The following is a 121,896-nucleotide window of genomic DNA, read 5'->3' on the forward strand; positions in this document are numbered from 1 at the left end:
CCATCTCCATATGACTTTATGAACATTTTCTTTTAATATTATTGACAAATTCTTAACCACTCTCCACTTTAAAACCCTTTTCCAATCAAAGTCCATCAGAGGCTCTAGGTCTTCTTCCCATACCTTTTCTAACAGCTTCAGACCTATTTCTTCCCCTATTAATCCATTGTATACTTTCCCAATTAATCCTTTCCCTGATATTTCTTGCTTTTTAAGTTGACTTAGCCATTCTTCATATTTATTTAGCTCTCTACATCTGGAATTTTTACCTAACTAGTCCTTTTCCCAATTATATAGTTGTTGCCTCTCAAACCAATTCAGGGCACCTTGTTGTTCTAACTTGTTAAACTCACCCCTCGAATTTTGTATCCATTCCTTCCAAGAAAGAGCCATTTCCACCTCCACTAATTTTTTATTCTTAAATTTAATTCTCAGGTCTTCTGGGAAATTTTCCAGTAAGACTATTGGGGTTAGGGGAGAAACTCCTGGAAATATCTTGTTTTTTTAACTTAGCCCTTGTTACTATAACATCTTTAGCCAGATTATTTTCACACCCCTTAATTATTTTGCCAGTTTTTGATATGAAAAACATTTCCCTATAATCTCTTTGCCAACATTTTCCTTCCAATTCCCACCAGATTAATTTGGGTTCTGAGAACAGCCCATACACTCCCTTTATTATATGTGTCTCATAATAGGTTTTTAGTTCTGGTATTCCTAATCCCCCTGATTTCTGTGGAATATACCATAAACCTCTTGGTAGCCTAGATCTTCTTCTTCCATTACATAATTCATTAAGTAATTTCTGCCATTTTTTAAGATCAACATCTGTTAATATAATAGGAAACATATTACAAAGGAAGTTAAATTTGGATAATATTTTCATTTTTAAAATGGCAATTCTGCCGAACTATGAGAGATTAATTTTTTTATATTCGAGTAGTTGTTCTTGGATTTCCCAAAATAGTCTATTAAAATTTAATGTTTTTAACTCTGAATAATTAGTGGGTATTGTTACTCCTAAATACTTAATTTTGCTTCTAATCTTAACCTTAAATTGATCCATTATTTGCTCTTTGACCTTTCCCTCCAGGTTTTTCATAAAAAAATTCATTTTTTTTTCAAATAGTTTCAAAAAAGGTTTTTCAAAAAAACATTTTTCAAAAAAATGTTTTTCAAAAAAATGTTTATCAAAAAAAGGTTTTAAAAAGGTTTTTAAAAAAAGTTTTTCAATTTTTTTTCAAAAAACTTTTTTTTCCAAAAAAAATTCAAAATTTATTTTCAAAAAGTTTTTCAAAAAGTTTTCTCAAAAGTTTTTTTTCCAAAACCTTTTTTCAAAAAAAATTTCAAAAAAGGTTTTTCAAAAAAGTGTTTCAAAAAAAGTTGTCCATTTTTTTAAAAAAACTGTTTTTGAAAAAAGTTTCAAAAAGTTTTTCAAAAAAAAGTTTCAAAAAAGGTTTTTCAAAAAAAAGTTTCAAAAAAGGTTTTTCATAAAATGTTTTTCAAAAAGTTTTTCAAAAAAGGTTTTTCAATTTTTTTCAAAAAAGTTTCAAAATGTTTTTCAAAAAACGTTTTTCAATTTTTTCAAAAAAGGGTTTTCAAAAAAAATTCAAGAAAAGTTATCAAAAAGTTTTTCAATTTTTTTCCATTTTTTTCAAAAAAAAGTTTTTCAAAAAAAATGCTCACATTTTTTTCAAAAAAAGTTCTTCGAAAAGTTTGCTCAAAAAAGTTTTTCATAAAACATTTTTCAAAACGTTTTTCAAAAAAAGGTTTTTCAATTTGTTTTCAAAAAAAGTTTCAAAAAAGGTTTTTCAAAAAAGTTTTTCCAAAAATGTTGTCCAATTTAAAAAAAACAACTGTAAAAATATCTTAAATAAATAAATTTGTCATCACTCTGCCTTCAACTTATGAAGCCCCTATGAATGAGAAGCCTCCAAGTGTCCCAAGTCTGCAACTGCCTTCCTCAGCCCTGTGGCTTTTACTTTTGAATTAATCTACATGTCAGGAGGTCTTCTTATTAAGGCAAACATTATCATGTTTCCCACAGCACAGATCTTTAGACTGGTTCTGCAAACAATGATGATTATGATGTTTTTGGTGGTGATGGTGATAATGATGGTGACACATCATGGGGTGACTGGTTGCTGAATATTTTCCTTCTGTATATAGAAAACAACTTTGATTATTCTATTTGCTACACTTATACCTTTCCCTTAATGAACTCAAGGTAGTATACATGTCTCTCTTCCTCTGACTTTATCTTTGTTGTTGTGTGCCTTCAAGTCATTTTCAATTTATCGTGACCCTATCACTGGGTTACTGAGACTGAAATACTGCAACTTGTCCACGATCACCCAGTGGTTTTCCATGGCCAAGTGGAAATTCATGCTCTGTTCAGCAGAGATATAGTCCAACACTCAAACCACTACAAACTGCTGGCTCACAGTAATACTTTATGGTAAGTTAGCCAGAGAGGAGGTTTCATGGCTCACTGTGGATCCCAACCCACATCTCCCAAGTTGCAGGCCAACATTAGATAAAATGCACTAATGTGCTCTTTCTCATACAGAACATTTAAAATATTAAGTTGTTTCCAATAGTGTTATTTAGCCTATAGAATGAACATTGCTGGTTGATTAAAATCCTTCTCCTTGAAGAAGCTTCCCACTATGTCAAATTTGAGCCTTTTCAATAGATTGTGGTCCATTTAGAGTGAAACTGAACAGGGGCCGGGCTGTGGCGCAGCTGGCTAGTAACCAGCTGCAATAAATCACTACTGACCGAGAGGTCATGAGTTCGAAGCCTGGGTCAGGTTACGCCCCCGACCATTAAATAGCCCGGCTTGCTGTTGACCTATGCAGCCCCGAAAGACAGTTGCATCTGTCAAGTAGGGAAATTTAAGTAGGCTTTATGCAGGAGGCTAATTTAACTAATTTACAACATCATAAAACTGCCAGCAAAACACAAGGAAAGGAATGAGGAAGTACAGCCACTAGTGGACGGTGAAGCAACAGCTCCCCCTGTGGCCGGAATTGTGAAGTTGGAAAAAAAAAGTTAAATGCCTCTGTGTCTGTCTATATTGTATGTTGTTTGTCTGTGGGCATTGAATGTTTGCCATATATGTGTTCATTGTAATCTGCCCTGAGTCCCCTTCGGGGTGAAAAGGGCGGAATATAAATACTGTAAATAAATAAATAAATAAACAGAATGTGAGAGAAACTCGTGGCACAAGCAGAAGTCTGCTTTCTCGCTGATGTCCTTAGATACGCCTAAATCAAGTGTGATTTTGAGAGATGAAAATGCCTGTCTGAAGCACTCTTGCCTTGAGCTTAAATAACAGCTGCTCTTCTTTTTAGGGTGGCTGGTGCAATATTTGTAAGATAAAAAGGAAGGAAATTAACATCTCTGTGAGCTTCTTTCAGCCCTATAAATTTTATCCTGACCTCAGGGCTAAACTGAAACGCATCTGGAAGCTGACAAGTGAGCAAACCTCAGAGAGAATTGTTTTTAAAAAAACTCAGCATTAAGGAGTGAGAGTCATGTGCAATGAATCATAAATAACTTCAGAGTAACAAATGGGAAAAGAGAAAAACAATGTAAATAGACCAACAGAGCAGTGACCAAAGGGTGCCACTTTGTTCCAATTCATTCTTTTAGCTATAAGATAAGGAAAGCAGGTGGCTTTTGCAAATGGCTGCAATTTCACTGTAGGCAAAGAATTTATGTATATCCTCAAAAGAGATGTGTTTTGTGGGACTTTTTAAAACAACAGTGGGCCTCCAATGTTGGAAACCATTATTCAGTATTTAATAGGTTTGGGCCCAAATCAGTTCGAATGAAAATGATTTGTAGTGTTCAGTGGGTCGTTTTGTATAATATCCGAAAACAGAATGGGGAGGAGGGAGAGGAAAAGCCCAGCAAAACAGATTCAGGGAACCAGATTTTATCGGTTAGTACTGGAGAGGATAGAGTTAAGTCTGCAATATACCTGAGGCAGGGATCTGCACGTCATTTCTTCCTCCTTTTCCTGTCCCATCAGCACTTGCATAGGGCAGGCATTAAAAACAGAGCATGATGGGAAGTGATGGGAGCTGAAGTTTTTCTCACTCCCTGTTTCTCAGCCAGTAAAAGCCTGGTGGTGAATAATAATAATATAATAATAAAACTTTATTTGTATACCGCTCTATATCCCCGAAGGGACTCAGGGCGGTTTCCAAAGAGTACAAATACAAATACAAAACAACATACAATAAAATATAACAAAAATACATCATAGATAAAACACAGCAATTTCAGTTAAAGACCAATTCTTAATGACTGCCAGTTTTATCAATAGCTAATGATTAACCAAGAGTAAGTATTGTATAACGGTTTGAGCATTGGACTATGACTTTGGAGACCAGGGTTCCAGCTATAGAGCCCAAATGGATGACCTTGGGAAATCACCTTCTCTCAGCCTGAAAAGAATGGAAAGGCAAACCCTCTCCTAACAAATCTTGTCTAGAAAACCTTTCATTGCGGTCACTATGTTATCCGAAACTGAAAAGTAGGAGCCCTGAGATCAGGACTCAGATAAGCAACCTCCCCATAATTCACTTGATTTCAGAGGCAGAAAACACCTCCTTTTGAGAAGCCCTGCCCAACTTCTTTTCTTCCCATCCTCACATAATAGGTACAAGTTACCAGATAGTAGAGGAACTTCCTTCTCAGTCAAGCCCTAGGCTCAATAATAAGATTGGAATGTAGTTAACCAATCAGAGGTCATTCTAATCATACAGTGATATGATAGATTCCATCCAAAGGAGATACAAGTCCATTACCACAGTCCTATTCCTCATTGTTATTCCATCCAGTGAATCCCATTATCCCATGACCATTCCTCCTGATAGCAATCACTGACCATTGTACCCAGCTACACCTACTTCCCCCCCTGTAAAGTCCCATCTAGATTAATGGAGGTGGACTCACAGCAGACAAACTTAGGTTTTCCTCTAATACAGACTTTATACCTGACCACTGTTCAAATTTGGGTGTATCGGGTATTTGTGCCAAATTTAGTACAGTGAATTAAAACATATCCTGCATATCAGATAGTTACATTACAATTCACAATAGTAGCAAAATTACAGTTATGAACTACCAACAAAAATAATTTCATGGTTGGGGGTCATGGCATTAGGAAGGTTGAGATTCTGAGTATGGAAATGGGATGCAAGGTCCTTGTCTATTGCTTGAGTCAGCCCTGGTTCTGAGTGGAGGCAACAGGAAGAAAATCTTGTAGAATAGTGTCTATAGTTGTTATATGCAAACCAGTCAAATGTTCCCATTCAAATGACTGCTCTCTGCTACTGCATCCTGGAAATTAGGTGCAACTGGCTCACTGGCATTTAATATGTTGCCAAAGTCTCCATCAGTTTGATCCAGGAAGCTACAGCGGAAAACAAGATAAGGCTTAATTTCTGCTTGGAATGAGCTCTGGAATCTGTTTTGAAGGTCAACGTGCTCCCACCTGAGCACATAGATAAATATCAAAGATGTTAAAGGTGCCTCTAATGCCTTTCTTTCATCACTGAGTAAACCAAACACTAAAGCCATCTCCACACATTGATAATAATTACAAACAATGGGGAGTCTAAGTTAGAGGACATGTCCTCTTGGCAGATGTTTATTCATGCACATATATATACAACTGCCTGTCCATATAGCTGAAGATTCTAGCAGATTTCCCCAGACGTTTATTTTAAAATTTGAATCTGACCAGAGTACACAAAACAAGCTCTTTTCTTGGCCAAAAGAATGATAGAAAATACTTAGAAACCAATGTAAAAGCCATTTAAAAAACCAATTATGAAAACTAACAGAAAGAAAAGTGTTCAACAGGAGTCAGAGAAACAGCTCCATCTAGAGACCTTCCTCAGTCACCTTATTCTGTCTAATGGAAAAGCCAGGCTTGATCCTGACCTTTGAAGTACTGGCAAAGAAGAGAACATTATCTTGTTTCTTTAGAAAATGGGATACTTCAAATATTCTTTCAGTACAAAGAGTAGACAGAAGTTAAGTCTCAGGCTTACAACATTTCTGCTTTGGAAATTAGTTTTTTAATATCTGAAACTCTGGGCAGTTACACAGTCTTGTGTGTACATGGTTTAAAGAAAAGTCCTTTAAAATGCACTACTGAGAAATGTCATCAGCATCACCCACAAGAATATTGATGAACCTGTTTATGATTTGAATAAAACATAAAAAATGGTAACACCTATAAGTGGCTAAGCCCCATTGAACTGAGCGCTTTCTCTCCTGGTTTAAAAGTGGGCTAAACCCCATTATCTTCTTATCCCAGATTATCTGGCTGTGGGGACTCATATAATCCTGTTTAAATCAGATAATCTGGAATCAAATCTTGGGATATAGCAGCAGTGTAGAAGGGGACTCAGGCTGGATCTACAGTGCCCTAATTCCCAGGATCTGATCCCAGATTATCTGATTCAGACTGGATTATATGAGTCCCCACAGCCATATAATCTGGAATAAGAAGAAAAGTAACGAATCTGAACCAGGCTTGGCACACAGACCCAATATGGCCAGTTGTGAATCCTGGGGGAATTTTGGGAGGGTTGACCCAAGACTTTTGTGAATTGTAGTTTATCCACATCCTTAACATTTTCTCATGGGAGCATTCATAAAAAACAAAAGACTGAGTTTCTTTTCCTAAGACATAATGTAACATCAGGAGTGTGCTAAGCTTCATAGGGAAGAAAGCCACTCATGAGTAGAAGAGGGCTAAGCCTCATAGGAAAAAGCAGCGGGCCCCTTTTTGGGACAGCATGGTGTAGTGTAGAGGTTTGAGAGTTGGACTACGATTGTGGCTTCATTCCCCACTCAGCCATGGGCAAGTCACACACTCTCAACCCCAGAAAACCCAATGAAACAGGAAATAACACTTTCAAACCAGGAACAGATTTCCTTATTCAGAGGCTGATGGCCATCTGTCAGGAGTGATTTTATGGTGTGCTATGATTTCTGTTCCTGGTTGATGAATGTCATTTCTTAATTGGTTCTGTCATAAAAACAGCAAGGGAAATCATTCTATTAAAAACAGCGCATTATGGTTTGTTGAGTCTCTCTCCACCAATTTAACAAAGTTTCAGTCACAAAAACAAAGTTTCTGAAGTAGAACAATGAGTTTCAAAGTAAAGACAACCGAATGAAACAAGAAATAACACTTTCAAACCAGGAACAGATTTTTGTTATTATTAAAAATGTTTTTTTTTATTAAAACTTTGAAAATTCGCCAAAAATCTGAGGATAAGTCAAACTTGGTGAGCTAACAGTGGTTTTTGTGTTCTACCACTGTAGCAAATTTCATTAGGATAGCTCAAAAAATGAGGGAGAGAGAGGCCCCTCAAGTTTCCCCATTGACGATAATGTTTTCCTTCATGCGTATGTGCATCCGCCATTAACAAGGTACATATGAAACTTCAGAAGTTTTGGAAAGTTTTGAATTTTTTGCTTCAAAATTCGGAAATGGCTTTAGAAATGACGCACCAGCACCCCCTACTTTTGAAGCGAGTATTGAACCATTTTTTTCATGGATTGCACATGCTTGGTGTCCATATAGCAATATGGACTTTATCATAATGAAGCAACCTAAGCACCCATTGATGAATCTAAAACCACTGATGTTATGTTGTTCGCTGTGTGATAACACTATGTAATATGAATTTTGTTCCTGGTTTATAAATGTCATTTCCTAATTGGTTCTATCATAAAAACATGGAAAAAAATCATTAAACTGCGAAAACTTATGAGAGACATCCTGCAGCACATTTTGTTATAGTTTTTCAATGAATATAGAGTTTCAATCAATTCAACATAGTTTGTGGCAGTCACAAAAGCAAAGTTTCTGAAATATAACAACTACTTTCAAAGTAAGTACTAGGCTTGTGCATTTGTATGGAATTACTTACTGTTTCTGTTTGTTCCATTCGTATGGCCCCATTTCCATTTCTGTTGCCTCTTACAGAAATGGGCACCTATATGAATGGGCTTTTCCATCCAAGGTCCAAAAAAAATTTCAGGCCTTGGGCGGCAAAGTGTCAGGTCATTCGAGCCAGGCCTATGAGCCATCGAGTGCTCAATGGCTCATAGGCCTGGCTTGCAGAGCCTACAATCGAGCATTCGGTGCTTGACTTTAGGCCCTGTGAGCTATGCCTACAAGACATTGAGGACTTGATGCTCATAGGCCTGGCAGGCAGGGCTTATAAGCATCAAATGCCTGGCACTTGGCTGAAGGCCCTGTGAGCCAGGGCCTACAGTCAAGCAATGAAAAACAGCCGACCAAATGGCTACCATTCCTTTTCTTCATTCATGTCACCGTTTCTTTTGTTCCTGTGGGGTTATACTGTTCCGTCCAATCCAAATAGATGAAACAGTACAAAACCATGAATTTTTTTTTTCGTGTCAGGAGCAACCAGAGTTGCTTCTGGAGTGAGAGAATTGGCCGTCTGCAAGGACGTTGCCCAGGGGACACCCGGATGTTTTAATATGTTTACTATCCTTGTGGGAGGCTTCTCTCATGTCCCCGCATGGAGCTGGAGCTGATAGAGGGAGCTCATCCGTGCTCTCCCGGGGTGGGATTCGAACCTGGCAGCCTTCAGGTCAGCAACCCAACCTTCATGTCACGAGGCTTTAGTCCCTAGGCCACCGGAGGCTCCATGAATGAAACAGATGAAACAGTATTCGCGTCCAACCCTAGTAAATACCACACAGTTAAACATGAAATAACACTTTCAAACCAAGAACATGTTTTCCAATTTTGTTACAAAGTGTAATCTGCTGCTGCTGTAGTCCCTTTGTAAAGTAGGAGAAGATCTTGCAAGAATGTTTATACTGTATCACTGCATAGTTCTGGCAAATAGGAATGAAAGAAAAGCACTGCACATCTCTGTTTAATAGAACAAACATGGGGTAGAAAGTGAGATTGCATGGAAGACTGATTGTGGAACTTTGCATCAACGAAGTGCTATCATTGTGTAGTTGCAGCAAAACGTGAAAGGGATTGTTCCAATAACATTATATTTATACCCTGTTTCCCCAAAAATAAGACATCCTCAGAAAATAAGACCTAGTAGAGGTTTTGCTGAATTGCTAAATATAAGACCTCCCCTGAAAATAAGACCTAGCAAAGGTTTTGTTGGGAAGCATGCCCGCCAAACAGAACACCAGAGCATGAAGGATTGGTAAATATACGTACCATAGATTGTTGTATATGGAAATAATAGTAGTAACAAGAACTTCTTGATAGGATTCACAGTTTGTCTGGTTATGCTGGTTTGTGCTGACAACTACTGTACAATATATAATGTTCATTTCTTTGTTCTACAATAAATGTGAATTCTTCTTCATGAAAAAATAAGACATCCTCTGAAAATAAACCCTGCACATCTTTGGGAGCAAAAATTAATATAAGACATTGTCTTATATTCGGGAAAACACGGTATTGGTGTACAGGGCCGGCCCTGGGCAATTTTCAAATGTAAGCAAGCAGTATCCCCCCCCTCCCAAACCAATCACTGGATCACAGCGCGGGGCTGAGTGATTCTTCGCTCTCCCCCGTCCTGGCTTTGGAAGGGCGGTGGGAGGCTCCCACCACCTCGCCGAAGCCGGGAGGGGGGGGGAACATGCGAAATAGCACCCATCCCCAAGGTGCAGAATCACAGCACAGAGATGAGTGCTTCTTCGCTTTTCCCACCGCTCCTCCGAAGCCGGGAACAGAAGGAAAGTGCAGAAAAATACCCATCCCCGAGGCACGGGAAAACAACAGAAATGGCTGCGGTGGCGAGGGAGCTTCTGTTGTTTTCCCACTCTGTGGGGATGGGTGCTCCTTTGCTCTCCCCCCCTCCTGGCTTTGGAGGGGTGGTGGGAGGGTGAGGGAGCCCGGCAGAGAGGGAAGTGGAGGCAAGCAGGCCAGCTTGCAGCCAGGCGGGCTAATCACGCTCTCCAAGGCACCTCAACTGCACCCTCTAGAGCAGGGGTCCCCAAACTTTTTAAACTGGGGGCCAGTTCACGATCCCTCAGACTGTGGGAGGGCTGGACTATAGCTGGTCACCGAGCAATAATAATAATAGCACAAGCACAAGTAAAGCACCCCTGACAGATGGCCTCCCAGCCTCAATGTTAATAATAATAATAATAATAATAATAATAATAATAATAATAATAATAATAATAGCACAAGTAAATCACCCCTGACAGATGGTCTCCCAGCCTCAATGTTAATAATAATAATAATAACACAAGTAAAGCACCCCTGACAGATGGCCTCCCAGCCTCAATGTTAATAATAATAATAATAATAATAATAATAATAATAATAATAATAGCACAAGTAAAACACCCCTGACAGATGGTCTCCCAGCCTCAATGTTAATAATAATAATAATAATAATAACACAAGTAAAGCACCCCTGACAGATGGCCTCCCGGCCTCAATGATAATAATAATAATAATAATAATAATAATAATAATAATAATAATAATAATAGCACAAGTAAAGCACCCCTGACAGATCGCCTCCCAGCCTCAATGTTAATAATAATAATAATAATAATAATAATAATAATAATAATAATAATACAGTAGAGTCTCACTTATCCAACATAAACGGGCCGGCAGAACGTTGGATAAGCAAATATGTTGGATAATAAGGAGAGATGGAGGAGAAGCCTATTTAACATCAAATTAGGTTATAATTTTACAAATTAAGCACCAAAACATCATGTTATACAACAAATTTGACAAAAAAAAGTAATTCAATATACAGTAATGCTACATAGTAATGACTGTATTTATGAATTTAGCACCTAATAATAATAATAATAATAATAATAATAATAATAATAATAACAACAACAACAACTTTATTTTTATACCCCGCCCCATCTCCCCAAAGGGACTCGGGGCGGCTTACATGGGGCCAGGCCCGATAAAACAAACAAAACAGTAACAAAGCAATAAAACAATTATCCCAGTAAAAACATCAACATCAATAAAAACAATCATTAAAATCAACAAGCAGGATACAGTGTTAAAAACAGGAGACGATATATTGAAAACATTAACTAAAAAAATGTGTTGGATAATCCAGAACGTTGGATAAGCGAGTGTTGGATAAGTGAGACTCTACTGTAATAATAATAATAATAAAGAGATTTGGAAGAGAACCCTTGGGGCACTTAGCCCAACCCACTTCTGCCTTTGTGCACCAAAAGCATAAGCAAAGCACTCCTGATAGATGGCCGCCCAGCCTCAATGTTAATAATAACAACAACACTTGGGAAGTGTTTGGCTTGTGATTTTGTGATACAAAATCCAGCATATAGCTCTCGTTTGCTGTGTCATATTATGTCTTTGTATCAACAATAATAATAATAATAATAATAATAATAATAATAATAATAATAATAATAATAAGGGTTGGAAGATACCCCTTAGGCCATTTAGCCCAGCCCCCTTCTGTCTTTGTGCCGTGGGGGCCAGATAAATGGCTTCGATGGGCCGCATGTGGCCCGTGGGCCGTAGTTTGGGGACCCCTGCTCTAGAGGACTGCGCCTTCAGCAAGTGCGTAGTTCATGTATAGCTGGAACTGCCCCTGGTGGTGTAATAAAGTCATGCGACTCTTTAAAAAAACAGATAAGAAAATTCCCCTTCAAACTGTAGAAATACTTCAGTAAACTACACCTAATTCCCATTTTGCTATATTGAAATATATTTTATTTGCCTGGAAACTGCACAGTATGAAAAGCAGTTATCACTCAGGGAAACATGTGTCACTGAAGAAAGGGACTGTCATCCCTGCCTCCCTAAAAGGACATCATGGCACAGTAGAGGTCAGCCTCACTTCATCCATCAGCTGGAGAAGAAGTGGCCACAGGAAGCTTGTTTTACTCCATGCAGCTTGGGAAAGCTTTTTAAAGAGCTTTAGAGATTTGTAACTTAGATCTAGTGCCCTCCTCCCCATCCCTTTTCCTTTTATGTCATTGCTTTGAGACTGCACGCCTGAGGGCATGGACTGTCGTTTCATAAATCATTATAAATTGTTCAGGAAGCCGTTTTTTGCCTGAGAGCAGGATAAAAATGCTTGAAATGAATAAATAAAAATACATTTCAAGCATTATATGCCTCACACTTAGGCATACACCCTTCAGCCAGAAAGGTAAGGAAATGGAAAATAGGAACACCGGAACATCAGTTCTTCTTCTAGTTTTAAAACTGTCCAACTGCTTTAGGAATGACATTCTCTCACTGTTTAGAAATAGGCCTTGGGCACAGTGGTTTGAGCATTGAACTACAAGTATGGAGATGTGCTTTCAGTTTGCCACTCAGTCATAGAAACCCACTGGGTGAACTTTGATGAGCCACACAGTTTAAGCCCCAGAAAACCCCATAATAACATTGTCTTAGGGTCACAATAAGTCAGAAATAAATTGAAGGCACACAACAACAAATGACTTAAGAAAATCCTTGCTGAATCAACCTTCCTAAAATGGCTATACCATTTGGGTGGAGGGAGACTGAGAAGCTTCTAGGGGCCTAGTGAGAAACTTCCAGCTTGTCAACTTGTCATTAGGGGTGTGGCATTAAGGCTGAAAAGGTTAAGATGAAAGTATTGAAAGCACTGAAATTAGTTGGTCCTCCTTCTGTATTTCAGAGACAAGTAGTTCCCATTCACCTGGGATAGAGTGAACCATTGGTTAAAGTAGCAATGGCAGTTTTTTGGTGCCCATTCTCTTCTAAATGATAAACTTTCTTGATCACAGCAGAGTGGCAGATGCTCATGAATTTCCAGCATACCTCACCAATGGTCAAGGTGGCTGCGGCTCATAGGAACTGGAGTTCAACCAAGCATGGGAGGTCACAGGCTAGCTATCCTAGGGATACCAAGGTGCTTGTTCATAAATCAGTCTTCCCAACCCTGTTATATGCCTATGAAACGTGGACAGTCTACAGACATCACATTCAACTCCTGGAACAATTCCACCAGCGTTGCGTCCAAAAAATTCTGCAAATCTTTTGGGAAGACAGGCAGACAAATGTCAGCATGCTGAAAGAAGCAAAGACCACCAGCATTGAAACAATGCTCCTATGCCACCAACTCCACTGGACTGGCCACGTTGTCCGAATGCCTGATCACCATCTCCCAAAGCAGTTACTATACTCCCAACACAAGAATGGAAAATGGAATGTTGGCGGGCAGGAAAAACGATTTACAGATAGGCTTAAAGCTACCTTAAAAACTGTGGCATAGACACTGAGAACTGGAAAGCCCTGGCCCTTGAACGTTCTAACTGGAGGTCAGTTGTGACCAGCAGTGCAATGGAATTCAAAGAGGCACAAATGGAGGGAGAAAGGGAGAAATGTGCCAAGAGGAAGACATGTCAAACCAACCCTGACCGGGACCACCTTCCATCTGGAATCCGATGCTCTCACTGTGGTCAAACATGCGGGTCAAGAATAGGACTCCACAGTCATCTACATACCCACTGCCAAGACACTACACTTGGAGGACAATCATAGACAGCGAGGGATTGCTTAAGTAAAAAAAAGTAAAGCCAAGCTTTATTATAACCAACCTAAATGGTTATACCTGTACCTGTGCTTTTATTTTCTCCACTAAAGAAATTTGGGTCCTTAAAACCTTAAAGGCAGCAAATCTTGTCTGATCAGCTAATCAGGATTAATACTTGGAGGTGCATGTTTATGATTTCTCCAAGCACCCACTGACCTATGGTGATACTATGAATTTTATAATTTTATTAGGTGGTTTTGTCAATTTCTTCCTCTGAAATATAACCTATAGCACTTGGGATTCATTGGCAGTGTCTTGTCTAAGTACAAACCAGAGTTGACCCTGCTTAGCTTCCAAGATCAGATAGGATTTGACCCTGCTTAACTTCCAAGATCAGATAGGATTTGATACCTTTGGAATATTGAAGCCCTCAGTACTTAAATGTGAAGCTGCCAAAGAATCCCTGGTACTGTAGACTGTAAAGAAAGGAAGACCAACCCACTTCTGACTGTTCTTTGCCTAAGAAAAACCTATGAAATTCATAGGGTTGCTATAAGTTGACAGATGACTTGAAGGCGCGTGCACGGAGACAGGGTTCTGAAGAGCTTGACAGCTCAAACCATTTTGTGGTGTTTGGAGTGATATTTTGTGACATTTCGTAATCTTGGCCACCCACAGATTTCTCCATTCCCTCCTTTGTGGACCAGCATGTATCTTTTTGCTAGCTGCTGATTTCTGTACCAACATAGTGATGTATTTCATTTTTCCTGCTGAGACTCTGTTTGTATCTGACTTGTGTTACCTTTCAGAGCAATGACACATCAATGGATCACATGCTGCAAAATCCATTTCTTGAAATATTCTCTACTCTTAATTAACATTGCAGCACATTCTATGAGCTATTGAAGAAATTATAGCAAATACTGGATAAAATGCATTTGTATTGGTCATAAGAGAAAAATGAGAAAATGAACTGTGTTTCTCTTGGGGGTAAGGAATTCTAACAGGGAGAAAAAACTAGTAGCAAATACAAACGAATAGGAAAGGATTGATCTATATGACTCATAGGTTATTCAGCTGTGGCATAATACAAAGATTCAGAACCTGCCAAATGAGTCATAATTTGTTCTATTAAATCATTTTAATCAACCTTTCACAGACCATATTTTTTGAAATAGTACATTCAGTCACAAAATTTACTCAGCTTCCATATGAAGTTCAGGTTTTCTAGATTCTTCTCCCTTTAGTAGCCTTTAAAACATTGATGGAGATGGTTGTAAAACATATTAATTGGTTTAAAATTTAAAAATCACAATTTGGACTGCAAAAGTCTATTCCGCATTTATTATTGTTTAAAGTAATGTTTTCTTGAAGATGCTGAGAGATTTGAGAAATAATGTTTGAGCTCTCAAGCAGAATAATCAACTGGGAAGGCAGAAGTTGAGCAACCACTACTCCCATGCCCATAGACCAGTGATTCCCAATCTCTTTTTGACCAGGGCCCACTGTTGTGGCTCAGCCATCATGGCCCAGGTTTCATCGAGAGTTAGAAACAGATGAGGTGATGGAATTTGAGGACATTCCTACTTCAATTCCCGGCCCCATGGCCTTGCAGGTGCCGGATATTGTGGAATCCCAGGATCCGCTAATTGACGAACATTCCGAAATCTCTCTAGTGTTACCCATACCAGATGGTACAGACTTGGGGGAGAATGGAACTTTTAATCAGAGAGATTTTGTTACAAAAGATAGGAGCAAGAAACAAGGAGTGAGAAGAAGTCAGAGACTCACTCTCAAATTGGATAATGATTCATTTTCCCATGAGAACTTTGTGGGTCCTGTACTCCCTAATTCTTGCAGACTTGGGATTCTGTTAAAAGTACTCCTCACTCTATTCTCATTGAGGTGTCAACTTTGCCTTTCCTCGGAAGAGGTTCCAGTTTCCAGCTCCTTGCCTTGACTCCTGAATCCGTGCTGAGTTCCCAGTTCCAGGTGAGCCATGTCGAGCTGCGACTCCCAAGTAGACCTTGCCTTGTTACCGTGACTTCCTTGTTCCTGAATCGAGATTGACTCTGCTTTGTTTACCTTGCTTCCTTGTTTTGCTACGGGACTTTTCAAGTGAATTTGCCACACTTTGTTCCTGCTATTGTTTCATGGACAAACTTTGATTTCTTAAAGGAAGCTATCGAGCTTCACTTGTGGATTACAAATTGGACATTGATGAACTCTTTCTGATTTGCAATAGACTATATATTATGGACTATTTCGTACTCTGACTTTCCACCTTAATTGCACATAGACATATATATACTCTGCTCCAATAAACTGCTTGTGTGTTATATTGGCTCCTGCCTGGTTTTCGGGTGCTCGCGCTGTCTTGGGGTACAACACCCACTCTCCAACATTAGTACCAAAAGGGTTATGAATCCATTTTTTGGTCAGTTTTTGGGTTGATGATTTAGAAAATTGCATTGGATAGAGCACATCAGCTCTAGTTTGTGATACAGATCATATGCTATTTAGTAGTTGCCATCTGCTCTCCCACAGAAAACCATATTTAATAATCTAGTGCTGGTGTTCTCTATCCAATGCAATAGTCAGCTCTGTGGAAAGGAGTGGAAATAAAATAAATAAAATCAATAAAGAGGAAGGAGGTTTGTGGACTGGATTTTCGTTCTCGTGGCCCGCTGCTGGGAACCACTGCTATAGACAGAGAGAAAATAATTAAGCTTACTGTTGCTAGTAAAATATGTTAAAGTAGCTTTATTCACAAATTACTTGTGCACAATCCAATATATGGTCTAAGAAAGAAAAAAGGGAAGACAAAATAGCTATCATTTAGAATAGAGGTGTTCAACCTTTTGGCTTCATTGGGCCATATTGGAAGAATTATTTTGGGCCACACATAGAATACACTCACACTAACTATAGCTGATGAACAAAAAGAAAGAAAGAAAAGAAAATAAGGTCTATACATTTTGTGATATCCTAATTATGTGCTGCCCCATTCAGAGGGTCTTTTAAAATCACCATGCAGGTCTTCTGGCTAAACTGTTTGCAATTTTAATGTGAATTACAGATAATACCTTGACATATGTGGGCATAACATATTCTGATTTTTCCATTCCATTCTGTTGTTTTCTATAATGTTTATGCCCAAAAACCATGTGACTGGATTATAAAAAAAAATCATTCAACAATCTCATAATGTTTTAAGTAAGTTTACAATTTTGTGTTGGACTGTATTCATAGCTGTCTTGGCCCATGAGTAGATTTAGAATGATGCAAGTAGAGAGAGACAGTAGAAAAGCTGGGTGTTGGCGGTGATAATTGGTTTCGGAACATATAAATGATATTTAAAACATCCAGGGTTTACCATGAACTCAAGTCTGGATGGGTAGCATATTCTGAAGGGATTCTATTAGAGCCCACAGTTGTTGAAAGTTCACCAATTGTCTGTTTTTATGGCATCAAATTGTGCCATATGTGAAGCCACCTTGAGACCCCCTGGGGTTGAGAAGGGCAGGGTAGAAATAAGGTAAATAAATAAAAAGTTCCTTCTAATGGATCTGCTCCAGCTTCATAGTGTCTTCTAGTGTTGTCCAGGGACCCAAACAACCTATTCTGCTATGAAGAGTTATGTTCACCGTTCAAACTTTGCTTTGTCCACAGTGTTTTACCTTGGGGAATGAAACATTTTGCTTCACACAGACATTTCACAGTTCTGCCTGAGTTGTAGTGTATGCCCATGAACCAGCTGCTTCCTAAAAGTTCTGTTCCTTCCTAGAAACCAGAAATAAATGATGTAGTTGAAAATTGTAGCAGTCGGTTAGATTTGAAAAGAAGCAGCTGCGGAATCAAAAAATAATCAAAGGTGGTCCTCTGGTGAAATTCCTGAGGATTTTTTGTGGAACTGAGGAGAGCTAAGCACAATACTGAGCTCAGTGAGCAACCTAGAGTCATGTTCTGAATTTTATAAAGCTGTGTCCAAGTGAGGTCAGCTGAAAATATTCAGGCTACAATATCAGGTTTCATTTAATCAGTAGAAAGATGCTATGGTTTTCTGGGCCATTTTTGTGGTCTTAAAGGAGTCTGCTTTCCATTGAACTGAAAACATGCTATTAGAAACCTGCAGATTAAGTAGTAGGAGCATCACAGAGAAAGCCACCTCCCTTTTTTTCTTATGAGAAGGAAATAATTTTTATTCCTTACACACTGGCAGGACTCAATGATGCAGAAGGGCACTCTGGATGCTCTCCTGCACCATAGAAATGATGTTGCTTCTGACAAAACTGTCATCAGCAAAATCCGTTATGGCATTCCCTGTCTTCCCAGGTATTTCTCAGAGCCAAGTGAAATCCTCTAGCCCCTTAAATATACCTAGAAGCTCCTTTCAGATTATTTTCATGGCAAGCAATTCATGCATAAGAGTAATCTTTCACAGCCTAAATCCGTGCTCTCTGAAGATTATGGAAGTAGTAATCTCCCAAATCTTTGAAGGGAAGAATGATATTCTACAGATGAGCAATAACGGAGAACAGGAGAAGTCCCAGCAGATTGGAAGCGGGGGAATGTGGTCCCTATCTTCAAGAAGGGAAAAAAGAACGACCCAAACAATTACCGTTCGGTCAGCCTCACGTCGATACCAGGCAAGATTCTGGAAAAGATCATTAAGGAAGTGGTCTGCGAACACTTAGAAACAAATGCGGTCATTGCTAATAGTCAACACGGATTTACCAAAAACAAATCATGCCAGACTAATCTGATCTCTTTTTTTGAAAGAGTTACGAGTTGGGTTGACACAGGGACGCTGTGGATGTAGCCTACCTGGATTTCAGTAAGGCCTTCGACAAAGTCCCCCATGACCTTCTGGCAAACAAACTAGTAAAATGTGGGCTAGACAAAACTACCGTTAGGTGGATCTGTAATTGGCTAAGCGAACAAACCAAAGGGTGCTCACCAATGCGTCTTCTTCATCTTGGAAAGAAGTCATGAGTGGAGTGCCGCAGGGTTCCATCCTGGGCCCGGTTTTGTTCAACATCTTTAACAACTTAGACGAAGGGTTAGAAGGCATGATCACCAAGTTTGCAGATGACACCAAATTGGGAGGGATAGCTAACATTCCAGAAGACAGGAGCAGAATTCAAAATGATCTTGACAGACTAGAGAGATGGGCCAAAAATAACAAAATGAAGTTAGCAGCTAACACCAGTTTCATTAGTCATGTGATTGAGCCTCAAACCTAGCCAGAAACAAAACTGGGTACCATCTATTATTTACCTATGACAGTTTCACTGGAACTGGGTGACCATTTTATAGCATTAAAACATCACTGGCAAGAGGCAACACTTAACAAGCTTTTTCTCTTTGCTAGAAACATTTATGTCAAAAGGACATCCATAATTTAATCAAGATAAATTCTCCCATCTGAATATTCTGACAATCCTAGGAAAGGTAAGAAAAATAAAATAGGGCATGGAGGGGAGATTATTCTTTCCTTCTGTCTCTCCAAAGCAACAAAAGCATCCCTGTTTTCTTTGTTTTAATATGTTTCACTTTTCCAGTCAGTTCTGTTTATTTTACAGAAATGAAATTTATTGAAGTTTTAGAAAATATATCTCCCTGGCTTAGAAAATCTGCCACTGTTCAGTTGAAAACACCTGTCTTATTCTGACTTTACATTCTCTCTCTCCCTCTCCCTCCCCCCCCTCTCTCTCTCTCCCCCCAACAAAAGAGAGTGGCCGTTTCTCCCTCAACTTCAGTTTCAACACTATGTATTGCTTGGAATGTTTAGTTGTAGTAAGAGAAAACATTAACATTATTAATGAGGCACTGTGCTGTTGCACCCAAGCTGCTTTTAAGGTCTCTTGGCATTCACGTGTCTTATCTTTCAGTCTGTCAGGTTAGGGAATGCTGGATTGCCTTCTTTTGAACAAGGAACCCCACAGAATTAATTTCCATGCTGAAACATTTAAGGAAATGGTAACGATTTATTAACTGGTCTTGGGTCTAACTCCACCCAGACACTAACTTGGTTTCCCCACAACAAGGTAAAAGGTAAAGGTTTCCCCTGACACTAAGTCCAGTCATGTCTGACTCTGGGGGTTGGTGCTCATCTCCATTTCTAAGCCAAAGAGCCAGCGTTGTCCGTAGACACCTCCAAGGTCATGTGGCCGGCATGACTGCATGGAGTGCCACAACAAAGTCCATATTTAATATCTGAAAGGTAACTTTATGATTCTGAAGTTGCCAGATGTGGATGTTTCTGAGGATAATAGATGACAGTTTTTGAGCAGAATAGATGACAGTTTTCCTTGCTCTCAGTCTTTGGTACTGTTGCACCCCAGGGCAGCGTGAGCACTGAAAACCAGACAGAGACCAATAATCATATAATATCTTTATTAAAACAATTATAAATCCAGGAATGAATAGGAGGAAAGGTTGAGCAGATTATAGTCCTTTATGAAAAGGTATGAATTAGTCCAAAGAATTGAAGGGAAATGTCCAATATTATTGTCCAAAGTCCAGAAACCGAAACATGCTCAAAACTGTTGGAAAGTTCTTGAGCGGGGAAAAACAAGGAAGCAAGTCCAAAGTCACTAGGAAGTCTTTCATATCAAGTCAGGAATGTGATGAAGCTGAGGCAAAACTTGGTTCAGGAACAAGGCAAGGGAGTAGACTTAATCTGGGTCTACTTGGGAGTCGCGGCTCAGCTTGCCCGCCAGGATCTGGAAACTTGGCTTGGAAGAAACAGGAGCTAGAGTCGGTGAACCTTTCTCAGGAAATAGCAACATTGACACCACGAAGTGTCCACGGTGCAAAACACTTTTATGGAACTTAGATTGATCACAAACAAGGAAAGCTAAACTCCCTAAAGGTTCCCAAAGGAAAACCTTCTATCCATTATCCCCTTGAGATGCCAAGCGGTTACTCCTGCGGAGTTCTTGTTTCTCAGATCTCTGGTGATGCAGAAACTCCCTTCTGTTGAAGGAAACATTCTCTGGGGAACTAAGAACATCTGGTTCTGCCATGGGAGTAATATTTTCACTTTCTCTCCCAATTAAGGAATCGTCCGAGCTATCAACAGCCGGCAGCTGTAATTGGAAAGAGCTCTGTGGACTGGGTAAAAAGTCAGTATAAGCTTCATCCTGGTCATAGTTCATTTCTGGATCAGGTTCAGAAGCCAAAGGTGGCTGGGGTATGACAGGTACAGGGGCCTCTGAGGTGCCCAATGCCCAAGGCGTTAACCAGTTGTTGTTTAGTAATGGTTGTAAAACTGGTTTAAAAAGTAGCATTGGCTTGAAGTGGCTTGTCCAAGCCTGGCTCTCTGGGACCAACTGAAGACAACCTGCCTCCAGGATTCCCTGGTGGTCTATGATCTAAAATGGCTGCTTTACCTCAGACAAAAGGGCATAGCCATCTTACTGATACAAAATGGCTCCCTTTCCTCAGGCAAAGGGGCAAACAAAATGGCTGATACAGGCTAGGAAGGGCTTTTCTAAACTTCACTCTCATAAACTAACATACAAGTAACTACTCTAAAACTATGGGCGAGGAAGCCAGACAAACAGGAACTGGAACTTATGCAGTTCCAGCACACTCCCCGCTCAAAATTGCAAGGAGCAATTTTGCTACACAGCTGAATAAACAAAAATGTTTCTATCCGAACTAGGATAAGCCTTTTCTATGATTCTCAAGGGCCAGGAAGGCAAGGCACACTGTTAATTCCCCTTCCTTTTTTGTTAGTATAAAAGGCTAACCTTTGAAGAAAGCCTTTTAGTTATCTGTGCCTGTTTTTTGTGTGTGATAACAACTGATAGATGTGACAAAAATGGAAAAGAACTGTTCAGATCTCCTGTGAAACATAATAAATATAGGGAGTAAACAAAATATGTTTTTCAAGTAGTCACTAATCCTGGCCAAAGATAAATCTATCTACATTCTGCACCTATTGAATGCAGAAGTTGGGAAGCAGCAATATATCTACTTTTAAAACAAGAGAGGATAGAAATTAAAATGAACAGACATGATGACCTCATCAAAAAGACGCATGGATTCTCCCTGCACTGGGGTGAATCAATGCCCTCCTAGTGCAGGATGTGGAGCAGCAGTTGCTTCATGCCGCCTGTTGCCTGCCTTACTGTGACTCTCTTCTCAAGGGAAGGCAACATGGGGAGGCTCCTATGTTGCCACGGTGGTAGCGTGTGCTGCTTCCTCTTCCTTTTTGGCATGGAGCCTGACCGGAAGTGCGTCGTGTGAAGGGCTCCGTGCCAAAAATGGAGGGGGAGCAGCTTACAACAGGCAAATCAGTCTGTCTGATGAAGTACTGAGATGGGTGCACCTGCCTTGACAACAGTACATGTAAAAAGAGATTCTAGGAGTCTTTGTAGACCACAAACTGTACACGAATCAACAGTGTGATGCAGCAGCTGAAATACCCAATGCAATTCTAAGTTGTATCAATAGGAATATAATATCTAGATTGAGTGAAATAAAAGTACCATGCTACTCTGCTTGATCAGTCTGCACTTGAAATTCTGTGTTTAGGTCTGGGCACAAGATCAAGAAGGATATTGACAAGCAGGAACATGTTCAGGGGAAAATGGTTAAATGTCTGGAAATGAAGTCATATGAGGAGCAGCTCAGGGAGCTGGGTACAGTTAGTCTGTAGAGGAGAAGGTTAAGAAGGGATATGGTATCCATGTTTAAATGTTTGAAAGGATGTTATATTGAGAAGAGAGCAAGTTTGTTTTTTCCTGCCTCAGAGATTCAGGATCTCATCACAAAGACCAGATGACGTGTCCTGCGTTGCTTGGTTTTGTGGTGAAAAGAGAGGGGAAGTGGGGCGAATCTCTTGCCCCGTGTGCATCTTCCTCTCTATGATGCTTTCCCTATCACATGGGGAATGTGTTGCTATTCTGCAGAGGATCTGTGCTGGCTCCATTGGAGCTAGCATAACACAGGAAGCTTACCCATGTTGTGGGGGAACCATCCAAGGACAATTCCACCCTGTTTGGGAGTGGGGCCTCCACCAGAAGTTACACAACGTAATGTGATGGCGGACATAGGGCTCCATTCCCAAGACATAGCCATCAGTTGGGGATGGACTGGATGACTCTTGTAGACTCTTCTGACTTTATAATTCTATGTTTGAAAAAACTGAGCAAAAAAATGGAAAAAGTTCTCAAATCAACAAGAAAATCAATTTTCTTGTTTAATAAGCTCATCACATTCCAGGATTGCAATTTTGTCTTCAGGGCTTTTCTTGTGAACAACAATGTGCTTTTTCATGTCTTCTGCTATTTCACACATATAATAAATAAATAAATAACGGCGCTCCATGCAGTCATGCCGGCCACATGACCTTGGAGGTGTCTACAGCTTAGAAATGGAGATGAGCACCAACCCCCAGAGTCAGACATGACTGGACTTAATGTCAAGGGGAACCTTTACTCTTACTTAATAAATAATTTAGGCACTTTGACAGTTAATACCCTCTTTTTCTTATTTTTTTCTTTTTCTTTTCCTCCCTTTGTGATTCTCAGGTGTCTCCCCATTTTTGTTGGGTTTACAAACTTAAGAGCCAGACTGGTTGGATTCAGAAGGTTGTGCTAGTAAGAAAAGAGTAGCGGAACCTTCGGAAAATATAATGAATTTTTATGCACATTATAGCCAATGGGTTCTTCTCCCCAAGACCCATCATATGCCTCGTTTGTCCAAAACATCTGCCATATCTTCAGCTTGTCAAATGATTCAAGTGTTTTCATTTAATAAAAAGCTGGAGAAATGCTGTAAGCCAAAACTTCTTAAATTATCTGTCATGGTGGAACTGCATGTTTCTTTTCTCAGGGTGCCCCAGCAATACTTTTATGGCCATTCTGGAAATATGCTGACTGTTGGAGGAGGAAAATGGGTATGTTGAGTTAAAATTTGCTTTTACAAATTCCAAATTCCTCAACCAGTATGTATTCTGGGAGATCTTGTCCAAGGAATAACTTTTCCAGGTTTGGATGATGGTAATGCACCTTGTGAATTTTTTTAGAAGAAAATGTGCATTTTGTCTTGAATATTCATAGATCTGAAAAACATAAAGGGAATTTGTAAGAAAACAAGTACAGTAGAGTATGTTCTGGATTATCCAACGCATTTTTGTAGTCAATGTTTTCAATACATCATGATATTTTGGTGCTAAATTCGTAAATACAGTAATTACTACATAGCATTACTGTGTATTGAACTACTTTTTCTGTCAAATTTGTTGTGTATCATGATGTTTTGGTGCTTAATTTGTAGAATCATAACCTAATTTGATGTTTAATAGGCTATTCCTCAATCTCTCCTTATTATCCAACATATTTGCTTATCCAACGTTCTGCCGGCCGGTTTACATTGAATAAGCGAGACTCTACTCTATGTGTAAAAATGCATTTTTAAAATATCAAATGGCTATGATGATATATTTTTAACTGACATCAATTCATGGCAACCATATCACAGGGTTTTCTTAGCAAAGTATATGCAGAGGAGGTTTGGCATTGCTTTCCTCTTAGGCTAACAGACTTGTCCAACTTAGCCAGAGAGTTCCACGGCCGAATGTGGATTTAAGAACAGTATGTATAGAAACAAACTTGAGTCAACAGGGGATATTATGTAAATTAAGTACACTGCATAAATAAATAAACAATTTTGGAAAATATATGAAAATCAGATGGATTTCAGGATGGAGTTCAGTAAAATATGAAGCCTTATAACCTGATATGAAAAAAAAAATGGAAGTGCAATGGAATCCACAGAATGTCAATAGAATTGAGACAAAGAAGTCCTTAAATCTTTAATTTAGGGTTAAGTTTTTCCCCTAAAACTTGTTAAAACAAAATTCTCTAAACCTTGAAATTTCCCCAAGCCTACATGGATAGTACTATATTGCTGTACTGGACACTGAGTTGCTGCTATTAGTAGTACCACTAAGCATATTATGTCTGTATGGATTCCTTTTTTGTCAAATGGCATTCATTAATAATTCAGTGGTGACTCCAAAGTAGAAATATTGCTATTCATGTTCTAAAAATACAGATCAAAGTATGCACGATTCTGCCTAAGCAACATTTTACTTTTGAGATAACAGTGCTCTGAATGAAAGAAATGGCCCTCTTGAGAAGGATAATTATAGAATAGATAATGTGCAACCAACTGTTCATAAAAGGACTGTGACCTCCCTTAGGAACCCTACAGACACAAACCTCAAAACACCGTTCTAATCATTCTTTTATTTCCTTGGAAATGGTCAGGAGCTTCTGAATTTATATAGATTTGGAAGCTACAGAAGCAGCTGTTTCTACCATGTATAGGATATTTAGCTGAACTGGTCCTTTTAAAAGAAAATTATGCATATTTATTGGTCTTCACTTTTTCCTGTCTCATCACATGTTTTGTCAATTAGCATCATGAAAGGTTATTCTATGCCTTCTTCTGGTTTTTTTTTCCACCCTCATCAATGGGGCTTGCAGTCTGAGCCCTGCCACATGCACAATGGAGGACCTTCTTATAGCAACACCAAGTGGCCAGCTACTGATCAAAGGACATTTAGTATAATGCCAAGTTTTTAAAGTTTGAGTTTTTAAATATATTACAACTGTACCCTCGGTCGCTTCTGACACGATAAATAAATTGATGGGGCTATAACGCAAACAGCAGGCTCAACTCTGGGTTTTATGACAGATTAGCTTGGGGACCCGGCAGTGCCCAAGTTATTAGAAGGGCATTGTTTGTTTGGGGATGTTAAGTAATAGCACCAGGGCCGGCTGGAGATAAATTTGAATGTTAAGCGGGGGTGCTGAAAAGCGCCCCCCCCGCCGGCGCCGCCTCCCGTGCCCTGGCCCCGCCTCCCACGCAGCGTGAGTTGGCCCCGCCTCTCGCGCTACTCACCCTCGCCCGTCTGGCCTTTTCCAGCTGGCCAGACTGCAGTGGAGGTCCCTTTCCAGTATTTATTTATTTATTTACAGTATTTATATTCCGCCCTTCTCACCCTGAAGGGGACTCAGGGCAGATCACATTGTACATTGTACACATACAAGGCAAACATTCAATGCCATATGAACATAGAGACAGAGACAGACATAGAGGCAATTTAACCGTCTCTAGCTTCCAGCTTCCTGAGGGTATGCTCGATTCCGGCCACAGGGGGAGCAGCTGTTTCATCATCCACTGTGAAGCCGACTTCCTCATTCCTTTACGCATGCTGGTGGCAGTTTTATGGTGTTGTAAATTTAGTTAAATTAGCCTCCACATAGTGGTACCTAAATTTCCTACTTGATAGATGGAACTATCTTTCGGGTTGCTTAGGTCAACAATGAGCAGGGGGTATTTTTTATTTTGACTGTTGGGTGCTCACTCTGACACGGGCTGGCCTCGAACTCATGATCTATAGTGATTCATTGCAGCTGGCTACTAACCAGCCTGCGCCGCAGCCCGGCCCCAGTATTTGCAGTTGGGTCTATGTGCCAAGTTTAGTCTACATCTATCTTTGGCTGGATTCAGGGCTCTTTGGATAAGGGTAAACTACAACTCCCAGATCCTAGGTCAATCACCCCCCAAACCAGTCCTGTATGTATAGTTGGCCATGTTGGGTCTGTGTGCCAAGTTTGGTCCAGATCTGACCTCAGCTGGGTTCAGTGCTTTCTGGATGCAGGTGAAATACAACTCAAATTCAAGATCCATTCCCCTAAATACCTGAAGTATGTTCAGTTCGTCATGGGCCTTCTCTGTGCCAAGTTTGGTCCCAGTCCATTGTTGGTGGGAGTCACAGTATCAGTGAAGGTATTGCAAATCCCATTATCCATGGCAAGTTTGGTCCAGATCTATCATTGGTTGGGTCAACAGTGTGTTCTGATGTAGATCAAGTACAATTCTTGTAAATCATGGTGAATTCTCCCCAAACCTCATGTTCACTTGCTGATCAATTCCTCTGTTAACTGTGTGTCATAGGAAAAGATAGGAAAGGGTTAAGGGTTAAGGGTTAAGGTAGTGGCAGTGGGTGGGGTCATGCAAATTAAGGAACCCTGGGATGTCCATTCTGGAGGAAAAACAGAACATCTAGGAGGAAATTGTTTCCGCATGAAAGCCTTCACTTGAGTGGGGGGGGGGGGGCAGAATGGTGTTTGTGGAGGACACTGGCAGGGCTTGGGCTAAATGTTCATGGTGTTCACTATAACTTGCATGTCAGTGGCCATTGGTGTCTCCTGCTCAGTGGGAACTATAGCTGTTTGTGAAGGCAGGAGACTGTCATTGTAAGTGGACACTTCCTCCACATACACATTTTCCCCTTTTATTATGTGTATAGATGTCAAAAGAGCTATCCAAGGTGCTGGGCTTTATCCCTGTGTGTACATTTAGCACCTTGAGTTGTTCCATTAAAGTCTAGACTAACACAAAAATCAGATTCACTACACCCCTAACATGGAAGTCACCAGTTGCCCTGAGGAAACTTCTATTTTGTATTGGGAAGTAACTTTGACAGTGTGTTCAGAAACTCCTATTCTTTGATCACCCTGTCACACTGCACTTTTAATAAGCTTAAGCTCTTTAAAAAAAAAAACTCTTCCAAATCAGAAATGGGCTTCCACACACTGTTTTATGAAGTTGAGATGGTGTTAGTGTACCCACCAACTGGTCTTTGCAGTGAGAAACAATTCCCCAGATTTTACACACCTTAATTCAACAACAACAACAACAACAACAACAACAACAACAACAACAACAATTCTTTATTGATTAGTCACTTTTGACCATATCAAGACATGTAAAACATACAATACGTACACACTTACGCATACATACAATAAAACCATGCAAAGATACAAAACATTCCGACCTGCGGCCTAATAACTCGCTCCAAGATAAGTGTACAAATACAAAGTAAACAGGTTAAAATTAGTAATTTCCTAAGGTAAGGTTTGAACGAGGACAGGGGTAAGTAAAACAAGTGTCTTGCCCATAGTAAATTTTAAGTTTGGATTTTGTTAATGGCAATAATGTCTCAGCTCCCATCTTCCATCTTCTCACAAATGGCAAGCGCTTTTTGCACCATGAATCAAAGAAAGCCTTTCAGGTGTTCCATCTTGCCCTCCACAAGAAATAGAAGAAATTGTAGGAAAATGCAAGTGTGGGATTATAAATGGAAGACACTGACAACAGTACGGTTTGAAGCTGGGCTTACATGGTTAAACAAACCCCAAAGTCTTCATCAGGAAGAATTCGTAGTGTGTGCAGCTATCTTACACAGTCCTAAAATCAGGATTGTAAGTGAAGTTATGTATCTATTATCATAATGAATAATGAGCTGTCAAATTTGAACATGGCAGCAAGTCTAAGTAGATGAAATATTCATGCAAAGAAAATCAGCTCATGCTTATTTCTTTCTGATAGTTGAGGGTGAAGGAGCAAAGTTTCAACTGCGAAATTGCTTCTATGTCTGATTGCCAAGGAACCATCCAGTTGTAAAATGTACATAGTTGCTTCTTCAGTTCAACCACCATTTAAAATGATGAGACACTGTAGTCCCCAGAGTCATATTTTGTTGCAGAATGTGCATAGAAGTTAACCACAAGATAGTCATTTTATAACATTGTCAACTGAAGAGTCATTTCCCAAGCATTTCAGTTACTCGCACATATGTGTTTTTTAGAAACAGACTTCAAACTATTTATGTCTAAATTTGTCCTAATAATTACATCACACTTTGTGAGTAATCTTTTTTCTCCTCCAAAACTAGGGGTCTGATTCAAAATACTCCACTTCACATGAACAAGTGTTTTCTGGCACAAGGTGTCGAATACTCTCTATTATGTACCAACAAACACTACTGTGGGCATGGGGCCTTTTTATATTGCCACAATATACCATAATTGTAATGGAACCTGAAAATATCCCAAATTAAGATACTTAAAGAAAATGCCTTTTTTTGTTTACATTCCCTGCAATCCTAAAAATAATTTTATAATTCTCTCATTTTCTTCCTATTGGGAATGATGGAATTCACTATGATGACTACTGCAACATCCATACCGTCCACAGTTCAGGAAGAAGGGATGAATGCAGGAAAGAATTGCAGGTAGCAGATGTTGGATTATGGTTGTATGTGTATGAAATGTAAATCAAGTGTTTCTGCTGTTTTGCTAGAGTGTGTGTTTCAGCAAGAAAACAGTTAACAGCAGGCTAGTTTTGACTGACAGCCTGCTATGACATATCATATGGCCTTTGGAGGTCGGAACTTCCTTCGGACTGTGGAATGTGCTTTCTTATCTCTGTGTGTGTTGAGCTGTGCTTGCCGGAGTGAAGAGGCAATAGGATGCCAGCTCAGAGCGATGGCTTTTGCTGTGCTTTGTATATATGTTTTATAGATATTGGAATAAATGTTTGGACTTCAGACTACTGATGTGTTTGAGTCTGACATTGATCAGGAACTGGTGTGGTAGACTATTGCAACCAATTCATCAGGGTGCTGGAGAAGATGATCGATGGAGTTTGAAGAAACCCACCCAGCATGCACCCTGACCCCCACTCTAACAGTAGAGCCATATCTTAAACCTTTCCTCTCCCAGTGGAATCAATGGCAGAGAAACTGCTCACACCTTGGTGTTAACTCTTCTACCATACAAATGTGTTCTAGAATATTTCTCATATTGCATTATGGCAAAATATTAGCAGCGATCCACTGACATAAAGGCAGCCAATTGTATAGGTGTGTATTCGTGTGATTCTGTTCTACATACTCTACAGGAAATATTGTGATCTTGAGCAGAATGCACTCCAGCTGAAGAAACTCATAATCCAGCTCCAGGAATCTATATGTGAGACTAGATTAGAATAGTTAAAGTTGACACTTGGAAGCCCACTCTGCCAATCTACTGTGAGCAGATGCTGAAATCTCATTAGCCAATATTGTATTACATAGACTTGGGGTCTCCAATCTAATACCCGTGGGCCAGATGTGGTCTTTCAAGGTTATTTACCTGGTCCCCATCCTAAACTTTCATTAAAATTGTTCTTCATTTTAAATGTCACGTTATTCTTTCATATTTTTTTGCACTACAAATAAGATATGTACAGTATGCAAAGGAATTTGTTCATTTTTTTTACAAACTATAGTCTGATCCCCAATAATCTTGAGAGAAAGGGTTAGAATTCATTGCAGTGGTGCTCTTCTTCTGTGCCACCCGTGCTCCATCTACAACTCCTTCCCATTTTCAGGGCCCATAATAAATGCGTGACATAGACCAGTTGTTCTCAACCTTCCTAATGCCATGACCCCTTAATATAGTGGTGACCCCCAACATAACATTATTTTCATTGCTATTTCATTACTGTAATTTTGTTACTGTTATGAATCGTAGTGTAAATATCTGATATGCAGGATGTATTTTCATTCACTGGCACAAATACCTAATACGCCCAAATTTGAATACTGGTGGGGTTGGTGGACTAATTTTGTCATTTGGGAGTTATCGTTGCTGGGATTTATAGTTAACCTACAATCAAAGAGCATTCTGAACTCCACCAATTATGGAATTGAACCAAACTTACTACACAAAACTCCCATGACCAAAAGAAAATATTGGAAAGGTTTGGTGGGCATTGATCTTGAGTTTTGGAGTTGTTGTTCACTTACATCCAGAGTCCACTGTGGATTCCAAACAATGATAGATCTGGACCAAATACTCAATATGCCCAAATTTGAACACTGGTGGAGTTTGGGGAAAATAGATCTTACATTTGGGAGTTGTAGTTGCTGGGATTTACAATTAAAGAGCCCCTTGAACCCCACCAACATTAGAATTGGGCAAAACTTCCCACACAGAACCCCCAACAGAAACAGAACAACAGAAAATACTGGAGGGATTTGGGTTCCTAAGACCATCAGAAATATATGTTTTCTGATGGTCTTTGGCGACCCCTCTGAAACCTCCCTTGCTACCCTCCAGGAGTCCCGACCCCCAGGTTGAGAAACGCTAACATAGAATATCATATCACATTAGCTGCATCAGTGGCTCTAAAAGTTGTCTTTATGATCTGACCTTAACTGTATTTACTCTGGAGAAAGTCCTACTGGATGTTGTTTCTAGAAGGGCAGATCCTGGCATTAAATAATAACTAGCCTCTTTCACTATAAGCTACAAATACAATTGCAATTGGGAAATACATTTCTTTTTGTGTGTATGTGTGTGCAGATTCCATAATGTTCTGTGATGCAACCACATAGATAAGGCTTGTTAAGGGCACCTTGTGTTTGTGTGTGTATGCCTTCAAGGAATACTCAGAAGTAGTTTTGTCAATTCCTTCTTAGCAGCTTCTAAAAAGGTGGGAGGATTAATCTTTTTAAAAGTAATTCAATTAGCACTAACATGCTTATTTATTTAAGTGTAATTACTCTTTTACTGTTATAGCTTGCAAAATATGCTTTAGCATTTTGGTGTGCATCTGAAAAGTAGAAGCAGATTTAAAATACTGATATGAAACAAGCACATAGTACAGTAATAAATGCAATTGTAAAGGGAGGCTAACGTAAAGGTAAAGGTTTCCCCTGACGTTAAGTCCAGTCATGTCTGATGGTGCTCATCTCCATTTCTAAGCCGAAGAACCAGCGTTGTCCATAGACATCTCCAGGTCATGTGGCCGGCATGACTGCATGGAGTGCCGTTACCTTCCCACTGGAGCAGTACCTATTGATCTACTCACATTTGCATGTTTTCGAATTGCTAGGTTGGCAGGAGCTGGAGCTAACAGCGGGCGAACCTGGGATTTGAACCTGGGACCTTTCGGTCTTCAAGTTCAGCAGCTCAGCGCTTTAATGCACTTCACCACCGGGGCTCCATACTAAGGGAGGCTAAAGTAGCAATAAATGTACCGCCATGTTATAGCACCGTACATGTCACAAGCCATGCCTGGTGGGGCTTGTGGCATCTATGTCAATGGTGTGTTGAATCTGCTCTGGATTTTAGTTTGAACTTTAAATAGCTCCTCAAAGGGCTGGACTGAAACTTAGAGTGAATTTATTACTCAACTGACATGTAAGTTACCAGCGATAATGCTTATGGCAGATCAAAGAGAAGCATTAAAGCAAACTATGCTAAGGTTTCATAAACTTTTTCTCCTCGCAATCTCTTTCTGTCGGAGAAGTTTTTATGCAGTCCTGGCTATATAAGTATGTAAAAGATATAAAAACACTACTAAATAAAAGATCACTATTTGCAAGGCTTGCTAAACAATCTGGTTTTCCTTTTTGTAGAGTACAGCTGAAGCATATTCTGCAGAGACCCCTGTAAACACTGCACATTGTTGCTAACAGATTTGTGTAAATGGATGATGTTCAGAAACTGTTTACTGTTGCCAAACATTGACTCCAGCATTGATCTAAGGCAGTAGTTCTCAACCTGTGTTTTGGCCTTCAACTCCCAGAAATCCTAACAGCTGATGAGCTGGCTGGGATTTCTGGGAGTTGTAGGCCAAAACACCTGGGAACCCACAGGTTGAGAATTACCGATCTAGGGGGACCCTATTTGAGGTCAGGACCTACAGTTTAAGAAGTAATGTCCTGATGCACTTCAAATGCTGCTTCATGTGAATTAATCAAGAGATACCAGTAAACTAGAGCCTTGTCAAAGCTGCATTAGGATGTTGGTTGACTTGAAATAGAGGAATAATCAAACATGGATCCCCTACTGTCCTTGGACCATAGGTCTTCATATTCCTGAACAATGGCAATCCTGGTTGGGGCTTCTGAGGATTGAAGTCTAACAACCTCTGGGGAGCCAAGCTTAAGAACCACAGGTTAAAAAGCAGTTGGCTAGCTGGGTTGTTGTATGTCTTTCGGGCTGTGTGGCCATGTTCCAGAAGTATTCTCTCCTGACGTTTCGCCCACATCTATGGCAGGCATCCTCAGAGGTTGTGAGGTATGGAAGAAACTAAGCAAGGAATGTTTATATATATATGTGGGAAGTCCAGGGTGAGGGAAGAACTCTTGTCAGCATAAATGTTCCAGTTAATCACTCTAATTTGCATCGAATGGCTCCATCTACTAGCTACTTTCTGCCTGGGGGCATTCTTTGTTAACTGCCCCTAGTTCCCATGTCTCAGAGTGTTGCTTCTTATTTACTGTTCTGATTTTTGAGTTTTTTAATACTGGTAGCCAGATTTTGTTCATTTTCATGGTTTCCTCCTTTCTGTTGAAGTTGTCCACATGCTTGTGGATTTCAATAGCTTCTCTGTGTAGTCTGACATGATAGTTGTTGGAGTGGTCGAGCATTTCTGTGTTCTCAAATAATATACTGTGTCCAGGCTGGTTCATCAAGTGCTCTGCTATGGCTGATTTCTCTGGTTGAGTAAGTCTGCAGTGCCTTTCATGTTCTTTGACTCTTGTTTGGGTGCTGCGTTTGGTGGTCCCTATGTAGACTTGTCCACAGCTGCATGGTATCCAGTAGATTCCTGCAGAGGAGAGAGGATCCCTCTTGCCTTTCAGCATTTGTTGGATTTTCTTTGTGGGTCTGTAGACAGTTTGCAGGTTGTGCTTCCCCATCAGCTTGCCTATGCAGTCAGTGGTTCCCTTGATGTATGGTAAGAACACCTTTCCTTTGGGTGGATCTTTGTCTTGACTCTCATGGCTTGTTCTTGGCCTTGCAGCTCTTCTGATGTCTGTGGTGGAGTATCCATTGGCCTGTAGAGGTGGTTTAGGTGGTTTAGTTCACCTTGGAGGAGGTGAGGTTCGCAGATTCTTTGTGCACGGTCTGTCAGGGCTTTGATTGTGCTTCTTTTTTGACTTGGGTGATGGTTGGAGTTTTTATGAAGATATCTATCTGTGTGTGTAGGTTTTCTGTAAACTGTGTGGCCCAATTGCTGATTGGGTTTGCGGATGACCAGAACATCTAGAAATGGCAGTTTTCCTTCCTTTTCTTTTTCCATGGTGAATTGAATGTTTGGGTGGATGCTGTTAAGGTGGTCCAGGAACTTGCTGAGTTCTTCCTCTCCATGGCTCCAAATTGTGAAGGTGTCATCTACGTATTTGAACCAAACAGTTGGCTTTTTTGGTGCTGTTTCTAGGGCTTGTTTTTCAATTCAGGAAATTTGCTACTACTGGGCTGAGAGGGCTCCCCATGACCACTCCATCTTTCTGGTCATAGAATCCATTGTCCCACTGAAAATAGCTAGTGGTGAGGCAATGGTGAAACAGGGCTGTGATGTCTTCTGGGAAGTTTTGTTTAATTAGTGTGAGGGTGTCAGTTGGCTAGCTTTTCAGCTTGGAAACATATTTATTTCCTTCCTTTTTTTAAAAAAAGGGCTGGGTTGGCCTTCTCTCTATCATCCTTTTGTTGACAGGCCAACAATCTCATCACATGTGGAAATTTCAGCATCCTAGGATGATTCTGCCTCAATTGAGCCATGGATCCCCATGCCGCCCATCACACAATATAGCCTCACTTCTGACGGGGCTACGGTGCTCAACTGGGGCAAAATTGTCCTAGGACGCTGGGTTGCCAACACGGGAGCCTCTCTATATTCCATCTGGAACAATGGGACTACCATGGGGGGAGGGGGAGCCGTGTGGTGCCGCTTCCCCACAAGTGATGGGGAAGCGTCAGCTGCCAGTAAGGCAGGCTGTGGGCTGCTGAGATTGCCCCCCCCCCCCTCGATTCAGCTCAGAGGCGGGCAAATGGATCTGTAGGACTCATCAATGTGGTGAGATCCATAGATCTTTTACTTTAGGTGGGCTTTCAGCAACAAAGAAGGAATTGTGTTAGATAGATGCTATTGTATTGCTTAAACTGTTTTTAATTCAATAGTATTTCTATTTGGTTTCTATATATCTAGTATTTGGTTTCATTGCATTGTAACATTCTAACTCTGAATATGTTTTTATCTCTAGCTATCTTTAATCTTGTTTTTAGCTTTGAGTCTATTTTCTAAAATACAGTGGAATATATACCAAACAAGCAAAGAAGCTAGATTGATTGTCCATCTAGCTCAGTATTATCTATTCCAGTGTTCCCTTCCTGGTTTAGATCTCAGCATCCACGGCCTTGATGACAGGTGAAGATTGGAAATAGAGTCTCACACAATTTCAGTGCACTAGATGCCAGAATACTCTCTTTTCACTTCTTACTTTGCTGCTTTATCTAATTTCATTTATATTTGGGGCCAGGCTGTGGCGCAGGCTGGTGAGCAGCCTGCTGCAATAAATCACTCTGACCATGAGGTCATGAGTTCGAGGCCAGCCCGTGGCGGCGTAAGCACCCGTCAATTAAATAATAATAATAATATTTTTTAAAATAGCCCCTGCTTGTTGCTGACCTAGCAACCTGAAAGATAGTTTATTTTATTATTTTATTTCAATTATTTATACCCCGCCCTTCTCACCCGAGGGGACTCAGGGCGGCTTACAAGTGGCAATTGATGCCGTTACACTGATATACAATAAACTAAAACAATTAAAACAGTTAAAACAGTCATAAAATAGTCATAAAATACAATATACAAGTTTAAAACAATGAAAAGTGCTTATGCCATTCATCCACCAGACCTTATACAAGAGCCGTAATTCAGACCGCGTCGAAGCCAACACATGCTTATTCTTCAAATGCCTGCGTACATAGCCAGGTCTTCAGTTTTTTTCTGAACCCCAAAAGGGATGGGGCCTGCCGAATGTCACTGGGGAGGGAGTTCCACAGCCGGGGAGCCACCACCGAGAAGGCCCTGTCTCTCGTCCCCACCAGCCGTGCCTGTGAGGTGGGTGGGACTGAGAGCAGGACCTCTCCAGAAGATCTTAAAGTTCTTGTGGGCTCATAGGGGAAGATACGTTCGGACAGTTGCATCTATCAAGTAGAAAATAAGGTACCATTTATAAAGTGGGGAGGCAAATTTAACTAATTTATGACGTTGGAATGAGGAAGTGCCGTCACAGTGGATGATGAAGCAGCTGCTCCCCCCTGTGGCCAGAATCGAACATCCCCTCAGGAGAAGGTTAAATTGCCTCTGTGTCTGTCTCTGTCTCGGTTCTATGTGTATATGGGCATTGAATGTTTGCCCTATATGTATATAATGTGATCTGCCCTGAGTCCCCTTCTGGGTGAGAAGGGTGGAATATAAATACTGTAAATAAATAAATAAATAAATAAATAAATTTTATTCATTTTCAATTTAAAATTATCAGGATTGATCTTGGGCTTTATTCAGGCAAAGCATGTGCTTATCCACTGCTGTTCTCCTACATGTGACAGTAGTTAATCTACAAGATTGGGAGGCTGATCTGTATAATTAGAGACCAGACAAAAATCGCACAAGAGACCGGGGTGAACTTCTAGGGTTTATTCATTTTCTATGATAAAGCACATCTCCTTTTTTGTTTGCAGTACATCATGAACAGGAAGGGTGGAAGCTATGGCAGAGCTATCCATTCACATGGGGGGAAAACAGTTTAGTTTCATAGGCTATAGTCTGTAAGTAATGTAAGAACTGTAATCTCCAGCTAGGTCCCTCAAGGCCCAATTTTCTCTGTTACAGTATGATTTCTCTTTGCTCAGAAAAGGGTTTCCAGTAATAGCTAATGCTGTCTATTTTTTACAGCTAAATTTAATGACGGTAATTAAGGTCAATCAGGCAGCGACCAGGGTGGCGGTGAGGCTTAGGAACCATGACAGCAGCGATTAAGCATGGCTGTGATATTTGGGTAGCTGCTAATTGGCCAGATGTTATTCAGTCTCTTGCTCCTCACTTCACAGGTCTATGACTTTGTAAAGGAGTGCTTACCTTAGAAGATATGGAAAATTGTTTCTTTAGCACATCCAGACATACCTTCTTCCTTGGTTTGTAACTCCCAACATCCTTCATTGGCATGTTGCCTAGGAAAAATGGATGCTGTAATGCAACACATCCAGACGGCACCAGGTTGGGTGAAGGCTGATCTAGTGGCAGTATTGTTTTAGACCTGACATGTTGTGCTTGCAGAACAGGCACCTCTCCACCCAAGACCCATATGGATGCACTATTCACCTGTGCTACTACAGAACAAGATGTAGAGACATTTATTAGAAGATGATTTAACTTGGCTTAATTCTGATTGAGCTACCTGAAATCAGGATCAAATATGTTGTCGAAGGCTTTCATGGCCGGGATCACAGGCTTGTTGTATGTCTTTCAGGCTGTGTGGCCATGTTCCAGAAGTATTCTCTCCTGATGTTTCGCCCACATCTATGGCAGGCATTCTCAGAGGTTGTGAGGCATGGATAAACTAGGCAAGGAAGGTAAATATATATCTGTGGAGAGTCCAGGGTGTGACAAGTGTCCTTTGTCAACTGGAAGCTAGCGTTAATATTGCAATTAATCACCCTAATTAGCATTGGAAAGGTTTGTCTCTTGCCTGGGGGGCATCCTTTGTTCAGAGACATTAGCCGTCCTTGGGGCTCCTCTGCCCTCAGAGTGTTGCTTCCCATCTACTGTTCTGATTTTTGAGTTTTTTAATACTGGTAGCCAGATTTTTTTCATTTTCATTATTTATTTCATGCTTAGACCATAGGTCTATCGCATGCAAGACAAACAAACAAATACACAAAAGCCAGACCATCAAATACAATATAAAACATGCCATTAAAACCCCATATAAATCATTAAAACATTAAAATGCTGCAACTATCAATGTCAGGATATGCCCTTCAAATATTACATATTTCATGGATTAGCACCAACATAATTAAAAACAAGATAAAACCAAGTAAGTACAGCATTATTAAAATCCAAGCAGGGAACACCTTGGATATAAAAACCACTATTAGTTAAAAGCATCCCCAGCCCAGTCAACCGCGACATCAGAGATCAGTTTTGCCCGGATTTTCTGTGCTGCCAGGGCAAAAAGGGCCACCTTATGAGTAACTGCAGGGTTAGTGTTGGACAGAAGAAAATCCTTTCTGACACCATATTCATTAGGAGGGGATAAAGAATAGGTCCCAGAATTTTAGTTCTTGGCTCCAAATACAGAGGGCAGGAAAACAAATACTGAGGCAAATCCTCAATTTCCGCCCCCCCCCCCCCACACACACATAAACGAAGAGCTAGAGGGATGCCTGTATATCTACCATTTTCATGGTTTCCTCCTTTCTGTTGAAGTTGTCCACATGCTTGTGGATTTCAATGGCTTCTCTGTGTAGTCTGACATGATAGTTGTTGGAATGGTCAAGCATTTCTGTGTTCTCAAATAATATACTGTGTCCAGGCTGGTTCATTAAGTGCTCTGCTATGGCTGATTTCTCTGGTTGAATTAGTCTGCAGTGTCTTTCATGTTCTTTGACTCTTGTTTGGGCGCTGCGTTTGGTGGTCCCTATGTAGACTTGTCCACAGCTTCATGGTATCTGGTAGATTCCTGCAGAGGAGAGAGGATCCCTCTTGTCTTTCGCTGACCATAGCATTTGTTGGATTTTCTTTGTGGGTCTGTAGATAGCTTGTAGGTTGTGTATCTTCATCAGTTTGCCTATGCGGTCAGTGGTTCCCTTGATGTATGGTAAGAACACCTTTCCTCTGGGTGGGTCTTTGTCTTAGAAATAGAAACTTAGAACCAAGGGCAAACCAAGAGGCAGAAACCAGGACAAAGCTAGAAGTCAGGACTAATAAGTAAATTATGACAAAAAGGACAAATCAGGAAGCATCAAGATTCCACAGTTTGATCCCCTTGGTTCAGGGGAGGAAGCCATGGACTCGGAGTGTGTGAGAGAAATATCCTCAACACTTATTTGACACCATCTTGTGTTCACCTTCCTGGACAGAAGGAGTCACACTGCTGTCTTCTGAATCCAAGGGTTCTGGTCCAGAAATTCCAGCAGAACCATACTATTTTGTATCCCATCTTGGAGGAAAGATGGGATATTAATTAAACAAACAAAGAAGCAATCACAGGGTTGTTGTTACCTCACAACCTCTGAGGATGCCTGCCATAGATGTGGGTGAAACGTCAGGAGACAATACTTCTGGAACATGGCCATACAGCCCGGAAAGCATACAACAACCCTGTGATCCCGGCCATGAAAGCCTTTGACAACACAAAGAACCAATCTCCCAAATCACAAGAACCAATCATTGTTGAAGCAGGGAAGGCCCTTTTAACAGAATGAGCGGTGAACCTAACAATTCTGACTGGACAGCGGATGGCTCTGACTGCTATGATAGCCATTGCCTGATCTTGTCAGCATTGTAAATGGTGAATCTATTGGCATTAGTTCCGGAGCCCCGGTGGCGAAGTGTGTTAAAGCACTGAGCTGCTGAACTTGCAGACCGAAAGGTCCCAGGTTCAGATCCTGGGAGCGGAGTGAGCTGTTAGCTCCAGCTTCTGCCAACCTAGCAGTTCAAAAACATGCCAATGTGAGTAGATCAATAGGTCTTCCCACTCCGGCGGGAAGGTAAGGGCGCTCCATGCAGTCATGCCTGCCACATGACCTTGGAGGTGTCTACGGACAACGCCGGCTCTTCGGCCTAGAAATGGAGATGAGCCCCAACCCCCAGAGTCAGACATGACTGGACTTAACGTCAGGGGAAACCTTTACCTTTACTTAAAAAAGAAACATCTGTTAAAATTCAGAAATTAATGTATCCCTCTTAAAAAATACATAAACAGGACAGAAAAGATCTAAAACTGCCAAAGTTCATCTCAAAATACTCAAAGCTAGCATTTAGTCAACATCAAAAATAGTAAGGGAGTTGTCCTTGGGAAGTGGAGCAACATTGTGATATCACCAACTGAAAGGCTGCTGTTGTGTCTTCATTACCCCAAAAGTGACATATTATGGAGGTAACATAATTATTTGTAACACATTAGGTCCATGTCGAGTTCTTCTAAATGGTGAACTAGACACCTCCTCCCCTCTAAATTTCTGGATAGTGTTTCTAGATGACACAATGTGTTTTAAGACAGCAATATTAAACCAAAGGTATGCCCACTTGGACATGTTTGCTTCCAGTTTTTCTCTATAAACATCATCTGTTAGAATGTGATGTTCATCTATAGGCGGAAAGACACTCCAGAGCTAGAAAGATCTTACAGTTTTGGTTATCAAGGCTATTGCAAAGCCTATTGATGCATGTTGGAGTTCTAATAGTTCACTGTGTGGCAGGTACTCACAGGATTGAAAGTTCCTGTTTCAGTGGTCTATCCCAACCTTCCCCAACATGTTATTCTCTATATCTTTTACACTGTGATTCACAGAATTCTTCACTATTGACTATAATAGCTGATATTGTAGTGAGCTACATCCCAAAATGTTTTATCTGTTTGGGAAACTTAGTTCAACCAATGTGTGGGAGCATACATCACCTTTGTGTGCTGTATGCTGGGGATTACACACAGGGTGTCATCAATTACTAGACAAATAAAAACTCTCCAGACATGGCTTAGTATAAATCTGTATCTTCTATTGGGAGTAATGCATCAAAATATTACATTGTAAAGAGCCCCCAATGGCACAGCAGGTTAAACACAGAACAATGGCTTCAAACTGCAGGAAAGGAGATTCCATCTGAACATTAGGAAGATTTTCCTTACTGTGAGAGCTGTTTGGCACTGGAACTTTCTGCCCTGGAGTGTGTTTGAGGCTCCTTCTTTGGAGGCTTTTAAGCAGAGGCTGGATGACCATCTGTCAGGGGTGCTTTGAATGTCATTTTCCTGCTTCTTGGCAGGGGGTTGGACTGGATGGCCCGTGAGGTCTCTTCCAACTCTAAGATTCTATGATTCTATGAAACTGCTGAGTTGCGAATGGCAGTTTGAATCCGGAGAGCGGGGTGAGCTCCCGCTGTTAGCCCCAGCTTCTGCCAACCTAACAGTTTGAAAACATGCAAATGTGAGTAGATCAATAGGTACCGCTCTGCGGGGAGAGGGGGGAGAGATAATGGTGTTCAGTGCAGTCATGCTGGCCACATGACCTATGAGATGTTTACAAACAATGCCGGCTCTTTACTTAGAAATGGAGATGACCACCAACCCCCAGAGTTGGACATGACTCGATTTAATGTCAGGGGAAAACAGTTACTTTTATTATTACATTGTACAGTAGAGTCTCACTTATCCAACATAAACGGGCCGGCAGAACATTGGATAAGTGAATATGTTGGATAACAGGGAGATATTAAGGAGAAGCCTATTAAACACCAAATTAGGTTATGATTTTACAAATTAAGCACCAAAACATCGTGTTATACAACAAATTTGACAGAAAAGTCGTTCAATACGCAGTAATGCTATGTAGTAATAACTGTATTTACGAATTTAGCACCAAAATATCACGATGCATTGAAAACATTGACTACAAAAATGCGTTGGATAATCCAGAACGTTGGATAAGCAAATGTTGGATAAGTGAGACTCTAATGTAATATTGTAAGTAGCTCCAAGTCTCTTAATGGAGATGGTGGCAGGATACAAATAAAGCACGATTATTATTTATTATTATCATGAGCACTATGCATTATAATAATGTATTATAAGCACTATGTAATGCACAGCATGCAATTTTGTGTGATAATGAATGCATATTGAGTGACCTTCCTTTGGGCATTGCCATCTTTTGGTGTTGCAAATAACATTTAATCTATATTTTAAAAATGAGTTTTAAAGCTCTGGTAGCACTCAGAGAATCCTTTAGATCAGTAGTTCTGAAACCTTTTCAGACACGGAGTCCTTTTTGAAGCAAAACTTTCTCGTTGAGCCCCAATAAATGTTTATATATTACATTAGATATAATGGATATATATCAGGCATGGGCCAGGCCAGTGGCAGATGGATGGAGAGTATTTGTGTGAACTAATTCACATAGTGAAAAAAACCTCCCAAAATAAAAAGAAAATAAAAAATGAAAGAAAGGACAATAGCAGAAACCCCAGAAGCCATCCAATCCAATCCCTTTCTGCCATGCAGGAAAAACACAATCAAAGCACTCCCTGAGTGGTGGAAAAGAGTTTTAGAAGCAAAGAAAGTGGGCCACAGGTGGCAAGAAAAAGAGACTGGCCAGTGAGGTTGGTGGGGGAGAAAGAGTCTGTGCTGCATGAAGACGCTGCTGATGTTTCCAACAGTTCAAAACTATAATTTCCCTGCATTTCTCAGGAGGAGGAAAGAGAAGGAGGTAGAAAGCAGCATGGTGCCACGGAGCCTCTCAATATCACCTGCAGAGCCCCAAGGGCTCCATGGAGCACAATTTGAAAACCCCTGCTTTAGATGTTCTAAAACTGCCACTCTCATCATTCTTCATTTTTTTATTAGACTACTTGGGATTACTGACATTTGCAGTAGAACTGCATGTTTCCTACCTGTTTTTTTTTTTTTTAAGAATTGTTTGGGAGAATGTTCTATTTTGCAAAATTTGAACTTTTAAAAAAATATTACTCATGCATCATTAGCACGTTTCCTCTACTGAAATGTAACAGTCATGCCTACCATGGGGGCACAATGTTGTATGTTTTCCTTTAATACTTGAATGTTACAACATTTAAGTATTTTTTCCTCCTCTCATGAAATGATAATTTTGACCTAGATTTTAAGCACTCATTAAGACATACACAAACAGCTTTGTAGTGGAATTCATTTGATACTTTGGGTCCAATTCAGACAAAGCTAAATCTTCTTAAGTTTGGGCATTTAAATACAGTAGAGTCTCACTTATCCAACATTCGCTTATCCAACGTTCTGGATTATCCAACGCATTTTTGTAGTCAATGTTTTCAATACATCGTGATATTTTGGTGCTAAATTCGTAAATACAGTAATTACTACATAGCATTACTGTGTATTGAACTACTTTTTCTGTCAAATTTGTTGTATAACATGATGTTTTGGTGCTTAATTTGTAAAATCATAACCCAATTTTATGTTTAATAGGCTTCTTCTTAATCTCTCCTCATTATTTATTTATTTATTTATTTATTTACAGTATTTATATTCCGCCCTTCTCACCCCGAAGGAGACTCAGGGCGGATTACAATGAACACATATATGGCAAACATTCAATGCCAACAGACAAACAACATATATGGACAGACACAGAGGCATTTAACATTTGTTTTCCAGCTTCACGATTCCGGCCACAGGGGGAGCTGTTGCTTCACTGTCCAGTAGTGGCTGTACTTCCTCATTCAATTCTTCGTGTTTTGTTGGCAGTTTTATGATGTTGTAAATTAGTTAAATTAGCCTCCCCGCATAAAGCATACCTAAATTTCCCTAATTGACAGATGCAACTGTCTTTCAGGGCTGCATAGGTCAACAGCACGCTGAGCTATTTAATGGTCGGGGGCTTAACCCGACCCGGGCTTCGAACTCATGACCTCTCGGTCAGTAGTGATTTATTGCAGCTGGTTACTAGCCAGCTACGCCACAGCCCGGCCCATTATCCAACATATTTGCTTATCCAACGTTCTGCCAGCCCGTTTATGTTGGATAAGTGAGACTCTACTGTACATGCTTCACTCTCTTGACTGAAATAAAAATGAAACTTCTGCAACGTACTAAATTCTGACTGAATCGTGTATTTTGTTTCTCTGTCCAGAGTAGATATTGTTTTCATGTACAAGCAAACTGATGCAAAATGGTCACTAGATACATGTCTACATACTTCAAAACAGACAAAAATGTGGCTGGCTTGTAAGAAGTTCAACCCATCCTTCTCCTGTATTTCTCCTGCTTTTGGGGTGACCGCATCTCAGTTTTGTATGGGGGGTAATACATGTGATCCGTTACTGAAACCTCTGTGGCTTTGATGGAAGAGTTAAGCTGCTGCCTCGCATTTGCATGGGACAAATCAGGATCTCAGTGGGCATGTGCAAAACCTGCAGGCTCTTATATTTAAATAGAAAGCTGTTTCTGTTACTGCTGCCTATTGCTGAGCTTAGACACGTTAGAAAAGGATGCTGAGGCTTTACGGAGGGGGGAGAATCCCCATTGGATTGTGCACAGATTCAGAAAAGAGAGAGGCTGTCTTTTTGAGAAGTTTAAAATGGAAGAAAGTGGGCTGATTAAAAAGTTTCACTGAAAGGGAATTTTGGTTTGATGACATTGTTGGGAGGGGTCAGAGTTCTCTTGCTTTTACCCATGTGAATGCGTAGTCTCTCCGAAGAGGCATCTTTTCTCTACCACGGATTTCAACTGCAGCCAAATCCTAGGTGTCCTGAATGACTCAGAAGTGAATGTCTACAAGGCTGGTGGACTTGGCTCCATTGGTCCCAACAGTAAGTGTGGCACAGATATTGCATGTGTGTGTGTGTGTTTGTGTGTGTGATGTTTAAGCTTCTAGTAAATACTTTTGACTGATAACATATCACAAAAATTAATGGAACTGTATAGAAACTGTTGAGTTTAGTGACAGTGTATGTGACTCTTTTGCCAAGCTAACAATTTACAAACAAACTTTGGGGAGTGTCTATGCAATTTGTTTAAAAGCAAACTGCAAATAAGCTTCTTTGGAGAAGAACGTGTGGGGCTTGGCTGTGTTGAAACTGGCAATGATTTCACAGCAACTCCCGGAGGGAAGAAGAGAACACACAAGCATTTTATATCTTGTGTACATAATATTTTTTTTTAATCTGGTGAGGGTCACATGAAAAGAACAGCCTGCAAGACAGCAAACTTGCTTTCCTTGTTCTGAAAATGAGATATATTCCATTTAGGACATGTGTATAGATAAATATGAATTTGTGTTAGAATTGCTTCTGATGAAACTGAAGTAAAAGTTGTGGTGTTTTTATTCACTTGTTAAAGGAGCTTCCTCACAGGTCTTTTATAATGGAAAAAATTCAAATATAGCATGGGGTAATAGTTTGCATGTTGGACTTGAACTAGGAAATCATGGCTTGGATTTCTGCTCATTTGTAGATATCCACTGTGTAACCTTGGCCAGGTCACATTCTCTCAGCTTAAAAATGTGCCAAGAAAACCCTGGGATAGGGTTGCCATAAGTCAGAGTCGACATTAAGGCAAATAGAAAGTATGACAACAATTGAAGAAATGTTAAGTCAACAATTGGATTAAATTATGGAGTTGCAGCTACGATTGCTTCTCACTCATAAGAATAAGAAAAATAAAAAGTTTGGTGGTGCTTCAAAACTAGCCTTTAATTATAGCGCGAACTTTCCTAGAAAGTTGGTTTCTAGGTAGAATGCTCTTTTTGTCAAATGCTTGTATTTTTGTTAGTGAAGTATCCGAAATCAATTTTATGTCATTTTTATTTGAACTACAGTAGAGTCTCGCTTATCCAATGTAAACGGGCCAGCAGAACGTTGGATAAGCGAATATGTTGGATAATAAGGAGAGATTAAGAAGAAGCCTATTAAACATCAAATTAGGTTATGATTTTACAAATTAAGCACCAAAACATTATGTTATACAACAAATTTGACAGAAAAGGTAGTTCAATACACAGTAATGCTATGTAGTAATTACTGTATTTACGAATTTAGCACCAAAATATCACAATGTATTGAAAACATTGACTGCAAAAATGTGTTGGATAATCTAGAACATTGGATAAGTGAGTGTTGGATAAGTGAGACTCTACTGTATTAGCATGAGCGCATTTGTTTCAGAAAGAAATGATGTCAAAAATCCAGGTGTCCACACTAAGTCCAGAGTTTCAAATAGGATGAATTTGCCAAACGAGTTCTAGAAAGTGTGCCATCAACTATGTATCTCATAGTTCAGCTACAGAATCTTTCTATAAAGTGACCAAAATTTATTTTGAGATGAGGCAAATGAGATGCACTTTCTGTGATGTGGATGGGACCTGAGAGTTTCAGGCATGTTCAAATCTAATTGACCACAATATGGGTAGCATTACAAAGACCTGGCCTGTTCAATTATGCTTCTCGAGTGATGAGGATATACGTTATCCTCCTTTTTGACAAAGAGATTAATTCCATGTTTAAAATCACCAATGGGATTTGTTTAAAATGTTTTTGTAAGATCTAAATTTTGGCATAGTCTATATGTCAAAATAAGTCTGTATTTGGCATACGTGAATTTTGGCATACGTCTGAATGAAATTAGTGATATAATAAAAGAGCCAACATGCATTGGGCTAAGATTAAGAGCCCCGGTGACAAAGTGCATTAAAGCACTGAGCTGGAGACTGAAAGGTCCCAGGTTCAAACCCTGGGAACTGCATGAGCGGCCGCTGTTAGCTCCAGCTTCTGCCAACCTAGCAGTTCGAAAACATGCCAATGTGAGTAGATTAATAGGTACCGCTCCGGTGGGAAGGTAACGGCGCTCCATGCAGTCATGCTGGCCTCATGACCTTGGAGGTGTCTACGGACAACGCCAGCTCTTCGGCTTAGAAATGGAGATGAGCACCAACCCCCAGAGTCAGACGTGACTGGACTTAACGTCAGGGGAAAACCTTTACCTAAGATTATGGAGACTATGGTTTAAATCCCCCACTCAGCCATGGAAACCCATTGGATGATATTGGGCAAGTCACACACTCTCAACCTCAGAGGAAGGCAAAGGCAAACTCTCTCTGAATAAATCTTGCCAAGTAATCCCCATGATAGGATCACCATAAATGGGAAATGTCTTTGAGACAGAGCAATAACAATATGACCACACAGCTTCATCTTCTAGCTTTCTGCCTAACCAATTTAAGTGTGGATTCTTCTCTATAGCAGCATTGATCCACTTGGAGGGAAGGGCTTGAAGTTAATGGCAGGACTGGGTTTTACACTGATACAATGCTTTGCAACAAGTTTGGGAATCCATTGGACTCTCTTAATGTTGTCAGATGCCAACCTGTCACTTTCTTTGCCACTGTTTGGGCTTCCAGAAGCTATAGTACAATATCTGGAGGGGTGCCTGATTCCTCCCATGGTTTACAGAATCATAAGCAGAAAAGAGCAAAAAGAAAGAAAGAAAGGATTAACGATCTAATCTGGGGACTTTATAATCTGAGTTCTGAGAGATCAAGAGAAAAGGAGAAAGAAAACTGTGAATGGAAATGGAAAAAACTACATGAAAATTCCTTTACAGGCACTTGGTTTCAGTAAGGAATGACATTTAGATATATATGCAATAATTATACTGTGGCTCTTTGCATTTTAGAAGCAAATAAGCAAATTGTCCACTCCAAGGACCAAGTAGACTAAACTAGATGAGTCTGATCATGAAAATGGATTGCAGACTGTGCAATGAGTGGGGGGGGCAATGAAGAATTAGTGGAAAGTGGTCTGGTTACGACATCATTTACAAATGGGGAAAAAGGTCACAACCTCTGAAATACCATCTGCTGGTTTTGGCATCTACAATACATAACCACATTCATATCATTCTAGCAGTTTTTTTAATTATACAAAAAGATGTAATTGACTGGAGGGTGACTTATCATACCTGGTTAATACACAGTTTAGATTAAAATCTGAACAAGATAGTGACACTTGCTTATGCTCAACAGAAAGCCTCACATTACCTAATAGAAACTGGGCATTATCAGCAGCGTCACCAGCTGAAACCATAATTCCAGTCTTTTCTGGGATTAATTTTTTGCCTTGCCGTCACTGGCCCAAGGAGAAAATATCCACCAAGGTGACGTGTCCAGGGCTGGCCCCCAATATCTTGTTGCCTGATAAAAAGGACAAAATGGCAACTTTCCACACTGTGCATTGCAATTCAAATTCCATGTATAAAAACAGAGTGCAATTTAATTTAAATCCTTGTAGCAGGGTCATCTGTTTCAGTGAATAACTATCTCAACACCAGTACTGAAGTAGGAGCCAACAGTTTTACCTAGCTGGTATCTGTTCTTCAGATCAAGCAACAGCATGCTGAAGAGTGCTTTTGCTGAGCTTAAGAACTTGTCTGGAATATCAGTTGAAAGAATACTCCAATACTACTGTTTCCCCTAAAATAAGACATCCCCAAAAAATAAGACCTAGTAGAGGTTTTGCTCAATTGCTAAATATAAGGCCTTCCCCAAAAGTAAGACCTAGCAAAGTTTTTGTTTGGAAGCATGCCCGGCGCCCACCAAACAAAACACCATAGCATGCAGTATTGGTAAATGTACATACCAGTTGTATATGGAAATAATGGTAGTAACAAGAAATTCTTGACAAAAGTCACAGTTTCTTTGGTTTGGTTATGTTGGTTTGTGATGACAACTACTATACAGTATAGAATAAATGTTCATTTTTTTTGGTTCAACAATAAATGTGAATTCTTCTTCATGGAAAAATAAGACATCCCCTGAAAATAAGACCTAGCGCATCTTTGGGAGTAAAAAATAATATAAGACACTGTCTTATTTTTGGGAAAACACGGTAGGTAATCTAACAGCACAGCATGCTAGTCTATAGTACCTGAAAGTGCATCTACACTTTAGAATTATGGCATCTTGATACCATTTTAACTGTCATGGCTCAATGCTGTGGAATCATAGCAACTGTTGTTTTGCATGATCCATAGCCTTTTCTGTCAAAAAGAGCAAGTGTCTCATCAAACAACAAAGTGGTGCCAAAAGTGCACCCTGATGGGAAAACATTAACCTTAGGGCCACAGGGCAGCCAACTTGGCACATGTAGTATTTTTTTCCAACATTTAATTGCTGTGTCCTATTGTTGCTTTGAATTTGTTGTCTCACAATATGTAATGCATGTTCTGAAAGATAATACCCATAACTCATATCCATTCTCCCAAGGAGAATTAAAAAAATAAATCAGGCAGTTGTATAGTGTAGTAGACTTGTCCACAGCTGCAGAGTATATGGTAAACTCCTGCAGTGGTTAGAGGATTCCTCTTATTCTTTGTTGAACATAGCATTTGTCTTTCCTCTCATGGCTTGTCGGTCTTGCAGCTCTTCTGATGTCTGTCATAGAATATCCATTAGCCTGTAGAGCCCAGTTGCCTATCAGTCAGATTGATGATGGTCCACGATGTATCCAGTTCAGGTAGACCATGCAAACAGTGAACCCCACCCCCTCCAAGGTGAAATGAACCAAACCGAACCACCTAAATGATAGTTAAGATGAAGATCCGCCTTGAGCAGTGGTTCTCAACCTGTGGGTCCCCAGATGTTTTGGCCTTCAATTCCCAGAAATCCTAACAGTTGGTAAACTGGCTGGGATTTCTGGGAGTTGTAGGCTAAAACATCTGGGGACCCACAGGTTGAGAACCAGTGACCTAGAAGAAAGTGTTCTTACCATACATCAAGGGAACCACTGACCTCACAAGGAAGTTGATGAAGAAACACAACCTATAAACAATTCGGCTTAGAAATGGAGATGAGCACCAACCCTCAGAGTCAGACGTGACTGGACTTAACATCAGGGGAAACCTTTACCTTTACTTTACTAAAGAGATGTTTGGAACTGATATGTTCTTCAATAACTAAAGCATAACAACAATTAAGACAAAACCAGAGCATAAAAATAGCACCTATTGATTACAAACTGCAGGTCGCCCCTACCAACATAACTCATAACCTCATAAAGAATAATGCCACCCTTTCTGAAAATTAGCTACAATGGTATCACTTTGGCTACTTGAGTTACTTTTGTACCTGACTACCTGGATGTATTTTGTACTCAAGGCCAAAGACTTCCACAGTGATGATGTTGTAAATGTTACATTACAGGTTTTCACAATGTCTCAAAGAGTCCAAAAATGCAGGGGGCACGTTGAAATCCAAAAGAGTGTGCTTCTTTTAAAAGCAAAATTTAGTATTTTTCATCTATGCGAGGAACAGGTCTTTAGTCACGTTAATAGGTCCTTCTTGTTCATTTAAGATTAAATCACCCCAACACATTAGATTAAAGGAGAGATAGCGGGCATCTTTGGCGGGAATATCCTTTTTTCCTCCAGTTGCCCAAAAGGGATGGGAGACAATGACATTATCCCTGCTAATCTGAAAATCCCAGGGTTGGGACATGTCAGTCCCAACTACACCAAAAAGCTTCTGGCATAGTTCCCCCCCAAACTATTCTTTTTTAAAAAATAATAATGAAGACTTGTGGTTATTATTATTAAATATATCTTTCACAATAGGTATTGGGGAAGTGAATGTTGGGGCCGATATAGTAGCTTTTAAAACAATTCCCAAGGTCTGGATGGAGGCACACTGAAGTAGACCCCCATGAAAACATTTCTCTGAGGGCCTCTATGAGATTGGAATTCATCTGATTCTTTCCTCATGAATTAGCAGACCCTGCAGTGTGTAAGAGGCTAAATGACAAGACCTTCAATGTACCTTTCACAATTCAGAAATATTACTTTTTTGGATTAAAATTCCAAAAATTGGTTGGCTAATTCTCAGAGCTGTAGCCCAACGATTCTTGCAAGCTCTGCTTCCAGTTGAAGAATTTGTTTCTCATATGAAAAATCATTGGAGCAAGTCCTCCTGCCCAGCCTTTGTCGTGAATGTTATGCAAGGCATAATCTTTATTTATTTTTATAGAGAATCATAGACTTTTTGGGAAATAGTTCAGGGGACTTCAAGACATATCTGTCCCTTGCTGTCCCACACATTCTGCTTGTTTTTTTTCCCAAATGGTTTATTATTTTTAGTCATCAGCAAATCTTTTAGCCATGGAATGATGATCCATGAAAAATGACCTGATTTGCTCCGTAATATTTTGAGTGGATTACATACAGATATTGGAAAACCAAATAATGTTCAGTGATGTAAACAGCGGGGTCAGGATATTTTCTAAGCGTTTCCCTTCTAGGCACTGTATGAATCTGACATTTCATTTTGCGTGCATTAAACAAATGGAGGAAAAATGAAAGAAAATGAAAGAGGGGAAATATATACCCAGGAGATATAAACAAGGATGTTCTTGCCTATCTGATTTAAGCTGCTTTAAAATATGGAGTTTGTTAGTTCAAAGAATGGGATTTAATATTTTGGGATGATATCACGTATGAGTCTGCCTTTTAGTAATGAAAGCATCAATTCTAGATATTAATGCAGGTATTAATGTACTCTCCCATTAGGGAGAGTGAAGCAACTGCTTCGGGCAACAAATGCTATATGTCAGAGAGCTGCAAGAAGGTGTTGGGAAGGCAGCACAGTGTCCCATGGACTCTGGCCTATACCTTTTAAAGTAACCTGGTATTTTCTGATGGGATGAAAGATGCTGTTCCATTGCCAGCATGAAAGTATTGTTGTTGTTGTTGTTGTTGTTGTTGTTGTTGTTATTATTGATACAAAGACATAGTATGACACAGCAAACGAGATATATATGCTGGATTTCGTATCACAAAACCACAAGTTGAACACTTCCCAAGAGTTTAGGACTGTGTGATGTATTTTCGGATGATGTGCGCAAATCCCAGTAAGGTGATCTTTTGCAGTTGACAGATTGTAATTTTGTCGATGTTTATTGTTTCCAAATGCTGGCCAACATCTTTTGGCATGGTACCTAGTGTGCCGATTACCACTGGGATCATTTGTACTGGATTATGCCAGTTCGATTTTGAGGTCCTGATAATGGCTGAGTTTTTCGTGTTGTTTTTCATCAATTCAACTGTCACCTGGTTTGGTGACATCAATAATCCAAACTTTTTTCTTTTCCACAGCCGTGATGTCTGGCGTGTTGTGTTCCAAAACTTTGTCAGTCTGGATTCGAAAGTCCCACAGTATCTTTGTGTGCCGTCCGCCGGACAATAAAAAACTATAAAACTGAAACGTGCTGTCCTTTATCCGGGCGAACTGCAAATCCCTATAAGCTGTCCTATAGATATTGAACGACTGAGTCTGGATAACTTCAAAAAGGATGTTTATTCATACAAGGTTGTAAACCTGGCACAGATCTTAAAGTTGCAGAAAATGAAACAAATTTCCATAGGTTTTAGTTGCAGAATTATCCCTGGTTCCAGAAGGCAAAGGTGATTATAAAACCACTATACCCTAATCACGCTGTCTATATTAGAAGGAGAAACTCTTTCCTTCCCTATCTTTACAGCAAAGATTAGTTCTAGAAGCGATGGAATAACCGTGCTCCTCTAACTAGATTTCCTATTCCAGATCAATATAATTCAATACTTATCTAATTTGGATAGGCTTAGATTGGCCTGGTTTTGAGGATGATTTGTCCCAGTTAGCCTTGCACAGCTCCCGCACGTTGGAAGACTATAGCCAGAATGAAGCTCCAAAATGGAGACTAGACCCTGGTAAAAAGGGCGGTCCTAAGATGTTGCATTCTTTGACCAATCACTGCAAAGAAAACTGCAGCCAGCTCTTGCAGATTCCAAGCCACTTTTCCTAGGCTTTTGCAGCCAGAGGCCCAAACAAAATGTAAAGGAGGGAAAACAAACAAACGACCAATAGGTAAGGCAAACCATCGTCCTGGGGGACGGAACACTCCCCGCTAAATTCCCAGGATGTGGGAATTTACCAATCAAAAACATACAAACACCTTTGTATACACAACAATACAAACACTAGAACTTTAAACATCTCCAATAAGCAACACGAGGTCACTAATTGGTCTGTCCAAAATGGACACTTTGCCTCTGTTGCAAGTCTTTAATTGAACTTTCCTGACCTTACCGTCCGGGCAAGGAAAGGTCTTTAATACAATGCCCATGGGCCACGCATGGCGGGGCAAGTCTTTGTCCTTTAACAACACAACGTTGTTAACCTCAATGTTGTCCTGTGGGCTTTGCCAGATTCTTCTAGCTTGAAGCTGGCTTAAGTACTCAGCTTTCCACCTTTTCCAAAAGTGGTTGGCCAAGGACTGCACCTGTTTCCACAGGGCACGGTGAGTTCCGTCCGGAACTGGCAACATGACGTCCTTCCATCCTGGCACCTTTTGTGTCAAAATAAGTGCAGGAGTCAGTGGTTGTAAGTTCTCAGGGTCACTGGTAAGGGGAACCAGCGGCCGGTTGTTGATAATTGCGGTAACTTCCGCCATAAGTGTCACCAAAACATCATGCGTCAATGACCTATGACTCAAAAGCATGGCATTAAGGATTTTGCGACTAATACCAATCATCCTCTCCCAAACACCACCCATGTGGGAGGCGTGAGGAACATTGAAAGTCCACATAATTTGTTCAGTATTCGTAAAGTTCTGAACCTTTGGGTCTCTCCCAAACCTAGACACACAATTGAGTTCTTTGGTCGCACCTACAAAATTGGTGCCACAGTCCGACCGAATTGACTTAATTGGCCCTCTGAGGGCTATGAACCTTTTTAATGCGTTTAAAAATGATGAAGTGTCCATCCCTTCTATGACTTCTATATGGACAGCTCGTATTACTAAACAAGTAAACAAAACTGCCCACCTCTTGTTATTTACAACACCACCCCTGGTTTTCCTAGTGACAACCTCCCAAGGACCAAACACATCGATTCCCACATGGGAAAAGGGTGGGTCTGTCAAAGTCCTATCCTGAGGTAGTTCTGCCATCAACTGACTTTGACAGTTTCGCCTAAGGCGCCTGCATTTAACACATTTGAAAATACAACTGTTGACCAACCTTTTGGCATTAACTACCCACAGACCTTCATTTCTAAGGGCTGCCTCAGTTAGAGTTCTACCCTGATGATGGATCCTTTCATGGTGATGCCGAACGAGCAGCAATGCAGTGTGACTATTAGGGGGTATGATGATGGGGTTTTTTATGCACGCCTTGAGTTTAGCTTTGGCTAACCTTCCTCCAACTCTCAAAATACCCTCCTTGTCTAGAAATGGGTTTAACTCATTTAGAAGACTTTGATTAGGGATGTTGAGCCCTTGCTCTAGCCTAGCTATTTCCTGCTTGAAAACAGATCTCTGCACTGACTTGAATATGACGCTCTTAGCCTTTATCATATCCTGGACCTGTAAAGGCTCACTATCTTTGCAAGCTAAACGATGTATAAGCCTAGCTACTGCTCTAAGAAGACTGTGCCACTCCGAAAAACGTTCAAAACGGTGTGGTTCCAGGCAAGATCTTTGGCCCATCTTGATTTCTGTGGTTGATTTGCAGGCTTTCACCTCTGCACTTCGTGAGACTTGAGCATTCATAATGTCCGAAAACCTTTGCTCATCTTTCGAGAGCGCTGTGGCTTCGTCTCTCTCAGAGACTTTGAAAATGGAGGAATACTCTGGAGTTATTGCTTGGCAGTAGACTGAGATGTGACTTAGGCAACTGCGCACAAGTGTAGGACGTCCACCTTTAAGCACCTGTGCTTGATTGGAGTCCAACGACGATGGTGGGTGCATCTTGTTTATGCACACTGGGCCTGTAACTGTCCAGCCTAGTGGTAGCAGCTGAGCAATGGGCGCCCCTGGAGGTCCCTTAACTTGGTCGTTCACATAGAACAAGTTCGGACAGTCCGCACCAAGCAGAAGGGCAATGTCCACATCTGGACGGAAAGCAGGTATGGCATTCTTTAATCGTCGCAAATGTGGATGAGCCTCCACAACTTCTCTAGTTACAATTTGTTTTTTGTTCCGAGGGATGGAGGAACACTCAATCAGGTCTGGCAACTTGAACTGCCTCTTCTGGTCGCAAGAGGAGACAACAAAGCCAGATGCTATGCGACCCTGCAACTTCTTTTTTCCTGCACACGTAGTCATAGTGTAGTCAACCATCTTGGTTTTAAGGTCAAACATGCGGAAGAACTCTGGAGTAGCCAGGGAGGCGTCGCTCTGTGAATCCAGGGCCACATAGAGTCTCTTTCTAAGCCAAGGGCTCTTGGCTGGATATACATCCGCTAGGCAGATAGGATGACAAACTCTGTACTGGTGCGAGTCAGAACACAGCTCTGTACAGGCGACTGCTGAAACCTCCACCTGCATCTCTGGTACGACTGGCTTGTCGGTGTCTTCGACTGCTGACTTTTCTTTTGGTGAAACGTTCCCTTTGGGGTGGGAGATGACACTGGAGTTGTGCATTGCGGTGCAATGCTTGAGGCTGTTGCATTTCTCACACTTGACGTTTTCTTTGCAGTTGGACGCAAAGTGTGGAGTTGCTCCACAGCATCTAAAGCAGATTCCCTGCTTTTGAACTAGCTGTTGCCTTTCTTTGTATGACTTTCTACTAAACTCCCTGCAGTTGGCCAAGCTGTGAGGCTTTTGGTGGATAGGGCAAAGCAACTCTTTTACCTCCGACCTGGGTTCATCAGTCTTGTGTTGAGTTTCGACTGCCTTTACGCTGACAGGTCTATTGGCCTCTCTAGGTGGTTTCTTGTCCACTTCAGATGCCTTCCCTGGATGGGTCCCTTGGTATAAGGTGGGGAGGCCCGTCTGCGGATCATTCCTTTCTCTGGCTGCCCTGGTGATGAACTGGACCAAATGAGAAAATGGAGGGTATGCCTGGGAGTGGGCCTCCTTGTAGTTGAAGACCTCCTGTTCCCAGCGTTCTTGCAAAGTGAAGGGCAGCTTGGTCAAGATCTGCCTCTGGGACAGGTGCTGATCGAGGCACTTCAAACCGGGCAGTTCTGGATTCTCCTTGGCCGACTCTAATTCCGTAAGGAGATCGCTAAGGTCCCACAAGAGTTTGAAGTCTTTGAGTTTTAAAGCTGGGAACCTTTGGAGCTTGTCCATAAGAGATGCTTCAATCTCTGTGCTGGCCCCATACCTCTGCTGCAACCTGGCCCAGGCCTTTTCCAGGGCTTTGTCGGGATCGGCTACGTGGGCTGCGTAGATCTTCTTAACTTGTGAAGATGATGCAGGACCCAACCAGGCGCCTAGCAGGGTCAGCTCTTCTTCAGGCAACAACTTTAAGTCTCTAATTGCCCTCTTGAAGGTAACCTTCCAGAGAAGGAACTCTTCAGGCTTGTCTGAAAACTTTTCGACTCCCTTGTCCTTGAGGTCTCTTTTGGGACTTCTAAGGATCGAGACGAGTTGGGATTCTGGTGTTGACAGTGTCTTATGTGGCGTTGGCTGCTGCAGGGAGAAATCCCGTGCTCCTGGTGTCGACCTTTGACCCTTTGGAGGGAAGACATCGTCTGTAGATGGACCGATGGTTCCCTTTGGACTTGCTTGTAGGGCCCAATTGGTGGTAGGCTTTGATGGTTTGGCTGACTGTTCAGGAATCTTAGTAGGAGGCACAGGCAACCTGAGCAAAGACGAGCTCCCCGCTATGATGCTCTGAACTTTAGGCAACCCGAAGGCAACTTTAGGGCCCTGTTCTGACCGAAGAGAGAAGTCTTCATGTTCCTCGTCAGAAAGCTGGCTGTTTAAACTATTAAGGTGCACAAGCACCTTGGAGGAAGGGTCCTGCATTGGCAACTGACTTACATTTTCTTCTGTGAGTTGCCCACTTAGGACCTTGGCCAAAGTCTCAGCTTTTACCTTTTTGGCAGTAGCATCCATCCTTATTCTAAGCATTTCTATTTCACATTGCCTTTGGGCCTGTTCTATTTGGAGTCGCTGTTCCTCCTCTTTAAGGTGGAAAGTGTGGTCAGCTGCTTTTGCATCAGCTTCCGCCTCCGCAACCTTGCTCTGTAGCTCCAGACGTGCAGCCTCCTTAATGTGCAAGGCAGCTAGGGAAGAGATGGCACTCCCAGCAGCAGAAGACTTGCTAGAGTGGCTGTGTTTAGACGATGCACGCTCCCTTAGTTTAGATACCTGGCTAGACCGGTTGGACTTAAGACTAAGTGCCACAGCAGGTGATTTTAAAAGATTGGTCTCATGGCTGCATAAGGAAGCTAGGATTGCCCTCACCCTATTTTCTTTCTCATTAGTGTCAGCTAAGACACTCACTATTTCTAACTCTGAATCCTTGGCGTTAATGCGCTCGAGGACCTGGACTATCTTAGACACCAAACCCCTCCAGAGACCGAAGGTCTCTTCAAGGTCGGTCTGTAATATGGATGGCACCCTTGTAATACCCAAGCTCTCAATTCTGTCCATCAATGTTACAATTCGCTCCCATGCCGAACCTAACCTCACATGGAGGAGCTCCTTTTCATCTATTAGATGGGCTAGCATCTTGGCTGAAGGGTGCTTTATCCTTTGGGGCCTTTCATTCCTACTTTCAGCCTCAGAAGGAGGTATACCATCTGTATCATCTTGAAATTGCATAGACATTATGTATTCTTAATAGCAAGTAAATTTACAACAAAAGCAAATACAACATACCAGCAAGTAAATTTACAATAAAAGCAAATGCAATATATAATACAATGCACAACACTTAACCATAGCAATATATATCACTAAGTAACTATATTTTACAAAGATTGTGACCTTTGGCGCCAGATTTTAGTGGGCAAGCTGCAAAATGCCAACTGACAGCAACTTGCCACTTGATACCTCCCTTGCCCGAGTGACGTAAACTGCCAAAATGGCGACTTCGCCAAATTTTCAAGCACCTCGTGCTCTGCGGCTCGAGGCCTGCCGCCGAAGGAGCACCGAGGCTGGCTTTGGAAAGGAGGAGAGAAAAGACGCCTCCTCCCCGCTGTGAAGGGAGGTCACCACCGCAGGACGATGAAGCAGGTCACCACCGCAGGACGATGAGGCAGGTCACCACCGCAGGACGATGAGGCAGGTCACCACCGCAGGACGATGAGGCAGGTCACCACTGCCAGGCGATGAGGCAGGTCACCACCGCAGGACGATGAGGCAGGTCACCACCGCAGGACGATGAGGCAGGTCGAAGCCGGCCGAGTGCTCCGGCCGAACTCGCAGCAGCGTTGCCAGGCCTGTCCAGGTTCTAGCCTGGTTCTGGTGGGCTTCACGCCTCAGAGCCAGCCAAAGAACTGTCGCTGGTGCTCCACGGCTCGAGGTCTACCGCCGAGGGAGCCCTGGACGTTGCTGGGAACTGCACAGCCTGTGCAAACCCAGAAAGCCACTGGGCCACGTGCGCACACGCGAGCCAAATAGCAAGGAAATAGAGCCCCACTATTTGACTCCTTCAGGTCTGAGAGCGGGCTCCACTGCCTCAGACGCTGGTAGAGTCTTTAGGTATGCAGACTGAGCTCAGGCGGAAAAGCCGCGGCCTAAACTAAACTTCCTAAACTATAAAAAACTATAAGCCGTGCAAGCTAGCTCAAGCGGAAAAACCGCTGATCTACCTCAAAACTGTGCCGTCCGCCGGACAATAAAAAACTATAAAACTGAAACGTGCTGTCCTTTATCCGGGCGAACTGCAAATCCCTATAAGCTGTCCTATAGATATTGAACGACTGAGTCTGGATAACTTCAAAAAGGATGTTTATTCATACAAGGTTGTAAACCTGGCACAGATCTTAAAGTTGCAGAAAATGAAACAAATTTCCATAGGTTTTAGTTGCAGAATTATCCCTGGTTCCAGAAGGCAAAGGTGATTATAAAACCACTATACCCTAATCACGCTGTCTATATTAGAAGGAGAAACTCTTTCCTTCCCTATCTTTACAGCAAAGATTAGTTCTAGAAGCGATGGAATAACCGTGCTCCTCTAACTAGATTTCCTATTCCAGATCAATATAATTCAATACTTATCTAATTTGGATAGGCTTAGATTGGCCTGGTTTTGAGGATGATTTGTCCCAGTTAGCCTTGCACAGCTCCAGCACGTTGGAAGACTATAGCCAGAATGAAGCTCCAAAATGGAGACTAGACCCTGGTAAAAAGGGCGGTCCTAAGATGTTGCATTCTTTGACCAATCACTGCAAAGAAAACTGCAGCCAGCTCTTGCAGATTCCAAGCCACTTTTCCTAGGCTTTTGCAGCCAGAGGCCCAAACAAAATGTAAAGGAGGGAAAACAAACAAACGACCAATAGGTAAGGCAAACCATCGTCCTGGGGGACGGAACACTTTGCGTGCTCATTTTCCACTACCTTTGAAGGTTTGTGATCCCACCGGTTCTTTACTGCTGGCAGGTGGTACTTGCGACATAAATTCCAATGAATCATTTGGGCCACATAGTTGAGCCTCTGTTTGTAGTCCGTCTGTGCGATTTTATTACAGCAGCTGAGGATATGGTCAATGGTTTTGTCAGCTTCCTTGCACAGCCTGCATTTTGGGTCATTAGTTGATTTTTCTATCTTGGCCTTAATTGCATTTGTTTTGATTTCTTGCTCCTGGGCTTCAAGAATCAGGACTTCTGTCTCCTTCTTCAGTGTTCCATTGGTGAGCCATCAGCAGGTCTTCTAATCAACTTTTCCTTCAATTTTGTCAAGGAACTGTCCATGCAATGCTTTGTTGTGCCAGCTGTCAGCTTTAGTTCGTAGTGATCAAGGTCCTGAGACATCCGGCAGTACTGGGACCCTCCGAGGGTCCATACCTTTCTGCCTGTTGCCAGCACTTAGAGCAAATAGTGTTCTTGAAATGTTAGGAAAAACCTGTTTATCCAAAAAGCAGAGGACTTCTTCAAATGAAGTCTATTAAAATAGAGAGATAACATCCTCTGCATTTTTTTTAAGTAAATTTTTATTGTGAAACCTCTTTTCAAAAAAAAACAAACATTAAAAAGTGGGGGAACAATCATAGGGATAGGAAAGTAGGAAAGGATAGAACTACTCTATGGGTCTATCTACTCTGTACTATGTGTCTGTTTCCAGGGATAATGGGGTACGGGGAACCGGGGGGGGGGGGGTGAGGGGTTTCGTCAACTTCCAATCTCCTCCTTTGCGGTCTATACTTTTCGCATCATTAATATTCACTGTGGCTTCCCCTACTCTTGTCTAGACCTTGCTTTATTTCATTCTTACTTTCTCTTCTAGATCGTTATTATCATTTTCATTTCCCTCTGCAACATATATTTCTTTAATGATGACCAGTCTGTTTTTTTGCATTTCATTCCTTGGAAGTGTTTTAGTGTTTGAGTCAGTACATCCATGTTCATAATATCCATTATCTTCAAAATCCATTGATCTATTGTTGGTTTCTCCTTTGATCTCCACACCTTGGCGTAATTGATCCTGGCCGCCGTTGATAAGAAGTGAAAGAGTTTCTCTGCATTTTTCTTCACTGCAGTTGCAAGCAGATATGAAATGTATTGCTATGTCAAAACAGCAATCTTCCTCCCTTCTCCCTCACAGTGTAAGTCGAATCCAGATTCATAGCTGGATGGTGATGCTATCTTAACCTTCTGTCAACTCAGTGAAGGCATACTGGCACCAAGTGGTCTAAAGCCTCAGATGCAGGATTGTTATTTCTTTGCACCTTATTCTTCCTTCTTCTCCCAAATTCTGGTGAGGATTATATATCAATGCAAGTTATTCAAAGAACTTCTAACCAGCTCTTCCACCTGACCAGTGTCACCGTCCCTTGACTAGTGGCATCTGATGGTATTCCCGAGAGGATAATAAAATATTAATGGGATTGCTTTATCTTTGTAGATATGTCTCTTCCCCTGTTTCTTTCTCTCTTTTGTCTTTCTTGGCTTCTTCTCCTGTGAGAAACGATGCCTTGAACAAGAATTTTGCCAAGGGATGGATTGTACATGTTATTGTTGTTGTTCGACTTCAAGTTATGATTTGTGGAAACCCTAAGGTGAAACTATAACAAAGTTTTCTTGGTAAGATTTGTTTTGAGGTGGGTTTGGCTCAGAGACCATATGTTTTGCCCTAAGTCACCCAGTGGTTTTCCATGTATGAGCAGGGATTTGAACCCTGCTCTCCAGATTTGTATTATAGCACTTAAACTACTACAAAATGCTGGCTCTACATAGCGCTATCAGTGTAAAACTACCTCATTCCTCACTTTTAATACTTTTTGAAAAAGAGTTCAAGTGTTTAACAAATTGTCAATGGTCAGCAAAAAGGAAGCCAAATAATGAGCACAGTTGGGAACTGAACAATAACTGAATACATTTTTTTAGTGTCAGATTAGGCATGCACCTAAATAACTTAGGGATGTCTGTATTATTACTTCATTTGCTAGGAGCCTCCGGTAGCCTAGGGGATAAAAGCCCCACGACTTGAAGGTTGGGTCGCTGACCTGAAGGCTGCCAGGTTGAAATCCCACCCGGGGAGAGCACGGATGAGCTCCCTCTATCAGCTCCAGCTCTGTGCGGGCATATGAGAGAATCCTCCCACAAGGATGGTAAAACATCAAAACATCCGGACGTCCCCTGGGCAACGTCCTTGCAGACGGCCAATTCTCTCACTCCAGAAGCAACTCCGGTTGCTCCTGACACACACATAAAAAACCTCTTCATTTGGTTGGTTATTGATGTCTTATTATATGCAATGTTTTTAATCAATCTTTTTATTTGACTGTTGTATCTTTGTTCTTAATTTTTGTCAATGTGTTTTAAACTGTTTATACTTTGTCTCTGTTTTGGGCTGTGCCCCTATGGTAGCCACCCCGAGTCCCTCCGGGGAGATGGTGGCGGGATAGAAAAATGAATAATAATAATAATAATAATAATAATAATAATAATAATAATTGAAATGAAAACCCTTCCAGTTTTGTTTCCCTTGCATTTTGCAGTATCTATCTAGCATTCTTATCTTGTCCCAGTTCTGTATCAGATTTTTCCCTCTCCACTTTCTGCATGGAAATTCTTATTTGCATTTTTTAATATATGGGATGTTTGAATGCAATTTATCAATCGACTAATATGCTTTTCCATACATTATAGTAAACGTTTACTATATCAGGCTACTGGTTGTTTGTTTGATGGTTGTTTTATATTGTGTTATGATGCTGTTTGTTTTACATTGTTTTATTATTTTGCTTTACAAACTTTATTGTGCTGTTTTAATCTATGTTGATTGGGCTTGTTCCCATGTAAACCATCCCGAGTCCCTTCGGGAAGATAGAGGCAGGATACAAAAATAAATGTATTATAATATCATTATATTCAAATGTGCTGAATTTTGTGTGTGTATGTTTTCAAATATTTTGTGTGCTTCGTTTACATTCACCAAAACTTGGTAATACATTATTTTTCTGGGGCAAAGATGCACTTTGTCCTCTCTGGAGATATGAAATGTGTCTTCACTGAAAAATATATATTCAAGGAATTTCGTTTATATCCCTTAGTGGCAACTTACTGACGATCAAGTGCACATAATTGTGATTTGTAAGCCTTACTGAGTCCCAATTTTGTGCAGAAGTAGGGTATAAAGATTATGATGATGATGACTACATAACTGGAAGCATCTGTTGTTATTCATAAAGGCGAATGCTAGAGAAAGAAGCAAAAATCTGACCTCTTGCCACTGTTTGATTCTTTCAAGCACTCCTCACTTTCTGTTTTACAGTAGAGTCTCGCTTATCCAACATAAACGGGCCGGCAGAACGTTGGATAAGCGAATATCTTGGATAATAAGGTGAGATTAAGGAAAAGCCTATTAAACATTAAATTAGGTTATGGTTTTACAAATTAAGCACCAAAACATCATGTTATACAACAAATTTGACAGAAAAAGTAGTTCAATACACAGTAATGCTATGTAGTATTTACGAATTTAGCACCAAAATATCATGATGTATTGAAAACATTGACTACAAAAATGTGTCGGATAATCCAGAATGTTGGATAAACGAGACTCTACTGTAATACTGAAAGTGAACAGAAAGAAAAGTGCTTGAAGTGCCAGCATAGTATATTGGAATGTGAGTGTTCAACTAGAGCTTTAGGAGGCCTGGATTTAAATCTCTACTTGGTTATGGAAACCCAATGGATGACCTGGGGCAAGGCAAACACTCTCAGTACCAGAGCAAGACAAAGGCAAAGTCCATCTGAACAAATCTTGCCTAGAAAGTATAGAATAGGGTTGCCATAAATCAGGAGGCCCTTCCACACAGTCTTATAACCCAGAATATCAAGGTAGAAAATCCAACATCTGCTTTGAATCTGGGTTATCTGAGTCTACACTGCCATATATTCCAGTTCAAAGCAGATAATGTGGGATTTTATTCAGTTGTGTGGAAGGGCCTATGGTCAAGTTGAAGGCATAGAAGGAGGAGGAGGATGGGTGTGTGTGTGTGTGAACAACTAAACAACCACAACAACAGTGGGGAGAGGGGATGGAGGGGGACCTCAGAGCATTAGGACCAGGCTTATTCTCATCCAGATCATTAGTCAAATTAACTCAATATTGCCTGCACATATTACCAGAAATCAGAAGCATTTAAAACAAAACATGCGACTTTCCCCATGCAAATCATGCCCTCCATTACAGACCTACAAGCATTCATAAATGACATGGAACTCAGCCCTCATTTCTCTGAAGATATTTGTTTTCATTATGAAAGCAAGTTTCTAGCTCCTGTGGCTCCAAAGTGGTACTTTGTAAAAATTAAGTGGACAATATGTTCGAAAGTCTCAGGAAACAGAAAAGTAATTAAGTAAAATGTCCTGCAGGAGCATCAAGGTTTCCATGCCTTGCCTCACTTGTTTTCTGCCACCTTGCATTAAAAATAGTAATGTTATGTAAACCAAGAATGTGTATGCAATTTGACCTCAATTACCTAAAATACTTACATTTCTTGTCTTGGTGCATATTTTGACAATCATGATGATGATTACAAAGACTCTTGTTAGTATCACATAAACACAGGCCTGAGCAGTGCACATTAAATGTTAACATAACTAATGCCTTCTTTGGGAGTTATCTATTCTGAAAACTGTTCTGTTCACCCACTCTTTCTCTCCAGGAGATGCTATGGAAAACTGGAAGGTGGACATGGGACCAAATCCTACTGTGTTTCCCCGAAAATAAGACAGTGTCTTATATTAATTTTTGCTCCCAAATATGTGCTAGGTCTTATTTTCAGGGGATGTCTTATTTTTCCATAAAAAAGAATTCATATTTATTGTTGAACAAAAAATGAACATTTATTATATACTGTACAGTACTTGTCATCACAAACCAGCATAACCAGACAAACTGTGAATCCTACCAAGAATTTCTTGTTACAACCATTATTTCCATGTACAACAGTCTATGGAATGTAGATTGCTTACCAATCCCGCATGGTCTGGTATTCTGTTTGGCAGGCATGCTTCCAAACAAAAGCTTTGCTAGGTCTTAATTTCAGGGGAGGCCTTAAATTTAGCAATTCAGCAAAACTTCTTCTAGGTCTTATTTTCAGGTGATGTCTTATTTTCGGGGAAGCAGGATAACAAAAATGTTCTTGCCAAAGTGAAATTCTTGTGATTTTGGATGAATGGTAAAGCCCTTATATTCAAACTGAAATGTGTAGTTTAGAGATTAATTAACCTGTCACCGTGGACCTCTAGAGTCTTTGTGTTTGGGCTTTAGAGGACGGATGAAATAAGCATTATATAGGAGCCTTTGGTGGCTCAGTGGGTTAAACTCTTGTGCCAGCAGGACTGATCACTTGAAGGTTGGGTTGCTGATCTGAAGGTTGCTAGTTCAAATCCAACCCGGGGAGAGCACAGATGAGCTCTCTCTATCAGCTCCAGCTCCATGCAGGGACATGAGAGAAGCCTCTCAAGGATGGTTAAAACATCAAAACATCCGGGCGTCCCCTGGACAATGTCTCTCACACCAGAAGCAACTTGAAGTTTTTCAAGTCGCTCCTGACACAAGATAGATAGAGAGAAAGATAGATAGATAAATAGATAGATATCCTGTGTCTAACTCTGAAAAATGATTTTTTTTAAAAAAAAAATATGTGTTTTGGAGGGCACAATGTATCTCTGGTTTTTGCTGGTTTTTCAAATAGATTCATGACCTCTCCAAAAGGTTAAGAATCACTGCTTTGGTTTATCTTTTTAGCAAACTCTCATTAGACTGAAAATGTAAACAAAAATAATCCTTGGCTCTCAGTATTATGACCATAGCTATAATGTTTATGTTCGGAAGCTGATCAAAAATAAATAGAATTTTACAAAGGGTGGATTAATTTGAAATCTTTGTTTCATCCCTGTTTTGATGCTATTCTTTCTCTCTAAGAGAGTTGGCATGTCTGTGGTAATGAAAGGAGAACTATCTGTTTGTGAACTTCTGCCATTCTCTTTTGCTTGTAGGAGCGGACAATGTTCAACCTCCCCGATCCTTTTCCAACGGTGGATGTACCAACCCATGCTCACTATACCATTGGGGCTGTCATTCTTGTAGTGGGAATCACAGGAACTCTTGGCAACCTTCTAGTCATCTATGTTTTTTTCAGGTATTCAATTCAGTTGCTTTAGCATGTGTAATCTTCCTAGGATTGCCACACACTTCATTTCACAGGGGAAATTTGAAAGGCCGCCTGGTCCAACTCCAGTTAAAGATAAATAAACATAGATAAAGACAACTCAGCTCTTTAAATTGCTTCAAATACTATGCACAAGCCCTCTGATTACAGTCTTTCCTTCTACAGTATAATGTATATCCATTATATACACATTATATGCATATGCATACATACCATATATACTTGAAGATAAGCCGGGTTTTTCAGACCTTATTTATGAGCTGAAAAAGCCTCCCTCGGCTTATAATCGGGTCAAGGTCAAGCCAGGCAGCCGGAGCCTGGAGGCCACAGTATGTTTTCTTTTCCAAAACCTCTCTTCTCCACTTCTCCTCCCAGGCTGGAGTTATCTTATTTTTAAGAGAGAGAGAGAGACAAGGGAATGTTTTCAAAAGTGAAAGGAGAGTGAGTGAGAGCCTCTTGCAAGCCAGGAAGAAAAAAAATATTGCATGGGTGTAAGGGGAAGAATAAGAGAGGCTCTTGCAAATTTGCAGGATTTATTATTATTATTACTATTATTGCAAGAACGTTTGAGTCAATGGGGGGGAAGGAGGGAAAGAAGAGCAACAGAAGGTGAGTATTTCTTTTTATTCCTAAGGAAACAAAAATAGGGTGGGTTTTTTTGGGAGAGGAAGGGAAGTTTTAAAAAGCCTTTTCTGGCTACTTTTAGAGTTTGAAAAGGGATAAATAAAAGCGGTGGGAAATGGGGGGGGGGGGATAAAACAGGCCAAAGTTGTTTTTAGGAGGGCTTTGCTTGCATTTCTTCCTTGGGCAAATGCATGCCCCAAAGCTTGTAAATAATATATAGATTTCCCCCTAGAGATACATTAATTTAATATATGAATTTTCCCCTCATATGTTTGCAAGCCTCTGCAAGTCCTATAAAGATATAATTCTCTCTATATAGAGAAATGTCTAGATAGATAGATATTAATATATAGGCCTTTTAAATATGCACACACACACACAGATGTCTAGATAGATGTAAACATAGATAAATGGGACTTTCAAATATTGCAGGAGGGAAATGCACAGAGGATTTGCAAACTTTTCAGGGGGGGAAATGCAAATGTGAAATTAGTATATATAATTATAGAGCTATATCTAGCTCTGCATTGATTATATAGGCATTGAATATTTGCCTGTTACTATGTTGGAAGCCGGCCTGAGTCCCCAGGGGGAGATAGATAGAGCAGGATACAAAGGAAGTTGTTGTTGTTATTGTTGATGATGATGATAATGATGATGATTATTATAAAGTTATTGTTGATACCATATTGTTTTTGTTGACCCTACTTATGCACTTACAGAGTTAGTTTACTGTTTTTCTTTGAAATACGGTAAATATTCAAAAAACATTTACCCCACTTATGCCTCAGTTAATGTAATTTTATTGGTACCTATTTTTATTTTGAAATTTACCAGTAGCTGCTGCATTTCCCACCCTGGGCTTATACTCTAGTCAATAAGTTTTCCCAGTTTTTTGTGGTAAAATTAGGTGCCTCGGCTTATATTTGGGTCGGCTTATACTCGAGTATATATGGTATATCCATTTGTTATGTATCCGTTGGTGTTTGCAAATTTGTGCTCTATTTTATTCTTTCTCCTTTTGGTGATGCTTCTCTTCTTTGACAATGTGTTAGTGTCCCCCTAACCTTCTAGGCAGCACTTGTTAGCTATATCAGAGAGTTTCATACATTTTGAGGGCTATGTAAATGGCTCAGGTCTAGGCTATTTGATTAATCGCATCTCCTCCTATAAACCAATCTGGACACTGCGGTCAGCTGAGGGGGCCCTGCTCTCGGTCCCACCCCTGTCTCAAAGGTGGCTATTAGGAACATGACAGAGGGCCTTCTCTGTGATTGCCTCCCACCTCTGGAACTCCCTCCCTAAAGAAATAAAGCTGGCCCCCTTTTTCTCCTTCCAAAACAACTTTTTTTTCGTGTCAGGAGCAACTTGAGTTATTTCTGGAGTGAGAGAATTGGCTGTCTTCAAGGACGTTGCCCAGGGGACACCTGGATGTTTTTTGATTTTTTTTACCATCCTTGTGGGAGGCTTCTCTCATGTCCCCGCATGGAGCTGGAGCTGATAGAGGGAGCTCATCCGCACTCTCCCCAGGTGGGATTCGAACCTGGCAAAACAACTGAAAACTTGTATTTGCTCATTTGCCCAGTTAACAACACTGGTCACATAATCAATTCACATATCTTAGTGAATCTTCGTTGGCTCCTGTAAATTAATGCGGATGTTTTATGTTTAGGTTTTATGTTAGATATAATTTTGATAAGGTTATATTTAATTTAATTTATAGATGTCATGTTACAAATTGTTTTTATATGTGGGGTTATTTTGGGCTGTTATGTTTGTTGTTGTACTGAGCTATTGAATATTTGCCTTTTTTGTTTGTTGGAATCCGCCCTGAGTCCCCTCAGGGAGATAGGGTGGAGTATAAATAAATTTTTATTATTATTATTATTATTATTATTATTATTATTTGAAACACAACAAGTTAAGTCTACAGCAGACACTCTGCTGGCTGTTGTACTGGATCACACATCGGACACTTCCCAAATGTCTAGGACTGTGTGATGTATCGGCAAATAATACATGCAGATCCCAGTAAGGTGTCCTTCTGCAGCTGGCGGATGGTAATTTGTCAGCGCCGATGGTGTTTAAGTGCAGGCCAAGGTCTTAAGACACTGCACCCAATGTGCCGATCACCACTGGGACCACCTTGACTGGCTTGTGCCAGAGTCTTTGTAATTCGATCTTTAAGTCCTCATATTGTGTCAGCCTTTCCAATTGTTTTTCTTCAATCCTGCTGTCCCCTGGGATTGCAACATCGACAATCCATACTTTGTTTTTTAACATGATTGTGAGGTCAGGAGTGTTGTGCTCCAAAACTCTGTCTGTCTGAATTCGGAAGTCCCAGAGTAGCTTGACATGTTCATTCTCTGTAACTTTTTCCGGCTTGTGATCCTACCAGTTCTTTGTCGCAGGCAGATGGTATTTGTGGCACAAGTTCCAATGAATCATCTGAGCAATGGTGTCATGCCTCTGCTTGTAGTCAGTCTGTTCGATGATGATGATGATGATGAAGATGATGATGATGATGATTATTATTATTATTATTATTTAAGGCATTGCTGTTCAGAAGGAATCAAGGTTAGGCTAGAAAGCAGAAATTCTGTATTTCAATTAGTTCTGCAGGTTTTATTCTGTTTTATTTAACTGTTATGCATTGTGAGTTCTCAGGAAGCCCTTGAAATAGCTATGTAAACAGCGTGCCTTTGTTTAAAATAAAATAGTTATTACATTGCCCCCATATCAATGTTTCCATTCCAGAAAAAAATAGTATTTGGAATAAAATACTCTGAACAGCAAGGAAAAAAGACTATTTTGATGATAACTACAAAATGTGATATTTGGGGAGTCTAGAATTGTGAGCTTTATATCTTCAGCTATTGAGGTTTATAAGCAATGGATCGTGTTGCGGATTCATTGAAATAATAAACCCATCTGGCTGTCATCAATGATTTTAAAAATCAAGGGGGTTCATACAGCTTAATATTTCTCTCCATGAAAAACAAATAAACGTCATGCTCACGAAACACCCAGAGACTTACTATCACACAGCACTTTGCTGATCTTTTTTGTATGTATATGCCTTCAAGTTGCCTTTCAATTTGTCGCAGCCCCATGAATTTCCTATGATTTTCTGACAAGGAATTCTCAGAGATTATGGTATTTTTCCCCATTTCCTCCCTCTGAAATATAAATTACAATGCTTAGTATTATTTGTCAATCTCCTTTCCAGGCACTAACTGTGGCTGACCCTACTTATCTTCCAAGATCAGATGGGATCTGGTGTCTTTAGGGTATTTAGGCAGAATGGAGAACCTAAAGCCTGAAAGAATGCTTTTAGTTCCACTCTGTTTGCATCAAGGGCTGTTAATTTCCTCTCTACTCTGAATGATGTTTATAACTGCTTGATCTAAAGCCTGGTAAATAATAGCAACAAATTCAACCTTAGATCCACCTTCACCTGGAGTGATGTATGGTTATTGTCATTCCAAGAGAGACATTGTTGTCTGAGCTTCCAGTTTAGATATCACATGGTACAGCCTAGACTATGGCTGAAAGAGTCATAAAAGCTGGGCCAGAGAGAGAATATGGGCCATAAAGAATATTAAGGTAATAGATGTGAGAGCAGTCACTGTAAAGGGCCAATCGATAGGTATGGAGAGTCATGAACATATGGGCTTAGTGAAGAGTAAACAAATGTGACATGGGCTGGGAATCTCCTGAGATATTTTTGCCACCTAATGTGAAAGAAAAGAGGCCAATTATTCTATCTGAGTACAGAAACTGACTAGCCTGACCCTTGCTGCATTCTTCCACACCAGAAAATGGACAGCAACATCCCCAACATATAAAGGAGCAAGCTAATTTAAGAGTTGCAAAAGACGTTGTGTACCATAGTGCTTTTTTTTTTTTGCTTGGCAGCTCTCAGTATATAACTGAGGCTATGTCCTCAGCCTAATGATAGGGTTACCCTGGACATGGTCCAACTATAGCATGGAATTGATCTCACCGCTGCTTTGTCACTTGGATATATGGATTACATGTACATCAATGTCACATCCATTTCTTCAAAACCACATGTGCTAAAAATGTGACATTGCTGTTCTTGATTTTATTATAAACTAGCTTGGGGATCCGGCGGTGCCCGGGTTATTAGAAGTAGGCATTGGTAATGTGTAACAATATTTATTAGAAAAAACTTAATCTTTGCTTTTGTTTTTTTATGAATGCTCCCATTGGAAAATGCATAAGGATATGGGTGAAAATTTATTTATTTATTTATTTACTTACAGTATTTATATTCCGCCCTTCTCACCCCGAAGGGGACTCAGGGCGGATCACATTATATACATACAGGGCAAACATTCAGTGCCCATATACACATAGAACCGAGACAGAGACAGACAGACACAGAGGCAATTTAACCTTCTCCTGAGGGGATGTTCGATTCTGGCCACAGGGGGGAGCAGCTGCTTCATCATCCACTCTGACGGCACTTACTCATTCCAACGTCGTAAATTAGTTAATTTTGCCTCCCCACTTTAGAAGTGGTACCTTATTTCCTACTTGATAATTGCAACTATCTTTTGGGTTGCTAGGTCAGCAACGAGCAGGGGCTATTTTTTATTTTTAATTGACGGGTGCTCACCCCGCCACGGGCTGGCCTCGAACTCATGACCCCATGGTCAGAGTGATTTATTGCAGCAGGCTGCTCACCAGCCTGCGCCACATCCCTGCCCCAAACCCCGCCTGTATCCAGAGTTGGCCATGATGGGTCTGTGTTTGGTCCAGATCTGATGTTGGTTTCAGTGCTCTCTGGAAAGGGGTGAATTACAACTCCCAGATCCTAGGTCAATCGCCCCCAAACCAGGCCTATATGCACAGTTGCTCATGTTGTGCCAGTATGTTCAGTCACTGATCAATTCCTCTGTTTGTTGTGTGCCATAGGAAAGGGTGGGGAAGGGTTAAGGGAGAGGCAGTGGGCAGGGTCATGCAACTGGGAGAGAAAGGAACATTGGAGTATGCTAGCTGTAACCTGCAGTGTCCTGGGATGGAGTTACTTGGCGGCTCCACAATACTGGGAACTATATGTCGCACCTCAGGTTAGCTTCACCTTGCTAAAGACACCAAGCCACACACAGGAACTTTTGTAGTTTATTAAGAAAATAGGCAAAATATAGTTCATAAAGGGTAAAAGTTCAGTTCCAAAGGAAAGGTACAAAACCAAGGCTGTAAGTATTAAGTCCATAGAAACATAGAGCATAAGACAAAGTCCTTTTCATTGAAGCCAAAAGTCCCAGCGAACAGGATATATCCAGAAAGCAGACTTGCTTCTATCAAGCGATGGAGATGCATTGACAAAGAGCTCTCTGCGAGTAGACTGTTTTAAAAGCATGCCATAAAGGCGTTCCTTTCCCCTTTGAACTCCCATTTATTGGCTATGTGAAGGCTTCTCCGCAACTCTCTAAATTCTAGTCTCGAAGCCCTATCAAGATCCCCAGAGTCAGAGCCAAGGCCACTGAGCTCATTATTATTATCAGGCGAGAGAGCGGTATCCTCCCTTTCTACATCCTGCACCTTAAATTCTTGGTTAGAAACAACATCATGATTTATTCCCATGGGAACAACAACTCCCTGTTCATCATTTCCCACAGCTGGAACGCTCCTATAATTCCCAGCATCAGAGTCATCTTCAAATTCATCATGAATCCCATCATTATGCACATATAACCCAAAATCTTCATCAGAGTAATGCAAAGGCACATCAGAATTACACAAAGGCAAAGGCTGAGTTACAACACTATAGCCTGTTTGTGGAGGCCAGTGGCTATCTGTGTGAGCAGACACTCGTGCCACATACACACATACAGATTTTCACTATTATTATGTGTATAGATATGAAAGAAGATATCCTTGAGATTTTGAAACAGGTCCAGATTCTATGTCTTGTGCCATGAACCACACCGAAATCAAGGCTATTAGATCCACAGACTTGTTTTACTCAAAATAATATACCTTGGTGGACTAAAAGAAAAGATTATACTTCCTGTTGTTTGCTTCATGGCCTGGACAACTGAAGCGAAATAAAATGTTGTAGGCAATGTAAAATCATTCAGTTTAATCCCTATATTTGGGAGCTGCCGCTAATCTGGCCAACAGCGGAAAATGCCCTCCCAGTTCAGGATGACCCAGATGCAGAAAATCCATAGTCCATCTACTTTAATTTCCTGTTAATCACTAGCACCAGGGAACAGGAAAGTGAAGCAAGAAGACGAACACACTGTATCCGTGTCACTGTGCTATTAATCAGAGCTGGTCCAAAGTACTCCATTGTATTGCAAGGGTGTGTTTATTTATTAGTTAATGCATTTTAAATGTAGATTTTCAGCAAGTAAAATGATAATGACAGTCCTTGCTTACCATTCAGGCTTCCCATTTTAGAGAAATAACATACAAGAAAAAAGGATGGAAAGGAAGGAGGAGGAAGCTAATTTAGGCATGATGTGTTAGTTAACAAGTTCAGCAGATCATGGAGCTGGATCTAAAAACAATGAAGAGCTTTTTGTCGTTTTTCCTTCCAACAATGTCTGTTGGTAACTGGAAGGAAGAAATCTCACAACTGTTTCTCTAAGCCAATGGTTCTCAACCTCAGATGTTTTTGGCCTTCAACTCCCAGAAATCCTAGCCGCTGATAAACTGGTTGGGATTTCTGGGAGTTGTAGGCCAAAAACATCTGGGGACCCCAGATTGAGAACCACTGCTCTAAGCAGTAGGCATGATGACAAATATGTGAAAAATGGATAATTTTACCCAGACTTTTATCAAGATTTGATAAATTTCATTGAAAGTTTGCCCACCATTTCAATTGATAAGGGAAAAGAAAATGTTCAGGTTGTAAAAAAAAAAGTGAAATAAATTAATTTGTTGTCATTTTTATCTTGTGTATTGTCATGTCTGTGTATATGCGAGTAAACAATACTGTATCAGATCTCACTGCATAATTGGGAGAACTCGGAAGGTATGCTCCGTATCAGGGATGCCTGCTTCACTATCTGTGAGGACCATGGCGTGTGCAGTAAAATATATAAATCATGGGAAATTCACTCTAGTCTATAAAAAGTGCACTACAGCTTCCAAGATTCGCCAGCTAATATTGCTAATGGGTCTCACATCATGTCTGGTTCTTCTTCATGCCACTTTCTTCAGAACAGATAGGGTTCTAATGGTACAGATATTGATCACTACTGCCTTAATGATGGGGATGAATGTTGTCAGAGTAATTTACACAGCACAGCAGTAGTTGGATGGAGTCAGTGTAACGCAGAACGAAGAGACATCAGAGACAATGGTAAAACTATATACACGTTTTACTGAAAGCAGTAATAAAGACAAACAGACTTGAAGACAATGGACACAGGACTTGACTTCTCAGCAGACAGCAGAACAGAACAGATCTGATGCAATCAGTAAAGCATACACACTTGTGTCTGGACACTCCCCAGTTCCAGCCACACATCAAGGTCATCACAGCTTCTCAGTAATTAACTCTTTACAGACTATAGTACACTCTGGATGATGCAATCAGTATGCAATACAAACCAAGACACAAATTGCATTTAAACACTATCAGTACACAAATCCCACATTAACAAATTTCAGTTTGAATTATGAATTCTTCCTTATCAGAAATCAGCCCCATATGTGAACCCAGACTCTTCGAGATATGATTTACCTTGTATCAGTCTCAATACTATGCCCTACCAACCAGTCAACCTTGCCTTCTCTTTTCTTCTCTGACCCATTTCTCTGTATTTCTGGGTTTCAAAATCAAGTTGGTTTGTACTCCTCCCATACAGATATCCACTTTCCATCACAAAATAAAAAGAACACGAATCTGGGTGTCCCAAAGGGCTATTTGCAGCAATGTCTTGGGACTTCTGTCTGCTTGTGGAAGTGAAGACTGTGAAACACCACACGCATAACTTAAAGGGTCATTGTGAAGAGGACTGAAATAATGCATGTGTACAGTGTGTTGAACATTGAAAGTGCAGGTGCTGATGAATTCCTGATATCCCTTGCCAGCATTTCCGCTAGTACCATCTAGACCAGTGTTTCTCAAAGTGTGTTCCATGGAGTCCTTGGTGCTCTGCAAAGCATGCCAAGGGGCTCCGTGGTTCCCTCCTCCTCTTCCCTCCCCCTCCCCCTCCAAGCTTTCCCTCCTCTTTCCTGCTCCTCTCCTTCCCCCTGCCTTTCTTACCACAAAAAGTCTTTCCCTTGGTTTCCTTGCTGACAAAAGCCTTTTTTCCTTTCCTTCCTTGCCTCCAAAACCCTATTTCCCTCCCACCGCTCAGGGAGTGATTGGATTGTGCTTTTCCTGCATGGCAGAAGGGAGTTGAACTGGATGCCCCCTGGGAATAATAATAATAATAATAATAATAATAATAATAATAATAATAATTATTATTATTATTATTATTATTATTATTAAGGCTGGGTGGCCATCTGTTGGGGATGCTTAGATTGTGCTTTTCCTGCATGGCAGAAGGATATTGGACTGAATGACCCCTAAAGTCTTCCACTGAAATACTATTAAGTTTATGTTGGTTAAAATTGTTCTTAATGTTAAATATTGTATTGTTCTTTCTTTCTTCCTTTGTTTTATTTTTTTTTTTGCTACTACAAACGAGATATGTGCAGTTTGCATAGGAATTTGTTTGTGTTTTTTTTCAATTAGTTCACACAAACACTCTCCATCCATCTGCCATTGATCTGGCCTGTCTGTCAAATTTAAAACACAACGTGTCAAAAAGTGTGTCCATGCCTGATACACACACACACACACACACACACATTATAGTAAAGGTAAAGGTTTCCCCTGACGTTAAGTCAGTCATGACCAACTCTGGGGGTTGGTGCTCATCTCCATTTCTAAGCCAAAGAGCCGGCATTATCCATAGACATCTCTAAGGTCATGTGGCCGGCATGACTGCATGGAGCGCTGTTACCTTCCCGCCGGAGCGGTACCTATTGATCTACTCACATTGGCATGTTTTCGAACTGCTAGGTTAGCAGGAGCTGGAGCTAACAGCGGCCGCTCCCGCCGCTCCCAGGGTTTGAACCTGGGACCTTTTGGTCTCCAGCTCAGTGCTTTAACGCACTTCGCCACTGGGGCTCACACACATTATATATGATATATAATATACAATATATAATATGATGTATAAACATTTCATGGGACTCCAAGATAAACTTTTTCTTAAAAAAGGGCTCCGCGGCTCAAAACGTTTGAGAACCCCTGATCTAGACAATTGCATGTCCCCTGACTCTTCTTTAAAGCACTACATCAAAGCCAAGTATTCTTATTTTAGTTAGATGCAGTCAATGCTGTGGATTAGCAACAGGGAATAATATCCCATCAGGTCCTATTTGTGTTTCTCTGAGTCGTCTCTCTGGACACTCTCAACAGACCAGATGGGCAATTAATGAAGCCCAGCATGCTAGCTCAGTACATTGTAGGTCATGGCATTATTACCCTTTTAAGAAGAAAACGAGCATCAATACCTTGTGCCAGTAGTTTGCTTTGCTTTGAACCAAATGACCAGCTGCTCCTTTGAAGCTTCGGAGCCAAGCAGAACAGCAGCCTCAGGTGTTACCTGTCTTCATTCTTTTCTCTTTGCTCATAGGATTCGGGGCCTTCGGACTCCTGCCAACATGTTCGTTATCAATCTGGCTGTCAGTGATTTTCTAATGGCCATCACTCAGTGTCCAGTTTTCTTCACCAACAGCCTCAACAAACGGTGGATATTTGGGGCAAAAGGTGTGTATCAAATACATTCTGAGACTCTACTGTATTTTATTTTGGTTTGAAAATTATAGCTGTCAACATCTACATGTAGACATACACCATGAAAGCACTATGCAACTGCCATGAGGATAGCACACTGGGCAAGACATGGGTGCCATTGAGAAATTCTCAATAGCCCATGCACAGCCACAGTAGAAAGTATAAGATGCAAAACTGCAATGTGTAATCACATGAAAAGTATAGGATGCACAACCACAATGCACAATGTGCAACTCGCAAATCATAGATTTGAAAGTGATCACCTTGCAGGAATGAGCAAAGACAAGACATGGGAGAACATGCTCTCTGTGCAGCTCCTCATCTGCTACTATCATGCCAATTGTACAATGGTAGCTTTTTGACCCCTCATGTATAGTGTAGCTTACATGTACATATGTTTCTAAATTGAATTCTGTCCATCATCTACAATCAACAAACCAGTTGCCATTCTGTGTAGAGTCCAACATACTTGATAGGTTTAGAAAGCATATCTTGTTGTAAAGTACAAGTCAATAAATTCAGAGACAAGGAAGCAGAAAGGAGCGAATGAAAAGAAGAGGGGTCGTAACAGGAAACATATAACTGTAATTACATGAGTAAAGCATTGCTATGATTCCATTTTAACAGCCATGGCTGCATCCTGCGTCTTGTTGTTTTGAGACACCAAAGGAGCTCTCTAACTGGAATTCAAAATATTCCCTCCTAAATGCAAATCCCAGGATTCCACGGGGATAGCCATAGCAGTTACAATGGAATCTTACGACCTCATCAGACAAAGTAAATTTAGTGTTCTGGAACATCGGATCTCTTACAAGATACTGATCCTGACATTTAAAGCTCAAAATGGCCAAGGACCATTATATCTTAGGGAACGCCTCATTCCTTTTTTCCATCAGTGGTCACCTCGATCCTCCCAGGAAAATCTCCTATACGTACCGGGCCCTAGGGAGGTACACTTGGAAGCTACAAGGCGTAGAGCCTTTTCAATCTATGCTCCAATTCTGTGGAACTCATTGCCTCCATATCTTAGAGCAATGTCGGAGTTGCGACCTTTTGGAAAAGCGCTCAAGACTTGGCTGTTTGGTTGTGCATTTAAGTAAATCAGATCTAATTTGCCAAATAGAATGTTTTTATGTTGAATGTTTTTATGTTGAATGTTTTCATGATGAATGTTTTTTATATTGTGGAATGATATTTTAAATTGTAAGTCGCTCCGAGCACTCTGGTGGAGAGCGACTAATTAAGAAATAAAGTGAAGTAAAGTGAAGTGAAGTGAAGTGAAGTGAAGTGAAGAATGCAGAGCCAGGGGGTCAGGGTGTGTGTGGATGGGTTTCTTCAAACACCATCAATCAGTCAGCTCCAGACAAGCACCCTGACGAACTGGTGAACTTTTGCTCTCACCAATTCCTCCAAAGTCAGACTCAAAGACATCTGCAGTCTGAAGTTCAAACACTTATTTAATATTTACAAAGATATTTACAAACAGCAAAGTCCATCGCTAGAATCCGGCATTCTTCGGCTTGTCTTGTCTCTCATACAGCTCAACCAGAGATAAGAAACACATTCCTTAGTCTGAAGGAAGTTCCAACCTCCAAGGCCAGAAATCATGTCTCATAGGTCACAGCAGGCTGTCAGTCAAACTGGCCTGCTGTTAACTGTTTCATTGTTGAAACACACACTTGCAAAACAGCAGAAACACTTGATTTACATTTCATATATACACAACCAAAAATCCAACACTTTCACCCCATCTAATGGACGGAGCACCATACCAGACATCACATGACACCGTGTGACTTCTGGTGGAGGCCCCACCCCCAACCAAGGTGAAAGCAGGGCTGTAACCAGGGGGTAGGGATTCAACCCCTGCCCCTGCAAAAAAGTTCAGTTTTTTTTTTAAAAAAACTGGATTACTCATGAATTTTAACTGATTAGCCAAATCCCCATGAGTGCCCACTGAAGTTTATCTGTCTTGAGTGTCCACTGACGTTTATCGATGAAGGCTGATTTCTAAATTATTTTGTGTTATGGAACTACTCTTCATAATTCGCTTTAAAAGTTTCACCCTCCTACCCCCGAATTTTTTTCTGGCTATGGCCCTGGGTGAACGTGTCACTGGATGCTTTCCCCCAACACTGAAAACTTCCTGTGCTGTGCTGGTTAGCACAGGGCCTCACAGGGTGGGTGGGATGTCGTTGAGAGGGAGCTGTCTGCATGGTGACAGATTCACCCTCCTGCCTCTCTCTTTTTTCCCAGATGCCAAGCAAAGCAGGACGCTTTGTCTGGCCTTCAGGATGACACCTATAGTGTTATAACTGTTTAGTGTGAAAGTATATGAGAATATTTCTGATAAAGGACTGCCAGAATGAAAACTGGAGAGTGCTCCCTGTAGCAGAAAAAAGTTAGTTTGTATGTGAAATAACACCTACTAAAATTCCTTCTTCAACCTATCCATGGACGTTGTGGGGAGCCATTTCTTGTTTTCACACTGGCAACCCTATTGCAGAAGAAAACATAGGATAAGATGGTACAGTATTTATTTTATTTATTTATTTACAGTATTTATATTCCGCCCTTCTCACCCCAAAGGGGACTCATGGCGGATCACATTATACACACATAGGGCAAACATTCAATGCCCATAAACACATCAAACAAAGACCGAGACAGACAGACGTAGAGGCTATTTAACCTTCTCCTGAGGGGGTGTTCGATTCTGGCCAGAGGGGGGAACAGCTGCTACATTATCCACTCTGATGGCACTTCCTCATTCCAAGTCGTAAATTAGTTAAACTTGCCTCCCCACATTTATAAGTGGTACCTTATTTCCTACTTGATAGATGCAACTATCTTTTGGGTTGCTAGGTCAGCAACAAGCAGGGGCTATTTTTTATTTTTAATTGACAGGTGCTCACCCCGCCATGGGCTGGCCTTGAACTCATGACCTCATGGTCAGAGTGATTTATTGCAGCTGCTCAACAGCCTGCGCCACATCCTTGCCCAGTACCTCTTCCCATTCCAAGTACAGAAATTGATTTAATACACAGTCAATGTGCGGACATTCTCTGCCTTACCCAAGGCAGTTCAGTGATTTACGGAGTATTAAGGCATACCATTTAGCATATGTTGCTTTGCTTTCCAATTAATGATGACACTTGGGGGAACCACCAGGAGCAGATTATGGTACTGTTGCCTCTGCCCTCCCTAGCATTTGCCATTTGAAGCAGTTGCTTCACTCAGCAAAATGGCAGGGCTGGTCTTGTCAAAGGGAACCACTTCATTCCTTGTGCAATGGCATTTCAGCACCAGGTTAAATCTAATTCATCTCCATAAGTCTCTGGGTTTTGCAATTCAGATAGGTCTCGGTGTATATTTTTACACTGCCCTAGCTTATTCTTTCGCTGTATTGTTCCTCTTATTTTATCACTTTTGAAAATCTTTATTGTAAGCTGCCTCGGCAATTCCACTGTAATGGGAAGGAGATATTTTAAAAGAAGTGCTTTTAGTCAATTAAAAATACAATGGGTTTTTTAAAAAAAGCAATGCTAACTGTGCTATATTCTTTCCTAAAAGGCTGTGAGCTGTACGCATTCTGTGGAGCTCTCTTTGGCATTGCTTCCATGATCACCTTGACAGTGATAGCCCTGGACAGGTATTTTGTGATTACGCGACCCCTCGCCTCCATCGGAGCAATGTCTACGAAGAAGGCTTTGCTAATCCTATCAGGAGTCTGGCTGTATTCCTTAGCTTGGAGTCTCCCGCCTTTCTTTGGATGGAGTAAGTAAGATGGTAAAATCCAGTTACTCGATAACAGAAGCAGTGTGGAACTTTATATAATGGCCTTTCAGAGTTGCTGGTAGATAAAAGGGATTTCCATATTTAACATGAAGAAATTCTCTGTGAAGGGCTCTGGTTCAGAGCTAACCAATCTTTAAGACTTTTTAACTGAAGCTCTGTAAAGGTTGATCCCATTAAATTACTTTGCAGTAACACTTTTGCATGAAAACGCATTAATGCCTTAAACAGAAATGAGGACATAAAAATCAGGGATGAAAATAAAAGGGGAAAACATCTTGTATAACAATTGTATAACCTTCTATAGCCAGTCACTGGGGATCTATATAAATAACAGGCATGGATAAGTTCAAGGTTTTTTTCTGGTGTGTTTGTGATATCTTGAGATTGATTGTTATTGTTCACAAAAGGGGTATAATGAAAGCCTTAATCATGTGTAACCACCTTTTCATATTAGCCAGCTTCTAACGCTCTACTTTTTGCCATGCTGTGAACTCTCACAGTGAGACAGAAAAATAGAACACAGAGCATCTCTTGGTGGGAAAGGTGGAGAAGGGTATTGAAATATATTTTTTCTCACTTCCAAATATAAGAGTTGATATTAGATGTGAAAAAGGATAAACTCCCAGACCATTCAACTCAAGAGGCGACTTTATAATAATAGAATGGTTAGGACCAGAAACCAGGATACTTTTAATTAAAAGCACGTCATCGTCGTCTCACTCGTTCAGTCATTTTCGTTCAGTCATTTCGTGACCTCATGGACCAGTCCATGCCAGAGCTCCCTGTCGGCCGTCACCGCCCCCAGTTCCTTCAAGGTCAACCCAGTCACTTCAAGGATACCGTCCATCCATCTCGCCCTTGGTCGTCCTCTCTTCCTGTTTCCTTCCATTTTCCCCAGCATCATGATCTTAAAGGCACAGTAGTTATTAAATCCCCATACCAAAAAAGGGAAACACTAAAGAATGCTCAAACTTCCATACAGTGGCACTTATCTTCCATGCCAGTAAGGTAATGCTCAAGATCCTACAAGGAAGACTCCAGCAATACATGGAGCGAGAGTTGCCAGATGTCCAAGCTGGTTTTAGAAAAGGCAGAGGAACAAGAGATCAAATTGCCAATATCCGCTGGATAATGGAGGAAGCCAGGGAGTTTCAGAAAAACATCTATTTCTGCTTTATTGATTACTCTAAAGCCTTTGGCTGTGTGGACCATAATAAATGGTGGCATGTTCATGGTGGTATGGGATACCAAGTCACCTTGTCTGTCTCCTGAGAAATCTGTATAAAGATCAAGTAGCCACAGTAAGAACAGACTGGTTCAAGATTGGGAAAGGAGTGCAGCAGGGCTGTATTACTTTCACCCTCCCTATTCAACTTGTATACAGAACACATCATGCGACATGCGGAGCTTGAAGAATCCAAGGCCGGAGTCAAAATTGCTGGAAGAAACATTAACAACCTTAGGTATGCAGATGATACCACTCTGATGGCTGAAAGTGAGGAGGAGCAAAGGAGCCTTATCACCAAGGTGAAAGAAGAAAGTGCAAAAGCCGGGCTGCAGTTAAACATCAAGAAAACCAAGATCATGGCAACTACACCTATTGATAACTGGCAAATAGAGGGAGAAAACGTGGAGGCAGTGATAGACTTTATATTTCTAGGCACAAAGATCACTGCAGATGCAGACTGCAGCCAGGAAATCAGAAGACTTTTACTTCTTGGAGGAAAGCAATGGCCAACTTCGATAAAATAGTCAAAAGCAGAGACATCACACTGGCAACAAAGGTCTGCATAGTGAAAGCAATGGTATTCCCCATAGTAACCTATGGATGCGAGAGCTGGACCATAAGGAAGGCTGAGAGAAGGAAGATAGATGCCTTCAAACTTTGGTGCTGGAGGAAAATCCTGAGAGTGCCTTGGACCGCAAGAAGATCCAACCAGTCCATCCTCCAGGAAATAATGCCCAAATGCTCACTGGAAGGAAGGATATTAGAGGCAAAGATGAAGTACTTTGGCCACATCATGAGAAAACAGGAAAGCTTGGAAAAGGTCATGATGCTGGGGAAAATGGAAGGAAAATGGAAGAGAAGCCGACCAAGGACAAGATGGATGGGCGGTATCCTTGAAGTGATTAGCATGAACTTGAAGGAACTGGGGGCGGCGACAGCTGACAGGGAGCTCTGGCATGGACTGGTCCATGAGGTCACAGAGTCGGAAACAACTGTGTGAATGAAGAAGAAAAAGCTCTTAAAAGGAGCCCTCAGTGGCGCAGTGGGTTAGACTGCTGAGCTGCTGAACTTGCTGATCGAAAGGTTGGCAATTCAGATCCGAAGACCAGAGTGAGCTCCTGCTGTTAGCCCCAGCTTCTGCCAACCTAAGGTAAAGGTAAAGGTTTTCCCCTGACGTTAAATCCAGTCGTGATTGACTCTGGGGGTTGGTGCTCATCTCCATTTCTAAGCCAAAGAGCCGGCGTTGTCTCCAAGGTCATGTGGCCGGCATGACTGCATGGAGCGCCGTTACCTTCCCGCCGGAGCGGTACCTATTGATCTACTCACATTGGCATGTTTTCGAACTGCTAGATTGGCAGGAGCTGGGGCTAACAGTGGGCGCTCATTCCGCTCCCGGGATTTGAACCTGGGACCTTTCGGTCTGCAAGTTCAGCAGCTCAGCGCTTTAGTACACTGTGCCACAACCAGGGGCAACCTAGCAGTTCAAAAACATGCAAATGTGAGTAGATCAATAGGTACCACTCTGGCAGGAAGGTAATGGTACTCCATGCAGTCATGCTGGCCACATGACCTTGGAGGTGTCTATGGACAATGCCAGCTTTTTAGCTTAGAAATGGAGATGAGCACCAACCCTCAGAGTCGGACACGACTAGACATAATGTCAGGGTTAAACCTTTACCTTTACTAGTTCTTAAAAGCATCAGTGATACTTTTGCTTAGTTTATATGGTCAAGTTTCTGTTATTTCATTTTAATAAGAAAACACATTTGTCCTGGATAATGCCAGGTGTTTTGCTGGGATCTCAAAGTAAAGGCACCAGAACTCCCAAAGAGGACATGTTAATTAGGTACACAACAAACATTTGACGAAAAAGTGCCCAATGGTGTAATTGCTTGAATTCTGAAGGAAGGAGTAAAAGAGAGGGAAGGAAGGAGAGAGATGTACCTCTGCCTCACATCTTGAGATCTTGTAAAAACTAGTTTATGTTCTCTGAGCGGAACAGATTTGTGTGAGTTGAACAGATGTCAGGATCCACGCGAATGTCTCTTGGCACTTGTGTATTTGGATGAAAACATTATATGGCAATGAATTCTGTGAGTTAACAATGGACTTTGTGATAGCGAAGCCCCAAGGTGCTCCTCTGCAGTTTGTTTGCTTTTCTGTCCTCAGCTTAATGTCAAACAGTTTCTTTAGACAAAGCGGAATTTTTGAGAAGGAAGACTATTTTGTCCTCTGTTCATTTTCTTCACAAAGTTTGAGTCTGGGGCCCCTTCCACACAGCTAAATAAAATCCCACATTATCTGCTTTGAACTGGAATATATGGCAGTGTTGACTCAGATAACCCAGTTCAAAGCAGATATTGTGGGATTTTCTGGCTTGGTATTCTGGGTTATATGGCTGTGTGGAAATGTTCTTGGAAGTTGCTATCAGTATCTAATTTAATAATATGTGAGTGGCTATCAAGATCAACATCTCTTGATTGCATTAACAGTATTATTACTTGGATTTGTAAGATTGGATTTCATGCCCTTATTTTAATTTTCATAAAATAAATATGATGTTCTTTTCTCTCTTTCACGCCTGTTAAACCAAGCCTTTTCTATCTTCTCATTAAGGTGCTTATGTTCCAGAGGGCCTCTTAACCTCCTGTTCCTGGGATTATATCACTTTTACCCCATCAGTCCGTGCCTACACAATGCTCCTTTTCTGCTTTGTATTCTTTATTCCCCTAATTGCCATCATATACAGTTATGTGTTCATTTTCATAGCCATCAAGAATTCAAACAGGTGAGTTGCCCACAAGTTAACTTCCTAGTGTATGCTTCAGTAGAAAGTTACATTGATTTTTTTTTTGTTCTAAGGTTGTGACATCCGCCCTGAAGGAAGCCAAAGAGAAATGTATATCACAGGTGGAATGCATCTCGATTTCAAGATTTGTGAAAGCAGTTTTTAACAAATAAGGCTTTGAGGCTTTTGTGGATGCTTTAGCATTTGCGTATTTGGAAAATATAAGATGAAGTTGGCTGCAACTGGACAAATTCTAAAAGATAAATGAGAAGCATGGTTGCAGTTAAGAACTGATATGCTTCATTAATGGTCCATTTAGAACAGAGTTCTATGTGTCCTTTATGCTTTTTTTTTAAAGGATCAGATTATGTTCTATAAATAGAATTCTGCAACCTGCATAAATGATGCACATTATTGTTTCCTTCTTTATTGTGCTTATTCCTCTCCTTTGCCTGCCTGAGAAATCTTTATTTTGAAATAAACATCTAACAGGTACACATTTAATAGTAATAATACAACATTCCTTATCCTTAATCAGATCTGCATCTACTTTCCTTGTTTGCATTATTTCCCTCTTCTTCTCTACAGATAAAAAACAAACACCTAAGATGTTAGACTTGTGCATGGATCCATTTTAGCTGTTTTCCTTCAGCTTCTTTGGCTTCTCTGGATGGCCGTAATGTCAAGGGCCCAACTGCCATGTTTTTTTTTGCCCAAAACGGCCCATGTGGTCGCTGGGCGCAGCTTCTTCCTTTCTATTCAGGAGCACATGTTTCCTTAACCCCATTCCTCAAACCCAGCCCCCCTTGAAAGGAAAAAAGGAAGGGATCCCAGGAATGGAAAGGGGAGCCTTGGAAGTTCCCCATTTGCTACCAATCGGCAGAATCTTCCCATGTCTTTCAGCTGCCTCGACGAAAACAAATATTTCTATTCGTCAATTTTTGGGAGGCTCCCAAAATGGATCTGGGTGCCCAATGAAATTTGGATACCAAAAACATATCACCCTCCAGCCAAACTGCACAAGCCTGTAAGATAGATTGTGATTGTTGTATGTCAACTAAGATAATCCAGTTCAAATCAGATAATGTGGATTTTCTAATTTGATAACCTGGGTTATTGGGCAATAAAGAAGGGGCAACATCCTTGCAGATGGCCAGTTCTCTCACACCAGACAGAAACGACTTGCAGTTTCTCAAGTCGCTCCTGACACTTAAAAATATATAAAAGTGGCCTATCTTATGGTGACTCTATCACAGAGTATACTTTGCCTTCCTCTTAGGTTGAAAGACTATGACTTGTCCAAGGTCACATATTGGGTTCCCAAGGCAGAGCAGGGATTTGAACCCTGGTCTTCATAATCATAATCCAACACTAAAACCACTTTACCATGTGAAAAACTCTCAATCTCTGTTATGTTGTGTTTTTATTCCCCCTCCCCCACATCAAGCCTTCATTTTTTAATATTAGCTGCAAGATTGGAAGCAGGGGGCAAATTGATGTGGGTGTGTAGTTAAGTGTGTCATTTTCCCAATGTACTCTTTTTTTAGTTTTTTCTTATTTTTGCACCCATTTAGTCATTTTTCCCATTGACTAAAATGTATTTGCGTGCATTTTCCAAGAATATGTATTTTTAATCATGTGCATTTCCTTAGGCAGCTCTACACTGACCCTTTATCCTTAGGCTCCAGATCGGCTCTCGGATGGTTTTAACCACCAGATCTTCAGCTGATGAAGAAGTTGGAGGGAATCTGCCTTAAAATTTCCTCTGATCCTATTTAAAAGGCTCTTGGTCTTCCAAGGTAGCTTTTTTATGACACAAGAGTCTACAGATGAGAGATGAGAATTGGCAAAATACTTTTGTATAATTGGAAGACTGCTTATTAATGAAAGTGGCTATCTGGATCCAAGCCATCATCCATATATAAGACATCCTGTGTTGGCTAGCATCATTTTTACCTACGAAGGCATTTCTTTATATGTTTGGTTTTTTCCCTAGGGCTGTTCAAAGGACCAATTCAGACAACAGTAAAGAAGGTCAAAAACTCTACCAGAAGCTGAAGAATGAGTGGAAAATGGCCAAAGTCGCCTTGATTGTCATCTTGCTCTATGTCATCTCCTGGTCTCCATATTCTGTGGTAGCTTTGGTGGCTTTTGCAGGGTAATCATCAACCTCATTCTTTCTAGAAAGAGAAATAAATAAATGGAAACAGAATTAATGAAATAACAATGTGATAAATGGCCCAGCAATTATGAATGCAAAGGTATGATTCAAGTCATTCCCTATATTAAGCAAGAAATCGCTGGAGTGAGAAATGATAAATGGGGAATGTCTTGTCCATTACTGTAAGTGGAGCATATTTTGGACTCTGATCTCACAGCTGCATATTTCCAGATTTATCTGGAATCAAGTCCATAGGTCTCTACAGGCATGTAAAAAATTGTCATCATGGGATACAGCCTTGCAATCAATTCCAAAGATGCTTTGGTTTGAATAATATGAACTTATGAGTTCAAGGTAGATACAGAGGGTGGCAATTCCTGAGAAGTAACTTCCTTATTCTTAATGACTGGAAAGGATGCTGCAATGATTGCAGGAATATTTATTTATTTATTTACAGCATTTATATTCCGCCCTTCTCACCCCGAAGGGGACTCAGGGCAGATCACATTACACATATAGGCAAACATTCAATGCCTTTTAACATAGAACAAAGGCAAGACAAACAAAGGCTCCGAGCGGGCCTCGAACTCATGACCTCCTGATCAGAGTGATTCATTGCAGTGATTCATTGCAGCTGCTCTCCAGCCTGTGCCACAGCCCGAGCCCAGTAGGCTCCATACAGCTTAATCTTATCTTTGTGGATGGGTCTTCAAAAATGATTTGGAAGCTTCATCTAGTGCAAAACTCCAAAGCCCATTTCTTGATGTATGTAGGTTGGAGTGTGTGTGTGGATGGACAGATGGAAGCATGCAAGCATGGAAGCTAAACCCTTGCCAGTCCTAGCTTAGGTGCATTGGCTGATTGTTCATGTTGCTGCACATTTTTAATGTTCTACTTAGGAATGGAAACTCATTTTTTATGCTGAAGGCCACATTCCTTTAGGAGAAATATCTGTGGGTAGTCCAAAATCAAAACTTAGCCAAACCTACCCTTTCTATCCCTTCCTCCTTCTTTGACTGCTGCTAAGATAGGGACAACTTTCGCTTGCAGATACCCAAATAGGTCAGTTGCAGAAATTGGGGAGTTAGGCCAAGGGCTATTTGATATGAGACCTGATGCCAAATGCAGGTCTACAGCCATAAGTAGGCCAGACCAGTCTAAATCAATCTCTAGTGAACTTTGAGGAATGTAAGATTCCTTGTGTCCCTTTTCCTGTACCCCTAAGATCAAAATGAGAGAGTCTCTCTTCTTTCTTTCACATTTGCCCAAATTATCACACATCAACAGAAGGGTTGTTTCCACCACTTTGTTCACATCCTGGAGATCTTCTCTAAGCAAATCCACCTGACTTCTTCCCTAGTAATGTTCTTATAGGTCAGAAATTGACTGTATTCTTGTTTTGGAGCCTTTGTCAATGGCAGTTGTTGTGGATGCTGTTTATTTTGCTTGCCAGTATTCATCTGATTGCTAGTATTTTCCATGTCTTAATGCCTGAGACCTTTCGTTATTTTTTAGGGATTTTGAATAAATGCAGTCAAAATTGATTAAGTGTTTTGTTTGCATAGCTCATTGGTTCTATAATTTTCCATAATGACCTGTTGCTTTTTGGATAGAGGTGTTTGGTTTAGTGTATGTATTGGGCTATTAATGATCTATGTATAGTCCAAGGATTTTCCACATTGTGCTGTGTCTTTGGATAGAAAGCTGATTAATCAGTCTATTCTCCATAGGAATGTAGTTGAGGTGAATCCAGGAGACAACCTTTGCATATCTGGCTTGGTTTTATTTACTTAGCTGCTAACATGTGGGGAAAGTTTGTAGAGGAGAGTTCAGATGTACGAGATATTATGTAGAAAGTAGAAGCATGTAAACAATGCTCTAGCAGAACTGTGCCTAAAGCATTTTTGCCTTTTCACTGTAGATACTCTCATCTCCTTACACCATACATGAACTCAGTCCCTGCAGTGATTGCCAAGGCTTCTGTTATCCACAACCCAATCATTTATGCCATTGTTCATCCCAAATACAGGTAAGTTTCATATTTTGCAAAAAGAGGCATTCTCTCTTTTTTTTTTAAATGGCATGCCTTCTTTAGGGCAGTGGATTCTGTGGCTCTTAGATACAAGTAAAGTTATTAAACCTAGTCAATGGTCAGGTATGTTAGGAGAGGCAGTGCTGCAATAATAGGAGGGTTATAGGTCCCCTGTCCATACTTTAGGACAATGATGGGCAACCTTTTGCGCTTGGTGTGTCAAAATTCACCAAAAAACCTAGCAAGATTTGGGTGGTGTGTCACTTCGGAAAAAGAAAAAAAAACCATAATTTCGCAATATGTATAGTTTAAATAACAAAAATATATAATCTATATATATAAAAGAGTGATGGCATCACAGCGACCGACAAAACAACAAAACTACAGACCCCCCAACCTCGAAATTTGACAACACAACCCATCATCCACGCCTCTAGGTTGATACAACAAAAAGAAAAGAAAAATAAAGTCCTAATTAGAGGGAGAGGAATAATTGCTTTTATCCAATTGCTGCCAGTTAGAAGGCTAAGCTCCTCCAACTTGGTCTCCTAGCAACCCAATAAAAAATAATAAAAAACACTAAAAAATAATTAAAAACACTAAAAGATTAATACAATAAAATACTATAATAACAGAATATAACTAAAAATAATACAAGAAAATAATAAAATATAATAAATAAAAAGATAACTTACAATAAAATCAATTAAAAAATACAAATAACGTCAAATAAAAATTACACAACAATTTTTAGCCAATACCACCACCACTTTGCCACAGCAACGTGTGGCCCGGCACAGCTAGTTGTAATATATAACTGTATTTAATAAATCATAACTATTTACTACCATTATTTCCATGTACAACAATCTATGGTACCTCTTGCAGTTTCCACACTGATTTTTCTCTATTCTAGTATCAATGTAGTCACAAATAATCTATATATATAAAAGGGTAATGAAATTTCGGCCTAGGACAAAACAACAAAACTACACATCCCAGAAACACTAAACTTGGCAGCACAACCCCTTATCCATGCCTCTACGTTCATACAACAAAAAGAAAAGAAAAATAAAGTCCTAATTAAAGGGAGAGGAATAATTGTTTTTATTCTGATTGCTGCCAATTAGAAGGCTAAGCTCCGCCTACTTGGTCTCCTAACAACCCACTCAGCCCAGGGGACAGGCAGAGTTAGGCCTCACTTAGGCCTCTTCCACACTGCCTATAAAATACAGATTATCTGCCTCTACGTTCATACAACAAAAAGCTCCAGCTACTCCAGAAAACAGCCAGGCTTTGAGACTGCAAGGCTATTTGCTGCTATTCCACCTGGCCAACAAAGGATTCCCATAAGCCACAGCAATGCATGGCCGGGCAAAGCTAGTGAATAATATAATAGTAATAATATAATATATTACAATAATAAATAATAGAATTTTATATATATATATATATATATATATGTGTGTGTGTGTGTGTGTGTGTGTGTGTGTGTGTGTGATGTAATGTGCATAATTCCTATGGAGTAAACAACAAAACCACTTGACAAAATCACACCAAATTTGGCCACAAAAGACATAGTCATCCAATCAATCTGCATGCAGCAGCGTGTCAGCAAAAATGGCTAGGCGTGTCAGTGCTGACACGTGTGTCATAGGTTAGCTATCACTGCTTTAGGATAACATGAGATCCTTTCAAACTATACATTTACATCACTACGATTCCTCTTTAATTGCCATAGCTGCATCATCTGGAATACTGAGGCCTGTGATTTGGTGAGGCACCAGAGGAACTCTCTGACTAAAAATTCAAAGTGCCCCATCCTAAACTGCAGATTCCAGGTTTCCAAAGAACACTGTTATGACAGTTAAAGTAAAATCATAATGTTATAACTAAGTAGTGTGAATGGGCCTCAGGACTGAATTTAAATGGAGGTCAACAATAAAAAAAAACTGTACAACTATGCAGTAGAAAAACACAAGAGAGTTAAAATGAAAGATGATTCTCTATCCTTGATAAAATTATGTGAATGAGACTGAGTTATTGCACTATGAAAGGCTCCTATGAAATCTTAAAAAATCCTAGAAAGAGAGAAGGATAAAAGCCTAGTACATTTAACTACTAGTTATGTTTTTAAGGTATCATCAGATTTACCCCCAAATGAATATACATGTTTAGCTTTTGTAGAATCAAGTTATCATATTCAATACTGACAAGGGTTTGCTTGTTTGTTTATGCGTTTAGTTCTACTTAAGTAGGGAACAACTATTTCATTCCATTTCTTATCTGTTAGAATGGCGATTGCAAAGTTTCTTCCATGCCTTGGATCTCTGCTAAGAGTTCCCCGCAAGGACTCCAGCTACCCCTCCACCAGACGTCCCACTGTCACCAGCCAGTCCTCTGATATAAATGGAGTGCCAAGAGGACACCGAAGGTTATCCTCTGTCTCAGACAGTGAATCTGTAAGGAAATACTTTGTCTTCCTTGTCTTAACATGAAATACAAATGAGTGGATCAACAGTGAGCTGGGTGAGGTATAACCATAAAGCAATTACCAGAGAGTATATCTTAAAAGGTAATGGAAACTCATACCAAGTTAAGTACAAATTGCACAGGAATAATAAATACAACAGTATTAGGAAGCTAGTTTAATATTGGCTGCATTCAGGCATTTTTTCTCTGCTCTGATACCATTACAAGGATAATGGGAACTTTTACTTCAATTTTCAATTAACCAAACCTCTTCTTAGGTGATCCCTCATAGTTCGAGGATGATGGTCCTCCATTTCTTGGAAGACGCCTGTGCGTGATTTTTTTAAATGTGTGGAGGTTGGTGCACGGCCGGTCAACACACAGTCTTCACAGATTGAGGTCCCAGCAGTGGTGTGGTTAACACAACGAGAGTGGCTTCTCAGTCTGTTGCAACCTTCTTCTGCCTTCACAGCCATTGTAACATGTACCATGTTATCCTCCGCCTACTCCGCCGTTGAGGTCTTTGGGTCTTCGGATTGTTCTTGGTCCGGATCCTCCCCTGTGGCCACTCCTGGGAGTGTGTGACTCCCGTGGTTGTGCCCTCAAGTTCATTGGAACACACAAGCCCCCTCAACACGTCAAGGTGACAATCCATCAAGGGGGCTTGCATGTTCCAATGAACCACACCATTGAATTGCGTCTGAACTCTCCAGTGTGGTTAATCTTAATTGTGGTTTGTTGAAGTCAAAATCGGGACTCAGATACAACTACGGGAATCTCACCCATATTTGTCTCCATGAGTAAGGTCAGGATTGTGCTAACTGCCTGAGATGTTCACATATTCAGCATGAGAACCTATGCAAATACCACTAATATGGTGGTCATATTACTGCAAATGGCTCAAGTGGCAGTTCCTGGTAGCTAGCAGTTGCAGCAGGAGCCTCTGGTGGCCTAGGGGATTAAACCTTGTGAGTTGAAGGTTGGGTTGCTGACCTGAAGGCTGCCAGGTTCAAATCCCACCCGGGGAGAGCGCGGATTAGCTCCCTCTATCAGCTCCAGCTCCATGCGGGGACATGAGAGAAGCCTCCCACAAGGATGGTAAAACATCAAAACATCCGGCCGTCCCCTGGGCAACGTCCTTGCAGACGGCCAATTCTCTCACTCCAGAAGCAACTCCGGTTACTCCTGACATGAAAAAAAAGCAGTTGCAGCCAATTCCATAGAGACCCTATGGCCTATTTGGCCTCAAGAGGCAGCAGTTTACCAGCTGTTAGGATTTCTGGGAGTTGAAGGCCAAAAACATCTGTTTACCCCAGCTTGAGAACCATTGCAGTAGAGAATAGTATTGAAGAAAGATTCAGCGACAAGCCTAGTTTGCTTCTATATGTGCAATGGAGATTTGGGACCTCTTCACACGGGATAGTTTTTGCCCTGTTTTGCTGCTTTTATTTGTGCTAAGAATGGGTCCTACTGTGTGCCTCACACAATACATGGCAGGTCTCACCCATATTCCTCCGAAAGTGGAGGGGAAGTGCCGAAATATGCTTCCTCCACCACTATGGGGAGGAAAGTGTATTTTGGGAAGCTTCAGCAGACCTACCTGCACTTTCCCCCCCTTTCCCCGTATGATGGGGGAAAGGGCGGTGGGGCAACATGTGTTGCTGCCCTTTATCCCATCTGATGGGGATAGGGTGCCAATGTGACCGGTCTCATCCCCACCATATGATGTGGAAAGGAGGGCGCTACAAGCTGCCCTGTGCACCTTCCTGTTCACTGGCAGCTGCTATCTGCCAAAAGTGCTATCTTATCTATTCATTCAGCCTCCAACTAGGACTGGTCCTGGATATTCCATCTTTCAGACATTGTGCTAAATGTAACTGTTGGGAGTGGTGACATCAGAGTTCGCAACAATGAGATATGCATATGCAGTGTTAGGAGCAAAGCAAACTGATGGGGTTGCCTTCCTTCACTCCAAGAATCTAGTTTGAAGGTGGAAACAAATGTTTGTAAAGGACGAGTGTCTTGGTGAAATCTAGGGTGATAATTCTTCAAATTAAAACTTGAATGTTGCATTACTAAGATGGATTTTTTTTTGTTCAAACAACAATAAAGAGTCTTGAGTCATCTTAAAGACCAATAATTTTGATTTGGCGTAAGCCTTCATGGACTCCAATGTTCTTCGTTAGGTAAGGACAAGGTTTTCCCCTGACGTTAAGTCCAGTCGTGACGGACTCTGGGGGTTGGTGCTCATCTCCATTTCTAAGCCGAAGAGCCAGCGTTGTCCGTAGACACCTCCAAGGTCATGTGGCCGGCATGACTGCATGGAGCGCCCTTACCTTCCCGCCGGAGCGGTACCTATTGATCTACTCACATTGGCATGTTTTCGAACTGCTAGGTTGGCAGGAGCTGGAGCTAACAGTGGGCGCTCATTCTGCTACTGGGATTTGAACCTGAGACCTTTCGGTCTGCGAGTTCAGCAGCTCAGCGCTTTAACACACTTCGCCACTGGAGCTCCATGCTCTTTATTAGATATAATTAATGAAATCTGAACTTCGTAAAAACTAGTATCTGTGAAAGCCTATGCCAGGTAAAGCTTGCTAAGTCTTTAAGTTGGGAGAAGACAATATTGTTTCTTTCTGGAGCAGGTGAACATGGCTGTCCCTGTTTCCCCTGCCTCTAAAACTGTTTCTGTTATCAGTCACACTTACATCTGTTTGAACATATTATACATGAAAAATAAAGTAGAGGCATGCAAGTGTGGCCTTTCAAGTGTTTTTTTGGTTCGCAGCTCTCACAATTTCTCACCTTGCTGGCTAGAGTTGATGGGAACAGTGAACAAAGATATCTGGAGAGCCACAAATGATCATGTCCAGAAGAGAACATCCAGCAGAGACCAAAGGAAAGTTTTTAAAAACCCTCTGGAATCATTTTGAAAGGATACAAATGATTTATTATTAAGGTCTGACTTAATTTTTTTTAAAATCTTTGTATGGTCAGAAGTCTCAAGCTAATTGCAACTATTCTTCGATGGTCCATTCTCCCTGTGTGCACCACTATCCTCCCACTTTTCCTTCAGCCCTGCATGAATTCATCTAGTAAACAAAAGAACAAGAAAGCTTTACCATAATCTTTGCTCCAAATAGGAGCAAGTACAGTGGCCTTTGGTATCTGTCGGGGTTTTGGTCCCAGGATGCCAAAGTCTGGTAATGCTCGTCTTATTATGCAATGGCATAGAAAATATGTCTCTTATCAAAGTAATAAAATCAAGGTTTACTTTTGGATTTTTAAAATTTATTATTACAAGGGCTATCCAGAAAGTAGGCTACATTTTGGAGTTTAAAAAGATCAAAGTATAGGATAAATCATTTACCATATGCAGCTGAAAGACACATCCCAAAACTACAATCTCATGTAATCCCCATTTAAGTTTAGCCACATTTCTTAGAATCATAGAATCATAGAATAGTAGAGTTGGAAGAGACCTCATGGGCCACCCAGTCCAACCCCCTGCTAAGAAGCAGGAAATTGCATTCAAAGCACCCCCGACAGATGGCCATCCAGCCTCTGTTTAAAAGCCTCCAAAGAAGGAGCCTCTACCACGGCCCCGGGGAGAGAGTTCCACTGTCGAACAGCTCTCACAGTGAGGAAGTTCTTCCTGATGTTCAGGTGGAATCTCCTTTCCTGTAGTTTGAAGCCATTGTTCCGTGTCCTAGTCTGCAGGGCCGCAGAAAACAAGCTTGCTCCCTCCTCCCTATGACTTCCCCTCACATATTTGTACATGGCTATCATGTCTCCTCTCAGCTTTCTCTTCTGCAGGCTAAACATGCCCAGCTCTTTAAGCCGCTCCTCATAGGGCTTGTTCTCCAGACCTTAATCATTTTAGTCGCCCTCCTCTGGACGCTTTCCAGCTTGTCAACATCTCCCTTCAACTGCGGTGCCCAGAATTGGACACAGTATTCCAGGTGTGGTCTGACCAAGGCAGAATAGAGGGGGAGCATGACTTCCCTGGATCTAGACGCTATTCCCCTATTGATGCAGGCCAGAATCCCGTTGGCTTTTTTAGCTGCCGCATGACATTGTTGGCTCATGTTTAACTTGTTGTCCACAAGGACTCTTCTTATAGATAAATGAGTTTGAAAAGTACTGCCCCAGTAAATTCCCCGCTTGTGTCCTCAGCTCTTCCCCCCTCTCCCTTCCTGCAGCGTAGCCAAAACGCCTATTGTTGGAAACAGAGGAGAGAGGCAGCAAATTTACTGGGGCAGTACTTTTCAAACTCATTTATCTATAAGAAACGTGGCTAAATTTAAATGGGGATTACATGAGATTGTAGTTTTGGGATGTGTCTTTCAGCTGCATATGGTAAATGATTTATCCTATACTTTAATCTTTTTAAAATCCAAAACATAGCCTACTTTCTGGATAGCCCTCGCATTCTTTTCAAGGCATGAATGGCTGAATCTGTGGGTGCAAAATCCATGGACAAGGAAGGCTAACTGTAATTTTAAAATTCCATCTGCTTTCCTTTTCTTCCCTGGTGCTGAAAGAAACATTCCTGCATCACAGAGGGTGGGTGAGACAACTCACTGGAGAGATGTGTGGACTGGAGCTCACCAGCCGATTGTGGCAACTGCTGCAGTCCATTGGGGACTTCTGATCATGAAATGCTCTTTTCCAGTGTGACCAGAACCCAACTCACAAAAAGGTTGTGTTTCTAGTTAATTCATTGTACCCATAACGAGAGTCCTGATTTGAAGGCGATGTCTCATTATCACTATAATAAATAGCATAGCTGAAAGACCTTACAGAATAGCAAGGCACATGTTTGTGAATGGAATGCAAAAGCTTTTGTAGATAAAGTGGGCTGCATTTAAGAGATTTGTTGGCAGATTTAGACAAATTGATAAATCCATCAAAGGGCCATTTCCCCCAATCCAGAGGCTTTCAACAGCTTGCTGCTTCCCTTCTAAGTACAACCAAATGTTGCTTTTCACGCAGATGCCGGAAGTAGTTCCCTATTTTGGAGTCTCTTTTCTGTACTATTTTAGGCATGTTAGTATAGTATTTCTTAGCCAGTTGTGTGTGTGTGTGTGTTTTAAGACAAACTCTAAAAACACAAAAATGCTATTATGTCCTCTAAGCTGTTACTTAAAGAAAACATAATGTGCTTTTAGGAGAGGCTGACATGACCTGAATTCTTTTCAGGGCTTTCCGCTGTGATGGTTATGAATGCCACATATTTTAAATCCCTGATTAAAATCTACCAAAACAGATCTAGTTAACAGAAACCAGACTGAAGAGTCCCTTTCCATACCCATGTACATATGTGGCAAACATTTCAGCACTTCCATAAATACTTTTCCACAGCTTCCTGTTTTTTTCTTTTCTTTTTAATAAGGCAAATATCTTCCAGACTCCTTATTCATGAGAATGAAGAGCCTGGAGTAATTGAATTACACAAACAAAAGCCAATTCCTCCATTCTGTCTGTGTATTATGCCCTAAAAGGGTAAAGGTTTCCCCTGATGTTAAGTCCAGTCATGTCTGATTGGGTTGATGCTCATCTCCATTTCTAAGCCAAAGAGCTGGCGTTGTCCGTAGACACCTCCAAGGTCATGTGGCCGGCATGACTGCATGGAGCACCGTTACCTTCCCGCCGGAGCGGTACCTATTGATCTACTCACATTTGCATGTTTTTGAACTGCTAGGTTGGCAGGAGCTGGAGCAAACAGCGGGCGCTCACTTCGCTCCCAGGATTTGAACTTGGGACCTTTCGGTCTGCAAGTTCAGCACCTCAGTGCTTTAACACACTTTGCCACCTTATGCTCTAAGAAATGACTTATAGGCACATAGCAACAACAAAAGTAACAGGAATGTAAGTCTCATTGATTTTGGATGGGGCAAAGTAAGTTGAGCTGCATCCAACAACAGTTTTGTTTCATTTCCTCTCCCCATTCCCAAGTGGGTTCAACAAGAACTGAGAGTAGTGCCCTGACTACCAAGTGCCATGATATGGTTATATTTCTCCAATATGATTGCCATTTATAGCATTGGATGAAGGAGAAAATGCATTTACTGTTCACAAATAGCAGCCTTTCCTAGAGATGGACAAGCAACTTCAGTTGAAATTCCTGCTTCTGAAAAACCATTGAGAATCAGCATAGCGTACTGATTTCATCATTGGACCATGACTTTGGAGACCAGGGTTTAAATTCCTCCTCAGACATGGAAAATCTATTGGGTCACTTTGGACAAGTCACACTTTCTGAGCCTCAGAGGAAGGCAAAGGCAACCCATCCCCTTCTGAATAAATCTTGTCAAGAAAACCCTGTGATAGAGTCACTTTAAGGCCATCATAAAACGGAAATTAAGGCACAACAACAATGCAACCATTGGCGATCCGTCAGGTTTTCATTTCTGCAATATTAAGCAGTCTGTGAGCACTATTCATTATAGTCTGTGAGGATTCCTAACAGACTATTACAAGGAAAGCAAAGAGAAAATTAAGATAGAAGACCCAATAAAATCTTGAAACTATGGCCTAATTGCTATTATTGGTCCCACCTAGAGTAGACCCATTGGATTCATAACATTTACCTACATATTGAGCCCCGGTGGCAAAGGGTGTTAAAGCACTGAGCTGATGAACTTGCAGGCCGAAAGGTCCTAGGTTCAAACCCCAGGAGCGGTTTGAGCAGCCGCTGTTAGCTCCAGCTTCTGCCAACCTAGCAGTTCGAAAACATGCCAATGTGAGTAGATCAATAGGTACCGCTCCGGCGGGAAGGTAACGGTGCTCCATGCAGTCATGCCAGCCACATGACCTTGGAGGTGTCTACGGACAACGCCAGCTCTTCGGCTTAGAAATGGAGATGAGCACCAACCCCCAGAGTCGGTCATGACTGGATGTTACGTCAGGGGAAACCTTTACCTTTACCTTTTATTGAGCCATAACCAATTAAACAGCTGATAGAATAATTGAATCTATTCTTGTTAGGACCAACAAACAGAACTTTCAACAGTACCCATATAGCTCTCCAGATATTGCTGGAATGTAACTCCCAACATTCCTCACCACTGGCTATGCTGGCTAGGTTTGTTGGGATGTGTGTACAACAGCATTTTGATTCCCGCTTCTAATTTAGGTTGCAGTCACCAAAGCAGAATCTCCACCCAGAAATTGCAACCTATATGGACCTTGTCATACACGCCACTGAAATTGAAGTGTCTTGCTGCTTCCCGGTGGCACTCACTCGGGGGAGTGGAGACCTGTCATCCCGTGTCTTATTTCATCATGACTCCCCTCTGCCTCATCAGATGGGGGGGGGGGAGCCCGTTTTCAGTGGCTTGACCCATCTTTCCTAATAGAAAAATGGGAAGCCTGCCATTTTTTTTGGTAGTGGTGGCAGTTCAACCACAGAGCCACCCCGCAATGTGATGGGAGTCATCCGGCTTCGTGGCTGAAGTTACAAATTCCCGTAGCTGCTGTCAAAAATAGGCAAGTGTGGAGGGGTCCTTAGTTTCGACCAAAGAACCAATATTTGCTGGAAGCAGAGTTGAGACAGCTAGTTTCAATACCATATGGCCAGCTCCACATATACTATCCCAGCATCACATTGCTATTCCTTCCTTAGGCGATCCCTCGTAGTTCGTAGTTCGAGGATGATGGTCCTCCAAAATGGAAGACGCCTGTGCGTGATTTTTTTTTAATGTGTGGAGGTTGTTGCATGGCCGGTCAACACACAGTCTTCACAGAGTGAGGTTCCAGCAGTGGTGTGATTACACAGCTACAGTGGCTTCTCAGTCTGTTGCAGCCTTCTTCCGCCTTCACAGCCGTTGTAACATGTACCATGTTATCCTCCGCCTGCTCCGCCGTTGAGGTCTTTGGGTCTTCGGATTGTGCTTGGTCTGGATCTTCCCCTGTGGCCACTCCTGGGAGTGTGAGACTCCAGTGATTGTGCCCACAGGTTCATTGGAACACACAAGCCCCCTCACCACGTCAAGGTGACAATCCATCGAGGATTCACCTTTATTCATCTTTATGAGACCAGCATTGAAAATGGCTCATTGAAGAGAACCAACAAAAATCAGAAAAGTTACTTTTTTGTATTGTAGTTCTCACCCCCCCCCCCCCCCCGGCGGCACTCCATCTTAACCACCACAGTGATTCAATGTGGTTGCAGTTAGCCCTCCTCACATCCTACAAACTAGAGGCCTCCTCTTGTCCCCTGATTTCCTGAAAATAGGACACAATTGTGATTTCCTGAGAATGTATGGCCCTCAGAGCCGGTCCAACAATGAAGCGAATTAAACAGTCACTTCGGGCGCAAAACACACGGGGGCGCAGTCGAGACTGCTTTTTCTGTTGATTTGTTGTAAAACATGATGTTTTGGTGCTTAATTTGTAAAATCTTAATGTAATTTGATGTTTAATAGGCTTTTCCTTAATCCCTCCTTATTATCCAACATTTTCGCTTATCCAACGCTTCTTTTTTCAGTGATTGGTTTGGGGGGGGGGGCAAAATTCTGTTTGCCTACACTACACTTGAAAAATACCTAGGGCCGGCTCTGATGGCCCTCCAGAAATTATTGGATTGCAACTGCCATCATCCATCACTATTAGCTATACTGGGTGATGTTGATGAAATTTGCAATGTAACAGTTCATGGCCCATGTGCACCCCAGCCCTGATACAGACAAATGGAGAAATATGTTTTAAAATGGTGCAGCGTGGTTGTAACAAATGGCATATGTAACATATAATAGTTTAATCTTCTCCCTAATATTTTTCTTTAGGGAAGGGGGTAAGTGCAGCAGTTTTATTTCCAGTGAAAGAACACTTAAATATTCAATGAACATACAAAGCCCATTAGCAGCCTCAAGGGCAGAGTCTAGAAGCTGCCTTACTGCCTGAACCTGCTGATCATGTCAACTGGTCCTGTGATAGGCTTCCTTGATGCCCCTTTTCTATTTATGTTTCTTTTCATTAGTCTACTTTGATGTGTGTCTTAGGAAATCATGAAAAAAAGTAATAAAACCCATATAGACTCTCTTTCCTGTTGGCATATCTTTACAGGATTGGACTGACACAGAAGCTGATATCAGTAGCCAGAATTCCAGAGTCGCCAGTGGGTCAATTTCCTACAGAATATATGAAGACACAACTGAAACCATCAAGGTCAAATCTAAAATGAGAAGCCATGATTCAGGGATTTTTGAAAGGGTAACTAAATTTTGTATTTTCAGATCACACACATTCAAAGATCTCTGCATTTCAGTAAGATCCCCGTAAACATAGAATCCATATCCATGGTTTCACTTACTCACAATTAGGAGGGGTGGAGTGATAGTCTCTTTAGGAATTTGCTACGGCTTCCTGGTGATTTTATAGTATGCTTCCCGAGGATATTATTATAGAGTTGTGTTGGATTATCTAGAAAATTACTATAGAGGATACAACTTTAAGAATCTTTAGGTCCACCAATGTACCTCAGTGGTATGCTGGGACTAAAAGTAAGGTGACATAATGGCATTTGGTCTTATCCACAATTCCACATAAATATGATCGAACTGGGAATGTATCCCCTATGAATACGGGAGTCTTACTGTAGTCAATATAATCCATTTTGGAACATTTCTCTGTTGTCTTTCTTTTCCCTCTCATTCTCTTCTTACCCTGTAAAGGGAATACAAGTATAGTTGAACATAGTTGATTGTGCTTATTTCCATATTTCCATTGGAGAGAAATATCCCAGTGACAAAGGACTCTTGCCACACCCTGGACTCTACACAGATATATATTCTTTCCTTTCCTTGCTTAGTTTATCCATACCTCACAACCTCTGAGGATGCCTGCCACAGATGTGGGTGAAACATCAGGAGAGAATACTTCTGGAACATGGCCATACAGCCCGAAAGACATACAACAACCCAGAAATCTCACTGTCTCCACAGAAAACCCCACATTCCTCACACTCTGTTTCCCTCTACAAAAACACAGCAAATCTTTACATTTTGCAGATCTAAATGCCTTCGTGGCATCGCTCCACTCCTCTCGGCTTCTCCCATCAATTGGCTTGATTTCAACAATTGCTAGCATTAACTGAGAAGGAATCGCTATCCACTTCATCTTATTAATTCAAAAGGGTGGGCATAGGGGCTCTCACCTCTGAATATACTCCCCATATTTTTGTGGCCTTTGACCAATTTTGCCAAACAGAAACACTGGATATCTTTTAACATTAATGTTAGGGGGAGTAATGCTACTATATTGTAAACAAGTGCATTTCAACTGGAAATCAATTTGTCCAGAAAGTATACGGGATCAGAATATCCAGATGAAAACCGACTTTCAGAAGCCGTCCCTGTTAGACAAGCAGACAGGAAAATGTGTTTATGGCAGATAAGATTAGACTTAAAAAAGGAAAAGAAAACAGTGCTATGATTATGCCTGTGCCACATTTCCATCAACAGTCACTCAGAGGTCTTGACAATTTCTCACCTCTCACAACTAGGGGTGTAAAGAATCCTTGCATGTTTTCTTATCCTTGACAAGAAAGGATATCTTGAAACATCAAGGTAAATGTGTTGAGAAAAGGGACAACTGCTGCAAGCTTTTTCATAAATTGGTGGGTTTCTTTGTGGAACACCAAACCAACATACCAATGCATGTTGTAGAAAATACATTGCCTTCTGGATAAAACCCCTAGGTAGGTAAAGGATTCCCCTGACGTTAAGTCCAGTCATGTCTGACTCTGGGGGTTGGTGCTCATCTCCATTTCTAAGCCGAAGAGCCGGCGTTGTCCGTATACACCTCCAAGGTAATGTGGCCAGCATTACTGCATGGAGCACAATTACCTTCCCGCCAGAGCGGTACCTATTGATCTACTCATATTTGCATGTTTTCAAACTGCTAGGTTGGTAGAAGCTGGAGCTAACAGCGGGCGTTCAAGCCGCTCCCGGGATTTGAACCTGGGACCTTTCAGTCTGCAAGTTCAGCAGCTCAGTGCTTTAACACACTTCGCCACTGGGGCTCTGGAAGACAAATTAATATTTCACCCAAAAAAAGGGTGATAATGTTGAAAAATGGGCACTGGAATCTCCCTATGAATTCTATCTAGCAAAGAGAAATGCTTTGAAAATATATGAGCAAGCAAGAAAGGAACATTTATTGCATATACTCCTATATAAGTCTAGAATTTTTAGTCAAATAATCCCCACATAAAAAAGTGGGTCTATGTACCCAAGGGTCAATGTAAGTGCTGTAACAACGCTTATCAACGAAGAAAGGGAGGGAGGGAAGGAGGGAGGGAAAGGGGGAAGGGGAGGAAAGAAGAAAGGAAGGGAGGGAGGGAGGGAGAAAAAAGGAAGGAAGTCACAATCACCTTCTCTGAGTAGAGTGGAAAACCATAACAATGTAGACCATCTAATGAGAACTTAAAAGAAGCACCAGCCTCCTCTGCTCTCCCCTCCATAATGTCTCTTCTAACCTTTCCAAATGCTTTGGCAAAGAAATGGCAGTGGCATCAGTCAGGGTAGCTGGTCCCTTGGGTTGCTTTCCTCTCTCAAAGAATCATAGAATCATAGAATCACAGAGTTGGAAGAGATCTCGTGGGCCATCCAGTCCAACCCCCTGCCAAGAAGCAGGAAAACTGCATTCAAAGCACCATGGTCTCCATGGAATGACCCTCAGCTTATCCACAGGTTATATCAAAATCCCTAATTCTGGCCTTCAATTTATACACAAGACCCATTTATATATAGCACTCATAATCATAATATAGCACTCAACTATATTTGGACCCAGCTATACTCAGAACAATGGCTGCGTACACACACACACACACACACACACACAAATCTAGACTTGCTTAGAGTTATTTATAACTGGGGCTAGGACTGTGATCTATTTATTGGCCCTCTTCCTGTAGTCTACATAGAATCATAGAATCAAAGAATAGTAGAGTTGGAAGAGACCTCATCGGCCATCTAGTCCAACCCCCTGCCAAGGAGCAGGAAATCGCGTTCAAAGCACCCCCGACAGATGGCCATCCAGCCTCTGCTTAAAAGCCTCCAAAGAAGGAGCCTCCACCACAGTCTGGGGCAGAGAGTTCCACTGCCGAACAGCTCCCACAGTCAGGAAGTTCTTCCTAATGTTTATTTATTTACAATATTTATATTCCGCCCTTCTCACCCCGAAGGGGACTCAGGGCGGATTACAATGAACACATATATGGCAAACATTCAATGCCAACTGACAAACAACATACATTATAGACAGACATAGAGGCATTTAACATTTTTCCAGCTTCATGATTCCGGCCACAGGGGGAGCTGTTGCTTCACCATCCACTAGTGGCTGTACTTCCTCATTCCTTTCCTTGTGTTTTGCTGGCAGTTTTATGGTGTTGTAAATTAGTTAAATTAGCCTCCCGCATAAAGCGTACCTAAATTTCCCTACTTGACAGATGCAACTGTCTTTCGGGGCTGCATAGGCCAACAGCAAGCCGGGTTATTTAATGATCAGGGGCTTAACTTGACCCGGGCTTTGAACTCATGACCTCTCGGTCAGTAGTGATTTATTGCAGCTGGTTACTAGCCAGCTGCACCACAGCCCGGCCCAATGTTCAGGTGGAATCTCCTTTCCTGTAGTTTGAAGCCATTGTTCCGCATCTGCAGGGCAGCAGAAAACAAACTTGCTCCTCCTCCCTATGACTTCACATATTTGTACATGGCTATCATGTCTCCTCTCAGCCCTCTCTTCGGCAGGCTAAACATGCCCAGTTCTTTAAGCCGCTCCTCAGTGTGTCTCCCTGTTGGGGCAGAAGTTGTTGCGAGTGATTTGTACCTGTTGGATTTCTACCAAAGTCACAGCAAAAAAATGTGGTCACACTGGTATAATGAAGCAGCCAAATGACAACATTGAGTATTCTATTGCTAGCTCTCAGTCGTTCTTTGTTAGTGTGGTGTTCATAGCAAGTTTCAGCTTCAACTGACTATTTTGTACCTTCTTTTATTTTTATTTTTTCCCCTGTTGCTTTTCTTCACATGGTGATATTTGTTTTGGAAAAATCCAAATGGCTATTTTGCTTCCCTGTAACCACAGTCATGACCATAAATGATGCATTCTTATAAATAGTGTCTAGGAGGGAACAAAGCCACATTGTGTGCAGCCAGAACTGTTGCTAGACTGTCCCCACTCCCTCTAGCTCAGTTTGTGCATTTTATTCAGCTTGCAATCCTTTTCTCCTGTCAGAAGCTTTTGTTTGTGGAAGTGCTTCCCTTTGTGTTCAGTAATTTGTGCTCTTTCACCACTCTCCTCCTCTCATCATTTCCCCTGATTTCTGCTCGGTGCTCTCACAGTTTGGAGGTGTTGGAGTTGAGCTGTGTGACCCACAAGTGACTCAGTGCATTTGCCTGCTGTGACTCTTCTGTAGATATTAGGCTTGAGCCCCAATCAATTTAAATGAAAATGAGTTTTCGGTGGGCCGTTTTATATAATATCCAAAAACAGAATGGGGAGGAGGGAGATGAAAAGCCCAGCAAAACAGATTGAGAGAGCCAGATTTTGTCAGTTCTGGAGAGGAAGGAGTTAATACTTGAGGCGCATTCCCGGCAGAAGCAGTGTCCTCCATTTTTTCTTGGGAAGTTCCCTCCTCCTCCAGAAAGGGGCCTGGGAACTCAGTTTCCCAGCAGCACTCGCATAGGGCAGGCATTGAAATGCTTGATGGGAGTCGAAGTTTTTCTCTCTCTCTGTTTCTCAGGCATGGTGGTGTCCATGCTCTGAGTGGCTCAGAATGGTCACAACCGGTGACTACAATTTCTAGAACCCCCTCTTGCGGTTTCTCTTATTTAAAAAAATGGTATGGTTAAAACTTAAAATACTTCTAAAAATTTGATTGGTGAATTGTTTTGAAACTTGGCAGGCCTGCAGTTTGAAACTTGGCAGACCTGCAGTAAATGGTGTCTAAAAGTAGGTTTCAAGCAGTTGGGCCTTAAAATGGCTGAGCATTCAATCTTTAAAGTTTCCTATTGTAGCCAATGGGCTGAATCTTTGCCTAATGAAAACAGCAAAACCCCTCCACATTTGAGTAATTTCTTGGTAAGCAAAAAGAGGGGTCAGCCAACAATAGACCTGTGATGTCTCATGGGCCTTGTAGTCCCGTTCCTAGTACTATTGTGACAGACGAAGAGGAAAACATGGGATTTACACCGTTTCAGCCAGAAACGGAGCCCCTGCACCTGCAGGATGTTTGCCCTCAAGAAGTTACCCAAACAAGCCTTGGGCAGAATTCTCCCCCGTTTTCTCGGAGGCGCTAGGGAGGCGCTAGGGAGGCGAATCGCCAAAGCGCCAGAATCGCAGCCAAACAATTAGCTGATTAGGTCTGCTTCCCTTGGGAAATTCTAAGGAGTCATGCATCTGGACAGAGATGAGTTTCACTTCTAGTTCTCCAGGGAAAGTGTTCTTCTGGCGGGAAACGAGACCCTATTTAGGTGTTTTGCCGCAACGGAAACCTTGCGGAGTCAATTCGTCAGCTTGAGGAGTGAGATCGTGTGTAGACTTCGTACTCCATTCCCTGTTTCCCGGATCAAGTTTCCAGCCTTGCCTTGTTCCACGGACTTCTATGGACTCAGTTCTTGTTTCATGTTTGCCTTGTTTCAAGTTTGATCTTGCCAAGTTTCAAGTCTTGCCTTGCCTTGCGTTTTAAACCACGGACCTTGCTTCCTAGATTCAAGCCTTGTTTTCCAGTTTCCTTCGGATTTACCTTAAGCCTCGTAAGACTATGGACAGTTCCCCACACTATTGCTTGCCAAATAGTGTGTGTTTCTGTCAGAGACAGAACGCCAGCAAGTAAAACAAAACTCAGTTTATTGAGGTTACAGAACTAAAAAACGCCCGTAGGAAACAAAGAACAGGGCAAACACTTGACTTCAGTGTGATAAGTAACAAAAAACAGCTCAGTTTGAGCTTAAATGGTTCAAATGGATAAACCGGGTTAAACAGAAGTATAATCCGGATTAAATCAAAAGTGCTTACTTCAGCCTGGCAAACAATGCAAACAAAAGAGGATCAACAGGAGTGAGAATGTAAACAACAGACTGGTGGCAGATTCCTCTCTGCTATTCAGAAACAGCAGGGGAATAAACCAGGCTTGTTTATTCCTTCCTGCAGCGAATGAAAAGCGTGGTCGTAGTCAGGATTCAGCTTAAGATTCAGCGGCCAATGATATCCAGGTCCAGGCACAGCAGTCAGGGTAATGGCAGTCAGCAGGGTCCCAATCCGGTCCAGAGGTCTTTAGCCAAGCGTAGTCGTCAAGGAATCCAAAGGTCTCACCGATAGCCAGCAGAAGGGATAATCCGGAATCGAAGTCAGTCAGTCCAGCGTCAATCCAGTGTGAGTAGGTATTGCCCGTCAAAAAGACGACGGAGGTCCAAGCTATCGAGATTAAACACAAGTTGCACAGAGAAAAACCACGCACAGTTCCTCCCGCCGTCGATGCCCAGTGTCCTTGGTAAACTTACGTATCCAGTAACGAATCACACCCGTCTTCAGGAAGTTCCCCAACAAAAGCCCAAGCGTCCGTCCAGATTACCTTGCCCAACGCAATTAGACATTGATCCCAAACCCCATTTTATCCCAGTTCAAGCTCATCATCGCTGTCAGCTGCCATCCCAATTCCAGGCGCCCCAACATCATCATCCTCATCAGAGCTTAAGCACCTTTGACTACGCCCCACAGCATCCCCAGCTGTGGATCCCGCTCCATCCCTCCAGCCAGTCCATGGGTCTGATCCTGCAACCCGCCAATCACCTCCCATGCTTTCATTGCCTGTTTCCCCAACACCCAAATCCTCCCTCACATGAGTCCATTCCATGTCGTCCTCCTCCGAGCTGGCCATCTCTTCCACCAAACCCTCAGAAAAACCCTCAAATGAGTCCTCATCTGTCGGTTCTGCAAACAAATCCCGGAGCCGCTTTCTTTCACGCTCCTCGAAAGAGTCTGACTCTCGAGGAGTCTTATGACCCCTTCTTCTATTACCGGAGCCCGAAGGCTCAACCATAACAGTTTCGGTCAAGTGGATTATAACTTTGGACTCTAATATCACATATTGGACATTGTTTTCCTGGACTATATTTGACCTTTCCTGAAAGGTCTACTTCTGAACTATATTCTTCACTTGTTTTATTTGACTTTATATATTTCCTTAATAAAGATATTAGATAGATTCTGGTCTCTGCGCATGGTTATTGGTGTTCTGCAGCCTGGGTCGTGACAAGACCCCAAAATGGGATGCCTTTTGGCCGAATTGCACACTTCCAGTAGATATGCCCACTTACTATTCCCTGTTTGTCTGCTGGAATAATTACCATCCTATCCTCCAACTTTGTAAATATGGACATACAGTGGGCCCTTGGTTTCCACTAGCATTTAGTTCCTGCTTCCCCCCCCCCCAATGGATATCAAACCCATGGGTGCATAATAATAATAATAATAATAATAATAATAATAATAATAATAATAATAATAACAACAACAACAACAACAACAACAACAACAACAACAACAACACAGTCCTAGACACTTGGGAAGTGTTCGACTTGTGATTTTGTGATACCAAATCCAGCATACCTATCTTGTTTGCTGTGTCATAATAAAATAATAATAATAATAATAATCTGTATAATCTATATCTGCCTAGAAGATCAGGGGGCAGAGGACTCTTACAAGTAAAACAAGCAGTCAAAGAAGAAGAACATGCCCTGGCAGAATATGTAAAGCAACGTGAAAAACCTGCTTTGATTGAAGTCAAAAATTAGAAACCCCTCAAAACACAGCAGACAAAGAATCAGTACAATAAAACTGCACTACAAACTAGAGCTGACAGCTGGCACAACAAAACATTGCATGGAAAGTTCCTTGACAAAATTGAAGGAAAAGCTGATAAGGAGAAGACCTGGCTATGGCTCACAAATGGGACCCTGAAGAAGGAGACAGAAGGCCTGATCCTTGCAGCCCAGGAGCAAGCCATCAGAACAAATGCAATTAAGGCCTAGATCGAAAAGTCAGCTGACGAAACCATTGATCATATCCTCAGCTGCTGTAAGAAAATCGCACAGACAGACTACAAACAGAGGCACAACTATGTGGCCCAAATGATCCATTGGAACTTATGCCTCAAGTACCACCTGCCAGCAGTAAAGAACTGGTGGGATCACAAACCTTCAAAAGTATTGGAAAATGAGCACGCAAAGATACTGTGGGACTTCCGAATCCAGACTGACAAAGTTCTGGAACACAACACACCAGACATCACAGTGTGGAAAGGAAAAAGGTTTGGATCATTGATGTTGCCATCCCAGGTCACAGTTGCATTGATGAAAAAAAAAACAGGAAAAACTCAGGACCTCAAGATTGAACTTCAAAGACTCTGGCAGAAACCAGTACAGGTGGTCCCGGTGGTGATCGGCACATTGGGTGCCGTGCCAAAAGATCTCAGCCGGCATTTGGAAACAATAGACATTGACAAAATTACAATCTGCCAACTGCAAAAGGCCACCCTACTGGGATCTGCACACATCATCCGAAAATACATCACACAGTCCTAGACACTTGGGAAGTGTTCGACTTGTGATTTTGTGAGACAAAATCCAGCATATTTATCTTGTTTGCTGTGTCATACAATTATTATTATTATTTTATTATGACACAGCAAACAAGATAGATATGCTGGATTTCATATTATTATTATTATTATTATTATTATTATTATTATTATTATTATTATTATTATATCTCTTACCCACCTCTCCTTGTGCCTCGAGGTGGGTTACAGAATAACTAAAACACATAAACATTGTAAAAGTGATCATTTTGTTTGTTTTTATAACCGCATTTTAAAAAAAAAATCCAAGCCATGTGTGATTGAATTCATAGATACAGAAGCCATGGAAGAAGAATGTCTGGCTGTACAGTTCTGATGGTTGTGCAGCTAAAATCATACAAAGAGTAGTCTCGATCCAAGGATATTGAATATCCAGCACTTGCCTGGTCCATATTCCTCCTCTCCTTTTCATTCCTTTTCATTCAGTTCATAGCTTTGCCATCACTGGCCTGTCTTAGCTGCACAATGCACAACAAAACTCACTGTTAGTGAAAGGAATACTATACAGGGGTGTAGCTAAGTCCATTGCTTCTCCAGAAGTGTTCTCAATTAATTTTCCCTTCAGTTCACAAATTTTAGCATTATAGAGATTAAGGTAAACGTTTCCCCTTGACATTAAGTCTAGTCGAGTCCGACTCATCTCCATTTCTAAGCCAAAAAGCCATCAATTTCTGTAGGCTCCTAGGCCATGGGGCCAGGATGACTTCATGTAGTGCCATTACCTTCCTGTCAAAGTGATACCTATTGATCTACTCATATTTGCATGTTTTTGAAATGCTAGGTTGTCAGAAGCTGGGGCTAACAACAGAAGCTCACCCTATCCCATGAATTTGAACCACTGACCTTTCAATCAGTTCTGCAGCTCTGTGGTTTATCCCACTGTGCCACCGCAGCTACAAAGATTATGACACTGAAAATCTCTCACACCTAGAATTTTTTATTTGCATCATTTATATTCCACTAGCTGTGCCCGGCCACGCCTTGCTGTGGCAAAGTACGGTGGTATGGGAAATAAAGTATTGAGGAATTGGTAGTAGTTAAGGTAAAGGGTAAAGGTTTTCCCATGACATTAAGTCCATTATAAATTAGTTATATAGCTGTGTGGAAGGGCCTTGAGTCTACACTGCCATATAATCCAGTTAAAATCAGATAATCTGTATTTTATAGGCAGTGTGGAAGAGGCCTAAGTGAGGCCTAACTCAGCCTGTCCCCTTGCTAGGAGACCAAGTGGGCGGAGCTTAACCTTCTAACTGGCAGCAATTGGATAAAAACAATTATTCCTCTCCCTCTAATTAGGACTTTATTTTTCTTTCCTTTTTGTTGTATGAACGTAGAGGCATGGATGAGGGGTTGTGCTGGCAAGTTTAGTGTTTCTGGGATGTGTAGTTTTGTTGTTTTGTCCTAGGCCGAAATTTCATTACCCTTTTATATATATATATATAGATTAGTCACTTTGCCTGCCCCTTATCTTTAGATGCCTGGACTATATTTCCAAATATTCCATTGAAGTTGTCAATTGCTGCAAGGAACCACAACAGCTATGCCCCTCAGAATACATCATTACCATTTGTTATATAAAATTAGCCTGTATATGATTCAGTTAGAGATGGGTAGAATGTGTTGCGAAGGGTGCAAAAATATCTAGGCTAAGATTTGATTCTGCTTCTACTGTATCTCTTGTCCTCCCTCTTTTATAGACTTCCGTGGATGCCGATGACATTTCTATGGTGGAGGTGAATATCAGAGATTACTGTTTTTCTATCGTAGGATGACAAAGTAACATAATGTTTTCAGGAGCTGGGCAGAAAAAAGGAAAAAGAGAGAGAGAAAACAAACTGCAATCAAATTCTGTGTTTCTACTTGCTAATAGAAATATCCAAATTACATACCTATAGATAATAATAGTCAGCAGCATGCTGTACTTCTAATAGCAGCTTCTTTTTGTAGTGTAATTTCATAGTCCTGAGAGTAATCATGTAGCATTATACATTATTATCTTTCACAACTATTTCCTTTCTGATGTAAATATACATTCAATGCTGCAAGCACTGCCTATTTCATGAGGTAGTCCATATATATATATCGCTTGATCAATAGAGTAAAATAATCATTGAAAAGCATGGCTTGCTTTATTCAAGGAGTCTTTCCCTCATTATGTGGACTCATTTCCCTAGGGCACATAGTTAGGGAAAAAATCATTCCCACAGGAGGAAGGCTGTAGGTATCCAAACAACTGATGTCCAAGGCTGGATCGACACTGCCCTATATCCCAGGATCTGATCCCAGATTATCTGCTTTGAATTGGATTATATGAGTCTACACTGTCAGATAATCTGGGATAAGCAGAAAATCTGAGATCAGATCCTGAGATATAGGACAGTGTAGATCCAGCCCTATTTGTTAATTATGAGGTCTTTAATCTGAATTTAAAGTTGCTATCCAAGGTGCTGACTCTACTTGGGGGCTAGAGTTCAGAATCTTGGAAGTTTCACTAAAGTTCAGACTAAAATCTGGAGGAGGTTCACTACTCCACTGGTATGGAAGCCTCCAATCATTCTTGCTTTTTTCTCCTCCTGAAGGAAGAACTAACTACAGTAGAGTCTCACTTATCCAACATTCGCTTATCCAATGTTCTGGATTATCCAATGCATTTTTGTAGTCAATGTTTTCAATGCATCGTGATATTTTGGTGCTAAATTCGTAAATACATTTATTACTACATAGCATTACTGCGTATTGAACTACTTTTTCTGTCAAATTTGTTGTATAACATGATGTTTTGGGCTTAATTTGTAAAATCATAACCTAATTTGATGTTTAATAGGCTTCTCCTTAATCCAACATATTCGCTTATCCAACGTTCTGCCGGCTTGTTTATGTTGGATAAGTGAGACTCTACTGTGTATATCCTACCTCATATTTATTTAATGGCAGAAAATGTGGAGCTTATTTAATAACGCATTTCTACATCTCACCAACATTTCATTAACTTATGATGACTACCCTTCTTGTTCTACTCCAGCACAAAATTGCTGGCTATATGCCTAAAACATCCTTCCCTCATTAGTTCTAACTACTTCCTGCAGTCTCCAACTACTATTTAGCAAGTGATTCATTTTCACTGTTGTGACTGATGCGTTGCTAGTGGAAAAGGGCAATTCATTCTCTTCCAGCCTCAGTTCCTTATTCTCAGGCTTGTTGCCAAAGTCAGATCGCAAATAAAGCTGTGGTTCCATACACAAGATATTCAGCCACACTTATATCTGCATAAGTACGCATTGGATTAAGCTCCACATTTGCACCCCTCTGCTGTGCAAGTTATTTGGGGCTTCAGTTAAATTTATTTACCTCTGAATAAAAATGCACTGTAACAGACAGGTTTTTAATATGTAGATTCTTTTAAGGCCGATTAATAGACACTACTACAATTAATTCAGTTTGACACCACTTTAGTTATCACGGCTCAGTGTTACTTCATTTCTTTTTTACGAGAAGTAGACCTAAGTCACAGTTTGCTGTCTAATCAGCTGCACTTTATCTGTTATCTTAACTTTACAACTTATAATGCGCACTTTAGCTTATCTATTACTGTAACCTTGCTGGTTTTAATTCTATGTTTTATTAAGTGTGTTTTTATTTCATAGGTTAATGTTTAGATTTTATAATTGGTGCATTTTTTCTATTGATGTATTGTATACTGTTATTGTTTTTATTTGATATTTCTGTGAGCCGCCCGAGTCCCCTTCGGGGGAGATGGAGGCAGGATATAAATAAACTTCTTCTTCTTCTTCTTCTTCTTCTTCTTCTTATTATTATTATTATTATTATTATTATTATTATTATTATTATTATTGATAGTGAACAATATAGAAGCATGTCCCCATGAATGGATAATTTCATACAACTATCAATTGTGTTTGTGTAGGACTTACCCTTTGGAGTCTATAACCTTGAAGATAGTTTGGTAAGTTATGTTCCAGTTTTGTGTGTTTGTTTCAACAAACTGTGGCATAAATGGTTTGCGTCTTCATAAAGATGGGCTCAGGAAGTGTATTTTGAGTGAGAAGAACTGAAACCCTTAGAGCAGGGGTCCCCAAACTAAGGCCCGGGGGCCAGATGCGGCCCTCCGAGGTCATTTACCTGGCCCCCGCCCTCAGTTTTATAATATAATATAGTGTATATACATATAATATTGATAATAATAATATAATGTAATACAATATAACACTAATAATAATACCATATAATAATAATTATCTATTCTATATTACATATAATATTACTAATAATATTACAGTATAGTGGTATCGTTCAATATCTATATATATAAAAGAGTGATGGCATCACGGCAGCGGACAAAACAACAAAAGTAAACACCCCACAACCTCGAAAATTGACATCACAGCCCCTCATCCATGCCTCTAGGTTGATACAACAAAAAGAAAAGAAAAATAAATTCCTAATTAGAGGGAGAGGAATAATTGTTTTTATCCAATTGCTGTCAGTTAGAAGGCTAAGCTTCACTCACTTGGTCTCCTAGCAACCCACTCAGCCCAGGGGACCCTTTACCTTAACTACCACCAATTCCTCAATACTTTATTTCCCATACCACCATACTTTGCCACAGCAACGCGTGGCCGGGCACAGCTAGTAGTAATATATAATGCTAATATTGTGCTATGCTAATAATATAATATATTGTATGTACATATAATTTGTAAGCCACTCTGAGTCCCCTTAGGGGTGAGAAGGGTGTGATACAAATGTAGTAAATAAATGCAGTAAATAAAAAATAAATTTTAGACGTAGACTCACCCAAAGTCTGAAATGACTTGAAGGCACACAACAACAACAACAGCAACAACAACCCTAATTAACTTGACTATCTCATTGGCCAGAAGCAGGACCACACTTCCCATTGAAATCCTGATAAATGTATGTTGGTTAAAATTGTTTTTATTTTTAAATATTGGATTGTTCTTTCATTGTTGTTGTTGTTGTTGTTGTTGTTGTTTTTGCACTACAGATAAGACATGTGCAGTGTGCATCGGAATTTGTTTGTATTTTTTTTTTTCAAATGATAATCCGGCCCCTCAACAGTCTGAAGGATTGTGGACCGGCCCTCGGCTTAAAAAGTTTGAGGACCCCTGCCTTAGAGTATGGAGTTAAAAAATTAGCAAATTACCAAAAATGCCTTCATCCATACAATATTAAATTGTATGTTTAATATGTTTTTTTATGTCTGTTTTATGTCATTTGTTAAATTTTATAATGTTTAGATATTGTAATTTGTTAATTGTTGTGTGGGGATTTGTGTTTTATTTTTGGCTGTAACTGTCTGATTTTATAGGTTGTAAGCAGCTTTGAGTCCCCTTATAGAGAGAAAAGTAAAGGTAAAGGTTGCCCCTGACGTTAAGTTTATTTATTTATTTATTTACAGCATTTATATTCCGCCCTTCTCACCCCAAAGGGGACTCAGGGCGGATCACATTACACATATAGGCAAACATTCAATGCCTTTTAACATAGAACAAAGACAAGACAAACACAGGCTCCTAGCGGGCCTCAAACTCATGACCTCCTGGTCAGAGTGATTCATTGCAGCTGGTTGCAGCTGGCTTGCTCTCCAGCCTGCGCCACAGCCCGGGCCTAGTCTAGTCATGTCTGACTCTGGGGGTTGGTGCTCATCTCCATTTCTAAGCCGAAGAGCCAGCGTTGTCCATAGACATCTCCAAGGTCATGTGGCTGGCATGACTGCATGGAGCACTGTTACCTTGCCGCCGGAGCGGTACCTATTGATCTACTCACATTGGCATGTTTTCGAACTGCTAGGTTGGCAGAAGCTGGAGCAACAGCGGGTGCTCACTCCGCTCCCGGGATTTGAACCTGGGACCTTTCGGTCTGCAAGTTCAGCTTTAACACACTTTGCCACCGGGGCTCCTCATAGAGAGAAAAGCAGGCTAGAAATAAATGAATATAAAAAATATAAAATAAATAAAATCCATTGCTCACAACACACTAGCTAGTGGCAGCTAGTTTGCTTCTATGTTGGTAGGATGAATAACCCACTCTGGGGCTTAGTCCAAATTAGGCTTGTGCACTTCGACTGAACCTTGATCAGTTTTTGCTGGCTGTATACCATATTCATTTTTGTGCGCCACCCAAAAACGGGATGGAGTTTTCAGACATCAGCCAAAAAATATGACTAGATCTGGCTCATTGGCAGCAATGGGGGGGGGGCTCCCCGGGCTCCCCTTCCCATCATTTTAGGCAGTGACATTGTTTGTCCTTATATCCTTCATTAAGACCTGGATTTAAAAGCATCAGAGTTGAGACATCACTCATTCTGAGATCCTTTCCCTTTGGTCTGTAAAGGACACGTGAGTTTAATGCTTCGTTAAAGCTGTTTCTACTCTAGAAGAGACATGCGCTATATGCGCTGCAAATTCATGCACTCTCTCCTCCCTCTGCACACACCTTTCCAAGGCATTTTAAGGAGGATTCCCACTTCCCAGGGAAGGAAGAGTGATGACCTGGAGCTATCCTTCCCTGGGCTTTCTTTAAAAAGCCCTCTCTTTTTTCATCATTTGAACTGCAGGCCTTGCTACAGTGGTGCCTTTTCCCCTCTCACGCCTTTCTGCTTCAGGTTTAATTATTCCTTAAAGCTGTTTCTACTTTCTACTCTAGAAGAGAGGTAACTAAGTGGTAGTAGTTTTCTGAGAATTAGGCTTTTCTTTTTGTTTACTGGGATTACTATTATGAAGAACTTGTGTTATCTTTTAGAAGTATTTTCTGAAGGAGAAGAGGGGAAAAGGAAAAAAAAACAAAAAAAAACAAAAAGGGTGACTCTCCAAGCCCAAGATGGTCTATGTACAAAGAAAATATGTACAAATAGCATATAATATTATTAAAGTTCCCCGTACAAAGCTCAATTTGGCAGTACCAGACAAAATGAAAAGGAGCAACAGCTCTAACACAAAAGTATCCAAGTCTGATATTTGATTCCAATGTATATAGGCTTCAGGGATACATAGTCAATGAAAATATCTTCCAAACAAAGTAAACAGACGGTTGGTCATGTTGCTGTATACTGGAATGAAAAAAATAATGATGGAGCACCGCTCTCAAAAAAGTCTTCGCAAGTAAAGTCCCAATAAAGTCCCAAGTCTACAGGGGTTCCCGGATATTTTTGTACCCTGTTTCGTGGAGAAAATCCCCTTCTTCAGGAGTTGGTATACTCAGCAACAATGAACTTATATATAGTGCCTACACAGAGTGACTCTGCTTGTGGTGATTTCAACTGCGAGTCAACTCCTGAAGTTGACTCCACAACTCTAGTCCAAACTTTTAAAAAAGCTATTCAATGAGATGAAGCTAGCCACAAAATAGGTCCAGCACCCTGGATAGTTCATTTACATTTCAGAATAAAAACCAGAATAGACTCTCTGACCCACTAATCTACCTATACTACCCTGAGCATTGCAATAATGAGCAGTCCTATATGGATATCTAAAGGTATCAAAAGGTATCTTCAGCCAATTTAATTAGGTCTGGGTGAGGAAGTTGATATAGAAACATATTCCTATCAGTTACAGTTGAACATGAATTTTCATTAGTGGTTTGGATCACTTTGGATAAAAGACCTATGGGAGATTAACTTCATGCTTACGTGATTTGATTCAATACCAGTTTGAGACAATGATGATAGTTAATGCAAACTGAATAGTTCTAATTTCCCAAACTGTCTTTAGTATTATTCTAGGCCTGGCCTATATTCAGCAGAATGAGATAGCAGCATATTGAGTTAGTAGGATACACTACATGAATTTGAACTGCAATGTGTCCTTATGTGACTTATCTTAGACAATAACATCTTTACATTTGCAAACATTTTCCTTGCAAGTACAGTAGAGTCGCTTATCCAATACTCACTTATCCAACATTCTGGATTATACAACACATTTTTGTAGTCGATGTTTTCAATAAATCATGATATTTTGGTGCTAAATTCGTAAATACAGTAATTACTACATAGCATTATTTCATATTGAACTACTTTTTCTGTCAAATTTGTTGTATAACATGATGTTTTGGTGCTTAATTTGTAAAATCATAACCTATTTTGATGTTTAATGGGCTTTTTCTTAATCTCTCCTTATTATCCAACATATTCGCTTATCCAACGTTCTGCCAGCCCGTTTAGCTTTGTTAAGTGAGACTCTACTGTATTATCAATAGCGCAATATAGAAAAGGTTAGGCTGCATCCTTTCATCATGGTCTGCTTGTTTTTGTCTTGCAGTCAGGAGAGTTAAAATTTGTCTATACTCCAAACTGAAGTCTGAAGTGATTCAGTTCACACCATCACCATTTTCCAAGAAAAAGCTTGGGATTGTTAGATTAGCTAACCACATTAGTGTTAGTTTTTACTTTAATGTTTTCATATTTGCCAATATTTCACAGACAAAAAACAGAACACGATTTGGACACATCCAAATCTGATCAAGATAACTAATGTTATTACTCAAAAAGAATAAAAATGCTAAGTTTACTGTTGCCTGGTTCTACTGGCAACAGTAAACAGGACAAGACTTTGCCCTCTCCTCTGCATTTCTTGAGTTAATGGAGAGCAAATTACTTTTACACACTGAATTCAGTTTGCAGCCATTAAATTAAAGTGAGGATAGGGAGGAGAAACTGGGACATTTTAAAAGCAGATGAAAGAGTGGGCTGCTGTCATGGCCATTAGAGGAAAGAGGAAGCCTAGGCGGAGGATTAATCAGGACTATCCATGCTAAAGAGCATTGGAGAGTATGCATTTTTAAATGTGCCAGTGTTATTTTTAATACTGCAGCACATTACTAATACATACATTTTAAAATTATTTGAAATTATTGTACTGTTTTAAAAAATATTGAAGTGATCCAAAATTGCTTCCCACACATGGACCTAAAATGTTTGGGGAATATCATTTCTCATAATCCCCAGAATATAATGGCTGCAGTCTGACATCAGCATAAAGTCAATACCGGTGTTAGACATCGGCTTGCAGAAATGACTGGGTGCCATTGTACAACCACAGTACATTATGTGAAATACGTAACAGCTATGTGGCATGTGCAGTGCATTAAAAATCATGCAGAGTATTGGTGCATTTGCAACTCTGCTTCCACCGCTATAATTTAGCTCTCAAGTGTAGTGCGATTTATGCTTGTGTATGTCAGTAACAGAATGCCAGACAATGTGTTAAGCATTAACATTATAAATGAGGAAAGCTAGCATCATTCTTTTTATCCCCCAAAGTAACATTGATAAAAATTGTCATTACTTGCAGCTTTCATGTTGGTATCCATGACATGGAATGTTTTTTCATAGCTTTACATAACTGATTTTGTATTTTTAGAGAAAAGAGGAAGTTAAAGAATTACGTTTGTAGATTTAGTCTGAATTTTAAGTAACCTATCCAGAGTGCTGAACCCTAATCCCAAAATAGGATCAGCACTTTGGATAACTCCTTCGAAGTTTGAAGTAAAACTCAGACTGGATTAAAGCCACAAGCTCTCAGGAATGCTAGATAGCCATATGATTCCTACCACTGCTGCAAATAAAATGAATCCTTTTCTTCTTTGCATTTTATTTTGCTTTCTTAATTTAGTTTTCTTCATTTTTATTACATACTAGCTGTGCCCGGCCACGCATTGCTGTGGCTTAGTCTGATGGTGTTGGTCAGTCTACATTATTTATGCTGTGACCTCCACCTTCTTTATACTTGCATTAGTAGTAGTATTTGAAGTCTGTTACCTTCTTTAATTTTTGTGTTGATTGATAATTGCTTGAGATCCCTGTTGTCTTTGGTTTGTTGTTAATCGTGATGCTGAGTGCGGTTTATATTTTTATTGTGGTACAATAGTCTTTTTTTTGTTTTGCCTGTGTAGGTGTTTATTATTGTTGTTGTTGTAGTGGTCATGAAGGTTGGAAAAGTTAGATGCTACTGTATTTTTTTTTGAGGCCCAGTGTAGCACTGACTGGCCTCTCAGCCTCAGTGCCTGGCTGCTTCTTGCTGTGATGGTGTTGATGCTTATTGTTGTTGTTGTCATTGTTAGTATTGTAATTGGTTTTTTTTGGAGGCCAAGTGTGAATGTAGGGATTGGGGAGGTGGATGAGCACTGAATGGCCTTGTAGCCTCAGTCCATGGCTGATTCTTGCCTGTGTAGGTGTTTATTATTAGTGAGTGAGTGGATGGATAGATGAGTGGATGGATAGATAGAGTGGGTGCTCTCCTTGTTTCCTTTATTCCTATGCTGTTCCCTTTCTCTGCTCCGATCCTGAGCTCGCTGATAAGAACACACTGGTCAGAAAGGAGGGTAAATATAACCGGATCAATGGTCTTTCTCTCCCTTTTGCTCTTGGCCTTCCGGGCAGAGAGGGAGGGCTCTTGTCCTTGGCGTTCCTTCGCTTCCCTTCCCTCCCTCCTTCCTTCCTTCTATCCGTCCCAGCCTTTCCTGCCTGTGGAGCCATGGAACTGGGTCAGTGGGTTGGATGGTGGGGAAAGGGAGAAGGAAGAGGCCTCTCATTGAAATGCATGGACTCCATGCCATGAGGTGCTGGGATTTGTAGTTTGCATCCAGTCCAACCCCTTTCTTTCTTTTTGTCATGGAGGAAGACTCCACCCAAACCCCTCAGACAGATGGCCATCTGGTTTAGTTGTGTTGTTATAGTCACAATGCGTTGTGAGTTTTGTGGGTCCGGATTGTGGTTTTGTGGTGTGTTTGTGTTGTTACAACCGGGAGGCAAGGCTTTTGCGTTGTGTTTGTCAAGTTTTGTATTTCTGGGGCGTTTAGTTGTGTTGTTATGGTCACTGTGCAAACAACTTTATCCTTTTATATACTATAGATATTAATCTGAGGCCTGTTTCGATTGGCAAGATAGATTTTTGACCATGTCAAAAATAAGGTGTTATTTTCTCTTTTGTTGACTGAAATATAACACATGTTTCTATGTTCTCTTTGATACTTAAGACAGGTGAAGATCTGAATGCCTTTGGATGGAGAAGGGAGGAGTCTTATTCCGGGCCATCTACTTCAAGCCAAATCCCCAGCATCATTGTGACCTTCAGCAATGTCCAGAGAACAGACCTGCCTTTGGAGTCCAGCTCTGGTGCCTTGTGCTCCAGGAACAGTAGCTATAGCTGGGAAAAGGATTCCAACAGCCGTCTTGAATGGTTATGCCATGCGAGTGCCTTAGCTCCTACCTCTGAAAGAAATATGTGTCAGCTCAGCGTAGAAGATCTTGCAAGACAGGTTTAAACTGAGCAGCTATATAACAGGATGGGAAAGGAAGGAACAGCTTCTTTTCTTCTAAACATTCAAAACCAGTTATGTGATGCTGTGAAGAGTTAAAGGAGCTAATGCTCAATCCTTTTATGGCACTGTAGTTTGTTTGCTATCTTGGTTGATTATTCTACTATTATTTTTAATTCATGGAGGACAATACAATTCATTGTGTGTGGAAGTCTAGGTAACCAAAAGCCCTGCTACATCTGACCTCAACAACATCACCCTCCATGCCTTTGTGGCATTCTTCTGTATCTAGACTCTCATCTTGCAGTGTAATTGGCAATATGGGATGTGGGATCAGTATCCTTGTTTACTGCACTTTGCAGAAACAAGCTAACCCAGAGGGGGTTTTTTTCGTGTCAGGAGCAACTTGAGAAACTGCAAGTTGCTTCTGGTGTGAGAGAATTGGCCATCTGCAAGGATGCTGCTCAGGGGACACCCGGATGTTTGATGTTTTACCATCCTTGTAGGAGGCTTCTCTCATGTCCCCACATGGAGAGCTGGAGCTAATAGAGTGAGTTCACCCGTTCTCCCCAGATTTGAATCATCTACCTGTCAGTCAGTAATCCTGCCGGCACAAGGGTTTAACCCATTGTACCACCTTAACCCAGAGGGTTAAGGACAGACCAAACACTTCTCCCTACAAACACTGCATCCTCTGCCTGAGGAAGCTGCCTTACCCTACTTAATGGTAGGGCCAGCTCTGCCAGCTGTTTACTCCTTTCTGTGGCTCAGAAATGGGTAAACCAAATGGAACTGAAAAGCTGAAGTTTTACAAGTGGAGGAAAACAAAACTCATGTTGCTTTTCACATCACACCAATAATCTCTTTGGAGATTATTGCATGAGAGTTGAGGTTTCCCCATGTTATTTGGTGGTACCTTTTAATACACAGAGGAAACCCACAAATAGTCTCCTGAAAGCACTTTATTCATTGTTGACAATTTTGTGATAAGTCACTAGTGCTGCTTCAGCAAAATTGAGAAAATTTGTGTTGTTGTGGGTATGTTGTGGTCATCACTTTTCTCCACTCCGTTTCCCTGTTCCCAGACTACTAGTGAGCAGAAAAAGAGGACCTCCAACTGCATAGCTATTACTCCCCACTTTCAACCCAGTTGCTTTCCTTTTTTAAAAAAAAATCAAGATAACTGTAGTTTATCCCTGCAGTTTATTATAGATCCTCTTTGTTGTATAAGCATTTCCTCATTGGTGGAAATATTGCTGAGATTTTTTTAAGTTACTGCTTCATGTCTTCAACTACATTGACTAATGTGCAATCAGTATTGATTTAAGTTAGATTGCCTTTTGAATGTGGATGAAAACTTTTAATTGTGACAAAAAAATCCCCTATGAATTCAGGTGGCCTCAGTGCCCCAAAACAAGGTTTGACAATGATAACCATATCACCTTCTGATAGCATAAACTAATATGAAAAAAGGCTGAGAATTGCAATATCCATATTTATTTTGCTGGTAGTACAGAGAAATTTGCACATGCTTAACAACCTGGAAGTGTGTTACTGTGTAACTTTGAAATCAACACAAAATGGCCAACTCTTGTAAGAACAACAAAAATCTCAAAATTGTGGAGTTCTTTAAGTAAAAAAATTAAAAGGGGGAAAGGGGACATGCCCGGTGGAAGATAATGAACAGGTTGGGAAAAGTGGTCTATGAGATGGTGTGCTATGCAGAAACATGACAGCACTGAAAGGTAGACTGTGTGATAAGAAAAGGAGCTATGCAGATATATTCTTGCTTTCTACCAGAATGGGTTTGTTATGCCTGAATATACTTTCAACACATTGTCTGGTAAAGTCCTTTGTGTTTGGCACTTCCATCCTTTCTCAGTTGAGAATATGGTCCCATTTCTAACACTGGAGAGACACTCCCCATTAGTGAAGAACAGCTTTCCTCTAACTTGGTTCCCACCAAATATCTTGGACTACAGATCCTGTGAGATTGGATATGCCTAGTATAGACAATAGTAAGCAAAATGGACCAATTATCTAACTCTGCATTATATATATATTCCTAATCACCTGATTCCCAGAATTACAATAATTATATCTGTGTTATTTCTATCCTGTCTCATTTTTTTCTTCTTCAGCCAGCAGCCCTGAAAACACGTGATGCCTCATGTTGTGAACCCCCTGATTTCAGCACTGTAATACCTGATGTCAATTCAAGGACCAGGCATAGATGGATAGTGCTATGTCTTAAGTTATTTACTAGGTGGCAGCAAATGTAGTTATTTTTGTAAGGAAACTTGAATGACTGTTTTGTTGTTGCTGCAGAGGAACTGTAACATGCTTGTCTAGTTTCCTAATGATGAGAGCCTTTATATCATGGCCCATATACTTATCAATCTAGTAATACAATCATTTTTACAGGGATGGATTTCAGTCATCCATCTATGGTCTCTCCATGACACTGTAGGCATAATATAGGGGATCCCAGCTTAAGCACTGAAATAGTTTTAACGTTGTGACCAGTTACAGTATTGGGAAGATTCATCATGTGGAAGTTATTTAAAAATGTCTCTGTATTAAGACTTTAATATGTATTCTGGGCTTCTCTTAAAAATGAGCCAAGACATGAAGCTGTGTTGTGCCTGGAACTTGGCAACAGATGAATGAATGGTAGCTATTCAAATTTTAGGTTACCCCCTCTTATGTCTAGTCCATGAAGGAACAAAAAAAAAAAAAAAAGACTAGTCAAGTAAAAAAAAAACCTTAACATAAAAAGTTTACAATACATGATGTGATATTTCCTGCTCCACAAAAAAGCCTCTTTGTCAAGCTTTCTCAATGGAGTTCTGCTGGTCCATTCCCTATGACAGAAGCACTGTTTGACAGAAGGTAGTATAGCAAAAACAAAAGGCCATGTAAATTTTCATTGCCCATTGGTACAAAACTGCAGTATTTGGGTACTGATCATGTAAGTAGAATATATTTTGTAATATCTTATTATTTTGAATATCTAGATAATATATCTTCTTTTTGAACAATAAAATGTATACATAAACATCTACAAGTTGTCTGTGGGGTGCCAAATATCTGTGTTTCTTTGTTTCTGATATCTTTACTCATTATTACTTTGATACTGAGATCAAGATTATGTGGTCAATGAGAGAAGAAGAAAATACATTTTTTTCTGAAACCAGGATGATTTCTTATAATCAAAATAAAAAAGATGAACGAGATCTATTAAAAGTCCTCCCTTCTTCTGTCAGTGCAGGATATTGGTGTCTCAGAAAGAAGGTACACTGGATATTAAACTGATTGAGGAGAGATTCAGCTGTAAAGAGTTAGAAACTGTATTAGAAGAGCTGGTGGGACTTGGCTCAACTGAGGTCCTAACACAAAA

The 121,896-nt window shown here is 40.8% G+C and overlaps 1 protein-coding gene across 4 annotated transcripts; it reads left to right on the top strand.

Moving 5' to 3' along the window:
- The first annotated feature begins 43,280 nt into the window (after positions 1–43,280).
- On the top strand, positions 43,281–121,563 carry opn4 (opsin 4). Of its 4 annotated transcripts, XM_008119109.3 has the most exons (12): positions 43,281–43,805; positions 64,426–64,568; positions 74,903–75,036; positions 78,637–78,840; positions 82,706–82,877; positions 84,874–85,035; positions 86,960–87,067; positions 89,364–89,532; positions 98,612–98,758; positions 108,896–108,931; positions 111,124–111,162; positions 118,215–121,563. In XM_008119109.3, exons 1-12 carry the CDS (start codon positions 43,764–43,766, stop codon positions 118,500–118,502), a joined length of 1,644 nt encoding a protein of 547 aa, XP_008117316.1. In that variant the 5' UTR covers positions 43,281–43,763; the 3' UTR covers positions 118,503–121,563. The 4 variants fall into 4 exon arrangements, with proteins under 4 accessions (XP_008117316.1, XP_008117317.1, XP_008117318.1 ...); XM_008119110.3 differs by lacking the exon at positions 108,896–108,931; XM_062975795.1 differs by lacking the exons at positions 43,281–43,805; positions 64,426–64,568 and adding an exon at positions 64,889–65,207.
- Positions 121,564–121,896: the final 333 nt, after the last annotated feature.

Source organism: Anolis carolinensis, chromosome 3 (genome assembly GCF_035594765.1).
Source record: "Anolis carolinensis isolate JA03-04 chromosome 3, rAnoCar3.1.pri, whole genome shotgun sequence".
NCBI lineage: Eukaryota > Metazoa > Chordata > Lepidosauria > Squamata > Dactyloidae > Anolis > Anolis carolinensis.

Bases quoted from the DNA above. Each gene is read 5' to 3' on its own strand.
- opn4 (XM_008119109.3), top strand. From the start codon at position 43,764: ATGTCTACAAGGCTGGTGGACTTGGCTCCATTGGTCCCAACA. The intron at 85,036-86,959 runs GTAATCATCAAC...TTTTCACTGTAG, and splicing joins GCTTTGGTGGCTTTTGCAGG to ATACTCTCATCTCCTTACAC. The intron at 89,533-98,611 runs GTAAGGAAATAC...ATATCTTTACAG, and splicing joins CTGTCTCAGACAGTGAATCT to GATTGGACTGACACAGAAGC.